Raw genomic sequence first — 144,179 nt, 5'->3', positions numbered from 1 at the left:
TCTCCCTCCTACAGTGCTTGTTTTCTCTTGCTTCTTCATATTCTTCTTTCATGCTCTTTTCTTCTCCCGGCGATGTGCTTATCAGTGTGATAAGATATAAGATAGGACATGAATGGAATATTTTAGAACTTAAGTGCTGTAAACAGTAACAGTACTTTTTAGAGGTGCAGCTGGGAGAAGCTAATGTGTGGCCACTGGCCACTTTAGGCTGGCTCTAAAAGTAAGTCAACACCATAGACCACCATATTAAACTGTCCAGCAAAATACTTTGTTCAACCAGAAGTGAATTTCTGCACAAGTCACCCTTTTATTTTGTATTAAGATGTGTAGACAGTGTTTGATGTGTGCCGACTCTGAGTGACTGGGTGCTGTTTGGTCTTGTTTAACTGTTGGTTGTATCAAAAGGAGTCAGATGGTCATTTTCTTTGGAAATACATTATTTTAAGCCTGTTTACTCCTGGAAGAAGAAGCATCCCATCTATTATTTTTTCCCCTGGCGCTGTGTATGTGACAGCCTATTACAGCAGCTCACATTATTTAATTTTTAAAGAGTTCATGTGTTGATAACTGTGATTTAAGGACTTTTTGGTTGGACACTGATGTTAATCTGAGCAATAAGAAGAAATGTGGAGGGATTGCACTGATTGTGACCGAATAGAGGTGTAAAACTGATAATGCTACTGTGAAGGAACATTTCTGTGGCCTGGATATGGAAATGCTAGCTGTTTTCATGCTTTCATTTTACTCATCAAGGAAAATCAGTCTGAATTGACACGCTGTTTGGATTCCTCCATCAGCTGATGCAGAGGTGATCCAAATGACTGGTTAATGGATGTGGATAATTTATGCATCCAGACTGTCCTCTGTATGTCATGGTGTGAGGAATATGGAGCCAAATGCAAGATGGGTTAATATAAAATATACACACATTGAGGGCTAAGGGGCAATGAGTCACATCTGGAGAAATATACACATCTAAAAATTTACCATGAAAGAACACAGGGAAGGCAAGAAAAACTGAAACAAAAAATGCAAAAATTAAAATTGAAAACATGAGCAAAAATCAGATAGCTGAACTAAAATGAAAACCGCCTGAGAATATAAACATAAAGAAACCACATAGGAAATATCTGCTGAAGGTAAAAGAATGCAAAACTCAAAATACAAAAAACAAGAATCCAAAGTAGATAAAAAAATTAAACTGACTCCAGTTTCAGAGCACTTGCAGAAACTATTTCTCTGTGTTTCAGCTCTGTTTGCCTCAAGGACAAATACAGATCTTTACACCTCATATTTAAAACCTGCATTAATTTTACATTTGAGCTACTTAATGTATCATTCATATATATATATATTACACCTTAAAGATGAGGTGTAAGATAATCTGTAAAGGGCTGAATGTTATGCAAAGTTTTAAAAAATGAGATAAAGTGCTGAGCTTTAAGGTATATATAACAGTGATCACTGGTTCCTTTGAAACATACTGTATGTTTATTTCAAGCCAAATGATCCAGGATCGCTGAATTGGAGACCTGGCTTCACACCCTTGAAAAACCAAAAGCTAGGCAGATTGTTCCAAAAAGCCAAGGAAACAGGATGGCCGGGTACGGTGAGGAGGAAGCATAGTCTTAAACAGAAGCTCCTGTACATCACTAGCCTGTTCATGTGTCAACCCATTTTCCCCTTTTCGGGGACACACCCACCGGGAATCAAACTCTGTTAATTGGCGATTCTGTTCTGAGACATGTGAAGCAAGAGACACCAGCAACCATAACCAATTATCTTCCAGTAGCCGGAGCAGGTGACACTAAGGGAAATTTAAAACTGCTGGCTAAGGTTAAACATAAATTCAGTAAAACTATAAGTCATGTCGGCAGTAATGACACCAGGTTACGTGAGTTGGTCAATATTGAATCGGTGTGTAACTTTGCCAAAACTGAACCAGGTGTGACATGTTTAGCCGCATGTTTTCCTTAAATTGCTGTCTGAGTGGTGTCCAAAAAAATGACGTGGACTTTATAGATAATTGGGTAACTTTCAGGAGGGAACCTGGTCTTGTTAGGAGAGACGACATCCATCCAAGTTTGGATGACGCAGCTCTCATTTCTAGAAATCTGGCCAAATTTATTAGACCCCCCAAAATGTGACTATCCAGAGTCGGGACCAGGAAGCAGAGTTGTAGCCTTCAGCTTCTCTCCTCCTGTTATTCTCTCAAAAGCCCATCCCCTTAGGTGGGGGCAGGATGATTATGTTAGTTTAAATGGATCAACACTCCTGAGTTATTGTCAGAAGCGAGGGTGTATCAGCAATCTTCCACTCCAGCTTGTTAATCAATCAAAGACATTTGAAAGCCTGACACTTGTCCACCCTAGCCTAGCTGGGAAAACTCAAAAAACTGTTTTATTTGTTATCTATTGTCTACTTGGACCTCGCTTGTCTGATTTTTTGTAATAACATTTAAATTTACAATAATTGATTTCATAGAAGTGGGAAATAGATTCGATCACAGAAAATGTGTTTCTGAAAGTGCTGTAACTAAGTTTAAGAATATAATTCATCCACTGATATCGTCCTCAATGCCTTGTGCCAGCACAGTGCAGAGCAGCTACCTGATGGTGACTATGATGTAAATATTTTTACTTCTTCACTGCTTACAACTCTGGATACTGTAGCGCCTCTGAAAAAGAAAGCCTCAAATCAGAAGTACTTGACTCCCTAGTATAATTCTAACATTTTCACTTTAAAGCAGATAACTCTTTAGATCCCATTCCTACAAAAACTTTCTATAAAGATGTCCTGCCATTAATTAATGCTTTACTCTTAAATGTAATCAACCTATCTCTAATAATCGGCTATTTATTGCAAGCCTTCAAGCTGGCAGTAGTTAAACCTTTACTTAAATAGCCATCTCTAGAGCCAGCTGCCTTGGTTAATTATATATCTCTTTCCTTTCCTATCAAAAATGCTTGAAAGAGTACTTGTCAAACAGCTAACAGATCGCCTCATACATTAGGTGCTGCGTCCTCATGCTGCATAATCTGCAGACTACCTTGATGTGATCATCCACAGTGATCACATCTGTCAAATGGGAGGCTGCGGTCCTTGAGACCCTGAGGCAGGCGGGGCTCACAGCCAACCTGAAGAAGTGTGCAGTTGGACGGAGGGAGATACAGTATTTTGAGTACCACTTGGGGGGCAGTCAGGTGCGTTCACAGGCAGAGAAGATGGCAGCCATTGGATCCCGCCCTGACGAGCCCGTCGACTGATCTCACCTGAAAATCGTGCCCCAGATCTGGTCCAGTGGATGGAACGGTGGCCAGGTGGCATTTGTACAGGTAAAAAAAGCTCCCTATAGGGAGCCAGTGTTACACACACCTAACTTTTCACTCCCTTTCATTCTGCAGACCTGACACCTCAAAGAGAGGGCTGCCGCTTTGTCCCAGCAGGTAAGGGGGGGGGGGGGGGGGTCAACCGCCCAAGAGTGTACATCAGCCAGAAGCTGACCGCACGAGAAACGTGGTACAGCACCATGGAGAAGGAGTGTCACTACGCTATTGTCTCGTGGGATGCTCGTTCACCTGCTCAGACCACAGGGGGGTAGGTTCGGCAGGACGCGACTCCAGCCTCAGTCGGGCAGTGGGGATGTGTGGCAGGGGTGTTGCACTGGGCTCAAGGGGCTGTGCCAGGAAGGCTAATGGAGATGATTGTGTTAATGAGGTCTGTGAATCATTCAAACATAAAAACGGCACCTAACACAAGACATGAACAACTGTTTTCTACACATAACAGAAAACTTTACTGGGAGCTTGTCACAAAACAGTCATTTCTTTTCTTGAATTTATGAAAAATGATAAAAATTAAAAAGTTCAAGAGGAAAAATACAATTTTTACACCAGCAAGGTGATTCCCAAAGAGCTATTAGCTGAAAACCTGCCATATCTTGGCAAAGGTGGAATGTTTCAACTAAATTATCAGGAAAAGTGTGGGCTATGGGAAAAAGAAATTTTGCAGTAAATCATGGTGATCTCTTGGATCACTGGAATTATCCTCTTGATCTCTCTTGTCCTTCTTTTGTTCCAGACATTTTGAAAACAAGTTTTAACAAAGTCCTGGAGAAGTGCCCAATGCTGGAGGACCTCCTGCTTTACCCCTGGCTCAGATAAACTCATCTCCGACACACACACACACACACACACACACACACACACACACACACACACACACACACACACACACACACACACACACACTTCACATTTTACCATACAAATGTGATACAGTAACCAACTTTCTTTCTGTTTGACAGAAAAAAAAAAGGAAGTTAGTGGATTATAAATTTTCCTCACAATTCTGCTTGCATCAAACTATCCAATTCTAAAAATGTTGACACTGTGTGAATTATTTTGTAGAGCATTTCAGTCCTGTGTTTGATTGAAAAACACTAGAGATGGCACAATACCACTTTTTAATGTCCGATACGATATCATAAATTTGGATATCTGCCGATACCGATATGAATCCGATATAGTGTTTTTAATCAATAAAACAGTTTTTTTAATATCTTGCTGCATTTTGTATAAGTTCAAACTCTAGTTAAAAACAAAACAAAACACTAAAGCTATTCTGTTATACCTGTATGCAAAAAATACACTGCACCCAAAATATTTCATAGTTCAGCAATACTGATCAATCTAATAAACTTAAACCTACTCCATCCTCCCTATTCTGGTATTTTAAAGAGTAAACAACTATTAGGGCTCGAAAACTCCCAGCAAAAAAAAAAAAGAAAAAAAAAGGGAACCACCCTCCACCTCATGATGCTTAATTGACGTAATCAACTTTAATTTGATGCAGTTTGAAACAAAATGCACAGAAATAAATTATTTTCCAAGAATAATTAAATAGATTCAACATCTTTCTTCAACAGAACTGCAGACTGCACAGATCGTACCTTCCCAAAGGAAAAAGTACTATAGCTTACTAGGGTATATTAGACTTAATAGTTACTATATACAGTGATGGACTTCTATACATTTTACATAAGATTAAAACTTTGGGTGTATTATTCGGATAATTATTTATTAAAAGCTTGAAAGGGTGCCTCAGATCTGATCCAGTGGATGGAGCGGTGCCAGGTGATGTTTGTGCAGGTAAAAAAAGCTCTCTATAGGGAGCCGCTATTACACAGACCTAACTTTTCCCTCCCTTTGATTCTGCAGAAGGATGACTCAAAGAGAGTGTTGCTGTTTTGTCCTAGCAGGTAAGAGCAGTCGAGCGCCTGAGAGTACATCAGCCACAAGCTGACCGACTGAGAAACGCGGTACAGTACCATGGAGAAGGCGTGTCTGGCGATCCCACGGGTGGTTGATTCACTACGCTATTACATCATGGGTTGCTCATTCACCCTCTGCTCAGACCACAGGGAGATCGGTTCGTCTGGATGTGACAGCAGCCTCAGTCAGGCTGTGGAAATGTGTGGAAGGGTGTTGCACTGGGTTCAAGGGGCTATGCCAGGAAGGCTAATGGGGCAGGTGGAGATGATTGTGTTAACGAGGTCTCCTTCCTTTTAGTGACGCTGGGGACTTGGGATGAGTGTGGAGTACGCTGCAAAGCTGACTGCCAGGAAAAACCACAAAGGAACATTTCTGTGCTCTAAATAAAAGGTCAAGGTCAAGTTTATTTATATTTCATTTCCAAACATGCGGGTTGTGACAGTTTGATAGAATAATGTCAAATAAGTTTTTTTCTTTTGGCATCTTTTACATTTTTTTTGATATTGACGCCAACAGTCCTTTAGCATATGGAGTGACACTTGTAGTTTTAACTTTTTCCACTTTTCCGCTGAGCTCGACAGCACTCACATCTGCCAGCTCAGGTTGTGTCGGTCTGGCTGCATAAAAACTCAGGGATTTTACAGTTCTGGTTAAAAACTGCTGAAAACTGCTCAGCAGCAGCGCGAGGTTTAACTGAGGTACAAGTAAGAGTATTTGGGGTACCACTTGGGAGGGGGGCAGGTGCATCCAAGAGCGAAGAAGACGGCCGCCATTGCATCCTACCCATGTCCCAAGACCAAAAAGGAGGTGAGGCAGTTCCTGAGGCTGCCTGGGTACTATTGCCAATTCACAGAGAAAATCCGGAGGAACTAGCTCAAAAAAGCTAGGTGGAGATCTTAATGTCTGAGGTACCAGCTTGGGTAAACGTGTGAAGGTTACTGTAATCCACGCCACATCCACGGGTCTGAGGCCACTTAGGGAAGTAGAGTTTTGGGACCAGCGGATCAAATGTCGTAGGAGCTCTAGGGACAACAGGCAGGATCCATCAAGGGGTGTACTCTGCTGGTCCTGTAGTTCCACGAGAAGCAAGAAGATAAGCCCCGACTCTGACGGGTGTACCAGCTCGCCTTCCCTGTTTCCTTGGGCGGTTCTTCCATGGTGAGGTGTGAGGGTGGTGGCACAGGTAGGCTGGAACAGGCGACTCAGAAAGTAAGAAGTCCAGACGCTTTTCTTTCCAAGTTCCTTAGTCCTAGGACATCTGTGGACATTATAAAAAGGAAAAGAGGTAGCATCAGCCAAGACAAGACAGGCAAAGTTGACTGACACGATGCCGTCCATCTTACTCCATGTAAGTTTCATTTCAAAACTTCTTCAGAGAACTGAAGAAGCTTCTCGAATGAGAGGTGAAACGCTCTTTATGAAACTTAAAGAAGTCCAGATGCTTTTCTTTCCAAGTTCCTTAGACTACGATGATCTGGATGACTGAGAACCTTCACAGATGGTTTGACTACAGTTCTTTCCTTCATTCATCATATCTGATTTCAAAACACCAAGATGGGAATAGTTTATTTGAAGAATTTCAGTCATGTTTTAGAGCTCATCACAGCCTAGAAACGGCTTTTGTCAAGGTTAAAAATGATCATCTTATGGCCTCTGACAGTGGAAACATCTCTGTACTTGTCCTGCTAGACCTCAGTCCAACATTTGTTCCTGCTGATCATAACATTTTATTACAGCGATTAGAGGATGCACGTTCCTCAGGGTTCAGTGCTAGGACTCAATTGTGTTTACATATATATATATATATATATACACATGCTTGCCTTAGGCAGTATCATTAAAAGGCATAGCATACATTTTCACTGCTATGCAGATGACACCCAACTTCATTTACGGTATTCATGAAGCCAGATAACACACACCAATTAGTTACACTGCAGGAATGTCTTAAAGACATAAAGACCTGGATGGCCACTAACTTTCTGCTTCTTAATTCAGATAAAACTGAGGTTATTGTACTCGGCCCTGAAAATCGCAGAAATGGGGTTTCTAGCCAGATGCTTACTCTGGATGGCATTACCCTGAAAAACTATTTTATGCACTTATTACTTCTAGGGTGGACGAAGGCAATAAGTTATGATCAAGATATCCTAAAAACTTTCTGAAAAGCCTTCAGGTGATCCAAAGTGCTGTAGAGTACTGACAGGTACTAGAAAGAGAGAGCATATTTCTTCTATACTGACTTCTCTTCATTGGCTCCCTGTTAAATCCAGAATCAAATTTGAAAATCCTGCTCCTCACATACAATATCTTGAACAATCAGTCTCCATTTTATCCGCATAACACCGTATCACCCTATTAGAGCACTTGGCTCTCAGACTGTGGGCTTACTTGTGGTTCCTAGAGTATTTAAAAATAGTAGAATATGAGGTGAATTCGGGAGACAGACACCCTGTTTACTTTTAAGGTTAGGCTTAAAACTTTCTGTTTTGTTAAAGCATATAGTTAGGGTTAGATCAGGTGACCCTGAATCCTCCCTTAGTAATACTGCAATACTTCTAGGCTGTTGGGGCATTCCCATGATGCACTTAGTGCTTCGTCTTCAGTCACTTTTATCACTCACTATTGTATGTGTTTATACACCGCTCTGCATCCATTTGTTATTATTAATCTCTGTCTCTCTTCCACAGCATGTCTTTGCCCTGCTTTCCTGCAATCACCCCCGACTGATGGCGGCAGACAGCAGCCCCCCTGCGCCCCATTCTTGAGATTTTCCTTCCCACCGTCACCAAAGTGCTTGCTCATGGGGGGGTCATTTAATTGTTGGGGTTTTCTCTGTTCTATTTGCATTTTTGTAGGGTCTTTACCTTAGAATATGACCCACCTTAACCTCCTAAGACCCGAACTCTTCCACGGCATGCATTTTTAATTTCTCTTTGATATTTGGGCATATTGGGGCCCGATGAACATTATATTTGTTTTTAAGAAAAATAAGAGCCACGTATGAGGATATTCGTTTAAAAATGTGATAGAACAGTAGCAGTATAATGTCCTCGTAAGTGGGTATCAGGCCCTTGTAGAGCAAAATTGAGTATTTTGGTCTAAATAACCCAAAATGTGATGTCCACATATGTGGATGCCAGGTTCAAGGAGGTTAAGGCAACTGTTGTTGTGATTTGGTGCTATATAAATAAAATTATTTGTTAGGTTACATTATTGGAAAATCATTTTACATTGAGAGTTTGCAGGAGTTGGCTGAGGATGCAGAAAGGGACTGTCTGCCATCCTAGCTTGTACTATGAATTCATTTTGTTCTTTTTCTAATACATGACATTAGCAGGTTGCCTGGTTGTGGTGGCAAAAAACTGAGGAAAGCCCAATCAGCTGACTAACGTCTCTTGCAATGAGCTGGGGGACCACAGAAAAAAAGTGCTACTGATATATGCACTTACATAGAGTATCACTAAATTATTTATAGGAATTTGTAAATGTGAGTCTTCCTTGTATTCTATTTTATTTGGTGTTAATATATTTAGACATACCTACATTTAGAATAGCTTAGTACTTGCCCGCTGTGTACGTATGGGAACACTTGTGTTTAAGACATGACATATTTTTGATCTTATATTTGATCAGCATTAACACACAACAGTGTGAATGAATATACAGTATATTGCATGCATCCACCCGTTTTTACCTGTGGAATTTCTGGTAGCTCCTCATGTCTGTAGCTTCAGTTAATCCACTGCTGTAAAAGGCTTGGCAAGAAATCCAGCACTGCATTTGGAAATCATAAGGATTCTGCAAACCCCATCACTGGCCTGCAAGAGGTCAACCACACTGCTGATTCTACATGGACATGTCAGGAGACGCCTGCTCACAGCCCGGGTGCCACCGCTAGTTTCCACTTCAGTCTTCTGCAGAATGCCAAAACAAATGAGCAACAACTTTCCAATATTTTCTGAGTGCCATCTCGCTCTTTTCGAAAATATAGAGAGTGATGCAGCTACATGAGCGTAGCGTGCATAAAAGATGAGTCATGAAATAATGTGAAACTGCATATGAATGATTGCTCCCGTTTTTCTGCTCCTTTCCCTCAATACTGAGGAGATAAAATAACAAAAAAAAGAAGGTCACATCTTCCCAACACTTCACAATTGAATAGGTTGTCCAGAGGGTTCACAAAAGATCAAGGTTTTGTTTGTAATATGCACAGAGAGAAGGGGCAAAACCTTGGTTCAGCGTTTCTGATGAAGTTTGATCTTCAGAGGGAACTCTAAGTGAAAGTACAGAGAAGGGTGAAGTGGAGATGCAATATGGCTATCACAAAAGAACAGCAGAATGACTGGGTTTGTGTACACACATGCACAAACATGCACGCGACTGTCCTCTGTCTGTGTGCACGCAGAGCATTATGATTCTCCCTGAAGCATAAGGAGAGGAGACGATGACAGATTTCTTTCCCCTTGACTGTCAGTGTTTCCGGTCTCTGTGTGGGCCGATAACGCGGGAGCTTGCTAATTAATTACCTATTGATGCATTTATCGTCTACCTCAAGTGTTCATAACAGTCAAACAGCTGTGGCCTCTAGGATGTGGCGTTCTGATGCCCTGCAGATACTCGGTTAGGTTGCAATGTAGAAACCATGAAGTCAGCTTCTTCCCGAAAACACAAACCTGCAATAAAATAGAAATAGCTCAGAATAAAAAAGCAAAAAATAGCACATGATTCATAGTTTTTGAAGAAACTATGGAAAGAAAGGAAGCTTTACACTATACAAGTACGTGTGTGGATGTTAAGAAGTGGCTTTACATCAGCACCTCACTGGTATTTGAAGCTCAATAATTTTATATGAGCAGCCTGGATGACTGATGTTGAACGTTAAGAGAGCTGCTAACAGAAAATCATCAATCAGTGCTAGAGTTGCTGTCAGTTTTATTTAACACTGAATCATCTCTCAGCTCACTGTTTTAATTTTATGAAAACTGTTTTGGTTAACTCTCACTTTTGTCAACCTTGGTTTCAATGACTAAACCAAGGAGACGACTACACACCAGTACAAGTGAAACATGGACGAAGTGACTCAGCTAGAAACACAACTCCAAATAAGTCTTGAGCTACCCTTCACTTCTTTATACAAGGAGCCAGATTCAAGTAGTCTTGAACATCAGTTCTTTCTAAAGGCCTTTCAAACTTTTCATTCGGACACTGGCTGTTATTTTAGTCATTTGCAGACCCCCACCCCACCACCCCCACCACCACCACCAAACTCAAGGTATGGACCAGTGTTCTGTCTACACATAACAAAGAACCAAACTATATGTTTAAGCACTTTGATACTAGCAGCCTATCTTAAAAACACATTTCCCATTTCATGAGTTTACTCAATGAAAAATATAAAGTTCTGACACAGTTTGAGAGACATAACATGGTATTTTTGCTCCAGCAAAGCAAATCTCAAAGAGCTATTTGCCAAAAACTTGGCATATCTTGGCTTAGTGTGCTTTGTGACCATTTTTATTTTTTTTAGGAAACTGGACAAGTGGAAAGAATAAAGAATAAGTGTCAGGCCTAAAAAAAATTCTGAAGCAGGTGAACAGTATCTGAAAGGTAGGTCCTTAAAAACAGAAAAAAAAAATCGATCAAAGACCTGAGACATGACCAGAGAGATCCATCTTAAGTTGATCCATCTACTGTTCACTGAAGCTTTATCAGAACTGGTCTCAGTGGAAGGGTGGCTGTCAAAAAGCCATTCTTAAGGAAAGGAAACGAAGAAAAAAGGCTGAAGAATGCTAAATTTAACAAGAAAGTAAAAAGCCACCAGACTTTTGGTCCTATTGAAGTCTATGGGACTATGACCCCCAGACTTAGGTCCATATCAAATAAATGAGTAAGACCATTTTCTGAATGTCTTCATCCAAGCTTCAGAATACAGGATTATGCAGGTTATGATCATTTTGGAGGTGAATATGGAGAACATATAATACCAAACACCAAAATAATTGAATTTCTTTAAGAGGAAGAATGACCGTACAAGCTGTTGCCACAGTAGACGTTTGTCAAAGCAGGAAAAGCACGTGTTAACAATGGCTTCGTTCCAGTTGGCTCTGTGGCATTGCTTAATGGAACTGTGCCATCATTACTCTGATTGATTGTGCCTTTGATTTACCAGCCCTGGCAAGCTAAGATGCTTTGAAAAAGGTCCATTACTGTTCACTTGGATGCTGCAACTGAAGTTGAATATTCTGAGAATATAAAAAAACAACAACAAAAACCTAAATCTGTGCCTAACAGGGAAAGCTTTAATTAAGACAAATATGATAAATGCACTAAGAAAAGCTTTTGAATTTTAGACACTAATGGTCTTGGAGATAAAGATCAAAGCTAAAAGCCGAGCATTTGGGAGAAAGTTGTTTGATAAAAGTTGTTTGGTAGCGTCTGGTGTCTCCACGTGAGCTTCCATCTTAACAGCACTTCTGCCTCCACATTATAATTAACTTGACAAAACTAGACCATTAGGGAGAGGACTGGCAGCCTCTGTGGGCTGCTACACTACATTTCAGCTTTCATACCACTGTGCTGGCTTTCATGGGAAATGTGCTTTCTTTAACTACACAGTTTCTGCTTCATTGTCTTTCCACAAAAAAAAGCAAAACAATTTGGGAATATGAGAATTTAACTGGGAAAAACCTAAACCACAGTCACAGAGGTTCTACTACAGGCTTGCGATCATGTAAAACTCAAAATCTTCACTATATTTTAAATAATCGTCACCTTGTTGGAAGTGCCAAAGTTAATAAAACTGGCAAGAAATTGAAGTTAGAGAACTGGAATTCTTAATTAACTGGAGATATGAGAACATCTTAGAAAGCAGTTTAACGGTGAGATTAAGCACGAATGGGCTTCTTTAAATATGCATGAGATAATGTTTTGAAGTTTAAAATGATTCTCAAAGGGCAAAGTGGAAGATTCCCTCCATCTACTAAAGTCACTTCAGGATCTAAGTTCTCTCTGTAAGTTTCGGGCCTCTGGCTGTAAGTTGAAGGACAGACCTGAAGATCACTTCAAATTAAATTTTTGTCATTATCATAGAGTTTGTCATAAAAGGCTGTAATGGGAGAATTATTGCTCCGGGCTAGTCTTGTTTTCCCCGGTCTTGTGACACTGTTTGATGTTCCATGGTGATTGGGATTGCACCCCCACACCTTTCACTTCCCACCTACTGCTCATCTCTTTGTTGAATCGGAGTCATTTTACACATAGCGATGACTGAGTTGACATAAGTCCTTGTATTCCTGCCAGACGCTCCAGGCACAATTTTCTTCTTTCATTAACTTGAATAAATATTGCTGCCAATGCAGTCAAATTTAAATAAAAGCTCACTTTGTCGTGTATTGGGAAATCTGTTTTCAGACTGATTTGGGATTTAGCTCGCAGAAGAGAGGACATTAAAAGTGTGACTCACTCTGGAAGATGGAAAACTCCGGTGAGGTCATAATGATCAGGTTATACACTGACATGCAACGCAGCTGGGTCGACATCAGAGCAGTAGTCGTTTTGTGTTTGTTTTGCAGACATAGTTTTACATGTGGAGCTGTTAAAACCACTTCCACACAAGTTTTGGAGCGAGAGGCACGCAGTCAGAGTCTCAGAGGGTCATATTCTGAAAATCCACTCTTTCTGACATCATACAAAGCAAAGAGCAGACTAACTATCTGGAATCAAGCTTATAGAACAGTGTGTCGCTTAATGCGCACTGACAGTATTAAATAAAAAATCCATCCATCCTATCAGATATACCTTGATACTAGTTGATTGGATCCCTCTTTTGCCTTCAGAACAGCCTTACTTCTTCATGGTATTGAAGAAAGTGTTGAAACATTCCTTAGAGCTTTTAGTCCATGTTGACATGAAATCATCACACAGTTGCTGCTGATTTGTCAGCTGCACATCTGTGATGCAAATCCACCACATCCCAAGGGTGCAGTGTTGGATTGAGATGTGGTGACTGTGGAGGCCATTTATGTATGGTGAAATCATTATCGGGTTCAAGAAACGTGGACTGTTGGTCATAAATAGATGGATATGGTCAGTAATACTCCGGTAGTTTGTTGGTACCAAAACCCCACAGATGGTTGTGTGGCAAGATTCCAATAGATCAGCAGCTGAAATGAAATACTCAGACCAGCCCGTCTGGCACCAGCAACCATATCACATCCAAACTCCCTTAAATCACCTTTCTTCCTCATTTTGTTACTAACTTTGATGACAAGCACGACTAACTTATTGATTCCTTCTTCTATATTGTTCACTTAAAAAAAACAAAGAAGAATCTTTGTCCTGGCATGGAGCCGATTGCTGATTACCCATCAGTCTTGCTGATGGTGACCATAGTTCACAGTGAACTCATTCTTCCTCTGGAAAATCACAGAAGCTGTTCTTCTAATAGCTTCTGTGACAGGCTGGTGCTGGTGTTGGGTGCAGAAGGTAAAGAAATATGCTTCAGGTTTAGTGCAAGCTAAGGATGATCCCTAGACAATGTGTTGTCTCTTTCTTTTTACTTATCTAATAAAAACACTCTCAGTTTTGGAATTGCTTTAGATTAGTTGGATGAGGTGTGATGAAACAGATTTGTGACACTGAAGAGTAAAAACCATCTGATTTACATTCAATCACATAAGGAACCACCGGCATCTGGTTCCACTGTAACCTGCAATTTTACCTATTCAATTTTGTGCAAACACCAAACATCGGCTGCTGCATAAAACATATCAAATCAATATTCTGAGAATCGTAACTTGTGAAAAGAGTTGTGTCTCTGGCCACCAACCAAATAAACATGAATTTGTCCACCAGCACCAGGGCCTCAATTCTCACTGGAAACAAACTGCCTTGTGGTGGATCCCACTGTGCAGAGGTACACAGCTCATGGTAAACTCAGTTTTCTTCATCCACACCAGTACATTCATCACTCACAACCTCCCCTGCTCGCCAGATTTGGCTCCCTGATATTTTGTCCTCATTTCCAATATCAAATTGTATTTGACCCAGAGAGCAGTGCAGGTGCAGTAGTCCCAGTGGTCAGTCCCAGCAGGATTTCCAGCGAGCAATCAAAATATCAGGAACACCGGAAGTGTTTCAGAATCCCACAACGGGAAGGCCGTAGAGGATCCATCTGCCATCCTTTATGTTTTCGCTGTTTATCAGTGAACTCACTGAATCTTTTACCCGTTGCATGTTTGCAAAAAGCAAAAGATTAAAATAACACGGAATTATCCCTTTTTGTTCATGGATTAAAGAGTGCATTGTGAATTACTTATAAGCAGGGCTCGCAATTGATATTGGAGATGAACAAGATGAAATTTAAGCATAACTGAATGAAAAAAAAAATCATGCATCATGTCTGTGTGATCAGATTTGAACACGACAAATTCTGATGCAAACTGAAGCAACTCAACATTTAAGGGTTGTCAAGCAGCCCAACTATCTACAAACACACAACTTCTCACCAAGTTAACAAGTGTTTTAATAAACTGTTGCCACTGAGTACCAACAATAGCCACAAGAAGTGGTTTTGCAGCCTGGATTGGATATTAAATAGTGATAAGTAACTTTGAACTGTTACAGAACATCACCTGTCACCTGCTTCTTTAACTTTTCTGTGCTCCTGCCCAGGATACCATTTCTCAGAGTTTAAAAAGACCTCAGCAGTCTTCAGTGGGACACTTATTGAGATAATTTTAGATGACACTACCTGCGGGCAAAGGTGATTATTCATTGCCAATCATTCAGTCTTGGCACTCAAACTGGCATCCACCACATTAGTTGGCAGGGATGGGGCATTGAGGCACTGCGGTGTCTAAATTGCTTCCACAGGGCAATCCATACTGCTTACACAAGTTAGTCCTGCTTATCACGAAGTCATTACAGCCTGGGGTGGATTATAAAAATCAAGCACTGCCCAAGCAACAAAGTGTGTGTGGAGTATAAGAATCAGTGGTCTCACTGCGCAGCGGTGTGAATTTGACAGGGCAGCGCCGACTTCTGTGTGTGTGTCTAGATGTCTGTGTGGGAGATAGAGGGCGAGTTTGTGAGTGAGCTCCTCCAATGAGGAGAATGCGTGTTCCTCTCACGCTCTGCTGAAGCATGAAAAACATAGTCGACAAGCAGGCTGGCAGCCAAATCAACACACGCTGTTGGCCAGACAAAGACTTTAAACTCCCTTTTTTCCCTTGAGATGTGACCTCAGAGGGATGGAGAAAAAATTAATTCATCAGCTTTTTGTCTTTGGTTGTGACATTACCAACGACAATATGATGATACTCACGCAATGCCATGCTCGTGTTGGGATCCTGCCAAAGCAATATGTTACATGTCTGATGTTTCATCCTGATGATGACATCAACACTTTAATCGACAGACTGCTTTACCGTGATTGTAGATGGCATAAATCATGATGCACAGGGTCAAAAAGCTCAAATATACAGTGCTGTGAAAAAGCAATCACCACCTTCCTAATTTATTAGGTTGTTGCTTAAATTCTAATATTAACAAAGATAACCCTTGTAGTAGTAACCCCAGATGTTAAATGACTCTTCCATTTCTTAAGGGAAAACAGCTTTTCAAACCTACCTGACCCTGTGTGGAAAAAGTAATTTATTGGAAAGCTGATTTCTGTTTCAATAGACACATCCAGGTTTGACTACTGCCAGACCTGCTGAATAATGAAATCACAAAATAGAACCTGTCTGACAAAGTGAAGTAGGCTAAAAGAAGCAACTTATCATGCTGCAATCTAAAGAAACTCAACAGCAGATGTTAACAGAGTCATGGAAAGCATTATAAAGCCGTTTCTGAGACTTTAGGACTCCAGCGAAGTGAGAGCCATTATCCACAAATGGAGAAAGCTTGGGACAGTGGTGAACCTTCCCAGGAGTGGCCAGAGAACCTAAATTACTCCAAGAGGACCTGGTCTGTGATGGTCTGGAGCTGCTTTGGCGCTTCAGCACAACTTGCTGTAATTGATGGAGCCATGAATTCTGCTCTCCACCTGAAAAATGATAAAGCAAGAAAAATGAAGTCTGGACTTAGATCCCACTGAGATGCTTTGACAAGACCTTAAAGAAGCGTTCAATGCTCGAAAAACCCTCCATTGTTGCTGAATTAAAACTATTCTGCACAGAAGAGTGAAAAATATGTAAAGAAAAAAAAAGAAAAAAAAGAAGGAGGAACGGAGTAAATACTTTTTAACAGCACTGTGAAAAACCGCTGTATAAGATAATGTTTTGGTCAAAGAGCCATCATCAGCACAATTTCCAACTCATTTTATTTTTGAGAAAAGGAACGACCCTTCATAAGTGGTCACATAAACGAACACTATACTTTGCACGCGTACTGCAGTATTTGTCATGTGTAGGCTGTGTGCAGGTATGGAGGTCCCACAGGGCAGACTCCGGAGACAAAACTCAAAAACAGGTTTATTACTGACCAGAAAAACCATACAAAACCTAATGTTACGTCCCTCTGCAGCCTCTAATCTGCTCAGTGTGTTCAGCTGGTGCTAATTGGCCACACCTAATCAGGTGTGGATAAAAGCATACCTGAGGCAAGCTTCCCAGGGAGCTCACTAGTCTTTGCCTTGGTATCACCAGCCATTTTAGCCAACCTGATAGTCCATTTTAAGATAAAACCTCTTTTCACCTACACTCTGGTATTTGTCTCCTTTTTTATGTTGCGGCTTTTGAGCCGGGTCGTAACACTAAACTGGGCAAAATCTAACAACACACACAGGGAGATGCAGGAAGAGCTACACAGCATGATGGAGATCGCAACATAGACAAACAAAAACACAGGGCTTAAATACACAGAGGGAGCAATCAGGGAATGGGAAACAGGAGGGAAACAGCTGGGGCAAATCAGGGCTGACGAGACAAAGGAAGCAAAACATGATACAGTAAACTGAGACATGATGATGATGAGAGATGATGAGATAGCCTTTATTTGTCAGTTGCAGTTGCCCACAACCGAGATGACAGACCTCGCCGACCGTACATACAATACACAAACATCACATTGGGGAGACAGGTCAGGCTAGGTAGCAAGGGGAAAAAAACAACAACATCGAAATGTGTAACACAAAGGATAATACAGGAATGCAACACAATATCAACACAATAAAACACAGACAAGCAACATGGGAGAATATTCCAGTGTGTACAGCTGATCTGGGACCGCTGCAATCTTCGATTGCGCCTCCAGCTGATCCGGTGTCCACATCGGATGGGAGGTAAGCATGTGAGGAGGCGTTGGATCCGGGGTAGGGAGGGTGATAGTGAGGGCGTATCAGTGTATGTGCTTCGTGCGTGTGTGCGTGTGTGTGTGTGTATCCTGTGTTCAGCTGAGAGAAAGTGTCGCCACGCCCGGTTGAGCGTCAGTCAACAGTCTCCAGTGGACCCAGTTGGCCTTGAAGGAGGGACAAAGACCAATTTTTACAGTTGGTCTAATGTCCATCACTGGTCACCAGGACATGGACTTCAAAGTAAAACAGGAAACAAAAGGCGGAGGCGGCCAGGAAAACAGTTCCAAAAAAAAATTTTAAAAAAATTCAGGGTGCCGGCCCGGAGGATGACTGCACAACAGTCCAAAACATTTCAGCTCAGGAGGCCGACAGTGTGAAAAGCAACCGCGGCGCTGCAGGCGAAGGAGGTCCGGAGGCCGGCCGCGGGGCGGGGCAGGACCAGTCGAGGGCGTGGAAGCCGCAGGTGGTGGATGACCGGACTCACCAGAGCCGTCAGCAGCAATCAGGGCTTAAATACACAGAGGGAGCAATCAGGGAATGGGAAACAGGAGGGAAACACAGCTGGGGCAAATCAGGGCTGACGAGACAAAGGAAGCAAAACCTGATACAATAACCTGAGACATGGACTTCAAAGTAAAACAGGAAACAAAAGGCACAGAGACGCGGACTTAACAAGGGGATAAAGCAGACAGGGGAGACAGAGCAACTAAAGAACACAGACAGAAACCAGAGAGCAGAACATTAACAAAGAAACCAAAAGACTAGAAACAAATAATGGCAAAATCAAAAATCAAAACTCCGGGTCAACGACCCAGGCACCCTAACAGTATCGATCGATAGATAGATAGATATCCTCTTCTTTTTTTGGAAAGAATCCCATAACAGTAGATAAAACAGTGGGATGGGGTGTGGGTGCAGTAAGGAGGTGCCTGGCTGACAGTCAGTTTAGTGCAATTTGCTGTTACTGGCCAGGACATATAAAATTGTGCTTCAAGGAAATGCATATCTACTTATTATTCTTCAAGCTGCAAACAATATTGGCAGTGCACTGTTCCAATCAGTCTTCTAATCTCTTGCATTGTATTGTACAAATTAAAAAAAATCTCCAGTAAAACCATGGGGTAGCTTATTATACAGTGCAAGCCACCTGCCACTGAGAATGACTCATAACACATTTAATATCTTCAGTACTTTAAAAAAAATACAGGTAACAAGTTGCTTATGGTGTTCGTATTTGGCACAACAGCTGTAACTTATTCAAGGCTACCAATTAGTTGTGACACAAACAGGATCTGTCAAGGCCACATCAGACAGCCAGGTTTTGCAGTGAAATCACTTGTTACACGATGGTTCTCTTGATTGTTCGTTACTGAAGTTACATCACAGGTGTGATGTGATCAGGTCAAAACTATATATTACTTGCCAGCAATAGTCGTTTTTAGGTTCCCACCCCTTTAAATTCAAAGTCAGTATTTGCAGGAGTGATTATGGTCTCATTACTGTGCCCTCACTAAATATTACAAGAGGAGAGTCATTTCCTCTGAAATAAACACTACTATCTCCTTTTCTGGGCTATTTAAAGGGCCGGTTCATTTAAACTACCCAGGGTGACTACAAGCTGGATGCTGACAGGCTTGTAGTGACAAGAAAGTCAGAGATAAATAGGAAACTATTTTAAAACACTGCAGATACGCAACGGTATGGCAAAGAATTCATGATAACACAAAGAATCAGAGCACTTCCCACATGAGAATAAAATTATGTCACTAACATAAAAATGTCTACTTGCAGGACTACTTGAGTTCTTCTTTGCTTTCGATTGTGATAAAGCCTTATAAATGTGTCGTTTTCTCTGCTTGTAAAGCAGTTTGCGACTCGTGTTTTGAAAGGTGTGATAAAGATAAAGTCACATTTGCTGTGTGTGAAAGTTTGGGCATGGGCAACAGCAACACTAACGTCTAATATATTAGAAGCAACACCTTTTTTTCTTTTTAACCAGATAAATAAATAAATAATAATAAAACTCCAACGCCTCAATAAGAGGACATTTAAGGTGACTGTTAGCACGGCAGAAAAATACCTCTGAGTGTTGGGTGCAGTGAAGTGGTCATGCTGCCATCTGCTGGTGGGAAAGGCCAGTTAAAAAGTTGACATGTATTCTAATCTGCTGATGAGGAATAAAAATACAGGATACACGTACATGAACTCAAGTTAAAGACATGTGGTTTTACCCTCAGCGATGTGATGACTGCAGGAGTGAATCCACTAATCTAATGTCAGAAAATATGGGTAGGTGGACCACATCTGAGTAACTCTGTGATAACTCCCTTTGAGCCTCTCAGTGGAAAAAGACTCATTGTTATGAGTCAACTTTTGCTGTATCAACAGAAGTGCAAGTACACACACTACAGTGTACACTGAATTTGTCAGTCACACAGCAGGGATGGTTTGAAGCTGAGTGACTGTCCTATCGATTCAAAAGCTTCTCTTCACCTCTGCCAGTCATCCGTGCCTTAGTTTCTGCTATTGATCCCTGTCCTCGCACAGAAGCGGCGGCAATGATCGACCTAACAGGCAATGTATTGAAGATAAATTTCACAGCCATATCTCCCTGAGCAGTCTACAGCTGAATCCACTTTTACTCCTCTAATTACTGGAGTGTGTCAGAAAATAACACAGGATCATTTAATTCATATTCTCTCAGATGTGGCTAGCACATTAAAATGAGTAATAACCGCCCCCTTACCGTCGCCAACACCACTCCTTTTCCCAGCAGCTGCCTGTGGGCATTCTCGTGATGAGACTTCCAGTGACTTTCTGGCCTATCAGTTTGGAATGATGTGCAACGGCAGGCACGACCCCCTGTGTGGGCAAACAACAGGGTATTGTTTTGAGGCACGATCACATCAGTGGGGAGTTTAGGGTGGAATGGAGCAAACACACCCCATGCCACACACTGATGGCTCGTGCTTCACACCGACAGGAAGGGAGACGGACTGCAGGAAGTTGAGGACAAACCCTATTTTACACTTTCATTTATTCAATCAGTCGCTTCACTGTCTCTCACACAAATCCATTTCCCTTCTCAGAGGAGTAAGACACAGTAGGGGACACCCTGCTGCATACTGAGATGAGAGGCACGGGTGACATATTGATTTCTGAACGCCGACTTACCGATCTGCCATAATCGGATAACACTGCTTTTCATTGCATCACACTGTAGGGCAGGAGTGAAACTGCTTGTTTTAGACACAGGGAATCCTCCATTAAACTTTATCCAAACAGTCAGCTCAGTGGGGGTCGCCTAACAAACAGGAGCCGAATGGTGGAACATCACAAACAATGTAGTGGTTGCAGGAGACATCTGTTCATTTTCTCTGCCTCTCTCTGCTGAAAAACACGGAGAAGCCTGACTGGCCCGGGTATGTGTTTTTTTTCTTTGTTGCAATGATTAAATTATGTTTGTGAAGCAGGTGGGGTGGGCTTGACGCAAAGATGCATCGTCTGATGGATGCCAACCACACGTGGCCTTGGTTGATGAGCTGTTTCCACAGCAACATGGAGCCTTTATCGTCATCAGACAGAGAGCCGGGTTACGCCGGAGCAGGAGTTCTTTAAATAGCCATCAGCAGTTCACAACAACACATGATTAGGCCGACGTCTGAAAACTCTCAAACCGCCAGTGTTTTCACCTCTACGATAACAATAGCGCTTATTTATAGAACAATTTTCAAAAATAGCAGAAGAGAAACAGCAAAGTAAATGGTTAAAAAATGTGAAATGAAGGTGAAAAAGGTAAAAAAAACAAAACAAACTGAACAACAGAAGAGATGCTGTGTGAAGCGGCACACTGCTGTCCTAATTCATTTTAAACACATGTGCTACAGATCATGAAGGCAGTCAGACTCTAGGAAAAGAATAATACATCTCATGTTGATCTACTGCACACGTGGAGCTTATGCGTCCAGGAGACATGTGGATTTAAAAAGCAGTCTAATAAGAACAGTTATTGCCATGTGAAAACGTTTTCGTTCACTTTGAGATTTTCTAGAACTAGATGAAAATAGTTCATACAATTCATACAAGACAACAGTGTCTCAGGGTCACACGTGGCTTCTTTTTATGCATCGTAGAGCTTTAACTTGTATTTGTGGATGGCATGGTTTACTGTGTTCATGACCGCTTGCAGTGATTTCTATGATGCAATCATGTTTTTTTTTTTTAGTGCAGTGCAGCCTGAGGGCCTGAACACTACATGCACCTAATATTGATTGTCAGCCTTGTCTCTTGCTCATAGAGATTTCTTCACATTATACTGTTGAAAGTCTTCCCAATTTAAAGTTGAGGAACTCTATTTGGATTTTTTTCCTACAGTTTGTAGATGCAGTTTTTTTTTTTTTTTGCAGATTGATGGATCTCTGCTCAAGCATAGGTTTATGCCAATTGTTGCATTCTCTTATTCACATTTTACACAATGGAATTTCTGGATGACCTCGGGAAAATTAGTTTGCAATCATCTTATGAACAGTTAGTCAGACTGTTTACAAATCAAGGAAATTCAAGAACAGTCAACCAATGAAAATCTCTTGAGGAATGAGATGTGTAAGAGCCTAGGAACAATTCTTAGCAATTAACGCCCATGAGCCAGTGATCGGGTAAACACTAAACAATGGTATTCTTGGCACAATTGCAAGGCGACATTCACTTCTTTTTCAAAAGAGAACTCCCCCGTCTGTCAGCAATTTGCTAAAGATCATTTGGAGAAGCCAGAAGCTGTTGGAACAATAGTTTGTGGACAGATGAGACCAAAATAGAACTTTTGCTTCGGGTAGAATGAGAGATTTGGAAAAATGCTTTATTTTAGCATCAGATTCTTATTTCAGGTGTGAAACATGGTGGTGGTAGTATCGTGGATCGGGTCTGTTTTACAGCATCTGGGACAACATGACCTGCCCATCACTGATAGGGCAACAGATTTGTAAATTATACCAGAACATTTTAAATCAGAGGAACAGAGTAATGCAACCTCTTGCTATAAATTCCCAAACAACATAAAACATCTAGACAACATTTAAGTGACGACGGGATGACATCACAGAAATTTCACAGTTTTCAACCAGCACTGAATGAACGCTCAGCCAGCTGTTACTCAATTTCCAAATGTTTGCTGGGTATTCTGGCAGATTCCTTTCATTTTCACACAAAGAAGCACTCTCTTTCCTCAACATACTTCTCCCAAGAGGGTTGCTAATATAAATAAAGGTTATGTAACTGTGTGTGCTGATGTCTCTTTGTAATCAGGTGGAGAAAGTTTTTCTTTTGCCCTAAACCTGACCAATCTAGCTGCTGGTTGTGTAAAAGTGGAGTAAACACAGCTGGTGCCCGTTTCAAAGCCGCTGAAAGCGGGAGGGGTTTATTAAAAGAGTGTCTCCTAGTGAGTAGTCCCTTGCTCTTAAAGAGCTTGTTGATGTCCTCAAGCCTTTTATCTTTAAAAGGTTTGTGTCTTGTACAAGATGCAAATGTGATCCATGTAGCAGCCTTCGTCGCTCTTTATTATCCCAGAATTTTTACCTTTTAGTTTTTGATTTACTGTAAAAATGTGTTTCGATGGTTTTTGCTGACATGTCTTACTTTGAATCCTAAATTAGTCAAACAATCAAATAGACACTACGTAGCTAGTGTCTATTCAGTGAAAATATAAAGTTGCACACCATTAACTTCATTTATTTTGGTATTTATGTGGCCATAATTGGCAATTTAGTAATGGATTATTGCCCCAGGAATAGTTTTGAATTACTGAATAAACACTCATTGTACAAATTTGAAATCTGAGCTCAAATGGATACAAACTGAGGTAGCTCTGTTTTGGGGGAAACTGCGAGGGTCTCAACACTACATGCCTTTTGTTAGGGAAAAACAAATATTGCCATGATGAAGATAAGCTTGCCATGTGACACGGAAAAGTGATAACAAAATAAAGAACAACTCCGTTTTAAGCATATACAATGAAATGTAACTAAATCGACTAAATTTTCAGTTTGGACTGTCTTTGAATTTGTTATAGAAATGTCTAATAAAATGTTGTTGTCCAGAACATTACATTTTTAGAACAGTACAGACATTAGCCTGTATTAAAATACTGTCATGTACATCATATATTATTTTCTGCATCAGACAGATGTGGCAACACGCACTGCTTAGTCATAGATGTAATTATCAGTGAGTTGTAGGTGGAGACTGACTCATGTGGGAAGCTTCAGTCAGAGCAGTGTCAGCACAGAGATGTGGCAACATCAGCTGCGTCTTCAAGCAAGTGGAAATGTAGGAAGTGACAACGGTCTAATCCAATAGGAGCCAAACGCCTCTGTAATACGAGCGCAGTCATGATATTACAGCTCAGGAAATTCGCTTTAACTCTAAACCACGCTGTGACCTATTAGTTTACACACAGTTGCAGTGGTGTTGAAAAATCTCTAGAGGGTGCTATGAGTAAAGATGCTCAGGAGGTTGGTGCTCAGTGTAGGAAAGGTTTGTCATTAAAAAAATGTAACGCAGATTTTTAATAAAATGCCTTTGAATCAATCACGTTTCAGTTGAATTTAATGAAAAAGGGCAGGATCTACGTCAGAACGATGTAGAAAAAGATTATTTGTATGAAGAGAAAGACATTTTATGTTTTTCCAAGTTGTAGAATGAAAGTATTGTATAAAGGAGAAAAACTGCACTGGAAAAGCTAAGAAAAAAAATTCCAGGATCTGATTGGATGACTGGTTAAATTGGATAATATTACAGCAGGACCACAAAAAGCCATTAAGTAGATGCATCCACTCTGACTCTTTACTGCTGATAGTCGGCTCCTTCTCCTCCCTTTCTCCCCATTAGATCACAGCCTGCTTCACCTTAACCACCCTGACCGCAATTTCCGGATACAAACACGAGGGTGGGGTGTTGGGCGTGTGGACGTGCGGGTGTACAAACAGAAAATGATAAATAATTAAAGCCAGCTTTATAGCATGGAACATGCGGAAGGAGACATGGCTTAAAAAGAACACAGATGGAGAGTGGCTGATAATTACGTCTCAGATTGATTATGTGCTTTGTCTCTGTGAAAGTTTCTCTTTGGAATTAGGCATCGGATTCCTCTGAAAGTGCCTCTAAATGATCATTTACAGGATTAAATATAGATGAGTTCTGCTTCAAATGTAGTAAACCCCACTCCCTGCTCCATTAACAACTACCTGTCTTTACATCAGCTGATGAATACAGATGAAAACATACATTTGGCCGAAAGCAGCCCATTAGCATATTAACCATATGCAGAGGCATTTGTGCTTTTGAGAGGATGAAACTGAAAAAAACCTCTTCCGTTCCACTATAGAAGGCCATACTAATGAATGCAACTTTGTTTTATTTGACAAAAGCAGCCAAAAATAATAAGTGCATGGCATGATCTTACCAATAAGGTGGGATTTACTCACAGGAGGAGCTCCTTCCCACATGCAGTCTAAGTTAGCAGGGGAGGAGGTCCAATTAGCAGAAACCAGATTGCCCGGCAGTATGACAAGAGTACATGAACTTTTTTATTACCTAGAAATGAATCATAAATCTAGGAAATCTGAATATTGCTACCCCTTGTCCTTGTCATCATCTATTTGACAAAAATAATTAACTAGACAATCACGCGACAGAATCACGCCAGCTGCAACACCAGTGAGTTCTCGATCATGGAAAGTAGATGCCAGCTAAAAGTAACTCATGCGAGTTCATTAAAAAGTCTATGAAGAGGAAGACGGGCTGTAGGAAAACTTCATCAGACTGCACTTGCTATATTTCCCGCCACATGACTACATGGTTTCTCTAACACGGTGCCTGTGTAGAGTCAGTTCTGGCCTGGTGCCTTTTGAGAATCAGCCTACATTTCAACAGATTTAGAAGCTTAATGTTACAATGAGAAAGCTGACTGAGTCGTGGCCAACAGGCTTGTGATGCTTCAACCACCAAAGGTGTAACTGCCTTCAAGGCACATTTTCCCATGACAAACACACTCGAAAACACTGACAGGCAAACTCAAAAGGTGAAAACATTACCAGTCATGCTACTGCAGCTTGCAGTAAAGTAAGTGCAAGAACATCACCGTGCCAGTGTTTGTATTTACACTGCTTGAAACATTATCACACATTATCACTGAGCCTGATAAGTCCTCAGCATTAAAGCTGTAACAAGTTATTTTAGGACTGGCAATGTGATACTGGAATTTGAGTCTGGAAACTTTCTGTGTAATGCTATTGTCATTTCTTATTTATTTATTAATTTTGTTGGAACACGTCGTCCACAGTTTTGGCTGAAAAGCTCATGTGATTGCCACTGGGGCTGTAATGTTCCTCAGCAGTGGGCATGCAGGAATGTTAAGAGGGAGGAAACGCACTGTTTAATCCCAAACATCCTCATCCATAGATGCAGGGCTGCTTACTGGACTATTGTTCAGGCCACTGAGACTGAAAACAAAGTAGCACTGCTCTGAAACTCAACAAGCTTTCAGAAAAGTATGATCACAGCCATTTTCTAAGCAGTCCTCAATCTTTTTGACCCATGACTACATATAAAACATATACACAGCTTCAGGTTTAAATGTGTTAAAACTGCATCCTTTCTAATGGCCACCAGGAAAACAGCCCCCTGGACCTTCTTATGCTAAATACTCTCCTGGTGAGTTTATGAGCCCAATCGCTCCCACCCGCTGTCAGGAAATGCACCGTGACCAATTTAAGACGACGTAGCAGCAGACTGCAGCATCGTGAAGTCTCTGTTTCAACTTGTGCCGAAAGTGTAGATTTCAACTTGTGTTGAAAGACCAAGTAAATTAATACTGCTTTAATGCTTTTTCTTCAATATTGCTGTCATGTTCAGTGCCGTATTTCTCCAGTTAGACAACAGTAGTTGTGATACATCCTGAATAGAGTACAAAAACACCTGAGACATTTCCTCTACGTTAATGTAAATAGTTGTAAATAGTTGTATATAACTATTGTTGTTTTGCAAAGTTTCAACGTACCTTTTTGGATTTTACAGTTTATATTTGCATTTCAGCCTTTGGAAATTATTTTTTAAAACATGTTTGAGGTTTCACATTAAAAAACTAAACTAATACAAACTTTCCTACTCCGACTAGATGGTTTTTGTCATGATTTGCACTGGCAGACTGCGTGGAGGGAGGAAGAGGACCCAAAATGCAGACACTTGGAACGAAACTATAACTTAACAAAAGGTGAACTGTTTATTTGTGGCTGGGAAAAGGTACAAAACAAAAGGAAGATGCACACTGAGGTGAAACCAACTAGAACTAAACTAGGAAAAACTAAATGCTAAACACAATAGACAACGAACAAAACCTCGAATGTGATAAACCCTGAACATGGAAAAACCTGGAAACATGACGAGAACTCACCAGAGAACCTCACAACGGAATGAGGTTTTAACTGTAATCACAGGAGGTGATGAGGGGAAGTGGAAACAGCTGATTAGAATGAACATAATGATGCCACAGGGGAAGTGAAACTAAACACAATGAACATGGGACACCAGGCCTCTTCAAAATAAAACAGGAAACATCATGAGACGCAGACATGACAACACGAGCTTGACAACGTAAGACACGCAGACGTGAAACACATGAAGGTCAAGGGAGACTTAAACACAGGGGTGAAGACGCAAGAGGAATCTAATAAACAACGAACTATAACAGAGCAACATAGGCAAAAATAGAAATGAACTCAGATAAGCTAATGAACTTCAACATAAACCATAAACATCAAAATTAGTGCCGGCAGCATTAATCTTGTTAAAATGACGCAGCAAATCTCCGTTAGCGAGTTAATGTGGATCACCCTGTGCTGGTGTAACCGGTGTGATTCTGCGTTGTGTCTGATAAAAAAGGTAAAAGAAAGAAAGACCTCCAAGTAAATAATTTGCCCACTCCAGCTCCTCTCCCACAGGGGAATTGTAGAAAAAGGGGCTGGCATTTATTTTTACATTAAACATAAAATATGCATTTACACGTAACATATTTGACATAAGATAAAACAAAAACAACAACATGAAATCCGACATACCTGATAAAAAAGGTAAAAGAAAGAAAGACCTCCAAGTAAATAATTTGCCCACTCCAGCTCCTAGACCAAATACAAACAGTGGGGAAGAGGGTTAGCTCAACCCACCACAGCTCCCAAGCTAGCAAGGAGTATATATTCATGCTAGCATTTATGGCGCCTAAAACACATTTATGATACACACATACTACACACTTATCACATCTTACAAAAACAGGCTTAATAATGACAATAACTGAACTAACATCGCAATCATAAACATCAGGGTGGCTAAATATGAATTATGTGTGTTTTTAAGGTGTTGGAAAGAAATGACACCCACCTCTCCCACAGGGGAATTGTAGAAAAAGGGGAGAGGCAAAAGGGGTACACTGTATTTATAGTATTGCACCAAAGAAGAAGAAGAAAAGAATGAGGAGGGGCTCTAACTGATAATGAACACAACTACAGGCTTGGAGGTCCTAAAAGTCAGGTATAAAAGGAGCAGTTTGGGGGTTTAGAACACATTTTGTGTAATTATAACAATGTGATTTATGACTCTGTTACACTGGGGCTGCACAGCGTGGTTAGCTCGTTTAGCTTGTTAATGCGTTAGCGCCATCCAGCGTTAACGTCATTTTAACGAGATTAACGCTGACAGCACAAAAATATATTAAAACTCAAAACGCTGGGTCAAATGAGCCAGGATCGACAGTTTTTGTGTGATTTTGTGAAATATAAATGTAAAATCAAAATTAGGCAAGAATTTGATACTCTTGACCTTGGATGATTAAAGTCATGAAGCTAATTTTGTAAATGTAACATGTTGAATCCCATAAAGGCGAGCATGTAGTGACAGAGGGGCGGGGAAGTCCCCTTTTAACTGAAAGAAACCTCTAGGATATATATGCTAAGAGAGAGTGGCCATCTGCCACAGTAATTTGTGGTGAGGGGAAAGAGAAGAGAGGAAAAGAAGAAGAAGACAAAACCAACAAACATGACATGGCACAAACTACTGGATAGAGAAAATACAAAGTTAGTGACAGACACTCTACAGCAGCATAACTAAGAGATATCAAAGAAAGTGTAAAGCATAATCTTAAAAGCTGTGAAGGTTTCCGCCTACCAAGAAAAAAAAGAGAGCTGGTTTCATATAAAAGAAAAAATCAACTTTTGAAAACTCTGGAAACAAAAAGTAACCCTGCACTCTAAGCATCAACAGGGTACTATCAGATCTTTAAGGTTTGGTGGCGTCTGATCATTCACGATTTTATGTGTTTGGAGAAGCATTTTAAATTCAGCTCTTGATCTTACAGGAAGTCAGTGAATGACACCAAGGAGTATGGGAGAAACATGATCTATTTCTACTCTCTGTTAGTACTCTGGTGCACCATTTTGGAAGCTTTTCAGCTTTTTACTTATTCACAAGGCGGCGCCACAGCAGATATCTCTCGACGCTCTTTCTGTGTCTCCTCCCAGGGTTGAACTGTAGACCTTTGGCTTGTTGGGCAAATATGTAAACCACTGCATTATGGAGTCACTCTTACAGGACACGCCAAGCACAGGTAAATGGGAAGGCACTTCTAAAGACTAGTTTCACGTGTAGCTTTCTTGGTTTGGTACCAGCTGGCTCACGTTCATATGCGGGCTTTAGACCCTTTGCGGAACATGGGGCATTTACTGGACCAGTTTACTAACTTTATGGTGGATCTCCTCCTTTAGTACTGTTATAAAAAGCCCTTTAGGTAAATACAAAGCAAAGCTATTTTTGCTTGGCACTACAGCCACCTCTATACAGCAGATTTGCATGGTGATATTTAGTTATGTTGATAGAAAACAAATGTTAGATGAAGAGGATTTGCTTACTTAGGCTAGGACATCACTGTCTGAGCTACAAAGGTTTCATCACGTTTACATGGCCGCTTCTTTTCTACTTCAGAGTTTTATATGTTTATATGTTTTATAAACATATAAAACTCTGAAGTAGTTTTATCAGTCAAATCTGATGGTTTTATATGGTTTACAAGTCTGCTCTGAAGTTGAGCTGGATGTACCAATCATATTCTTGTTCAAGACTGAGTGATCCATTATTGAAATTAATGATGGGTGCATACAGAAACCAGGGATGGGAGAGTTGGAGGTAATTAAAAGTAACCACATGGCTGCAGAAAAGGGAATATATGAGAACAATAAAGAGGTTATTACATTAAATGAGTGAACAATGGTATCCATAAGACCTGTAAGCTAGTTTTAGCCCATAAAGCTCACAGCGCTTTCTGGTCTACCTACCACACCGATAAAGCCCTGAGATAACAGGCCCATTTCTGACAAAAAGTTTCTCTTAAAGGCCACGTATGACTGTCGTCACTCTGAGGGCTCTGAAATTGCCACTTGACAGTGACACAATGTTCCAGTTGAAACCCCCCCTTCCCCCGGTCCCTCTCGTTGCCCGAGACCCTCCCACCCCCGTCGCCAGCCACGTAGAAACATCAGGAGCTATTTATAACATCTTCACCCCCTCATATGAAGGAATATCTCTCTGTTTTTCTCCTCTCTCCTCTCTCGCTTCCTCGCTCACTGTTGCCATGGCGCTGTGAATCAATGACATCACAAGTGTGTGCATGCTTGCGCGTGTGTTTGTGTGCGGAGATGAAAGCTGGAATCTGCAAACTGAATGAACACAGCTAGCGAATATCAGGTGACGAGCAGAAGCACAGACAGCAGGCATCCAGCTGGAGCATGCACACAAATACACACACACACACACACACACACACACACACACACACACACACACACACACACACACACACACACACACACACACACACACCAAACTCATACGGCCCTTCACCCACCCACTCGCCAACCCACACACGCACAACCAACCAATCTGTCACGCACCCTGTGACACACAGTCAAACAAATGGACAAGAAAAACTAATTGGGTTAATGATGATAACTGCTCATGCTTTTCAAAATGCCTGCACTGTTATGTTAGCTATATGCAACTTCAAATAGAAGTCAGACCGGGCTGCACATTTATATCAAAGACCTGAATTTAGACTATCTCAGATTAATGACATCGAATATAATCATTCACTCATTGTTTTATTGAACTTATAGGAAACGGCAAAACATAAAAAAATGAATTTTGGATTTACTTACATTTTACATCTAAGCTTGTGCGTGAATTTGGATGTTTGGGAAGGGCAAAAATCATTGCAGCAAACAGAATGTGGCACCGTTACTGTTCTAACTGTATTAGTCTGCTTTCTTAATAAAGTTTTACCAGCTTGTAACAGGATATGCATTTTGCTGTAAAGTTGGGCATTTTACTACGTTGTTAACTTAATTACTTCGAAGCCAGCCTCTGCTGATCCCGAATTCCAGTTTATGTGATTACCTGTTTAAATTATTCCATTGTAATTGTTTTTTGGATTTATGTATGCTTATGCATGTTTTTAAATAGTGCATAGCATCATGATCATTTTATTAGGGACGACTACTCAATTGCTTGTTAAGTCAAATATCTAATCAGGTAAAATCAGCACAAATAAACAAACAAACAAACAAAAACATTTGCTTTTACGCGTGTAGACATGCCTGAGATTAAACTGAGCATCAGGAATGAAGGTGACTTAATGTTGCCTGATCTGATGAGTCCTGAAGTCAGAATTTAGTGTAAACAACATAAAATCATGGATTCACCCTGCCTTGTATTAACTGGCCAGACTGGTGGTGGTAGTGTAATGTTGAGGGGGTTGATTTCTTGGCACACTTTTGGCATTACCGTAGTTTGCCCTGCTTGTAGCAGGTTAACTCTCTATGTCACAAAGCTCAAGCGCTTTCTACCTGGTTTCTTGAAAATGACAGTGAGTTCACTGTGCTGAAATGCCCTCCACAGTTACCAGAACTCAACATAGTAGAGCACCTTTGGGATGTTGGAACAGCAGATTTGTATCATAGATATGCAGGTGATGAATCTGTAGGATCATTGTGATGATGTTTACAGCACCTTGTTGAATGAAGATTTAAGGCCGGTTTAAATGTGATAGGGTGGGGGCGGTTAACTGAGTACAAGGTGCACCCAGTAAAGTGTCCAGTTAGTATATGTGTTATTGTATTTGAAATACTCTCATGTCTGGGATGTGATAATACAGTGGGTAAAATAAGTATTGAACATGTAAATATATTTCTAAACGGGCAGTTTAATTAAATTCTCACTAAATGTAGGTAACGATCCACCCAAACCACATATGCAAAGGCCATAGATGTCCATAAATGATGGTTTGTATAATAAAGAGAAATGGCATAGGAAAAAAAATATTGAATACGGTTACTGATATACCAAATACATCTAACACAATACAAAAGCCTTTGTTGGTGATGAAAGCTTTAAGGTGCCTCGTGTATGGAGAAACTTGCTCTGGTGTGATTTTGGCCCATTCTTCAAGTCTTAAAGGTTCAGTGGGCCCCTTCTATGAACTCTGAGTTTTAGATCTTTTCATACATTTTTGTTGGATTCAGATCAGGTGATTGCCTGGGCCATTCTAGCAGATTTCTTTTCTTTCTCAGAAACCAACTGAGAGTTTCCTTGACTGTTTGTTTGAAATCATTGTCTTGCTTAAACATCCGCCCTCACTTCATCTTCATGATCCTGGTAAACGTCAGCTGATTTTTATCAAGAATGTATTGGTACATTTTTCCATTCGTACTTCCTTCAATTATGTGAATTATGCTGAAAAACAGCCCAACACCATGATGTTCACACCTCCAAACTTAACTTTTGGTATGGGGTGATATGCAGTGCCTTTTGACCTCCAAACGTAGTGTGCATTATGGCATCCAAAGAGTTTAGTTTTGATCTAATTTGACCAAACTATATCCTCCCTATTTCACGGGCTTGTCTGAATGTTGTTCAGCAAACTTTAAACATGCTTGAACGTGGTTTTTCTTTAGCAATGGAGTCAAGCATTGCATGGTTGAGTGCACTACTTACTGTTTTTTTTTTTGTTTTTTTTTAATGGCATCTCATTTCATTGTTATGCAGACAACTCACAGATTTACCTGCCACTGAAATGTTAATCTGAGTTCTCTGAAGGTTTTACTAGATTGTTTGGAGGATGTTAAGGCATGGATGGCCTTAAACATTCTTTAATTTAGATGAACAGATCTTGCAGGGAGCCCTTGCTTGTGGCTGGTTAACGGGAAAATTATTTTCTTTCCACTTCCAGATTAGTGCCCCAACACTGCTAACTAGACTCTTTAGTAGTTTAGAAATTCTTCTGTAAAAAATGCCATCAGTATTTTTTGCAACAATAAAGCTGTGATGGTCTTGAGAGTGAGTACTGGATTTACCTATCATGAGATATTTCACATGTGACACCTTGGTAATGAGACACCTTTTTATAGGCTATCAGTTGGGACTGAACCAGGTTTCAGCCAGTGTGCTGACTTTCTTTCTTCAAGTGTTCAATACTTTTTCCCCGTGTCATTTTCTCTTTAGCACACATAACTTTATTAATAGACATCTATGGTTTGATTTCTTTGCATGTGAGGATTGGATGGGTTGCAAAAGTATTCGGCCCCCTTGAACTTTTCCACATTTTGTCACATTACAGCCACAAACATGAATCAATTTTATTGGAATTCCACGTGAAAGACCAGTACAAAGTGGTGTACACGTTAGAAGTGGAACCAAAATCATACATGATTCCAAACATTTTTTACAAATAAATAACTGAAAAGTGGGGTGTGCGTAATTATTTAGCCCCCTGAGTCAATACTTTGTAGAACTACCTTTTGTTGCAATTACAGCTGCCAGTCTTTTAGGGTCTGTCTCTACCAGCTTTGCACATCTAGAGACTGAAATCCTTGCCCATTCTTCTTTGCAAAACAGCTCCAGCTCAGTCAGATTAGATGGACGGTGTTTGTGAACAGCAGTTGTCAGATCTTACCACAGATTCGCGATTGGATTTAGACACCAGACAGGTCAGGGATAAAGTTATTGAGAAATTTAAAGCAGGCTTAGGCTACAAAAAGATTTCCCAAGCTTTGAACATCACACGGAGCACTGTTCAAGCAATCATTCAGAAATGGAAGGAGTATGGCACAACTGTAAACCTACCAAGACAAGGCCGTCCACCTAAACTCACAGGCTCAACAAGGAGAGCGCTGATCAGAAATGCAGCCAAGAGGCCCATGGTGACTCTGGACGAGCTGCAGAGATCTACAGCTCAGGTGGGGGAATCTGTCCATAGGACAACTATTAGTCGTGCACTGCACAAAGTTGGCCTTTATGGAAGAGCGGCAAGAAGAAAGCCATTGTTAATAGAAAATCATAAGAAGTCCCGTTTGCAGTTTGCCACAAGCCATGTGGAGGACACGGCAAACATGTGGAAGAAGGTGCTCTGGTCAGATGAGACCAAAATGGAACTTTTTGGCCAAAATGCAAAACGCTATGTGTGGCAGAAAACTAACACTGCACATCACTCTGAACACACCATCCCCACTGTCAAATATGGTGGTGGCAGCATCATGCTCTGGGGGTGCTTCTCTTCAACAGGGACAAGGAAGCTGGTCAGAGTTGATGGGAAGATGGATGGAGCCAAATACAGGGCAGTCTTGGAAGAAAACCTCTTGGAGTCTGCAAAAGACTTGAGACTGGGGCGGAGGTTCACCTTCCAGCAGGACAACGACCCTAAACATAAAGCCAGGGCAACAATGGAATGGTTTAAAACAAAACATATCCATGTGTTAGAATGGCCCAGTCAAAGTTCAGATCTAAATCCAATCGAGAATCTGTGGCAAGATCTGAAAACTGCTGTTCACAAACGCTGCCCATCTGACTGAGCTGGAGCTGTTTTGCAAAGAAGAATGGGCAAGAATTTCAGTCTCTAGATGTGCAAAGCTGATAGAGACATACCCTAAAAGACTGGCAGCTGTAATTGCAGCAAAAGGTGGTTCTACAAAGTATTGACTCAGGGGGCTGAATAATTACGCACACCCCACTTGGAGAAGTGGAACCAAAATCATGTATGATTTTGGTTCCACTTCTCACGTGTACACCACTTTGTACTGGTCTTTCACGTGGAATTCCAATAAAATTGATTCATGTTTGTGGCTGTAATGTGACAAAATGTGGAAAAGTTCAAGGGGGCCGAATACTTTTGCAAGCCACTGTATTTACTTTGAAAACTGGTGACATGTTCAATGTTTATTTTACCCACTGTATCGAGAAGAACTCCAGAGGATGTGGAAGGTGAAGGTAACACTGGTCCCAGTTGTAATGTATCTTGTTTTTGTTTTTTCAACTATCCAAGCTTGCGTAGGAAAATATGTTAATTTTAGTGAACTCACCTTATAAATCCCCAACCAGCCCACTGTAAACGGGTGGGCCTATTCTCTGCTACTGAGAGGTCACTTAAGAGCACAAGGCTAAAGCAGCAGAAAATAGAAATCGCTTGAAAGATAAAAGAGTTATGCGATAAAAGACTCGACCACAAACAAGCGAGACATCTGCTGTATTGTGGAAACTCCAGTGTGTAAAAGAATGTGTCCAGACTGAGACTGAGTGTGTGTCCAGTTTGGCATTACACACTGTCCATGACATGGTTGCAGAGCAGATAAGCTTGTCTTATCTTTGTTGCCAACTCCTACCCCCAGACAAAGTGACCGGGAGGAGAGCAGACAGCAGTGGAACAACTCTGAAATAATGCCTCTATTGTTCAGTCTATTTACACCCCCCTCCTCTCCCTCACACACACTTCAAACATTCCCCACCCTCTGTTTATTGCTGCGAAAAAAAACTCAACAGTGTTGCTTTCTTTTTGCTTCATCATGGCTGCCCCCTTGTTCACTCTGGCTTCTTCACCGTCTCATCTTTGAAAGGTGCTATAAATACAGCATATGCACCCGCACCCACGTAAACACACTCTAACTCCTCCAACTGGCAGCACCCATGGGAGCCACCCTACCACAAACACAAAGCCTAGCCTCACACTGTTTTGTCTCATTTATCTCTCTCAGATTTGTTCCACCTTTCTGCCAACTTCCAATAGAAGTTTAAACATCAGGATGCCACACTGCAGCTAAAGAGCGAGACAGCACGCACGCAAATCAGCAGTGTTTATCAGTGTGCAAACAAACCACACATGCAAAATATTTGGGGCACCCAGATCTCTTAAAATGCATATTTGAAAAGGGAATCCCTTACTTCAAGAGAAGCAAAGGGATGTTTGAAGCACTGCACTGTTTTTTAAAAACTCTTGCGAAGCCAGACTGTTCAACTTGCACATCTTACATATACTGGATTCATTACTGTAGCACTGACACACCTCATTGCTCAGTTCATTAGGTTTTACTGTAGGTCTGCTGCTACAGCCTTATGGCCATTAGCATGTTGTTTGTAACAGTGATAGGTTCTTAGTTCATTTTATTTTGTTTTATTAAAGATGCATTTTTTTAGCCTTCATTGCAAAATGACAATAGAGTGAAAACAGGACAAAAGATTATGGGATGACAAAGTGGGGCAGGATTTGAACCTGGTCCTTTGCATTAAACATATGGGTCACTTGCTCTATCCAGTAAGCTAAGCTAGCTTAAGACACATTCATGTGACGAACATAAAACTATGACATAATCAAAACTACAATAAACTTAATGCTAATACCAATACCTATTTTGAGTACTATTTAGAAACACTTGGGGCTAACTAAAAGCATATAACCTGTAGGACATAGTTTTTAAACATGGCCTACCAGCCTAGAATCATTTATCTTTAATCTTTAGCAGCTGATGAGTCAGTTCTGTTGCATAAGTGCCCTGCCCTTAGATATTTTCTCTCATGGAGAGATTAAGAAAGACCACTGTGGTCCCTTATAAAACCCCAGCACACACGGTTCACCTCCCTTTGCCCTTGGCCATGCTGAGGATCGTTGAATATGATCTGAGCCCTGCAGCAACATCGGAAAAGACAAAGATGGACGTTCCATAAATGCTGGCAACTTTGGACATCCATGTGGCCTATTTCCTCCTGCCTGAGTCACCAGGCTGTGGCCCCATCTGCCTCATGCCACTCCAAAAGAGTGCAATTGACAGCAGCAATTCATGAAACCCATTGCTAGCGATAGAGACAGAGGCAGCATGTACAAGTCAAGGCGACTGGACAACAAACAAACAAAAAAAAACACACAGTAGCTATTGGACATAACTCAAGTTATGTTAAGTCTGCTGCCGTTAAGTTTTCTGCTTAGAGGCCCTCTGGCTTCTTCTTTAGTTGATAATTCTTCAAAAGGAGATGAGTGGTGTATATTATGGGATTAGGAGATCAGGGTGCCTGGTTACTACCTCCTTCTATATCAGCAAACCTTCCTAACCTGAAAGCCAAGGGGTCACATTTAACAGAACATTAAGGCAATTTTGTAAATTACAGTCATCTTAAATTATACTTAGAAACAAGCATTATCCAGGGTATGGTCATTGACTAACTACTGAAGTCCTTAGCTAGTGAACGGTTTCACAGTCAAATCTACCATAGCCACTGTGGTTTGCTGACTATAAATTTAAAGCCTCAAGTTTTGGTCAGTGCCATCTTTGTCTTTTAAATGTCTTGACAAAGAGCTGGATCTGACTGGGAAACCAAGATCACTTCCTGCTAACACAGTAGAGACTTGTCAGTCATGTAATTCAGCCATTCAGATCATAAATACATAAGTAGCCATACTTATGTTTGTATTCAGAAGAGTCATTCCAAAGAACTTTGACGGTTTAAGGCCTCACATTTTAGACCTAGAAGCTACCTTCATGTTTAATACACAGTCTATGCTTCACAGCCTGCCATGGTGGCTAAAAAAAAAGCCATAATGTAAATTAGATACAAATTAGGCAAGAGAAAATTGCATACAGCCACGAATGTGTCGAGACAGTCCTACAGCTGCTTTACATTCCAGTCAACACCAAAGTCAATAGGCAAATGAGATCAAAGTGACCATGTATATAATAGCAAATACACGCCAACCTGTTTCACGTAGTAACATCTGGGCATGATCAATTTTTATTCAAAGAAGCCTTACCTTTAGATTCTACTGCAGTAGCGCAGCATTCAATGCCAAAGAGCAAAACAAATGTGCTAGACGGAGGCTGTTTGTATCAGGCATTATAAGGAAAGCACAGAATATATATGTGCACATAGTTTGTGTCCCGAGCTTACCATTCATAAAAATTCCAACTGCCAGTCAGACTACAGAAATAGTGAAGTACCAAGAATGAATGCCTGAGCAAATACTGAGAAAATCATCTAAGCAAGGAGTTGCTGCAATTTAGATACATTATGAATAAAAGCACTTTTACATATAAGGTTTATCTGGTCAGAAAACACAAAAAAATCATTTTAGGTTTTTGTCCTTGAGTGTGATGTCTAAGGTTGGGGTCAGAAGATTGCATACAGTGATCGTGGGCATGACTGTTTTGGTATTTATTTTTTGAAACAATTTCTTTGAACTCTTTATCTTCTAGTAAGTGGTGCTGGTGGTTCTACAGTGTTATATAACTTCACGAGACAAAGGCCTATAATTTTCTCATAAATGATCATAATTGACTACAACTGGTGGATTCTCTTTTTCAGTATAAACAGGGTTTGTATGACAACTGATCAATACAATCAAGAAAGTTCAAGAAACGTCAGGTTCTTCCCACATGGTGGAAGGTCTCTTAAGCAATCTTTTTTGCGCCACGGACCAGTTTATGCCCAACAATATTTTCACGGACCGGCCTTTAAGGTGTCGCGGAAAAATACAACAAAATAAAACTAGTACCGGTACCGAAAAAAAGAAGATTTATTCATAACACACGTGAAAAGACCCAGGAAAACAGAGTTAAAGATAAAAACGATAACAAAATAACGCTGAAAACCGATAAAAACCCTGAAAACCATACATTTCACACCTGAGCCTCAACTCTCGCGGCCCGGTACCAAACGACTCATGGACCGGTACTGGTCCGAGGCCCGGGGGTTGGGGACCACTGTCTTAAAGCCATTTCTAAACAGCAAGTTCCAAGATGATCATTTCCAACAACTGCAAAATAATACGAGTTATTTGGCTACAGACCACTTTTATTCCAGACCACTTTGCCAAGGTCTGAAATAAAACCCAAATGGTTCCCCTAAGATTAGAAGAAATTAGGATGTTCAGGAGTAACCCAGGAACCACCAAGGTTCAAACCTGCAATTCATTCCTGGAACACCAGGAATACATCACTGTCCACAATAAAGTTTTCGATCTTTATGGACTGAGTTTGCTGACTAAGGAAAAAGTCCCTGTTCCAAAACAGACACCCTAAAGCTTCAATGAAATTTGCCGCTGCACATATGGGTCAAGCCAAATGCCTTCAGGAGTAAACCTGAGGCTTTCAAACCCAAGTACCACCTGTCAAGCATGGTGGTGGTAGTATCATCCCAAACACAGATCCAAACTCTTTTTGGAATGGGAAGCATCTGAAATGACCTTCCTGAAGACCCAACAACCCTACTGAAAGAAAGCTCTGTGGCAAGAAACAAATCAATTTAAATTAACTCCACCAATTCTGCCAAGAGTGGTCAACATCCGGCCAAGTGTGTGGTTGAGTTGCAAATTGCTAAGGGACTAAATTTGAGCCTATATGTATACATTTGATTGTTTTTTTTACAGTAATTAAAGATGTATGCTGTTTGATCATGTAAAAAGCCCCAACTTACCATGACATTCGTGCCCATGAATGTATGTAACCTTTGGTAGACTAGAAAAAAAGATGTTTTTAAATCATTTTAGTAACCCTGTAAACTTTAGTCATCAGGGGAAAAAAAAAAAAAAAAAAGAAAAGCCCCCAGATGTCAAAGAAAGTCATTATATACGATACAGCAGCCACATTGTTTGTAAATGGTTTTTATTAGCAAAATAAGGGAGATGAGTCTACAAAGATTCTCCTTCCACGGAGAACATACATACACTGACAGTTGTGGCAGTTTCTTTATATGAACAGATCCAGGATGACATTTTACATCACTCTCTTGCCAAAGTATTGCTGATCTATGATAACAGACCAGGCTTCCTTGACCATCACAGTTTCCAGGATCCTCAAGCAGTGTCTCTACTCTCAAAAATCATCATCAGCCAGGATCCAAGAACAGCGCCTGAATTTTAAAACATTTCAGACCTCATCCTCACCTTCATAATCTATTCTGAGATTTAGTTTCTCTTCTCAACACCAAATTCTCCATAGCCCCCCCCCCCCAAAAAATACATTAAAATATACAGTAAAATGTGCCTACTCTGGTCTTAGTACTTAAAACACTTAAGCATATTATAAGCTCAGTGCCTCAGCTAACCATTTTTTGAATGTTTGGGAAGAATGGATATTTTACAGATAGTTTAAAAACCAGGACCCCATATTTGTGGGGTAAATGTAACAATATAGATCGCAGTATTGTACTGTGTGATTGGCTGACGAGGCCTTCCATTGTCAGGGTGGGTGGGAATTAGGGGACCGTGGAGGCTACATGTTGGTCACAATGGAGACCCATGTACCTTATAAACTAGAGGTAAATCCTCCTGAAAGCTCAGTGGTGTGCACACAGAAGATAGCAGAGACACTAACATATGAAAACAGTTTACCTCTTAATGACTAGAACAATTCAGCAGGCAAAAGAACAAGCATTTGTACTACGACCGCAGTAAAAGGCATGCGAAGGCACAAGTACCAACAAACTGGACTCAAAGGTTGCACCCCTTTTCTTCCCTTTTGGTTGCGGGGAAGGGAGAAAAGAAGCATTTCCATCAACAGTGAAGTTTCATTTTCCAGAGACAGTGGCAGAAGGAACAGCAAAAAAAAAAAAAAGATCTTTCTCAAAAACAGAAAAACAAAAAAGATGAAAAGAATTTTGCAGTGACGCCTTTACAATGATACAAACATCCTACACAAATGTAACGCTAGTTCCAAAGGTTCCAAGACGAAAAACATAAATAAAGCTGTTAAAAGTGGCATATAGTACAGCACTGGTCCGTGACTGATTTTCCCCATTCTTCTCATCTTCCCCACTAAAGATGCACAATAAGCTGGCTCCACTGCCTGAGGACACAAGGGGAGAAATAAAGAAACATGAAAGACGAGTAGATGGAGGAGGGGTGGTGGTTTAAGGAGAGGCTTTGCAGACCTCGACCTTGCCGCTATCGTTTCACATGCATCTAAATTAAGCAGAAAATGAATTCAAGCCTTTGAAAATAAGACGGCACAAATTTGCACACATCATTGATTAAATGATGGATTATTTTCCTTCTTTATGCTCTGAATACTTATATTCTGGAAACAAAAATACACACACACACACACACACACTTATATAAAAGTAAGTTTTTAATCATCATGGAAAGATGTAGATATTCAAATAAGGCTCCAGTGGTTTACTCAACTCCCACTCCATCCTGGTGAGCACATAAGCAGTTGTATTCCTTATATGTGCCCTCATCCATGACACACGTGTGCACCACATGTGAGGGCTTACTTACCAATAATAATAATAATAAAAAAAGGTTGTCATCTTCAGAAGAGTCCACAGTCTTTCAGGTTGTTCTTGATAATGACGTCAGTAACAGCGTCAAAGACAAACTGCACGTTCTTGGTATCTGTGGCGCAGGTGAAGTGGGTGTAAATCTCCTTGGTGTCCTTCCTCTTGTTCAGGTCCTCAAACTGACACTGGATGTAGGCAGCTGCTTCCTCGTACGTGTTGGAGCCTGAGAAAGACGAGGAGGTGGAAGTGAAGTAGCCCGGGAAGTTACCATGTAAGGAAGGGACAGGGAAAGCGTAATTTTTGTACGGCGCTAGGAAATGAATAGCATGGCTGGGCTTTATCCTGCTAAGTGTGCTTCCTTTGTATGAAAAAAAGAAGAAGAAATAAATGGCTAAATTGTTATGCCAAATGCTGGTATGGCCCTACATCATGATCAGGACATCCCTAATGGCTATAATGCTTTGATAATCCACTAATTAGGATGCATTTGAATTATTGTGTATAAAAAGCAGAGATTGAAAAGAAAATTCGGCAGGTTTATGTAGACGAACATGCTGGGTTGAAGCAATAATTTGAGAAGGTTACTGGTGGTGGCCAACAAGTAGTCTGGCACATAGATGCTACACAAAAACAACATTTGGGTTAAGACTGATTACTGAGATTCAAAGATCGAGTGGTGGGCAGATTATCTCTTAGCTATAACTTTGTATTTAGCAGGAAAGTAAACAGTTTTAAAATCTGCCGTAAGACTTTGTTTTATAACAACACCAACTGAGGGTATCCTGAGCACAATGTGAATCGATGAAAAAGGCTTTTTACTGCCAGACTCACCAGCGTATTCTGGGTAGCAGATGGTAAGAGGGCTCTTCTTGATTTTCTCTTCAAACAGGTCCTTCTTATTGAGGAAGAGGATAATGGAGGTGTCTGTGAACCACTTGTTGTTGCAGATGCTGTCAAACAGCTTCATGCTCTCGTGCATTCGGTTCTGAGGAGAAAAAGGAAAGTGACGATGGGTCTTTGTGCTTCGCTCAGTGATCCACGAAGATGTCACGAGTGGAACCGATCCTTCGCTTCTACTTCTATGACCATTGTGATTATAATACGCAAAGACAAAGTTCCTGCTGTGTGTGAACATAGAGTGCCTGCTATTATGTCATGTTCTATGAGTCACACAGCTGAACCACTCACCATCTCTTCATCCTCAGCCAGCACCAAGTCATAATCACTGAGAGCCACGCAGAAGATGATGGCCGTCACACCCTCAAAGCAGTGGATCCACTTCTTCCTCTCAGACCGCTGACCTCCTACATCAAACATTCTGGGTTGAAGACAGGAGTGGGATCGTGTGAGCATGTTCCTCAGCATGACAGCTTACATTAGAGATAGTGCTTGTGAAATCCAGAGGTTTACAAAAAAAAATGACTACTATGGCGAGTAGTGATAAAAGTACAGAAAACAAATGACTTTGTGGTTATAAATGAAAGATGAACTTTAAAAACATTACTACAGAAAACACTGAGGCATACAACAAGTATAAACACAAAGAGAGATTGAGAATAACCAAGCCAGGCAACTCGTACTAGTTTCCTTTTCATGCAATATTACAGTGAATTACACATTCAACTTGCTAACTAAGCTAGCTTCATGAGACTAGTGTTATTTAACTCCACAGACATACCCTTATGGTAACATCTGGCTGACAAAACAAAACAAAAATAAAAAAAACAAAAAGACAGCTAAAGCCAAAATGCCAAGCTTGAGCCAGATGTGATGGTGGCTACTTCCATCTTTCATATACAGGCTATCAGAAAAGCACTTTTCTGGTTTTACTTGAGAGGGCAATGTAGGTACTTCAATTCGTGAACAGGACTATGATTTTCAATTAAGGCTCATCACAGATATCACTTTATATCTACAGTTTTTTCCACATTTTTAAGAAAATCAATCTGAGCATACATTACGTGAGACACCCTTGTGCACCGATGTACAAAAACACACAGCTGTAGTGCAATAAGAAATACCAAGGGAACCATTCAAGGCCTCATTTAGCTTCTGTAATAGCTCCTACTGGTGTATAAAACTGCACAAGTCCCATCTGGAAATACTTTAGTTTTAAAGATGGAACAGGAGGCGGGCTTTTGAAAGGAAATTAAACCATACTTGGTGTTCAGATTAAATTGGAAGCAAATTCAACCAGATGAGTACCTAAACTAAATAAATACTTTGTTCTTGAGAAAACCTGTAAACTCCGGCATTACATAAAGCAATATCTACTTTGGCTTTTGTAAGTGAAGTGTGCTTTTATGGAGCTAATTACAGCGATGTGACGCTGAATTGGCTAAAAACATTCCTGGTATCATGACATCACCAAACCTCCTGCGCTCACTTCCTGTCTGTGTACATTAAAAGAGGGTGACAACTGAGTCATCGCTGATGTGCGCAACACCTTCGCAGACTGTGTCACAACTTACAGCTGTGAATGCATAAAGGGAATTTCTTTTGGAGTGAATGAGTCAGTAACAGGAAGGAAAACTAATTAAGACATCTTGTAAAACACTCTGAGCCAGTTGTTACAACAAAATTCTCACTTGAAGTGCAGGTCCTTAAATGTGAAGTGCGTCTCAACAATGCCCGTGGTTTTCACTCGGGTCCTCAGGACATCCTGCTGAGTTGGGATGTAGGTGGCCTGGGATATCCTGTCCAAATCGTTCAAGTAGCTGAGAGAAGGACATAAAGAAAAGGACATGAGGAGGGGAGGGTTGGAGAAAATGGATCAAGGTCACCTGTCTCTGCTCCCAGTGCAGGGAGGTGAAAACCAGGTTAGATTCTATATTCTGGTCATAAAACTAGTCATTTTATGTACACATTTCAATACAGCCCTGTTTTACACATTTGAATTCAGTTTTTCAGTAGAGACAAAACAACAACAGCAAAAAAAGAGGAAGCTAGTGACAGTATAGAGCATTTGCCATTGTGTCTAAATTTAACAGTGGTTTTGTGGTTAGAGCTGTTGCCTCACAGCAAACAGGACCTTGGTTTTAATCTAAGTCCTGCTCTTTTTCAGTGGGGAGTGTACATTGTTTTCGCTGGTTGCGGGGTTCCCTTCTATGTGCTTTGATCCCTCCTACAGTCCTAACAACTTGCAGCTGAATTGGAAACTCCCTACGTGTGAGTGCGATTGTCTCTGTGCATTAGCCCTGTAATAAACCAGCCATCTGTCCAGGGTGCTGTCCCACATTTTGTCAAATAAAGTACCTGCTGGGATAGACTCTCATTACCTTGTATGGGAATAGCTCTGTACTGAAAATAGAAGGGTGGAATTCTATTTATTCTTTATCACTTCGAGTAGGTTTTTGCTTTCTCGACAAAATTCTTGGACATCAGTGCAAACAAAAACAACATTCTCTGCCGACTGTAGTGCTGCAACACATGTATGAAGATAGAACATTTTGCAAACAGAGTAGAAATATTTTTAATCTTTTAAAATATGCAATACCGTTAAGTATATTAGACAAACTAAACACACTTTGGATGCATTACGTTTTAAGTTGATACCTCAAGGTTACTGGTGATAATTTAAAAGGAAGAAGGGGGGATTAGTAACCTGTAGTTGTTAGCAGAAGCAAAGTAATCTCAATTTCATGCAGACAAGCCTGCTGTTTGTCCTGCAGGATATTATGTGGAGTGAAAAAAAAATAATTCAGAAAAGCCCCTGGACAGCAGGATAAGCGGAACCAATTAGAAAATGGACAACTGCTGCAATAAAACCTGCTGATGTTTGCTCTATAGAAGCAAAACAAGGTAGATGGCTTTCCAACCCTGAAAAATAATAAAAGGAAAAAAAAAAAAAGCTGTCTTGTGATAGAATTTGTTGAAGTGCCAGGGGCAATATATGCTAGGTTCCAACTAGTAAAGACATGTTCAGCTACAGAAATTTCTTTTTTTTTTTTTTACTGAGTTTTTAAAATCTTTAAGCATGTGCTAAATGTTCCTGTGCTGAAGGAGAAGGTCAAAGATTAAATAGTCTTTGCAGCCATCGCTCTTCAGGCACGGTAGAGGAAAGTAAATATTGACAGATTAAAAGTCCAGACACATCAGCCATACAAGTAGCTCTCTGAGTATGGTTGAAGGTTGGGGCAGCGTGTGTCTGGCTTCTGTGTTTACAGTGGAAACGCGCTCATTTTGGGCTCCTGGTCATCGGACATGAAAGACTTTGTCATCGCCCGTCTTTTCTGCCGATGACTCACGGCTGTGGTGAACCCGGCGATTATTAACGTGGTTGCTTATGTGTTGGACTGCGTGACTCACTATGCTGCCGAGTCGTTGAGCTGATATTCGCGGGAGCGGCTGAAGCAGGCTTGAACACCTCCGTCCTTCCAGAGTCGCTTGATGACACCGGCCAGCTCAGCTGTCATGAAGCCTTCCTCTGCTGAGCCCGCCAGCACAAACAGTTGCCGTGCATCATCCTGAGAGAGGAGTCGGGGTGGTGTCAATATCATAAATCAGCCATCTCAGTCATTACACCACCATTGTGATTCACATGAGCTATCAAGCTAAAACACCAGTCACATTTTAAATACATCGCAGGGAAAGCTACAAATTAAAAGACCCAAATAAATGACCCTACTATTTTTATAATGTTATGTTGAAGGGCGTGTAAGCAGACTATTGTTCCTATTGACAGTGATCACTTAATGTAACTACCTGCTTGTTTCCCCAACACCACAAATTTACTTTGGGTTTCTACTCTAAACAGACCAAATTACAATCTTCTCTCTACTCACAGCTCTTGCTGGGTCACCGAAGTCGATCTTGAGGCGCCCCATGGCTCTGATGATGGCGATTATGGACTGGATAGTGTTGCTGTAGACCACAGCCTTGTACTGCTTGCATTCCTCTTCTGAGTAGCCTGCCTCATGGATGATCCTGTAGAGAAGGGGGGGGGTACTGGTTAGCAGTGGGCCTAACCAATTCTTCCTGCTGAATGATGTACAATTTTTTTTTAATCATTTTTAGAAATCCTTCTTCCTCTTTAGCTCAAATTTAGTATCACTTAGAAAAAAAAAAAATCCCCATCTGCACAAATACTGCCTGGCCACAGTGGCCCTGAACTCTTTGCTCCTCATTTCTGGCTGCAGGAATTATTATCCAGGGAAAAGAAGCTTTTATTCACCCTCTTATAGTTGCACTCAGTGTTGGTTACTAGACAAAAGCATCAGCTGAATTCATGCTACGTAAAAATAATATCTTGAAGTTCTTTCAGTTTATTTCGCACAAAAATTCTGAATAGAGCTTTGGTTTTGCTGCTCAGAAGGAAAGGCTTTATGCCATACTTCTGGCAGTCTGCAAAGCCACCTAAAAGCCCCAAACCAACAATGCGTCAGTCAGTCTTTCGGCAAATTCCATCTTCCTTACACCATCGCTGGCTTTCAGCCCTGAGTCCATCTTTTGCTCCTGAAGATGGGAGCTCTTTTAATGTTGGTTAACTTAAAGTGCCCATTTTCACTGAAACACGTCACCCACTGGAATCAGGTGGCTCCAGTGTTTTGGTCTGTTTTTGAAGTGCTTAAAAACATGATAGTGCAGATGTAAGCCACAAGCAGAAAGATTAATCTGCCTTTTATTTTCTTAAATATCATTTTATTATTATCATCATTTTGTCTATAAAATAATAGAAAATCGTTAAAAATGATAATCGTCATTTCCTAAAGCATTTTTTTGGTTTTGCAGATTAACCCACCAAACCCTCACAAATTGGAGCTGAACCTCGAACAAAACCCAGAGAAGAATGGTGGTTGCTGAACCATGAAAAATACAAACCAATGGTATTACAGCATTGACGTCTAAGCACAGAAAAGGTTCATAACATCCTTAACTGCGTGATGGTGGTCACATCTACTCATTATAGTTTAGATATTATATTCTGACTGTATCGTTAAGCATGATCTTTGTTAAAGAGTGCAGGTCGGGGGAGACAGAGACGCCGATCACATTGGGACTGACTGAAACTGACGCTGGCTTCAAAATAACTGCCTGGTTGCATTACAAAGAATGCTTCAGTGGCAAGACTTGCTCCTAGAAGGCTTTAATTTAACTAATCAAATGACTAAAGAGCCTTCAGCCAGTTATTTGAACTGTTCCAGCTTTACTTATCAGATGATGATAAGATGATGTAATTATTCATTTTGTCTTTTAACTGAATTTCTTTAGACCAGCTACAAACACACAATTCAGCTCTATTAACACTACACTAAACATAATGTAAACACTTTCCTTAAATCACTGTTTAAATCTGTCTGGGGACTGAATGATGATCTCTTGCTTGTCAATAACAAATAAAGTAATATTACAGTAGGACAGGTGCTGTAAAAAAAACAAAACAAAACAAAAAAAAAAACAAAAAACCCAAAAAAACTGTACAAATATATTGTGCTTCTGAGATGTGGATGGCTGGTGATTGACGATGCAGCCATAAACATTTATCAAAAATGTATTTCATATGCAGGACATTCGCACGCACGCATGCACTGATGTATGCTGCTGTGTTGTTTCCATGACCATTATGCATGACACCTGTTTGTACTGCAACTTGCAGGGCGTATTACCACCCATAGAGACTATGATGGGTGTTTGACACTGTTTAGCTGAGGAAAATGAATACTCTTCCAGTGTGTAATCTAGTGTGGTGTCAGTTGTGCATCTCATCAGAGAAGCCAGTGGAAGAAGAAAAAATAGAAGCGAGAATGGAGTTCATTTTGCTCGTTCAGTACAGGAGAGAAATGTACTCACTTCATCTGCTTGACAATTGTGCTTTTCCCTGATTCGCCAGCACCTGGAAAAGACAAAACATAAATAAATAAATACAAAAGTGGACTTTACTTGAATATATCTGAAACCAACCCTTATATTAACCAGCCCACGAAAGTCTATGCCTTTACACGAGGATTCAGTGCGACCAAACAGCATGACGGGAAACCGTGAAAACGCAATCTGATACACGATCACGTCAACCAAAGGACAACTCCTAAACAACACTGTGATTGTATGAGTGCGCTTTGAGGTCTGTGCATGACTTTAGCGTTTAGGTTAAAGATTCTCTCTCAGCTCCGGGCAGTTACAGCCTCTAATACCCTGATTCTTAAATCCCCAAAAATGGGACTGAATCTGTTGCTCTGTAAGCTGAATGCTCGCCTGGGATTTCTATCAGCATTTTGTTCACTTGGTATGAAGGCCGTGGGCGCATAACTAATGATAAGGAATTATTGACAGCAGCAGTGAGGTGCCTTTTCAGGATGGCAAGACACTAGGCGCTGACCACTAATCAGATTGACGTCAGTTTCCTTGATTGATGAGACAATACTAGTGGTGGAGTAGCGGGTGCTCATGAAGAGAATGCAACCGTCGGCATGGCTTTTGTGGATCTCGAAAACCTCACAGTGTCATGATGACTCCTCTCGTTATTTCTGAGCCACAGTCACCTGAAGAGACCATGTGGCTCTGTGTGGGTCACATGTGGGTTTTGACTGCAAGTCCACTACCTATAACACATCCTTCTGCTCCCTTTCCTCTACCACACCAGTCCAGTGGGTGCGCCCTTTTACTGATATTTCTCTTTCACCGATAAAAGCCCATATGCGATATCTTTACAAACCACATTCATTAGACTTGCGTGCTCTAATGGGTATTACCATAAACTACATCAGAACTGCTAATGCACAATCAATGTCCTCATATTACATATATATAGTGAAGCAATTGGCCACTTCTTGTTGACGTAACACTCCTCTGCCAGTAGGGAAGGTGTTCCTAACCACTAAAGCGTGGCCATTCCCCCAAGTAAACACCCACAGCTCCTCTCTGTCAGCCCTAGAAACAGAATAAGAGGAAGTGGAATCATATCATGAAATCTACCACTATCTTTTACCTCGTGATGGAGTCAGCAGGGACAACATGGTGTGCTCTTGCATAATAAATCACCCACTTAATCTAGTTCCACTTTCTTTGTGATTGCAAAAACAAAACGACGAAGAAGAAGAAGAAAAAAGGGACATATTGCATTTTTTAGTGCCACTTCTTGTCCAGCCTGCCTTATGCAGTAAGACAGCATTATTTATAAAAACAAAATAAATACGTGTGTGTGTGTGTGTGTGTGTATACACACACACACACACACACACACACACATATACATACACACACACACTTACTGCAGTATACACAGCTTGTGACTGCATTCCTGCGAACTTTCCTTCAGTAACAGCTGCATGCTGGCAGAGCACTGGCACTTCACCTTCAGTATAATTGGACGAAATTCACCTGAGGACACATTATTTTAATTACGTGTCACCACTCGGGTGCTGGAGCGCCCCTGAGGGGGTTGACGGTGCAGTGGCAGCTCCCCGTGCTCCGAGGCCAAAACACTCGGCTGTGTGAAGCCCTGCAGGACTTGCGCACAGACGGTGCAACCGCTGTTGCCTGAGGATGGCTTGCTGGTGAGCTGGCACAGTTGCACCCCTCGGCCTGCCCAAGACCCATTTTGACAATGTCGCTGGGAGTACTTTCCTACAGAAAGGTTGCACTAAGCATGAAATAGTTCAGAGCTGAGAAGAATCAGTTAATTAAAATCAGCAATTACTGATCATTCGGGATTAAGAATGACCATATTTCGGTACCCTTTTAGAGGGATTCCTTCATATTCAAGACGACAAATTATCAGTGACTCTTGAGCGAACTGTTGCTTAAATTCAGTGCAAATCACGAGAAGAACTTTCTTTATTATTACACCAAAGAAAGTTTAAAAAAGACATCTATGAAACATAAGCCACGTGTTTATACAAGTGAATTGACCCTGGTGTCTCAACAGCGACATAATCAGGGTGTGGCTTTCGTCAAAGTCTCACTATTTGAGGAACATAGAGAGAAAGTCGAACCGACTCGCTCTCTCCTTCACTCACACACACAGACCTTTAAGGGTTACTTTAGAACCACGGGCCTGACCTATCGCTCTTCATGCAGAGTCATGTTACACGCCCACAGCTTTGATACACCCACCCTAAAACAGCTAGAGTCAGAACCACTGGAGCAGCTGGTTTCTGTTTCTAGTGGTTCAAACTATTTTAGGAAAATTCGAGCAAACCCTTGCAGTGAAAATTGTGGTTTTCTTCCCCCCCTCTCTACTTCTTCCACTGAGAACAGAGCCGTTTCTATCTACTGACCGCAAACACATCTTCCCTCCTGGACCCTAGTTGGTCCTTTCCTCAAGTAGGGAGATGGGGAGGATATTTTAGAAGAATGTGATTAAAACGGCTGCCGTGGCCGGGCTGTCTCATTTATAGATTAACCATATGTTGCTGATAAATGTTGTGGAGAATGAGTAATGCGATACATGCAAACCAAAATTGCAGTTAGTAAAAATTCTCTTCATTCGTGCTGGCTTTGGGCTCGGATCGATGGCATGAAGATAAATTTGTGTGGGTCATGGGGTTTAAGCAGTTCAGGGGCTCAAGGAGAGCTTATGAAGTTTGGCACAATGTGCTAAACACATTAGTGATGCCACATTAGCAGCAGGAGCCCAACACCACGGAACCCTTCCCTCTTTTAGTTTTCCACTCTTATTCAGCTGCACGCATGCTTCTTCCTCTTTTACATTCTCCCAGTCTCCTATAGTCATTTTCTCTTTATGATTTAATGTTCCTCTCACTCACTATCCAATTCCTCTTTTCCGCCCCCCTCCCCTCCTTCTCCCCCTTTCGGGGATTTAAGTATGAGTCACTTGTGAAGGATTCCAGGAGCCTCGGAGAGGTGCTACCCGCCGCGGGAAACGACCACGCTAAATCACAGAGATCGATCTGCCAAAAAAGAAAAATCGACAACTAAAAGATTGCTTACCACACGCACGCTGGCACAGACTGACCCATTCGATGTCTAATGTGCTTACAGCAATAAAAGAGTTATTTAACTACTTTGTCATCTCTGTTTACTGTGAGATGGGGGCCATCTTCAAGCCATCTTGCAAAACTGGTTTTATAATTAGTAAAAGAACAAAAACACGGGGGGAAAAATTGAAAGAGAGACCGATGACACGAGTCAGAAAAAGCCCGAGGTGTATTAATAAAATCTTCCCACAGTTGCGCGACAGCTATAGAACGAGTAATTAGGCTGAGGAGATTGTAATCTATTTTAGCATGTAGATATGAATAGTAGGATAATTGGGTCCTGGAGATGATGGAAATAAAATGAGAGCCATATTAAGACTAGAGCTAAATGAAAAATATGTTTCGCAGAAAAGACCACATTTCCTCACTCTGCGAGAGACACCTGAGCCTGCCAGCTGGTTTGGACTTGACGCCCTACAAAGATTCAAATCTTTTTTTTCATGCAAATTGAGTTTTGCTTTTTTACGTCAAGGCAATTATTCTTTGCTGCTGACAGGGAGAGACCATGAGCCTGTAATTAACATTTAGGACAGCGCTTGAAAACCAGGTGGTCATCACACCAAATTGTGGCCAAACTGTGGCCAAACTGTGGCCACCTGTTGTATACAAATATCTCGACACCGGGTTGAGGTCACCACCACAAGCTGCACAAAAGATTTAATGTTCTTTGAGTGCATCCAGAGGTACACAACAGCATCCCTGAATACACTGTTGACAGGGTGTGTTTAGAGAAAAGTATACTCATGAGTGGCTTGCAAATCACCAGCCTCAAGTCTACTCAGTGACTGTTTTTCTGCAAAGTAAACAATTCAAAAGCCCGACTCGGGTCCCCGTGCTTCACCGCACCGCAGCTTTTTTCATTTTTAATGCTCTCGTCATTAGCACTGTTCTCGTCTTACAGGTCCTCTTTTTCTTTTCTCCTGGCATCTCAAACTCTGTGTGTGTGTGTCACTTCAGGCAGGAACCTGAAGAGGCCGAGCGGGTTACCTGGCTACCACACTGAATGGATCAAACACAGATGACAGGCGATGGAGCCAAAGCAGCCACGAGTGGCGCCACGCGACCTATTCTATCAGAAACTGAGAAGTGCAAAAGTAGTGCCACATGTTTTTGTGTATGATACATGTTTAAAAAAATTAAAAAAAAAACTAAACTAAAACTAATATTCTTCCCTACAGCGACATAGCAGAAACTTGACCTTACTTGCTTGCTTTTACTCAGCAAGCCCCATCTGGCCTCCAAACACCGAAGGAATGCAACTGATCTGTAATGGGAAAATATGCACCTACTTGTACAAACAAAACCATACCCTAGTAAAAGCCAATTGTGTCCCATCAAGTTTTACACACACACACACACACACACACACACACACACACACACACACACACACACACACACACACACACACAGTTATCTTCATTCAAAAATTAAAAGTAATGGTAGAAAATCTGCTTCTGAATTGTGTGTGCCTTCTGTTAGGTATTTGCCTGCTACTGGCATTTCCCTCAGACTTTGTGTCCTGCTAACCCACATACCACATGTGTGCATGTCAACACTTCCCAAAGTGAGCCACCTAAAAAGGGTTGATGGAAAAGTTTTTCACCTGTGGTCTTTGTTTACAAGCAAAACAGTGCTTCCCCACATCTCAGCAACACTTTTAATCTACACACACGTCTAGCTACTAAATGGAAACCGTTCACATAATGGTACATGCAGGGTTGTCAGATGGAGCTAGGAAATGACAAAACACATGAAATAAACGCAACAAATCATAATTATGAAGTGTAATAGTTATCAGTGGGTGTGCTGTGCCATTTAAATTACATCTCTGAGGTCAGTGGCAATTTAACACAGCAACAGCATATACTAGGTGGATTCGGGTACACAAATGAAGATCAATCAAAAATGATCACTGCAAAGAAGTGGCATGAGGCCACTATATCTACATCAGCATCTAACTTCATACAACTTCGGTTGTAAGTTGATCGGTTACAGCTTTGTTTAAATGAGTTCTGCTAATGTTTATGTGGCTTCTCCTAACTGAATCAGCCTTTATTCTGGCCTCTTGATTACTGTAATTTTCTGCATTTGTTGCACAAGCTGTGTGCCTATTGCTTGCAACACGCCTGCTTACGTCTTCAGATGAGAACAAGGAAACAGTGTTATAAAATAGGAAACAATAGGAATTTAACCTATAACGTCCTGAAACGAATTAAGTAAAAAAAAAAAACAAAAAAAAAAAACAGTTTTCAGTCACTGACTCAGGCCTGGGCCCCTAATGAGCCAAAGGCCTATTTTCACTGCACTGAACCGGACCAGACGAGAGGAAATGTGCCATTGTTGAAAGGATTTAGTCAATAAATTCTCCACGGAGACGGGCTGAAAGAATTAACGCCAACAGCTGGCAAAACAAAGAAAGAAAAATCTGCCATGCATGTGTAACCAAACTACAAAACTAACCCCTTAAAAAGCCAAATAAACGCAAAATGACATATCACTGGTATTTCGGCCACACTGGTGTCGTTTTTCCTTTTAAAAGGACAGGTTGTGTTACAAGTGAGAAGATTGGACGCTTAACTGTAGCTAGCAAGGAGGAGGGGTGTAAGCTAGCGATGCGGAAACTCAGCAACACTTCACAACTAATGTAATCTAACACAACCCCAACACTGACCATTAACCAGGGTGGTTAACGTGGGTTTCACAGCAGGGTGTGTTCCCAACCGTATCCTTTGAACTAGCAGTTCTGCGGGCGAACACACAGCGAAGTTCGTTCACCGCCCCCCTCCACCCCAATCTTCCTTACCGAGCAGCAGAAGCTTGACCTCCCTGGCTGCCTTCTCCCCGTCGTCCCGCAGATTTCTGTCGATCATTTTACTGCGCTCCACCGCAGCCTTGTCCTCGGTACTCAGTGTGCATCCCATCCTCGACTGTGTCCTTTAGACCCAGCTGGTGTCAAAGAATGTCTAAAATATCATATATACCCACATTAATTGGTTAATGCTGCCTTCACCCCGTACACACGCCCTTTTTTTAAATGACTGGCAATCGAGCTCTTCAGGGGGAAAGGGAAAGCGATTCGACTTTTCTTAAAAAAAAAACAAACAGCAACAACTCAGTTTTTCTTCACCCGACTGAAATGTCCTCAGGTTGAAATCCGAGGGAAAGCTATTTCGACAGCGAAACAATTCCTTGCTGATGTCTCTCCCACCCGTTCGCCTCCATTCGTTGCAGCGCTTAGTACTGTGTGTGCAGTTGCGGGTGGTGCGCGCTGTACTGTGTTCCGAAAGCAGCAACGGAATCAACACTTCCGGCTTAATTTTCCACAATAAAAGAAACACCTTTAAACTGCATACAAAATCCCTTAAAATAAGCTTTATGCTATACTTTTACATATTCCGTGCATCGAAAATCAATCATTATATATTTTTACAAGATTTTCTTTCTTTTAATCATTTCATTATTATTTTCTTTTAGCAAGAATAAATGTCAAGCGATTCGTATGAAACTTTTATTTTGAAGGCAATCACCGTCAACTGGAAATGTGATCAATTGAAAAGCATTCCCATAGCACACCCATAGCTTACAACTGCTTGCCCAAATAATTTTATTTTTTTTCTAACTTAAAACTATTATTTTGATTAACAGTATACAACATTTTTATTTCACCATATGTGAAAAATATAATTTTTTTTAAATAACCATGACATGTTTACAGTACTATGCAGTGTTTCACTTTAGTTCAATATTTCACCACATCTGCTTAGACTTATTGCAACTGGTTAGGCTACATAACAAGCATGTATTGCTCCCATGGGAACTACACCTCTTACCATAGCAGTCCCATCCCCCACCCATTCACAGCCGGTCACAACCATTGTTTGTGGCTTAAATAATTTAGCCTGGCAGACAAAGTCTGAGCATTCAAAGTAAGCAATGCACTTTTGTGCACACATTCCTGCGGAGCAAACGTCATTTCGTTGCCTTTCTGTACAACTTTTATTTACAAATGTGACTTTTTACGAGTACATGCAAATATACAACACTGACCTTTCTATTTTAGTCCTGTTTAATGTGGAGATTGGTTATGCAGCTCATCTCCTGCATACAGTTTGCTAGTAGATTTTAGGTTGTACACCCTAAGCAGTACTACCACTAGTACTACTAAAAGCTGATATAATTTTATACAAGAAAACAAAGTTATATGGATGTAATGAAAGAGGACAGAAGACTGGTGTGACAGAGGAGGTGCTGGGGATAGGGTGAGATGGAGGCAGATGATCCACTTTTGTGACCCCTAAAGGGAGAATTTGAAAGAAAAAGACTTAAAAAAAAAAGTAACCTATAAAATACTGTATGGCTGTGGTGCATTCATATTCTTCGAAAACATGATGACTAGACATAGTGAAGATATATACCTCAGTTTTTAAAAAAGAAGAAGTTATAAAATACTTTCCCGGGTTTTACTTGCAGCTATAAGCACTGTATCTATTTTTTTTCTCTTCGTTTAACAAATCCTGTAACTTTCTGTGCTTAAAATAGCTGAAAATGTTCCAAAACTACTTGAAATTATCATCAAAATATGAAGAAAGTACAACTTTGAACACATTTACTGTAAAGCATTACCAGTTTGTACCACGGGATGGTGCAACAAGTCAATGTAATGTGTGTCTAACCAGCCAAATGAAAAAAAAGCATTGTTAATTAACACCGGTGTACCCCACCTCATGTCACCTTATGAGACTAGGGAACCCGTCCCAACAGACACACCCAGTCCTGAACTGCCCTGAAGAAGATGATGGATAAATGGATGGACTTTTAAAATGTTTGACTGTTCCAGATTAAAAAAACAAACAAACAAACAAATTTGCTTGTAGGTGTAAGGTGACCAAACATAAGTCAAGGAGCTAGAACAGAATTAATATTTAACATATTTAACAGCAGTACCATAGTGCTAGAAAAGTTACATTCTGTTTTGAAAGTCGCTTCTGTTTAATTGAAGAAGGTGACAGAAAAACATCCTAGACTCTTCAGAGAGATGAAGTAAGCCAATCTTACGGAATATATTTAATGCCCTTCTTTTTAAACATTGCTTACTGTTTTGTTGTGCTGCTCTTCACAAGACTCAAACCCCCGTGGGAGCACTACATGGCTTTTAAATCAATAAAGCCCTTATAAAGGTGTACATTTTTAAGAAATACAGACCAATTTTGTGTGCATCCAAACAGTTTGCTAGTAAGTTTTTTCTTCCCCTAGTTTTAGACATTTTATGATTAAAATTACATGTTTCAAATTAGAAATAACTAAAGACATTAAAGTAAAGAAAAGAAAAAGCCTGTAGGTGTAGTGTGTGCCCATGCAAAGTGAAATCCTGGAGTCACACTTGCAATAAACAATGAAGTCAGTCAGGTGAGATTCATCCTGTTTGACAACTGTATTTGTTTAAGCAGACAGAGACTGGCCTTTGGCAAAGATATGTAATGGAATTATTGTGTAAGCAGGCCCACTGTGCTGAACGTGCGGCGAGTAACGAGGCAAAGGTGGTGCTGCCCTCTAGTGGCAATAACACGTAACTTCAGAGTGCATGTGGTGGAAATCCTGAGTGGATATTTTTTTGCACAGCACCAAGCTGCACGAATTCAGAACGTTTAAAAGAGGCACTCCAATAGATTTACACCTAAGGAGTAATTTGCTTGTCAGATTGGGTAAAATACCCCCTTTAGAAAGCAGTACTTTAATGACTATTGTTACACTGGAAGAGCTTTCTGTAATCGGACAAAATTACACCTCATCATGTCAGGGTGATGTCATAGGGGCTGTTATGGTTTCGGCTTGAAGCGTCACCTTCATAGCAGAAAGCATTTTTAGAATCTGTGTGCTTCCCAGGGAGGGTCTAAAGGCAGTTGCATTATGGGAAGTGTAGTATTCAGTGATTCTGAATAAGGCCTATAAGGAATGAATTTCAAAACAAATCCACGCTAATTTTCTTTCTCACCGCTTATAATATTGAAATGGCACACCAGGCATGCAGTCTTTTTTAGCATGTAGTCCTGTATAGCCAGAAAGACCCATCTATTAATCTATTAACTAAAACAAGTGTGAACGATTTTAGTGCTGTTCACCATGCCAGACTATGTAATTAAAGAAACACAAAAGATGACAACAACCTTTAAATGATTTTTCCATCCTTGCATGATTGTAATCAATATTATATTGCTGCTGAGCAAGCTCCAAACAAATAATGACAATAAAAAATAATTTCAACATAGACTCATGATAAGCATGGGGGGAAATATCTTTGCGAGATAACGTGCAATTCATTTCCAGCCACACAGACACAAATACAGATAAGGCATTATAAATGCACTGTGATAATGGGAATATTCTTAATGATTTATGTGTTTCTTCTTTTTGAGCTTGTGTGGTCTTCCCCAGGACTGTAAATGAGTAGAAGTAGTAAAACAGGCTAGAGATGACTAGATATACATATGGATAAAATATGGATCAGAATAAGAAAGGACTGCTATTATATACTCTTATAAATCTTTGTCAGTGGTTTTATTATAAAATTTGCAATAAGAATAAACTAAAATCTAACAAAATCATGTACAATAACAACCTGCTCACGTTATACTCGCACCCCATGTCCTGTTTCAACCTTTCTCCTCAGCCAAACTGTTATCACCTTGCCAGAAAGTGCTTACTCATACCAGGTTAAAACTCCTATCAGCTGAACCATAATCCTGTCTTGTCATTATATAACTTAATTTATCTGGCACCTGCAAGATATGTGTGTGCCTTTACCTGGCCTTTGCTGTTCTGTCAACTCCTCTGATAGTACCGCCTGCCTGTGCTGCTGCTGCTGTTCCTGATACACGGGCAAGCTGCACATACTAGCACACACCACAAACACAGAGACAGAAGGAGAACAAGCAGCCAGGCAGCCAGACGGACGTACGGTTGGAAGGAAGGCAACACACACCACCATGGGCTGCTTTAGCATTAAGTGCGGGCTTTTAGCCGGATCTGTGTTTGGGGCGGTGATAGCCATCCTGGGAGGCATCCTTATCCCAGTGGGGGACATGATCATTGAGAGGACAGTCAAGAAGGTATGGTGCTCATGTTTCACCCTTGGAATCAGGATAGGGAGTGATAGAGAGTGTGAGTGTGTGTATGTGTGTGTGTGTGTGTATGTGGAGATCAAGGTGAATCAGGTGAAATGAGAGGGAAGAGGCGTATGTTGTGGAAAGCTGCTCCAAGCACTAAACAAGAAGCCGTGCAGAAAGCCAGGCGTGCCGTCTTGTTTTCGTCTGTCAAAAGCATGTGTGATTTCTTTTTAGACATTGTAGAGACGGTCTAAATCTGAACGATCTTTTAAAATAACAGAGCATCCTCCTTTTTCATGTATCAGGGGAGCTGCTGGCCTGCTGGCAGTCTTGAGGCATGTTAAAAATAGATTGTGTGTGTGTCTGTGGGGTTTTAGGAAGCTGTCATTGAGCCTGGAACGACAGCTTATGACAACTGGGCAGCTTCGGAGATCGCAATTTACAGGCAGTTCTGGTTCTTTGACGTGAAAAACCCACAGCAGGTCGTGCAGGAAGGTGCATTTCCAGAGGTACAGGAAAAAGGACCGTACACATATAAGTAAGTTGGATTTGTTTTCCTCCTGCATATCATTTTAATTTCAAAGTCATTCGGTATAGTGATATTGTTTTAGTCCTTTATCACATTTATCTCATGGCACACCACATGCATTCATGACCCTCTCCTCATTAAGGACAAGATATCTTCCCAAAGCGAACGTCACATTCAACCCCAATAATACTGCCTCCTTCGTGCTGCCCTTGGGTGCCATCTTCGAACCATCCATGTCAGTGGGACCAGAGGAAGACACAGTCACCTCACTCAACCTGGCAGTGGCCGTAAGTGTCAGGGGCTGTGCATAGTGATTCCCAACTTGTGTCAGCTCTGCTTTTAACAGTTTCTGTACCCTCTTTTTTTCTTTTCTAATGCCAGTACGAGCACATGCCAAGGCAAGCTGTGCTGGCTTGCTTTTCAAACATTAATTTTAGATTCCAAACCTTTTTTGTCTTATGACCCTCCGTATCATTTTGTTTATAACGAAAGAAGGGTTACACTCTACCTTCCAGGATGGTTCATTTAAATCACAAATGAAAGCAAGGATAAAAGAAAGGGCTCATCAATGTATTGCAGAAATTGTGTATTTTCTGTTTCTATTTCATGAACTAATTAATTAATTAATTTAATTTTTTTTTTGTGATACCACTGAGGAACCTGGGGCCTGTTCAAGGAAGCGGATTTATTGCAAACTCTGAGCTTGTTAACGTTGACATAATGGAAATCCTGAGCTTTCTATTCCAGAGTGAGATCTTAAACTCTGGTCTGCTGTGAACATAATAAGTTAGATGTTAGGTGGTTACTTGTTATATTTAGACAGGGTTTTGTTACCACAGTGACTTTATGGACAGCACATCAGCTATACACTAGACTGAAACATTTACTGTACATTACTCTAATAATCCCTGCAATATACTAATAACTTTAAAATAATAAAACGGGACACACTGTAGTTTAAAGGGAGTTATTGAGTCTAGGCTACACATGGTCTGTTAGCATTTTAAGTTGAAAATGTTAACACATATAGTCAATAAGTAATGCTGAGCAACATTTTAAAATGTACGACAGATGTATGAAAAATGAAATTAGTAGTTAAGAAAGGCTTCAGTTACATAGATTGTCAGCGACCGCCTCTGGAAACCTTGAATCGCTGGGGAAAAATGTATATTTCCTGACTGGTGGTTCTTTGTGTCATTCTGAGTAGTTTGGGAATGTTTGCAGCCAAGTCAGTGTCTTCCATGAAAATTACAGGTGACCACTGCACCCATTCACCTTCACTTTTCCTAGGACCAAACCAGTTTCTGGGTGATTTTTGGTCCAGTACCGTATAGATATTTGGGATCAATTTCATGCGTACGACTCTCACCAACCTCTAGAAATCACCTGTACTCATTTTAGTACCTTATCCCAGGTACTATGATCAAATTGAAAACTCTGAAAACTGTGGCGAGTGATCCGAGTAGGTACTAATGGAAAAGGGGATCTAGAGAACAGCTGTTACTACGGGATCACTGATCGATCTGTAGGCCTGTTTGACGAGATCTTTAGTTTCACAGCAAATGCCAGCAACCGCTAGCAACCATCTGCCAACCAGTCAGGGAATACACATTTTCCCCTCACAATGGGTGGTTTCATATGGTCACCAACAGGTCTTTATGCTCTTTCCGTTTACAGCCTATTCATTACATTTAAAACTGGAAGGTAAAATTTGACAGGATTTAAGCCTTTAATCTCTTAGGGGAAATTTAAGTTGGGTTAGAAATGACTGAGTTGATGATGCTGAAAGTTACAATTCCTCTTTTCCCCCTGCTGTACAGATCCACATTTACTTTCTTCAGTCCACAGGACAAAAATAGAGACTGTTCAGACTGTGCTGAAATTAACTAACTAGCTATTCTGGAACCCAAAAAGCTGAGTTTCCTAAATCAGAGTTAATCAACTCAGAGTTAAGGGTTAGACTGAGAGTTCATTAAACACACCTGCTGGAACAGGGTGCTGACCTCCAGGTCTGTCTGGAACAAGTGCACAAATTGGTAACTGAATATTGAGGGCAGCATGGTGGTGCAGTGGTTAGCATGGTGGTTGTTGTCTCTCTGTTAGCCCCGTGATAGGTTGGCAACCTCTCTAAGGTGTTCCTTGCCTCTTGGATAAATGGAAGAGAATGGATGAAAAATAGAATATTACTTGCTAGATGAATGGGGCTTTGATTAGCAAAGAAGTTGACCTGAATTTGAAATGCATTTAGCTGCACTAAAATAGCAAATCTACACTAATCTTAATTTTAACATTATACATATATAACCCAATATACTTGGGTTGGTTAGTAAGATGTTTACCAGCAGATAGTATATGGTATAGCCAAAAAAGCTAATATGGGAAGCTAATATCTCTGACAGCTCCAACAACTTACTCTGACAACTTTAACGCTTTAAATGAATAGGCGGCTTAACTGCCACGTTGCCCTGGAAGTTTGCAAAATATACAACATGTTTGCATATTCACTCACACTCTAAGAAAAGGTTTTGAAATGCTTAGAATAGCTTTAGTGGTACTTCCTTTTATAGAGGCGTAAAAAAAAAAGTTCTCAAGAATTCTCTTTTATGAAAAATTATAGACACCTCAGTGTTATCTAGTATCACCTTTATCATCACTATCTTTAACTAATTGTTCTCTGTATGACTTTATCAGTCTGTCACGCTGTGTTGGGAGATTTTTGATCCACTTTACTTTATAATGCTGCTTAAGCTCATCTTAATTTATTGTCTAAACTCAGTTTGATATTCACCTTTATACTTACACACACACACACACACACACACACACACACACACACACACACACACACACACACATCTCTTACTGTGTTTGAGGGTGGAACATACAGACAAGTGGCAAGTCAATGGCAATTTTTCTTTATGAGCAGTTTATGAGTGTTCTCTCAAAACTTTGATAAAGCTTTAACAATGAGTGTGAGTTTGCTTGTAGTGCTTGCAAGTAATTAAGAAGAATCACTCTCATAAAAGAGGATTATTTTCTGCCTTATATCCTGAGACAACAGCTGCTCTTGTTTGCACATTTAATATATGTACATAATACATATGGAACCATATTGCTTTTTTTTGTGTGATACCTTCATTGATGATAGCATTTTCCAAATGTAAGGGTTTGTGTTTTGGATTTTCTTTCAGGGGGCCTATTCATTGCTTCCTCCAGCATCACATATCTTGCTAGACATGGTCATAAATAGCACAAATTCTTCCCTATTCCAACACCGTACAGTTAAGGAGCTGTTGTGGGGTTACCATGACCCAATATTGAAAGACACCATCGGCCTATTTTCACCTGTAAGTAAACACTTGTACCAAATGCCAAATGCAGCATAAAAATCAATTATTTAACAAATTTGAATGAAATATGTTTTCCACAGTATAATGGTACCACTGATGGCCCCTACAATGTCTTCACTGGAAAGGATGACATTTCAAAAGTGTCTGTAATTGACAGATGGCGAGGAGAGACGTGAGTACAATTATGACTAAAAATACCGCATTTGAAGTCTGTAACTTTGATCAAAATTAGTTTAATGGATAATTAGATGTTACATTTTAACTACAACCATTTATTTATTTTTGTTGTTAAATCCAATTGTCAATTGTCAGTGTTTCTGACAAATTCAATCTTGTCCCACAGGAAATTAAGCTTTTGGAATGATACATATTGTGACATGATCAACGGGACAGGTACGTAGGATAAAGTAACATGTGTTCATGTACATGTAACGTATTTCTACAGCTCCTGATGCAGATGAATTACCCTTATGAACAGATTTTTCCCTGATTTTTTTCCTTAGATGGTTCTTCCTTTGCTCCGTTTGTGGATAAGGATGTACCCCTCTATTTCTTCTCATCAGACATCTGCAGGTGATAAATAATTTCATTTGTAGGTAAAATTTAATTTGATCGTGCCTGATATCAAGATCTCTTGGTATTTCCTGGAAAGGCAAGTGTTGGAGCTTTACTGTAACCTTTGGACTTTATCCTATCAGTAACCACTAGGGGTCAGAACTTTGTTATATACTCCTGTGTGAATAAAGTTGCTATGTGGAGCCAAAGATGAACCTGAATTGACTTCTTATCTGTTTGTCTTCAGGTCTGTGTCAGCTAGCTATGAGGCAACTATGAATCTTAAAGGTATTGAGGTCTACCGCTACACCCTCCTACCATCCACTCTAGCCTCTCCTGTGGACAACCCAGACAATAAATGTTTCTGCAGAAATTATGAAACCACCAAAAACTGCACCTTGGCTGGAGCACTGGACATCAGTTCCTGTTCAGACGGTCAGTCAGCATACAGCATATCATGATTCAATTGGAAATTCATGCATCCTAAAGTTATAAGGATTTATCAGTCTGCCCAGCAGCTTTTAATTCTCTGTTTGTCATCTTAACAGGTAGACCAATCTTCATCTCTTTGCCCCACTTCCTTCAAGGCAGTGAATATCTACGGGAGGTTGTGTTGGGCCTACACCCAGATGAAGAGCACCATAAAACTTTCCTGGATGTGGAACCTGTATGAACCAATGCTATTTTATTTGATGTTTTTTTACATTTTAGGAACAACAGGAGTTTGTAGATGCTAACTTTTATTTATTGTATATTTCCACTAGATTACTGGTTTTACCCTTAATTTTGCCAAGAGAATTCAAGTCAATATGATGTATGGACCAGCAAAAGACATTACGTAAGTTATCGTTCACCTTTTTAAAGGAATTAAGAGGTGAAAATTTGCTGTTTGTGTAGATTCAACAAATATTCCGTGGAAGGATGCAGACAGACAGAACACAATTATGCCCTTCCAAAGCAATTTGTAACTCTTACATGACTTTTTTCAGTATGAAGGTGCCTTTTTGCAATCTTGTATGCCAGTTAAAGAATTATGAAAAATGTCCAAAAGGCTACAGTGTGGTGGCTTGAGTTACCAACAGTGTAAAGAACCCAGGACTAAGCAGTCTAACTAAACAAAAAAAAAATAAAAATAGAGCTACTGAATCAGGAGAAAATGACTTGGGCTAAGGAAAAATGGGATAACTGTGGGATCCTGGCAAGTGTTAGGCTATTATTTAAGTTAAGCTCAAGCATTTGGATAGCTTGTCTTGCACTGGAATGTGAATAATTTAGAAAACTATCGGCTATTGTCTTTACACGTGCCGTAGCTAACAACATCAGTTTGCTAATACATAGCATTAACCATCTTGGAGTTAATTTGACTTATGGTGTTACAAAAATAGCAAAATTAAATGTTTTTAGACAGTTAGAGGCATTTTACTACTGTTTCAACCAAGCGATAATTGAATATAGTTATTTAGGTGCTTTTTATCTGTCTCAATGCATCTCTTGCCATAAGCTAACTATGGCTAATGGTAGCTTTAGAGAAATTACATGAAAGAGCTATTTATATTCTTATATTTATATAAGAAAGTGACTAAGCAAATTTCCTAATCTTTAAAACTAGCTGAAGAAATACATTTTAAGAGCAGTGAATATGAATTAATTAACTCTTTGTCCTGCAGGGTGCTTAACAAAGTGAAAGATCACACGTTATTACCTCTTGCTTGGATGAATGAGGTACGTAAAAGTAAAAAATTATGTGCGAAGCCTGTTTGTTCACTTTTTTTTTTAATAAGTCGTTTTTTCATATTCTGTGTCCTTTGTGTAACCAGACGGCAACGCTGGATGATAAAACTGCTGACATGTTTAAGAGGGAACTTCTCTCCCGCATTGATATGTTGGAGATAGTACAGCAAGTCTTGCTGATTGCAGGTGTGATCATCTTTTGTGTGTGTTTAATTGCCTTCTTCTGTGTGAGGAGGAAAAGCAAAGCAAACCTTGGATGAATGAATCATTCATTTTACTGTTTGTTGTATGAGCACAGTGCATTGAAGCTGCTACATCAAACGTTTTGATATAGACTCGCACTTTTTTGGAAATTTTTGCGTTATTTTGAATTATTATACCTCCTGTGATAACTGGGAGGGATACTGTGATTTTGTAAAGCTGTAAAGAACTCATTTGCCAAGTATAATTTTAATTGCAAACACTGTAATATTAACTGTATCAGGGATTTCTAGAGGGAGAGCACATGGAAACTACTCTTAACTGTCAGGTAATGCATCAGACCTCTGAGAAGAGAGACATGGAATAGTTTGCCATCATATGAAAGAAATGTACATGAATTTAAATATTATGTGAATGTATGCTTTGCTGAACTAGTGTATTTAAAATAAATAAATACTGGAAAAGAGAGACTGTTATCCAATACCCTATTCCTGCATTGTTCTTTATAATTACCAGGATATGAAAGCAGATCTGCCGTATATCCCTTTTGGTCAGGATACAGCTTGCATGGCCCCCATGGCTAAAACAAATCTCTGCATCACTTGCTTTACCTTGAGTGGCCTATAAATCAGACAGAGTGATAAAATAAAGCTGGTGGGATCACTATACTCTGGTTGTGAATGGAACTTGTGATTGCTTGGTAGGAAAACAGTATTTCTGCCACTCTTTAGTAGTTTTAAATGACCCTCTGCAGGGTCCTATGGGTGTCTTTGAGTCTGCTGTTCCACACGAATCTTGCTTGTCACTTATACTGAGAGACTGCTATGACACCACAGACTGGGATGTGCTCCTGAGCCCACATGGTGAGGACATAGAGGGGGCGACACACTGTCTTACAGACTACCTCAACTTTTGTGTGGACACAGTCGCCCCTGCTAAGACGGTACGGTGTTATCCTAATAACAAACCGTGGGTAACACAGGAAGTCAAAGCTGTCCTCAACATGAAGAAGAAGGCTTTCAGGAGCAAAGTGAAGGAGGAGATGAAAGCAGCACAGCGGGAGGTGAAACGCTGCCTGAGGGAAGCAAAGGACACCTACAGGAGGAAGGTGGAGCAGAAGTTGGAGAGGAACAATATGAGGGAGGTCTGGAATGGTGTGAAAACCATCACAGGCCACAACACCAAGAAAAGCACAGTGGGGGGGGGGACTGTGGAGAAGGCAAACGAACTCAACAACTTCTTCAACAGGTTTGACCAGCCCACAACCCCCCCACCCTCACCCTCACCTTCACTACAGAGTCCAATCCCCACTCTCCTACCTCCCTCGCTTCCCCCCCTTCCTGACACCATGACACCCCCCTCCTCCAATCCCTCTCTCAGCAGCAAGACATCTCCCCCCCTCCCCTCCTCCCAAACATCTCCCAGTGTCACAGTGGATCAGGTCAGGAGGCAACTGAGGAAGCTTCGCCCCAGAAAGGCAGCAGGCCCAGACAAGGTGTGTCCTAGGATGCTAAAGGCGTGTGCTGCTGAACTTGGGGAGCCGCTACAACGAGTCTTCAACCTCAGTCTGCGACTGGGGAGAGTGCCCGCCCTATGGAAGACATCCTGCATCGTCCCGGTCCCCAAAAAGAACCGGCCCAATGAGCTGAATGACTTCCGACCGGTGGCACTGACGTCACATCTTATGAAGACTCTAGAGCGGCTCTTCCTCAACCTCCTCCGACCACAGGTACAACATGCCCAGGACCCACTACAGTTTGCATACAAGGTGGGTGTCGGAGTGGAGGATGCCATCCTGTACCTCCTACACAGAGCCCACTCACACCTGGATGGGGGAAAAGGCACGGTCAGGATCCTGTTTCTTGACTTTTCCAGTGCCTTTAATACCATCCGGCCCTGTATGCTTCAGGAAAAACTGAACAGGATGGAGGTGGACCCCTGCCTGGTGGCTTGGATCTCCGACTACCTCACCGACAGACCACAGTACGTCAGGCTGAAGGACATCACGTCTGACACAGTGGTCAGCAGCACAGGAGCACCACAGGGAACTGTGCTGTCCCCTCTTCGCTTCACCCTGTACACCTCTGACTTCTGCTACAACTCTGAATTATGCCATATTCAGAAGTTTGCAGATGACACGGCCATCATGGGGTGTATCTGGGATGATCAGGAAGAGGAGTACAGAAGTCTGGTGAGGAACTTTGTCGCATGGAGTCACACAAACCACCTGCAACTCAACACCTCAAAGACTAAGGAACTGGTTGTGGACTTCGGGAGGTCCAGAGAAGGTCCACTGCCAGTTCAGATAGAGGGGGAGGAGGTGGAGGTGGTCAACAAGTACAAGTACCTCGGGCTGTGGGTGGACAATAAACTGGACTGGTCATGCAACACAGAGCACCTGTATAAAAAAGCCCAAAGCCGACTGTACTTCCTCAGGAGGCTGAGGTCTTTTAACATCTGCAGGAAGCTCCTGAGGATGTTTTACCAGTCGGTGGTTGCTGGAGTACTTTTCTATGCTGTGGTGTGCTGGGGGAGCAGCACAGCAAAGAGGGACTCATCCAGGCTGGAGAAACTGATCAGGAGGGCTAGCTCTGTGGTCGGCATGAAGCTGGACACTCTGGTGACAGTGGCAGAGAAAAGGACACTAAAGAAACTGATGGACATTATGGACAATGCTGGGCATCCTCTGCACACGGCCATAAACAACCAGAAGAGTCTGTTCAGTGACAGGTTGCTTCTCCCCAAGACAAGAACTAACAGACTTAAAAACTCCTTTGTCCCACACGCCATCAGACTGTTTAACTCCTCTCTGGAGGCGAGAGGGAGGGGAGACAGGAGGACAAAGGAGGGGGGAACAACTAAGCTGCAGTGCCTCTGCACCTCACTGTACAATACCTTGTGCAATACTTTTTGTAAATAGTCAACAGTGCAATAGACTCAATACTTGAAATGTGCAATTCACTTGTATTTTTATTTTTTATTCCTATTTATTCTATTTATCCCCTTTGTATATTTTATTTATATTTGTCTCTGTATTTATATATATGTGTGTGTGTGTGTGTGTGTATATATATATATAACAGTTCTGTAACTGTAACTTCGGTCGTTGCTGTGCTTTTTTTGGAAGTCGAATTTCCCAGAGGAACCCACCCGAGGGATTAATAAAGTTCTATCTTATCTTATCTTATCTTATCTTATACTGTAAAGCGTTTTATTGAGATTAAAAAAAGGCAAGTCTCTTTGCACTTATATTTGAGATTTGGTGTACAAGGCCTGTTTGAAAGTCTGAATCCTCTTAAGTTTCCATGTCCAGGTATGATCTAAATATTTGGCAACTTTTAATGTTGTCTGTTTGTGAAGTACAGTGCTGTTAGTGCTTTTGCTACGCTTACATCACTCTTGGATCTACTCTTATATCCACTTGCATGAGTGTTTCATGTGATTTCACCGTGAACTTTAAATTGAAAGTGAAACTTAACGTCTGTGTCAGGCTGTCCAAATCTTTGAAATAAGCATCAGTGAATACTGGTGATGATATTTGGTATCCAGCTACTACCCAGAGACTAAATTGCAGTTTTCAGTGGAGTCCACAGGGTTACACACCAGAGGCTCAACAAAAATTTAATTTCAATCTCCCTACTAAATCCTCAGGCGAGCAATTTTGTCCACTCAGACAAAGCCTTCAAACTGGTACAGGAGTGGAAACTTTTGAAAAAGAAAGCATGGAGTCCTACTTGAAAGTTTTCTTGCTAATCCATGACTGTTGGCATTGTGTTTTTCTATCCAGGTATACTATTGCATAGTGAATCAAAATGTGATGGCACTTTAATGCATTCATAATTCCATTAATTTTCACAAGACCTCCAGTACCACAAGCTGAAATCCAGACCCCCAAACAATGACAGAGCCTCCACCATGTTTAATGGATGGCTGCTCACACTCATTGTTGTACCTTTTTCTGTACATACTGATACACTTTGAACCAAAAATGTAAAATTCAGACCCGTTGCCAACTTTTGTACAGTACTGTAGTATTAAAAATGTACAGGACCATTAGAAGTTTGTCTTGTGCTGTGGTTGTACAGTAAACACTAAGATTTGTTGGTAAAACTGGGAGTGATCTGAACAAATTTATTCAGGCTACCATGACATTAATAAATAGAAATACATATTTTTCATAGGACTAAAATTACACTGTTGACATGATGCTGGAGAGATCTGTACGAGAGAACGCTAGAAAGTCTTTTTCTCAAAATCAAAATAATACTGTATGCCTCTACAATTTGCAGACAGTCGCAGTTAGTTGGCGAAATATGTTGAAATTATATACACATTTAAAACACAATACCTGGCACGACATTAAATTAAAAGAATGAAACATCCAAACAAACAGAGAAACAACAACAAAAAGCTCTGTACACAAGCAACAAATAATCGCTATCTACATTAACTATGCTTAGGAGGAAAAAATTGGCTTTTCACATATGTTGAAGGCTCTAAATCACAGACTACCTCACTGACAATTACTACTTCTGAATTAAAAGTATGTCCAAGTTGCTGGAGATAGCTCAGAAAATGTGGATCCAATAACGGATACTGTCGTGTTTCAGCAGCTGCGTAGTTTTACACTAATTAAAATGTGCGTATCTGCTAGCTTGGTTGCTAAAATCTAACCGAGGCGAGGATTTAAGACACCTTCTATGAACATGCGTCTGTGTTGGAAATGAGAGAATTATGATACAATATGCAGATTAAACATGAGGCACATATTCATACAGCACATGTACATCTGAGTAGTAGGAATAAATATAGACGACATGTATGCAACAAGAATTGCCATTTGGGTAGCATCAGCACTGGACGTAAAGCTTGGCCTTTGAACTAATAGAGTTTTAACTTTCGTCCCTTCAACACCACACTTTTTATTGCCGTGGGCTCTTAGCATGACCACTGTTTTTGTAAACAGTATGCTAACTACATATATTCTCAAAGTCCTGTAGAGTGTCCCATAATTTAATCGTTTGGTTAGTTAAAAAATAAAATATTCAAAAAGGAGTAGCATCTAATAAACATGCATCTGCCTATTGTTTGTCCCTTTTCAAACAGCTCCATTTAACACGAGCTTTTTAAATGACTTTCCTCTTCTTTCAAGAAGCACAAATTGACTGTGAGCTGTTGTCCAACTAGTTCAAATTCTACTCCCGCTTTAAAATATAGCGGCGACCTGACATGTATTATGGTTAGCAATGTCAGCAGAGACAACAGATTCTTAGTGGCAGTCATAATAGGGCTGCTTTGATTTGTGTTGTGACTGTGAAAAAAAAAAGAATGGCTCATGTCACAGCCTTCTGGTCACAGTACCTCATGCAAAAAAAAGGACATATTGCTATATAACATTTCCCCATGCTTCTCCCTCTAATGTCTATCAACTACGGAGCTCTGAGGTTGAGATGAAAGTTGGAATATGGGGATCTGTAACTGTTTTGTGGGGACTATAGGAAGTTGTGCATGTCTGTTTTTGCAGCTGCAAGCTCCTTCTGTCAGTCCTCTGGGTGATTGCGTCTATTGCGGCTCTTCCTCCGGTCCAGCAATGGTTTCAGTTTGGCCAAATCCCCTCTGAGAGGTCCGGGCGGCTCCGATGGCTGCTGCTGCTGCCTCTGTTGGAGGTTCTTGAGCTCCTTTCTCTCTTTGCAGTATTGTTGCACTGCCAGGTTCTCTGCGGGACTGAAGGCTGCCAAAAGGACCTTGGGGTGCAAAGAGCTGGTCCATGCCCAAGGCGACTGCTGCTTGTCTGTCAGCATGCTCACCATGGCTTCACTCAGCACATGCAAACGGATTTTGGCGACAGTGCGTTTAAAGCCATTCTCGGAGGTCAGGCAGTAGTAAAGACCCTGGTCGGACAGCTGCACAGAGCGGATGAGGAGGCCGTGCTCGGTGGAGAGGACGCGGTCACTCAGCTTAACCTGCAAAAATATGCAACAAAAATCCTGGCTAAAAAATGCAGATTTAAGGGATCACTTAATGATTAATAAGATAAGATTCTTTATTGTCGTTATTCAAGAATGTACAGCAAAATTATGGTGCACCGCCAGGATAAGGACTCTTTGCAATCAGCTAATGAACACCTATGAGAAGACTAACATTTTTAACATTAATAAAGGGACTATTGCTTGTAAGACCGTTGTTTATTCCTCTAGTATGGTTATTTTTTACTTTAATTTGTCACTCAATAACGTAGGGCACAGATTTATTGCATGACTGGAGACATTATAGGAGAGAGACTCTTAAGAAATCCTGATAAGAAGCCTGTCAGAAAATTGTGCAATGGCAAGGATGACCGTTGTATGACTTGTCACACCCTCAAAAGTCAAATTAGGAAACATGTTTATTCATTTATGCATGTGCTTTTATCCACTGGCTAAATAAATGCCTGTAATAAATATCTTGGTGCTATCAAGAGGGATGGCGAGTGGCGAGACTTGACTAGGACATTCAAGTCTCAGTTATTCATGATTACTGATTAGAAGATCGGAAGACAGCAAACTGTGAATGTATATTTTTTTTCTAAAAAAAATTGAAGTACCCCAAATTTTATATGTGTTTACTGCTCAAAATTATAGTCAATAATGACTAAAAGTACGCCTGAAATGTTAATTTAAACCTAAGAGCTGTGGGAAGTTTAAGTGTTGGTTTGGCCACCTGAAAGTTAAAGTTAAAGACTTAAACTTCATTGCAAATGCTTTGGTCACCAGGATATTGATGTCATTGCCTGTACTTTATATAGAATGCTTCTTACTTGTCTGTAAACCCCTGCCAACTACTTGCTAAGCAGTAACAAAACTGTGAAGAGTGTGACTTAAAGTGGAAACAAAGACTATTTGTCTTCATAGCAAAAGCTGCTACATTTAAAAAGGTGTTGTTACAGCAGTAAGGAACAACCTTTAATTTGAAGGCGGACATTCTCTGATTCAGATGTGGTTCGCATTGTTAGAAGTTTAACTATAACTCAGAGGTTAGTTAGCAAGTGTTTGCAGACAAGGCCTTCCATGCAAACTACAAGCCACTGTGGCAATCTGTGCGATCAATGCACTAATAAGGGAGTTTTGGGGGCAGTGCTCTCCTTGCAATCGATTTCACCAAGTGACAGGCAGCAACCTACACCAACCACTTGCCAACCAATTAGGGAACACACATTTTTCCCTAGGGACTAGAGGTTGCCAGGGAGTCACTGCAATGACAGGTATTTTAGATATATGTGCTTGAAGCGCTTGAAGCTTCATGAGACTCGTCCTTATAGCTTACCACTGCATACAGCATACTACTTCCAAATCAGTCTGGCCTCAATTTGGAAAAGGCTCCAGTGATTACACATCATAAAACTGAAGTGATTTATTTTAAGACCCCCCCCCCCCCCCCTCCCCCATGCAACCCTGCTCGACAGAGGTGAGAGCTAAATGCATAAAAGATGTGTTTTCATCATGCCCAGCTTTGTTTAAACTTTCGCTGCCTTTTAAAATGCTCCCTCTATTTAAGTGCCGTCAAACATTTGCAAAATGTTTCCCCACTGAGCATTGAGTGTGTCGAGCCATTAGTAAAGGCCCATATCATGTTTGATCTGTATCAACACTTATTACGATGCTCCCCTGCCAATAAGCATTAAGAGTGTCATTCCTCAGGCAGTGCACATCCTGATAACTCATATGAGCTCACTGGATTGTTACGACATGTTTAATCTTTGCTGTAATATTTAACCAAACACTGGAGCAACCCCCTACGGGCTGACAACAGGACATCTAATCAAATCGCTTGCATCGTGAAGGGTTTATCTTGTTAAATTCTGCAGCTAAAGTGGGCCGTAACATTGACCTCTTGGAGGTCAATGTTAATGGAATTATGAATGCATTAAAGTGCTTTAAATGTCAAACAGACCTCTTTTCTTCTGTCATTGTCTCGCTGAATCAGCCAGCGAATAGACGCCTGAGGAGACTTGGGAAGACACTCCAGAAAAGTGGTGTTGTTTTTTACGCCGTACTGTGTCATCTCCACTGCGTTCCTGTAGGCTAACAGACACAAAGACACACACGCAGACACAGGCAGACACATGCACAGGGTCAAGAAAGGCAATTCATACGTCATTTGCTGACAGACACAAAGAGCACAGATGGACTCAAATCTGTCTCAAGCCTCAACAGTGAGAGCGAGATGTTGACTCAAAGCTTAGTCTGACACCTGCGGCACAACCGAACCCCACCCCAGACTTCATTTTCCACTAACAATATACACTTTGACGTATCAAACCAATTCACTTATTAACTGTGTCATTTTTCTCCTATCTAAACGGTTCATCACTCAGTCGGGTGTATGACAGGGTTGCGACTAATTAGCGGTAATGGCCATATGGCTGGTTCCCCACGCTCGTGTTAATTTAGTAAAGTAAACTGTTCATGGAAATTGAACACTCTGGGGAGCCGATTCTCTCCTCTCATTAAACCGCACCTGCTAGTGGACTGGATATATATTCATGAAGAATGAAGTCTGGAGTACGAACTCAAAAATAGGCCTAAATGCTAGCAGAACACACACAGAAATATGTGCAGGCACAGGCTGTGTGTAAACCTCAAATGAACTTACATTAGGGAAGAAAACTTACAAATCCAGTTTATCAAAACAGCATTAGCATTCATGAAGGGTCATGTTTCTGGCCACCTATACAAATATTAGTCTAATAACTAAACCTCTTTTAGCTCTGTTTTGAATCTTTCACATTAATCAGGATGCCTTGAGCCATTGTTACCTTTAAAAGGATATTTCCGGAGCTTTAATTACCTTTTAAATTGAATCCTCTACACTGAGTGAGTGGATTTCCATGCATAATATCCTGCCTTCTGCTTCTCCTGAAAGAAGGAGGGAAAAAAACTTGGTCGATGGCTTACAAAATAAAATACACAATCATAACAACCGTCCGTCTGTCATATTGAAATGGTGGAAGAAGCAGTCGCTGCCAAAACAATATGAGGAAAATCTGACCATGTTCTTCCACTCGGTGTAGAACACTCATATATAACAGCTTGAGGAAAAAAGCAAGTAAACAGCTGACACATTTCAGAGACATTCTCTGCAGAAAAACAGAGACGCGCCTTTTGTTCTACGACCAAACTAAATTTGGCCTGCGTCTGACTGAACTGTCCGGAGACAGGCAGCTGGTCCTTAAAGGAACCAGAGAGACACCGGAGCAGAGGCGAGGTGTCGCTCATACCTCCTCGTCTGTGTTATGTCTAGGCGCCGGAAGGGAAACTACAAAAGTGGAATCTGGCTAACACAGAAGTGTGCACTGAAGGATTGCAGTCATGTGATCTTTTGGCCTTCACAAGTTTTGAGCAAAACGTTCTATTCCAGTTTAACGTATAGCACATCAGTTGCTTCCCATGCTTTGGAAAGTCGATTGGTTTGATATTTGCTGTAACTTCACTGGCTACTGTAAACCTCACTGTAATAATCCTGCAAATTGCAAAATGTTAAGTATAATCAAAGTGAACAAAAATAGTGTTTAATATTGAAAAATGTAAAAGTCGCTAATGTTTATTTAAGACTCGTGAAAGTTTTGCCTCCATGAATGGGTTTCCTGTCAACACCTATCAGTGCTTATTACCACTGAATAATTTGTTTGGGGGCTTGCAGAATGTTTTTTCATGCAATACAAGAAAGCAATCCTCACTGGGTACAATTAAATTTAATACTAGCAGGAAACTGTAGCTATAAACCCTCAAACTGGAAACGTTTGTCTACCTTTTGCCAGTGGGGTAGAAGCGGGAGCAGCTCAGTCCATCCCAGGCACAGTAGGGGTCTCTGGCGAGGCAGCAGTCAGCGCAAGCTGAGCCGTAAGCCTGACAACGGTGCAGGGAGACCTGCGAGACCCCGAACTCCGAGCTGGCGTACAGCTGTTGCTGCAAAATAAACAGTTCAAATGTCAGCAGCCCTGTTTGTCTTAATAAGTGGCCGGCTGACAGGAAAATGAGGCAGGGCGCAAGAAAAAAAAAAAACGGCTTATTATTTCCGTGCCTTTGGGAGGCTTATCACGCACAGGAGATTACTGTTGAATGCATTACGTAGTGGCCTTGGACAGTGAATGTTTTTAAACAATATAAGTGCACTTAAGATAAGCAGATGCATACATAACATATTCAGAATGCTTACTTTTTTAGAGGATATTCTTAAGTTTGTAACAGGAGCCTTATTCTGAAAAACAGCAAAGACAAAAACAAAGTTCAGAGTTTGTGTGTTGATGAAATAAACGTAGAACTTTCTGGAAAATATACATTTTAATTCACAACACTTAGATGAGAAAACAAATACCAGACTTTATGGTAATTATATAGCAAAGGATGGGCGCTCTCAGAGTTCTTGTTTCATGAAATACAGTCCAAAATAAATCAGGCCCTATGAAGCTATTGCCTATAGAGTGTTCTACAGGAATAGTTCTCCAGGCGTCTTGAAGGAACCTCAAAGCTCTTCGTTGGATGTTGGCTGCTTTTGTTTCTATTCTGTGTTATGATGATCCCACACTGCTTCAATAATGCTGAAGGAAGTCAGGGCTTTGGGGAGGCCAGTCCATGACTGATAGTTTTCTATTGTATGTTTTTCTATCCAGGTATCCTTTTGCTGTAATGGCAGTATGTTTGTGATTGTGTTCATGCTGGAAGATAAAGCTGTTGCCATCTGCTTCCCAGATGGTATTATTAATGCATACTCTCTGCATTTATATTTCCATCAATTATGATAAGATAAGAAGCCAACAATCAGTCATGAAAGAGCCTCCACCCTCATTTGCCAATGGCAGTAGACTAACTGTTGTACCTCTTGCCTGACGTCTTCCCTACATATTTATGATGGGGTGAACCAAAAAAAACGAAAATTGGGATTCATCCCTTCATAAGACCTAATAACCTGATATTTACTTTACAGATGTTGATATTTATGATATTAACTTTATAGACTTCAAGACACCTCTTGATCTTGAAAAAGAGCTTGCAAAGCAAACATAATCACAAGGACTGCAATGCTGGTGCAAAAAAGCACAAATCAGTCTAGAACAGGGGTAGGCAACTCCAGGCCTCGAGTGCCGGGGTCCTGCAGGTTTTAGATATCACCCTGGGTCAACACACCTGAATCAAATGATTAGTTCATTAGCAGGCCTCTGGAGAATTTCAAGTTATGTTGAGGAGGTGTTGAGGTAATTTAGCCATCTGAATCAGCTGTGTTGGATCAAGGACACATCTAAAAACCTGCAGGACACTGGCACTCGAGGCCCGGAGTTGCCTACCCCTGGTCTAGAATAACTCTGGACAGATGTCTTTAGTAGCCTGAGAAATAAATTATGTCTTCTAAAGAGACAAATCTCTTTAGATTGAAGTCTATGTGTGGCACCATTTGGTAGAAAGATCAAAGGAGACTTTTTCTTCTGATCACAGGTCTATCACCTAAGATAAAGCAACATATGCAAAGGTTCACTTGAGGGTGACTTCCAGACTTGGAGTATGCTAGCATGTTTCTCATCACTCTACACTGCTCTGCACTACAGAACATCCATCTCGCAAATGCCACCCTGCCTTTTGTCTGTCTGCCCTTGGTCTTTGTGTAGTGGCCAAACACATCCTCCTCCCAGTCCCTGCCTTTGATTTAAGGGGAGAAAGGGGATTAAAGTGAAAGAGAAAAAAAAAGAGAGAAGGAAGAAATACAGAGCAGACCTTAAACACTTCCAGCTCCTCCAGGATCAGATCGTCATGCAGGGAATGGTTGCTGGGTAGCACAATCACCTTCTGTATTGTACCTTTGTCTGAAGGGCAAAAAAGCACACGTCTCATGAGTTCCAACCACACACATGCATTTAACTACCGTGTGAAACAGATACGGCTACGCACAACTCTGGAGGTTTCCAGAGTTGTGAGGCATCAGTAAAAGCAGAACACGACTGCTGGTGGAAAAAACCCCACCAGCTCCACCAGCAGTCTGTTTGTCTTTGCCCATGTTTGCTTTTGAATTAGGCATGATAGCCATGACCAGTTTCCAAAAACAAAATCAGCTGTGACAGGAGTGGGAATGGAAGCTCTTAAGGCAGGTCAAGGACCACAAAAAGGGCAAAATGCAGCTCTATCCTCATCAGTATGGCTCTTTTGGCCTGGAAATTTGAGCAGCAGAGCAGGGAGGAGGAGGAGGAGGAGGGGGGTACAGTAACAGCTCCTGGAAATGCCTGATAAGACCGTCTCCCCCATCCTTGAGACAAAGCGCCATTTCAGGAGCAGATATGGGTACGCGGCACTGGCTACTCTTCAAAAATCAAGGCAGGAGGAACAGAAAGGAGAGGCTGCTCGATAAACACCGGCAGCTGGGCGAGAGACTCCCAGAGCAGTTTGCTGAATGCCAATGTTCACACGTGGACAATTACAAGCATGAATGCACACGCACTTCTGCTAACAAACACACATTTTTCTATTATCTAAATCTGGTGTTTTTAAGCACAGAAACACACTGGCATATATTCGACAAATATTCACTACACAGCAAGCTGTTGCACAATATTGCATGTCAACTAAATCAGAACTGTAGAACCGTTTTGGAACTGCATCACTTCGAATGCTTAAGTTATACTTCTGCAGCAAAACTATGTAGAGCCTATGCAGCTAATGTAAGCGACTGATATTGTTACCAAACTTTATGTTTCACATATTAGTGTTAGATTATGGTATAGGCTGCAGTGTAGGGTTTCAGAAGGTTTTGCACTTATGATGCACCGACAGCATAGATGTAACGATTTAATGGGTCTGGCATTTTTCACTTTTTTTACTTTGTCAGTGAGGTTTGGATCATTGGAATATTTGTGATACATGACAGGTTTCTGGAGACTGGGTGTCATCTTGTCAGCCAGTATTTTGGTATATCTGCTTATGGCATTCATGTTGTTGTCTGTAAATATCAGCCCACCACTTCCTCAGCCTTTTGTACTCACGCAGCGCCATAAAACGGTAGCACCACCATGATAATACTGTTATCACGTGGGTCAATGGGTTGAAAATGAGAAAAGTGTTGATCATACATTTAGGCTGATGAGAAAATAATCACATGTTACTCTGCTTTATCTCAATGATCACATGCAACTTTTAGCATTACATTTTTTTCTGTCAGGCCTTTTTTTTATAGCATAATTTGTTCATAAAAATTATTTCTGCAAGTGCAAGCCATTCTAGCATTTTCAATGACTTGACATTTAAGTGATGTTTTACAATGGTGTCCCTCATTTAACCTTATACTCAGGAGGTAGCGACTTTCTAAAAAAGTGGCAATCCATTATAGATCCTCCTTCCTTATGTAATGGAAAAAAATCTACTTTTAATGGACTTTATCTTTTGCTCTGATCTATCTGTGCACTGATTTATACTGCATGCAGCGCCATGTTGACCTGTTTGAGCTGAGTGGCAACAACACAAGTACTCCAGCTTATCTGTGTATCTGATAACCAGCTGTGTCATTGAGTTTCCAAGCAATAACCTGTTCAGAAAGAAAATGTCACTATCAGCCTCTGTGTACTGCATGTCATTGTAAATGAATTTATAGTAGCACTTAAAGCTCACCTTCCTAGAACAGGAATATGGTGGTGCCACAGTCTTCGGAAAAGACGATGGCTATATTTGAATGTGCTGATGCCACGATGTAGGTCTTATATGGAATCCAGTTTGTATTTATTTTATACACAGCGTCTTTGCACCGCAAACATTGATCTCACTTCAATTAAATATATTTAAATGAGCTAGTAAAATTAAAATATTGAGATGCTGGTAGTCTGGCTGGTTCATTTTTATATTTTTTTGTGTGAAGAAACAAAGAAAAATGCATCCCACTGCTCTTTAAGAGGCAAAACACCCATCCTGTAATAGCTGGACTATTATGCCTCTACTACCAGGGCTTTGTTGACCTCACTTGGACCTCGTGCATCTTCTCATCAGGTGGAAAAAGCCAGAGAGGGGCTTAACTTCTTAAGGAAGTTAAAGCACACTCACCTCCCTCATCACCTGCTGAGCTGACCCTCTACTGGTCAGCAGTAGAGAACCTTCTGACCTGCTGTTGCACAGCAGGAAACAGGAAAGATCTGAAACAAGTGGTGAGGGCAGCAGAGTGTATTATCGTCTAATATAAATAAGACCTTCCTTTGGTTGTGTTTACAACAGCTGACTGTAAAAGAAAGCTAGTTGTATTATAATGGACCACACCCACCCCAGACATCAGCCTCTGAGGAAAAGATTAAGCTCAATCAGGTCCAAAACTAACAGATAAAAAAAAAAACCAGTTTCTCCCCATTGGCAGTAACCAGTAAGCCCCTCTTCGCTCCCTAAAGCTCTGTTGACCTTTAGCTCTGTTATCTTTATAGTATAGTCTCTTTTTGTCTTTTGCTGTCAAAACAGCTGAAGAGCTACAAAATATTTGTTCTTTGTTGCACGAACAATGACAATAAAGGACTATTCTATCGTATTTCAACACAAAATTACATCTATCGGAAATATTCTGCATGAGACACCTGCCTAAGGTATTTTTTAAATACCAGAACTAATACCAGAAAGCTGAGGCCTGTAGAATTGTTTTTGTCACATGTGTACAAAAACCATATTTAAAGTGTTTCTGTATCTGAACTGCAGAACGCGTACCTGTGCCAAGGAAGAGCACCTGGTAGTTGCCGTCAGCGGCCATGACCTGGTCCACAGCCACTGCCGTGTATTTATAATCAGCATTCGTACGAACCACCAGGGGTCTCCTCCCCACCGGATAGATGGCGTTAAACATTACAGGATGGTTGCGGACAAAGGTCACCACATCATCTGGGAACTCCTTTGTTGTCTGAATGTCAGGTGTGAAGGCTCCACCAGGACACTGCAGAAACATAGGGCGGGTTTGAACAGTGCAAAAACAAAATCTCATTCATTCATTTCCACAAGTTCTTTTTCTTTTTATCAATTAATGAAAATTTAAATAAACAGAAAATAGTATTGCAAGTCCTGCTGCAGAGAAAATACCTTACTTATTGTTTAATGGCTTTAAATTGTTTGGAAATGTTATTTAGAATATAAAACAATATGATCATACGCTCATATGTTAGTAATTATCGGTTATCTTATCATATCATGAAAAAGCAATAAAAAATGACTGTCTAGCCTAAATGTAACTTACAGTTCCAGGCCTTGGGTAGGGGATGCGCCCCTGGAATGCAATCCACTGAAAGTTGGGCCCTTCTCTATGAGCGAAGGGCCCGTTGAAGACTGTGAGAATGTCCGCCATGTTGTACACGCACACTGCTGAGCCTTTAAACACGGAGCTGAAACGACATGCACAACCTGGGTGAGACACTGCAACAGGAACCAGTATTCACCATCTCAAGACCCTCCCAGATGAAATATTCTGAGGTTGTTTATTAAGGTCTCCTTTTCTGAGTTGAGCCTGGGTGAACTTGCTGTCACGCTCCGCTGACAACAGCTCACCTATTTCCTCCTCGATGGTCTGATGTGGTTTGGCTCAGCCATTTAAAACCACACTGCTTAACACATAAAAGAGACTTTGTTGAAAAGGCGAACAGAAGCGTATTGTGCAAAGTGGAGAGAGGGAGGAAGAAAGCAGGAATAACACAGAGCTCAGAGACCTCGAGGACCTCAGTGTTTAGTTTGGCTGTTTTTTTTTTGAGCCAGGAGACACTACTGCAGGCTCTACAATCCTGAGGTAACAAGTGGATCGAGGGTTGTGAGAGTGTCACACTTGGTTAAACAAACAGACCCAATTAAAGATCTGACCAGAAGTATCGAGTGATCACTTTTTCAAACTTCCAAATTTGCCTTGTTGCCCTGCTGGCTGTGCTTTCTGCTGGAGGAAAGCAGTTTCAGTAATCAGTTTGTTGAGAACATTTTTTCAGTTACCACAGAAGCTCATGGATTTTTTCCTTAATCCTCTTTCTTTGTGTTTTTTAGTATTTTCTTTCCTATTATGTCATCCATGTCTTTTCCTCTCTTTCACTTACTGAGGTCCCCTGGGCCATGTATGTGTTCATTGTTTTGGTTTCTATAATTCATTTTCACAGTTTTTGCCTTCGTTGACTTTTGTTGGTCAACTTTCTTCCTTCCTGCAGTGTATTTTATTTCTTTTTGTTCTTTTTTTTAGTTCTTTTTGGGCCCATTTTAACAACTTAAACACAAACCTAATGATCCTACACTCCTGAACTCCTTGTACATATCTGAAACTGTCTTTAACTTTGTATTTCATTAAAAATTCCATAATTAGCTTTAAATGAATTTTAATGCTTTTTTAATCCATCCATCCTCTTCTGCTCATCTATTTTAAGGTCACAGAGGTGCTGACAGTGTAAAACATACATATAACCTCCACATTGGACAAATGAACTCAAGATCTTCTTGCTGTGAGGCAATAGTGCACCACTGTGCTACCCTGAATGCTGAAATGTTAGACATATATACCATACTGTGGCTATGAAATGAAATGAAAAAAAATAATTACCAGGATTTCAAAAATTACATAAATATCTAAAGATTTTTATGTTGTTTTATGTTATTTCTTAAATTTCTGATATTATAAAAATACTCTGTGATATCAGGCTATTGTCTTCCAATATTTTTCTCAGATTTTTTTTATAATGTGTGTTTATCTAGTTGCTAAAAACCATGGCTGGGTTTCAGCTATTTAAAAAATGCAGTAACTAAATTCTTTGTGCACTCAACAATCCTACAGAGTATGCTTATGGAAGACATCCAACAACATCATGTCATATGAATTCTAACATTCACATGTGCTATAAATGTATCCCTCGCACTTGGTCTGCAACATGGCACAATGCTGCAGAGGATCTTGAGGAAAGAAAATCAAGGAATACCATATGGCCAAACCACCAGGACACTGTAATTGATAGTTCATCATCTGAATAAGCTGTTCTGCCACGTGACACATGATATTTATATGTAAGTGGCCCTTTGACAAGCACATCCCCATCTGCTGATATCCCCTGAATGATTACCATACCTCCGAGGCCTACAGGAATGTTACAGTTGGCTTCATCGGCCTTACCTTGTGGAAGTGAACACGCCAAACACCAACAGGCCCTTGGGCAGATCCGTTTCCAGCAAAAACACACTTTCTATAAGGGAAAACACACAAAGAGAAAAGCACACACCTTCCAGTTTAATACCTTCAGCAAATTCCCCAAATCTCATTTCACATCATCCTACAGATAAAAAGGCCAAAGAGAGATGAATGCCTGATAAATGTACATGTTGACAGATGGAGTCTGGGTCTCAAATGCTACGTGCTGATGTTTGAAATTTGAGGCTAAGGCGAAGAAAGTCCTGGATGTGCTTATAGTTGAATACCAGGTAACCAAAAGCAACAGAACAATTGTTTTGAAACTGGACAAACGGCTGAAATTCTTATCCAGACCAAACATGGGACGTTCCCGGGATTGTTTATGGAGAAAGCAATCTGTTTGAAACCTTGGAACATAAATAGCAAGCTTTTGGAAATTAGCAATCTCTTTGGTTCTCGGCATTATATTTTTCAAACAGTAAAATTTGTTTAAACTTGGTCCGCAGACCATGAAGACCCCGAGCATGAAAATGATGTGTCAAAAGTAATACATTGATAATAACAGGGTGCATTGCTGCAAGTATGTTCTTCTGTTTAACTCACCAAGTTCATCAAAATGGGTTTCCGTGCCATCCTCCTCCACAACTGAACAAACCATCCTGGCTTTAAGAAAGGTGGTCCATTTATTGACCAGGCTGCGCTGTCCGCCAATATCATTCTGCCGACAAAAGCCGCACATAGCAACGCAAAAACACAAAAGAAACTGTGCTGGTTTATTTTGGCGAAAGCAAAAGGGACTTACCGGACACACTCTGGCCACCATGGTGTGGATATTCTTAGTATTTCCACTGTTATCTGTTAGCCTCTCGCGGAAGAAAAAATACAATTTGGAGTCATTGGGGTCTGTTCCATCTGGTATGAGGTGGGCGTCGATGAAAATGGGCTCTGAGTGAAACAGTAAAAAAGGTAAGAGGCCTTCTAGATCTTATTTGTGTGAATTCATACTTTACATAGAAGCTCTGACATGTGCTCACCACTAAGCCACTTAGAGTTGTGCTGATCTGTCCGCACTGCATTTCTCTTGGTTAGGCTCCTGAAGATGGCAGCATCTGTCCCCATGAAGTCAATGTACATGCCTGAGAACAGCTCCTGATCTAGAAGAATGCACACAAGCCCAATCAACAACATTCCCACACAACAATCCTGAAAACATTACCACAATACACATAGAGCCTTGCATGACTTTGGTACATTCAGATGCTTTAGTAATATATTTATACCATTATTATTTTTTGAGAATGAACTCAAACCCAAACGCCTATAGCACTAACGGCACTTACACTCTGCGTGTGTCCTGCTGTTAATAAGCATGTTCCTCACAGCTGCTTCATGCTTTTTAGCATTCCTTTTCTCTCACTTAATCGTCTATCAGTTTCGGACCATATGTTTTGGAGGATGTGGGGCAAGTTAGGGGAGGATTAAGGGTATGTGGCCCGTATCCAAGCCAGCTAGCTAAGGGGTGAGTGTTGACAGTACTCAGACAGCGACACAGGGTCCAAAACATGAGGATTTGGAAATGAAACACAGCTTTTTATTGAGCCCAGACACTGCCTCAGATCTTTAGGGGCTCCGCGTGCTGCATCACTGCTTTCACAGCACTGCCTTTGACCCTGGCTTTGGATTATTCTGCACCCTTCCCTCTGGCTCCCTCCCGGTGATCTCTGACATCGCTCACTGGCTGGCAAAGCTGCTGCTGACATGGCAATACTCAGGTGTCAGAAAGCAGAGCTGAGGGTGGACTGTTTCGCCTTTAGACATGTCAACAGCAACCAAACACCCCTCGGCCAATCAGAGATCAAAGGAAGGAGAACTGGAGAAAGGGATGGGTTTAGCCTGACTTGACTGAAGTATTAACCTGGGGATTTCTTGTGTATTAAAATTAAACTACAATTTTAATTCACTTCACTTTTCTAGTGAGAAGGTGTAGGCTACAATGTTTGTTTGAATTCGTAGACCCATTTTTCATAAAAGGAAAATGTTATTTTATTTTTATTGCATTTCATATTGTGCAAACTGCATTCTGGATATAAACAACCACATTATATCAGCTCTTTGAAAGCACCTGCACAGAGAGCATCCTCATACAGGCACATCACGTCTTTAACAGGTAACAATCTGTTTTTGCCTGTTCATGTTTCTAAAGTAGAATCACTGTGGTGTTCATTTTAAAGTCTCTTTGGGCTGGTTTTCATCTTGCTTTTGATGGCCGCTTTGTTTTATAGGAAAAAACTAAAGAAACTGCATGTCCTCTTTAGGGCAGTCATTTGTTTTGGTGTGTTTGAGTGTAGCCCAATTGGTTAACTGGTAATTATGTATAATGCATTTTGGGTCATTTTATGAAATAACAAAAAAGTAATGTAACAAGTAGTGTAACAATTAATTCCTCCAGCCGAATTACTTTGAAAGAAAAATGATGAGTAATGTGAAATACATTACTTTATTTGAGTAACGTCCCCAACACTGCCCATGGCAAACTGACGTTTGAGGTCAGAAGACACGCTGCTAACTTTAGCAGTGTGCAAGTGACATGGCACATAGCCATGTATATAGAAACTTTAAAGAAAGGTTGGGTATGCACACCAACCTTATAAACAGTACATTTGCATAATGACTGAAACTAGCACCACTGAAGTAACAATGGGCTGGGAGGTCAGTTTCTTCATCATAATTATGCAAATTCTCATGACCATTGATCAACAACTAGTGATCAAAATATTTCCCCCACTTAAAACGCTACGTCCAGATGAACAGAATCAACGTTTGGAGACAAATTAGCTAATCTTGATTAGCTTTTGGAGACTAATTATCTATTGTTGATATTATTTGTTCAATACTTGCTAGCCTCTATGAGCTAGCCTCCTGTTTGAAAAAGTGACGCCAGTTTCAAAGTACCTTCCATCGTATAACTTCTATTTGTTCATTTGTTCAAGGCTCATTTGATAATTTGCCTAAGTAAAATGTTTATCAAGGACTCTTGAACTTCATTTACAGCCAAATAAATAACAATGCAGATTATAACTTAGGGTGTAAACCATAGTCATACGGCTGCATACGAAATGAGCCTGTCTTTGGTCGTCACGTCACAACAAAGGTATAGAAAAAGATTTCCCAGGCAAAAGGTCAGAGTGGCCATCTTTTAAATCTAGTGGCTTATGCATACTCTTGTTTTTGCTTCAAAAAGTTCACTCTAAAACAAAAGAAATGTAATTTTGTGGTGAAAAATAATGTTGTTTTCAGGGGTTTTATAAAAAAACAAGAAAATAGTAGATAGCGATTGAGGCACCTACTGAGCATGACAGAGACTGTATTCACTTGTGGATTGAAGGAGCACCTCCCTTTTCCTGACTCTGTCCTGGAGTCAATGTGAAATACTTGTTCCTGCCACAGAGAAAAAGAGGAAGTCAGACATTTTGGAGACAGTTTTATATGATACGTTCTTCTGTCTTGTGCTCTCTACCGCTATAAAACTGAATATTTGAGTGCAACAGTGTATTTTGCGTCCCACAGAGTAGCCCTGCTCAGAGCCTCCTTTAAGGAGACACAGAGGCTGTCCTGCCCTGGTCTACCTTAACTGCTCCATGTGGGATAGTAAAAGAACATTCCGTTTGGAAGGAGAAGAGGAGGAATTTCCCTGCTTATTTGTTGGACAGCCAACTCCTCTTCTCAGGCGGAAATGCTGCCAAGTTTCAACAGCCTCCTTGCGGCAGACTGGACAGTCCAAGCACCGCAGCAACCTAAGTAAATTATAGCACTTCCTGTCCCATCTTATTTAGATCTTGCCCATGGCGATGGTGCAGCTTCCTTGAATGGGGATGACGTCAGCTAAGCACTGTTATTCCAGGAAAATATGCCTGTTCGCCAAGAGGTTCTGGAAGTGGATAGACTCCATCTGGCAGGTCCTGTCATTAACCTCTACACTGCAAAAAATAGCCATCTTATTAATTTTAAAGCCCCTCTCATCTGAAAAAATGTCTTATTTATTTGTAATTCATTTGGCTCATTGACCTTTGTTAAGCAGCGTTGTTCCAAAAATTTGCACAAAGATGAAGGGATAAACGTGCAGTTCATCATCCACAGATTATTTGATATTAAGTTCAGATTGTTTTTTTCCTTTTATTAGAAGGAGATCTATAAAGTAATTTTTTTTCAACAAATAAATATGCTATGTGCACTCGTGAAAAAGCAGACTTACGACACCATATAAAGATTTAAAGACTAAATAAAAGATTATTTCCCCGACTAAGACTGACATTTATCGCAGTATGTAATTCACTATGTGTTTTAGGAGTACTTGAAAAACTAAGGCCGAAAAACACTAACACGTGCAAAAAAATCTCGTTAGATCCATTCAACAGGCTGCAGCACGTTCACAACCTAGAGCAAAGGTCCATGATGAGAGCTCACTGTCAGCTTCCCACTACAACAGCTTGTTACACTTAACAGATCACTTTCTTTGAGACACTGACATGTTTGAGTTCAGAAGTTGCAAACATAGCAGTCTGCCTGTCAAACAAAAACCCCAAATGACAAAAGGCCCCGCGGTGAGGAAGGAGCCTGGTTTGCAGCTCTCTCGCTCTGCTTATTAGTGTTTGGCAGCAGCTGACGGTCTGTGGCTGAACGCTGCTCGCTCGGTGAGCACTTTTCTCCTGGAGGGCTTCCCCGCTCTTACTTTCAGGGCTGTGTGGCTGGAGATTAGAGCTCAGAATACAGCCATCCATCCTTGACACTAGACCTCAATTTTCTCTCTCTCAGCCTTAGCATCTCTGCTCTCATGTGGCATCAAATTGACTACATGAAAACTGTGCTCAAAAAAAGTTACGAGATGTATGTTTTTTTTTAACCATAAGTTGACACTTCCAACTCCTAGGAGATCTGCGAAAACAATGTTGTGGTATGATTATAGCCATTTTTTCTCATGCACCAGTTGACATCAGCTTAATGTATTTTCCGCACTTAGCGATTCTGAATTTTGCTGTTCTCATTCCAACAGTCAGTAATACAAGGAAAATTCAATTTTCATGTTATTATAGCAATCAATCAAAAACATGTCATGTTGGGTTCAAACCTCTAAATAATTGTACATAATTTGATTTGTTGCAAAAAAGGGGTAAACAGACCTCTTGAGGCATTTTTTATGATTACTGTCACACAGTGAATAAGATTCGCTTATTTTCTCTGTGTGCTAGTACTCACACTAATTTCACTCATCGCGCATTGTATTAACAGTCGACTAAAGTTTTCAGGAGCTAAATAAATTACATCATTTTAATTATATTTGCTCAACATAGTTGACACAAGCTTGTTTTGGAAATAACAGAGAAACCAAAACTTCCATAAACTTTACAAAGTGTCCTTAGCCTCACTTGTGCACCATTACAACCCAGTCATTTACAATATATTTACAGATGTACGAGAGTGCTAGACTTTATTTTATTTTTCCACTCTTGAGATCATGTCTGTGTATAATCACTCTGCACAATGAGAATTTTAATCTGTAACAGCTGTTACAGTGCCAGTTGCAATGATCACCTACTCGGTGCTCCCCCAAAACATTTATTCCTTCATGAGTTTGCTTTTCTAATGAAGTGCTTCCTTCATTTATACCCACCTCTGGTCTGCGGCCCCTGTTGACATACACACAGACGGGACTATACGCTCCACTGCCACACATGAACAGATGAGTTCTGTTATAAGGCTGCACCACCCGGATGAAGTTCCCACAGCCGTGCTAGAAAATAAGGATAAACAATGAGAGGCACATGCTAATGTAAGTGATGTAGATTTAAGAGAACAAACGAGACACTTTTTCTCTAAAAAATTCAATTTTGAATTCATAAGCTCTTGCTTAATTTAATGAAATCAGGGATTTAGCATCTGTATCCTTTGCTGATCCAGTAAGAAGGGGCTTTCTGGTATTAAATGTAAGCTAATGTGAACTAACTGACTTTATGACTCTACTTAGAGAGACCTCAAATAAACTAAACTAAATGAAACAACTGAACTGACTCTTTAGACCAGTGGTGTCAAACATGTGGCCTGAGGGCCAAAATTAGCCTAGCAAAGACTTTAATTCTGCCTACTGCCTTTACAATGCGTCCACAGTGAAATAAAGAACAAACAGAAAAATATTTAACAAAAATGTTGTTTTATAATTACAGGGCAGTCTGCGAAATGAGCTATCAAAACTTTTTCTGTAACTTCAAAACATTTTTCTTCCAATTTAAGCACAAAGAGCCATGCTGACTAATTTATTTCATTAAATAGAGCATTATTTCTTTATCATGTACAAAAACTGAGATGTGCTGTTGAAATCACACTTTTCCTTATATTAAGAAATCACAGTGATTTTAATGTGGAGATAAACTTGAGATCAAAGTGTGCTCTATGTGGCCCCTGATGTAAAATAAGTTTGACATTCATGCTTTAGACTGTTCTTTACTTAATTTTAATATTAATTATATCAATAAACAGAGGAAAGGTATGTAGACTAAAGAGATTTTAATACGGTACTATCTTTAATCAAAGGCAGCCTCAAGTGGCCGTGACAGGAACTGCAGTTTTTAGGTCCTACAGCACTGGCTCAGGATTGGTTGTGCCATAAGAAAAGTTGAATGTTTTAACTGATTTTCATTTATAGCCATGGTGCACTTAGTCCCACAGGTATTCATATTTGAAGTTATATTTAATCTTTACAGTTATTACAGCAATAACAAAGATAATCACTGCTGCCTTTTTTTTAATCCCACAGATTGGACCAGACCAGCCGCTGAGGAGAGACCTAATTCGTGTTATATAGCCAAGGAGACACACAAATAAAGAACCTATTTGTCACTCTGGAAGTATTTCTTTCCCATATGTGGGAGTAATTCAAACTTATCTCACTGTTGTTGTGACGGTTATAAAATCACATGCTGCACAATAAAAGGATCCCGGAGCTCACAGGTCTGGTATTAAGGGCAGTGGAAAAAACGTGTCAGCGGTATATGTGACATATCTAGGTAAGACTGACTACTACTCTCACTTCATCTCTTCATCTCTGCTTCCACTTTCCAAACCCCACAGCTGTAGGTGTGCTGGACTTTGTGGCTAATTAAGCCTGAGTTTGCAGAAAATGAGTGGAGAAGTGAAGAGAAAGAAGTGGGGAGAAGAACACATGTCCAGGGAGCTGTCAGGAACTTGGCCAAGGCTGCTGGAATGACAGCTGCTGCGACGCATGGTCACTGCACAAGGCTCCACTGAGAGCGATCAATGCAAAGTAACAAAACTTTTTTACTGACACACACCCACATCTATCATGTTTCGTACTGTTTTTTTTGTTGTTGTTTTTTTTTAAATCTAACTCTCTGTCTGTCTCATCAAATCCTTCTGAGGCCTTTCAAACTATCATGTTTGATTTTATGTGTCCTGACATAAATACAGCCTTCTTTTAAAGTTGATACATTTGACAAAGCAGCAAACAGACTTAATATCCCCCATGATGTTACATGCGTGACCACAGATCATACTGCAGAAGGGAAACCTTATATTTATAACAATAACATATGTACAAGGGCTCTGATAAAAGAAGAAAAAAAGCTTGTGAGAGGGGAGACTGTGTACGAGAGAAAAAAAAAACTGCAGTGTGGTGTAAAAAGAAAAGAAAGGGAGAGATGTTAAAGGAGTTGGAAAAAGTGACCAAGGAAAAATGGTAAGATGGAAACAGAAAGTAAAATCTTTAAAGGAAAACTCGCAGGGATTCAATAAGAAAAGGCATGACAGAAGGGAGAAGAGGCCATCAAGTGGCTCCACACAGAGATGGCTCACCCAAATATTTGTGGTAGCCTGTCTGCAGCAGGCTTGCTATGAGTCAGAGCAGCACAAATCACACCATGACTGGAAACAGCTTTTTTTTTCCTGTATCTGCAACAGCATGTTGAATAAAACCCTGGCTCTGTTAGCCCAGGGCCTGTCAGATGATGCAGAGATGGTGGAGAATGTGTGAAACCATGGAGGACTGGCAGCAGATTGACTCTTTTTTAGTTACATTAAAAATTAGGCCTTTCTTTTGTGTAAAAAGTTAGTTTTTCTCTTTCCATTCGCATGTCCTCAGCCCTGCTGTATATATAGACAACTGTGCGTGCACTTGTTTCAGAACAACCCAATTAGAGGAAAACAGATGCGGAGGAGGAATAAATTGACTCTCGCTGTATGTCTTCATTAAACCTTGTTGTAGCTAACAAGTGCTTCTCAGAACCAGGGTGGCTTATGAAATATCTGCGTCAATAAGCTTTGAGTCTGTTTTTTTTTATTTTTTATTTTTACACTGATCCGTGGCATTTCAATCGCCTCCACACCTCGATCTTGCACTGACTAACTGTGACGATGCCACAAGGACTCCAGGCCAGCCGGTGACCCTGCAGACATCTGCTGCTTGATAGAAATACAGTTGGATCTGACGCAAACTCACAGATGCGAGAGGGAAATCCCAGGAGGCAACTTCCGCTGCAGACCCACTTGGAGGAGCGGATCTTGGAACAGCTGACTAAACCTTTAGTCAAGATTAGGGGTGTCAAACTCATTTTAGGTTGTGGGCCGCATACAGCTCAGTCTGGTCTTAAGTAGCCTGTGCCAGCAAAACTATTGCTCAGTAACCTATAAAATTCTTCATGTTCTTTTAGTGTGAAGGAGTTTAACAACACGTCTTAAGAAAAAGAAGAGTAATTTGTCCCAGTTTTAATGACACTGTAGTAAATCAAAGAAACCCTGTCATGTTGACTCTTTGGGCCCAACTTTGTTAAATAGGATAGCTCATTATCTGTATTTTGTCCTGTAATTATCATAACTCAGACAAAGAAAATACGTAGAAGTGCTGCAAAGGAAACCAAGGAAATTGTACAGCAGGTAGTGAAAAAACAAAACAAGAAAAAACCCTTTTTTTTCAAAGCGGTAATAGGACAACAGGGGGTTCGGGAGGTCTAGATTGATTCTTGTCCACCAAATATAATAATAAGGAGCTTTTTTTTTGCCTTAATTCTTGTCAAAGGGAAACAACTTTCTTCTTTCTTTTGTTACAGAGTATAGCATGGTGGAAAAGGATGGAGAGAATCCCCCACTAAGCTTTTGGGTTGGCATTTCTTTAGATTTTGTTTTGTATTAATTGCATGCTTTGGTGTTTTTTTTGTGTTTGATGTGAGGTGTGGGCCACACCCATGTGGGAGTGGAGATTCTACTCTAGTCCAGCTGCCAGCTATTTGGAGTTGAATACAGGGAGCAGCTGATTGGGGAGGATTGGAGCCCTTCTCTATAAAGGGGAGAGGAAACAGGAAGTAGGGGTTGTCGTTGTTTTTTTTAGTAGGACACTGGTGAAGCAGGGAAGCCTCGAAGATCCAGGATGAAGTGTGCACATTTTAATGGAAAAGATTTTTAACCTGGCCTGGTTTTGCTTTTAAAATAAACTGAGGATGTTGGAGGGAGGACTCATTCTTATTGGGATGTGAGTGGATGTGCTGGAAGGCAGGAAAACAAACACTGGACTGGAGACTCTCTGTGCCCCTGACAAGGAAACTGGACCAGTTTTGGGGAAGTTCCAGCTCCCAGGATGTGATGTGGAGACCCAGCCTCGAACGAAGTCAGGCCTGAAAAGGTGGGTGGCAAGCCTTTTTGAGGAAGCTGCAGGATTGATACGTTTTTGCTGCTTGTTCTTCCAAGTGACCACCTTTCCCCTGTTTGTAACCAGGCTAACAACCCTGACCGCGGTGGCCTTGGGCCTTGGATTCCTGGCCAGAGTTGTGTCTTCAGCCAGTAGTTTTACCCGGAGAAAGAACAAATAAATCTTGTGTAACCCATTACAGTGTGCGTGTGGTGGTTCGTTACTGGTCAATATTAGAGCTACCACTTTCTTGTACGGAGGCCATTTTGGGCATTTACATTCAATTTGACAAATAAAGAAATAAAGCTTTCAATGAAAAATATTAGCAAAAGTATGTTTTTCTAATCATACTTTAACTGTTCTTATTGTGGGACAGTGACAGATTTAATGCTGAATGATCCAAAAATGTTTAAAAATGACCGTTATGGGATTGTGATAAACAAAACTAAATATTACATTTATTGTTTAGCTAGATAGTGATATAACTAAATTTGAGCTAAAGGGTGCTAAAGAAGCTAAATAACTTCTAAATACGCTACCTTTTTTAGTTAGCATTGGGGATTTAGTTATGAATTATTAGCGGTGTGGCTACCTTGTACTAACTAGCTGTCTGCTAGCAATGTTAGGCTTCTTGTAGGTCACCAATTTCACTTAAATGTTTTTGTAGTGTTGGTTCTTAATATGGCAAATAATATGGTGTGCTGTAACGTTAATTTCATTTACATACTGTCAGACTGATTAACAGATCAGTGATGTGTGTGACCCATCTTTGATCTACAGGGAGTGCAGAATTATTAGGCAAATGAGTATTTTGTCCACATCATCCTCTTCATGCATGTTGTCTTACTCAAAGCTGTATAGGCTCGAAAGCCTACTACCAATTAAGCATATTAGGTGATGTGCATCTCTGTAATGAGAAGGGGTGTGGTCTAATGACATCAACACCCTATATCAGGTGTGCATGTTTTATTATTAGGCAACGTCCTTTCCTTTGGCAAAATGGGTCAAAAGAAGGACTTGACAGGCTCAGAAAAGTCAAAAATAGTGAGATATCTTGCAGAGGGATGCAGCAGTCTCAAAATTGCAAAGCTTCTGAAGCGTGATCATCGAACAATCAAGCGTTTCATTCAAAATAGTCAACAGGGTCGCAAGAAGCGTGTGGAAAAACCAAGGCGCAAAATAACTGCCCATGAACTGAGAAAAGTCAAGCGTGCAGCTGCCAAGATGCCACTTGCCACCAGTTTGGCCATATTTCAGAGCTGCAACATCACTGGAGTGCCCAAAAGCACAAGGTGTGCAATACTCAGAGACATGGCCAAGGTAAGAAAGGCTGAAAGACGACCACCACTGAACAAGACACACAAGCTGAAACGTCAAGACTGGGCCAAGAAATGTCTCAAGACTGATTTTTCTAAGGTTTTATGGACTGATGAAATGAGAGTGACTCTTGATGGGCCAGATGGATGGGCCCGTGGCTGGATTGGTAAAGGGCAGAGAGCTCCAGTCCGACTCAGACGCCAGCAAGGTGGAGGTGGAGTACTGGTTTGGGCTGGTATCATCAAAGATGAGCTTGTGGGGCCTTTTCGGGTTGAGGATGGAGTCAAGCTCAACTCCCAGTCCTACTGCCAGTTCCTGGAAGACACCACCTTCAAGCAGTGGTACAGGAAGAAGTCTGCATCCTTCAAGAAAAACATGATTTTCATGCAGGACAATGCTCCATCACACGCGTCCAAGTACTCCACAGCGTGGCTGGCAAGAAAGGGTATAAAAGAAGAAAAACTAATGACATGGCCTCCTTGTTCACCTGATCTGAACCCCATTGAGAACCTGTGGTCCATCATCAAATGTGAGATTTACAAGGAGGGAAAACAGTAAACCTCTCTGAACAGTGTCTGGGAGGCTGTGGTTGCTGCTGCACGCAATGTTGATGGTGAACAGATCAAAACACTGACAGAATCCATGGATGGCAGGCTTTTGAGTGTCCTTGCAAAGAAAGGTGGCTATATTGGTCGCTGATTTGTTTTTGTTTTGTTTTTGAATGTCAGAAATGTATATTTGTGAATGTGGAGATGTTATATTGGTTTCACTGGTAAAAATAAATAATTGAAATGGGTATAAACAGTGGGGCAAAAAAGTATTTAGTCAGCCACCGATTGTGCAAGTTCCCCCACTTAAAATGATGACAGAGGTCAGTAATTTGCACCAGAGGTACACTTCAACTGTGAGAGACAGAATGTGAAAAAAAAAATCCATGAATTCACATGGTAGGATTTGTAAAGAATTTATACGTAAATTAGGGTGGAAAATAAGTATTTGGTCACCTCAAACAAGGAAAATCTCTGGCTCTCACAGACCTGCAACGTCTTCTGTAAGAAGCTTTTCTGTCCCCCACTCGTTACCTGTATGAATGGCACCTGTTTGAACTCATCATCTGTATAAAAGACACCTGTCCACAACCTCAAACAGTCAGACTCCAAACTCCGCCATGGCCAAGACCAAAGAGCTTTCGAAGGACACCAGGAAAAGTATTGTAGACCTGCACCAGACTGGGAAGAGTGAATCTACAATAGGCAAGCAGCTTGGTGTGAATAAATCAACTGTGGGAGCAATCATCAGAAAATGGAAGACATACAAGACCACTGATAATCTCCCTCGATCTGGGGCTCCACGCAAGATCTCATCCCGTGGGGTCAAAATGATCATGAGAACGGTGAGCAAAGATCCCAGAACCACACGGGGGGACCTGGTGAATGACCTGCAGAGAGCTGGGACCAAAGTAACAAAGGTCACCATCAGTAACACACTACAACGGCAGGGAATCAAATCCCGCAGTGCCAGACGTGTTCCGCTGCTGAAGCCAGTGCATGTCCAGGCCCGTCTGAAGTTTGCCAGAGAGCACATGGATGATACAGCAGAGGATTGGGAGAATGTCATGTGGTCAGATGAAACCAAAGTAGAACTTTTTGGTATAAACTCAACTCGTCGTGTTTGGAGGAAGAATAATATTGAGTAGCATCCCAAGAACACCATACCTACTGTGAAGCATGGGGGTGGAAACATCATGCTATGGGGCTGTTTTTCTGCCAAGGGGACAGGACGACTGATCCGTGTTAAGGACAGAATGAATGGGGCCATGTATCGTGAGATTTTGAGCCAAAACCTCCTTCCATCAGTGAGAACTTTGAAGATGAAACGAGGCTGGGTCTTCCAACATGACAATGATCCAAAACACACCGCCCGGGCAACAAAGGAGTGGCTCCGTAAGGAGCATTTGAAAGTCCTGGAGTGGCCTAGCCAGTCTCCAGACCTCAACCCCATAGAAAATCTGTGGCGGGAGTTGAAAGTCCGTGTTGCTCGGCGACAGCCCCAAAACATCACTGCTCTCGAGAAGATCTGCATGGAGGAATGGGCCAAAATACCAGCTACTGTGTGTGCAAACCTGGTAAAGACCTATAGTAAACGTTTGACCTCTGTTATTGCCAACAAAGGTTATGTTACAAAGTATTGAGTTGTATTTTTGTTATTGACCAAATACTTATTTTCCACCCTGATTTACGAATAAATTCTTTACAAATCCTACCATGTGGATTCATGGATTTTTTTTTTTTTTCACATTCTGTCTCTCACAGTTGAAGTGTACCTCTGGTGCAAATTACTGACCTCTGTCATCATTTTAAGTGGGGGAACTTGCACAATCGGTGGCTGACTAAATACTGTTTTGCCCCACTGTATTTGTTTTTTGTTAAGTTGCCTAATAATTATGCACAGTAATAGTCACCTGCACACACAGATATCCCCCTAAAATAGCTAAAACTAAAAACTACTTCCAAAAACATTCAGCTTTGACATTAATGAGTTTTTTGGGTTCATTGAGAACACGGTTGTTGTTCAATAATGAAATTATTCCTCAAAAATACAACTTGCCTAACAATTCTGCACTCCCTGTATAGCTACATCTTGCTAACCAAACTTAATGTTGCTAACTGATAAATTAACGCTTCGTATTGTTGTTAAAATTTGGTCACTGCTGGTGCCAAAAAACCCAACACGGTGATACGCACAACACTAAACTCAAAGCTTCAAAACACAGGGTGATGTTATGGTGACCAAAACTATCTTTTATATAGAGTCTTTGTATTTAGCTGAATGCTAAAAACATGTAAATGAACAACATGCAATCTATGCTGTAATGTGTTATTACAGTAGTGGGAGTCTAAAATAAATCAAGAAATCAAAGAGGTTTAATCTCCTTACTGTAGGGTCCTTGCCTGCCATTTGGCATTCTTCTATTTTGGTTGTTGAAGCAGGCCAAAACAGCTGATGGTTAGAAAAAAAAAAGGCACATCAGTTAAATTAGCGACTAACAGATTGAAAGAGGCGTAACATCAATATGCTCATGAGGTTTCATTATATCCTAAGTACATGGGCAAAAAAACACTTTGCAAAATGAGTACAATGAATGCTCGGACATTTTTTAGTTTCCACACAAGTCTCGGTGTCAGTGATTACAGCTTGCTATCATCTGTGGAAATGTGTGTTTTCAAACCCGGGAGAGGTGCTTAAAGGTCGCTCTCAATGAATATATCAAGCAATTTACTTGACAAAAATGGATGCGGTGCAGCACTCTCTGGGGGAACCTAAATGCTTTCCCATCTGTTTATGCACTTCATGCCTGTCAATTACACAGAAGATGATTCCTTCGCTGCATGCGGAATTAGTTATAAGTGAGCATGAGCGTTTTTATGGCTATTTTGAAAAACCCTTAAAGTGTACGGAGGATAGCAAATGCATGGTAATTTGCACACACATTACAATAATATCCTCAGCAGTGGTGTTGTGTTGTCTCTTACACAGTGTTTTTACATAACATTCATGTTTTCTTCTTTGTGCCTGTGAGAAAAAAAAATAGCGCACCATGATACCAACGCTGCAATGGCATAAAGCGTTTCTGTTTAACTGCAACAATAAGCATCTGCTGACCTTAAGTGTGCCATGGGTGATGTTGTTGATGTCCATGGAGAGAACATGGTCCTTGCAGCCCACATACATCCTGTCCTGGTCCTCATCCATCTGCAGCAGCCTGTAGTCCATGGCTTTGTCTGATATACTATAATGTTCAAATGACTCAGAGGCCTGCAGGTCTAAAAGGCACACAGAGAAAGCTGACTAAGTATAACATACAAATAAGCTTGTTTAAACACTGTCATAGGAGAAGCTTTTCCCAATTCTACTAAATTAAACACAGAGAGAGACAGATACATACAAGCCCACACTGATCTCTTGTGTCCACACCGGCGCCTCAAGGATCCAAAAAGAAAACTTTTTAACATTTGGAATCAGTTTCTTAAACACACCTTATAAAAGATAACCACAGCTGCTGCAAAATATTTGCTTCAAATGCACTTCCAAGTAGCACAGAAGGTTGCTAGAAGCATCAAACTGCTTAACATTAACATTCATAATCTCTCTTCTTTGTATTAGAAACATGTGCAGTAGGGGCAATTCTTGATATAGAGAGGGCTGCAGTAAAGTCCACGCAAGGTAACGCCTAGATAAGATCACATGCCAGACGTTTACAGTGGAGACCCAAACAGACTTGAGGCCGAAGAAGCAAAACCCGACGTCTGAAATCACTCAGATCTTTGGATTTAGAAGTCTCAAATGCTGTTTTGTGACTATATCAACTGATTTAACTTAGAGGGGGAGAGGTTCATATTCATTGAAAGGGTATGTGGGAGCAGTGTGCGGTTTTGTACAGCTGCAAAGGGGGAGCTGGGGAAAGGAGTGTTTAAGGAGCAGGGCCAGTATGAGCTGAGTTGTTGTGCTGTGCTAATCTATCCAGTCGAATGCTGGCTGCTAGGACTTGGGCTGCCACACATACCAACCATGCTGAGGGAACACCAGGCCTGTGCATTACTAAGGATTAGTCATTTGTTAATTTTATGAACTGTATGTGCTCTAAAAGTGTTGAGCAATGTCAAACGTCCGTGTGGTTGGGTGTAAATAAAGACGTTACTTCAGCAGTCCTGCCTGAGGTTGAAGCTAAGCTCAGGGATACCACAGTTGTCGTGCTTTGGGTTTTGAGTTTTTGGCTTCTTTTTTATGTATTTTTGGTTTGATTAGGATTCTGCATTGTTGGAATTTAGCTTTCTATCCACAGTTATTTCTTTTACATCTCTTCCTGATGCTTCATACAAGTTCCTTCTAGTGTTGTTATTCCATGTCCTCGGTTCTTAGCTTCTGTTCCTGAGATCCTTATTTCCTGCTAGATCCAGATTTCCTGCTCTGCAGATGCTTTGAACTTTTTGTACTCTTGCAAGTTAACCCTTATGATGTTAACAGCATTAAAGCTGTTTTCAGAGTTTATTCCTTTTTCCCTGAGCCCTGCTTTCACACGCTGCCTTCCCCACAGACAGCCTTTGACATCTGGAGTAGCAGCTCCTTTTAAAGGTCACTACACTGATTTCACTTTACATAATATCAGAATAAAAAAAACAAAACCCTTAACTTCCTCAACCACAGACAACATATACAAAGTAGACACAGCCACCATAATGCCACCTGTTGGTTTATGTCAGGGGTAGGCAACTGCAGGCCTCGAGTGCCGGTGTCCTGCAGGTTTTAAATGTCCTTGATCCAACACAGCTGATTTAAATGGCTAAATTACCTCCTCAACATGTCTTGAAGTTCTTCAGAGGCCTAGTAATGAACTTATCATTTGATTCAGGTGTGTTGACCCAGGGTGAGATCTAAAACCTGCAGGACAGCGGCACTTGAGGCCTGGAGTTGCCTACCCCTGAGGTTTATGTACACCGATTCTGAAACCCATAGTTTAGCAATTTGGCACATTGGGTTTTGAAACCAATAATAATAACCAAGCACTGGATCTGATTGACAAATCCAGGATATGGCAAGCTTAAATATTAGGGATTTGTGAATCACCAGTCAAAATAAGGCTTTCTCTAATTGGCTGGATGCTGTATTAAACAACTTGAATAAAGTAATAGAATGAATGAATGAATGAATGAAGTCATCATGAAAGTGTTTATTGAGGTCATAAATCCCATGAGGAGTAGAATCATCATTGTACAAGAGGAATGTTTTTGCAATTAAATGAATTGCCTCCTGTTGGACATTTCCATATTGGCTCCTATTTTTTGTATGCAGTCTTTGGTTGGTTTCGCTGTAAATCTACTGTTTACAAGTTCAATCCCAGTTTGCTGGATCATCAACTGTCACTTAAAATGGAGAAGGCCATTAGTACTACAGAGAACCAGGGTAGCTCTATGTCTATCTTTTATGTACACTCTGTGGTCACAACTTGGCACTTTCACTCCTCTAAAACAGTTTTAGATTTTATGGCTCATAAAATGGTGCAAACTTGAAATCACTTCCCCCCCCCCTAGTCTGAACATCGAGGACTGGAGAACAAATGACCACTGAAATGAATCTCACTATAATGTATCAGTAAAGATCTATGATTTTTCACTTAACTTTAATCAACACAGTTAAAGGAAAGCTGTGAGCACAGTGCACATGTTCAAGGCAGACGCCGCATGCGGGTATGTTTAAATGCATAGAGTATGGAAAAGTCTTCCTACAGACTCTTTTCTACTCATTAAAAGTGAACATTGTTCAGATGCGCACAAAGTAAACCTTCTCAGACAGTTATTTTCAGCCTATTTGCTCCAGAGATAAAGAATTCTCAACCATACCATCAAAGGCCTTCACTGTCGAAGCCAAACTCATGCATATTTATCACTTTTTCAATCTTCACTGAGAGCAGGGGGTATGGGGGTGGGAGTGCGGGTCACTGTAGATCTACACCCTCCATTTCCTTCCTTCTATTGACCCTTTCTGAGCTCTCTTTGCATTCCCTCCTCTAATCAACAAACAGGTTGTCTATACTTTGCTCCATTGCCTTCGGCTAAAGTCACATTTTCATTATTGTGTGACATATGCTTTTGAGGCTGGAGCCTTTCATCTCAAAGGAGAGTGGCTGTTCTGTGGCACCCCTCGCTCTCATCCCAGGCTGTTGTTTGGTGCGTTGGCCACGTAAAAAAGCCTGGAGTATTTAACTTTAAATAAAGACGAGTTAACCACTTCAGTCACAGGCGAGTTTCCCACGACTCTTCGCTCTCTACTCCAACTATGTTTAGGTAAATTGCCTTACATGGTTAATGTCTTGAAGTGAGAGAGCTGGGTATTTTTAAACATTGTATCATCCGAGTGAGAGCATCGTCTGGTGCCTAATGAAGAACAGGCACATGAACACGACAGTGTTTTTACCTGACTTATGAGAAACCAAATTAGGAGGGAAGGTGTCCTGTCAAGAAGATTTGTGTTTAATGAAAGAAAAACTTTTAGGATCACGCTTCAAAGCAACCATAAGGATAGCATCGTAGATAGCATCACAGAGTGAGCTCTGTGCGGAGGTAATATTCTTCTAATGCTGAAAAGGCTAATGATGTTACACGCTCTGCTCTGGCACAGTGCAAGCCACCAAGGGTGAAAGACTAATTAACAGCTAATTAAAAACAGGCAGGATTCCAGATTATTTAAAAACAAAAACAAAACAACAACATTATATTAATCTCCTGAAATAGTTTCTTGGATGATATTCTAGAAAGACCTAAATATTCTTCAAGATCTTAGTTTTGTGGAGCATAAAAGTGGCAGCTGTATTTAAAACATGCAGCTCTTCACAATGGAGGGACTAAGTAGGGGTTTAGGTTTTACAGTCATACATTATAGCCTATCCAGGCAAGAATAATCTCAGTGGTTGAGTTAAACCTCAGTGGGTGGAAACTAAAGGATCAGTTATGTTAGTTGTGGCCTTTAAAAAGAGAAGAGGTGGCGAGGAGAAGAAGAAAGACAAGTATATGAAGTTTGGACAATCCAGGGTTATTATATTTAAACTAGCCATAACTAACAAAGACAAGATTTAACTGCTATAGAAGCTGATTTATTCAGGACAAAAGGTAATTTTCTTATGTGTGGCATGTCTGGTATGCTAACAAATGTGTTAGACTACCAATTTACCAATTTAGACTCCACAATAAACCTAACCATGTCTTTGGACCGTGGGAGCTAGCCGGACTACATGGAAGCACAGAGAGAACATGGCAGCAAACACACACACAGAATCCACAACCCACCAGGAGGTTCAAACCCACAACCTCCATGGTATAAAAACAAGAATCCTAACTACTGCACCACCATGCCACCATTTATATCAGCATTCACATTTTTGCTTAAGTAAGCTAATGTTAGCCAACATGTACAAATATGGTCTTATTTAACAAAACCACCAATAACAAACTAGTCTATGCTTACTAGGATTTTGGGAACATTTAACTGTATCCCACACTTTTTCTTTAAAAAAAATCAGAAGTTAAAAATTTCTAATACTGCTGAACAGTCGGAGTTTACATTGAAAGATTTAATAGTGTATTTTTTTTTTATAAAGTCTGGAGAATATCTTTAACTTAACAATTTGAAATGTTACAAATCTTGATACAATTGACATCAAAACAAAGATTATTCGTAAAATAAAGGCAAATTAACTGAAAACCTAACCGGACCTCATCTAGTTCTCATATTTTCCAGTTGATTTTTTGAGTGCCTTCCCCATCTAATCGAAAATTATTTATTAATGTCTCCTGTGAAAACCAGGTTTGACCAATTTTTGACACTGCTTCAGTCTCGCTGACACTAATAAGATGAAGAACTCCTGTTCTTTCTGACAGAACCTTTCCAGAACATTCCACAAAGAGAACGAATTGTTCGGACGGGCGGGGTCTCGGTAAAACAACTGTTTAATATTATGGTGAACTTTGTAGTGTTTTGTCAGTGGGGGGAAACGGGAGACTTTCATGTTCCCTCGTGAAGGTGGAAGACCAGTTAAGCCTGGTGCTGAGACGGGACGCAGCAGGGGTGTGTCACATGGATCCGGCCTATTCAGCTAGAGACAAACTGAAACCCTCTGGAGCCTGCATACCTTTGGATCCAGTATCTTCTCTGTGCTCTGCTTTCAATCTCATATAAACACACGAGTCACGCCTGCAGTGCTGCAGCGTTGTGGACCAGCATTTAAAGTTCAAATTGCCAGATGGTGCACCTGCTCTGTCAGGGAGAGAGGGCTGCTCTGAACAGTCAAGGATTTCCAGAGTCATTTAGTACATTCATTGGGACCCAGTGTTTACAGAATTAGCACCAGCTCATAACCTGTGTACAAGGCATCCGTAGACCTCCCAAGGACCCCTTCAGTCCACTGAGGCATTATATCAAGTTCTTTTTTTTTTTTTGACAACACGACTCTTCTTGTTTTAATCAAAACAGAAAACAGAAGTTGGAGGACAACTGCATTGTTTTCTATGTCCAAGATGACGAAATCCCCTGGATCACATGTGGTTCTTTTGTTGTGGTTTTATGGGCGTTCTTAGTTGTTGAGATCACACAAATGCTGAGAGGCAAGAGTGTCAAGACTGGTTGTTTACACAGTTACTGAAGCATGACCGAGACACTTGTTGGAGGTTCAAGGTTTACATTTTCTAACTGGTTTATGCACGAAAGACAGAATACATTGGAAGGATTGGGGAGCTGCATTTTTAAATATTTCTTGAAAAGGGCTAAGGGCGTGAACCACGCTTTTAATGATAAGAAATTAAAAAAAGCTGAATTAATGGGGATGATGAAATGGCTTTATCTTTTTTTTTGTTCTTGTTTTTTTTCTTTTCCTCTTAATCTGCAATGATGACACCAGCAAACAAAGACAGAGGAACTGGGTCTGGAAATACTGACAGCTGGTGGGTTTTCTATTATGTATGTAGGCAGGTGGGTTATGCACTTCCCCATGGATGTAACACCAGCCCCCTGTGTCCTGGCTATGACTTTGAGCTTTGACTCATAGTGCCCTATGGCCTAGATGGAAGACCAATTTTAATAGAATTCATCCTGATCGGTCGGATGGACAGTGGGGTTAGCGGAAAAGGAAAACTAGTGCCGGGAAAGCTGAGACTATCTCTGTGACATCTCTTTTTTTCATGAAGTGGCCTAGCAGAAGAAGACCCAACAAAAGGCTTTTGTTCAGTTGAGAAACCCCAGTAGTCCTCCAATATTAAACAACAGATTACTTCCTGGTCATCATATAAGCAGAAAATACTCTTCATGTATTGATAGATGAGGTTTAATGCATTACAATTAAAAGAAAAAAAACCTACATTAACTTAATTTTACTGCTTAACTTTATCTGTTTAAAAGAGAATTTGATTTTGCATCACCTTTAGAGAGTTAGTGGACTAAAACAAAGGTCTCCATTTTATTTTGAAACTCCATAAAGAATATGGCTCATATTTTTGGAGGTTCAAAAAAAAAAAGGAGAACTTTGTTTCTTGCCAGAAGACTCCCCCACCCCTTTTCTTTGAAGGTTATCTGAAACAACTACAAGCTGTGATCAGTGTGGCAGTTAATTCAGCCTCTTCTAAGCTGTGATTGTTCATGGGCACAGGGTCCAGTGCAATAACCCAGATAGGTATCCCACAGGGTAACGAAATGAACATCCCTTTTTCTGTGACTGGTGAAAAACGTAGAAGAAATAGAAAGAAAGTGTGTGTAAAATGAAGTGACCTGCCATTGTGTCCCTGTTGGTTGTATAGCAGCAATCAAAACCCAGAAGAGGAAGTTGTGCTGCACAATTCATTTTTTTTCTTCTGTTGTCATTACATATCCAGGAGAGGAAATGTAACAGCCACCATGAATCTTCTCTCAGGTTTTAAATCCACAAGACTTTCCGATACAATTGCCCCCCAAAAGTGCGTGAGATATCAGATATGCGAGTTTTAAAGCAGTGACTCCAGAAGAAAACAATGCTTCCATGGTTCTGGTTGCGGATAATAATACAAGAAGTGGTCTGTTGTAATGTGGCATCATAAAAATTAGAACTTCACAGTGGCTGGAAAATATGTGAGATGTTTATGAGAGAGGCATTTGTAATGTTGGACCGCCTGGTTTCAGATTTTAGGAGCTGGTGCCAACTCACTCAGCTGGTGTCGCTTCATGCAGCCTTAGGGATCTTCATCCAGTTTGATAGGAAATAGAAACAGCGTGGTGTCACGATTCATTTTAAAAGGAAGGCTGTAACTTGTTTGAGTCATCAGATAAGGGAGTTACGTCGTAAAAATCCATCGGCAGGTACTTTTATGTCCACACGACAAGGTGGTAAAATCAGCATGGGAGAACAATATCGGATTATTCTGTCAGGATGTTAGCTTAGTCTTTGTAGATCAGCTTTAATCAAACTGACTAGGTGTTTAGAGAGTTGAATTTTTTGATTAATGCTAATGTCTGAACATGAGCCAAAACATCCATCCACCTAATTAAACACACTTCAAGGTTGAACGGGTTGAACGGTGGGCCAATTACAAACCAACCTTAGTTTCTCTTATGCAAATCAGCCCTCATCAATTGGCTTTTTACCTGAAAGGCCAGTGTGAATATATTAACTCCATGCTAATGAGGCTTGCTTTCCATTTAGTTAAAGCAGAACCCGTTCTGTGGTTGTCAGGGGTAGCTGGTGGGAGGACCCCAATCACTCATCTTGATAAATATTGAAGCAGGGGCTTATACCGCCCCCTTTTCATTCATCTCTCCTCACAAGAAGAAGGAGTGGGTTTCATCATAGAGGCCTGACTTCAAACCTGGTGCCAAATGCCATTGCTCTTAGTCGGAACAATGCAAAGAGCTCTTGGGCTCACTTCTGGATGGCTGCACTCACCTAACACTGTGCTGACTGGGTCTGCAAAAGACTTTATCCCGGCAACTGCCAAGCCTGTTTAGAAATAAAAAATGGCTGGTGCTGGAACATTCAGCCATCCATTTTCCTTGGGGATTTACCCGCTGATATACAGTAATGGCTGGTGGCATATACATATGGCAGAAGGGAAGTTAAAGTGTCGATCTAGTACAAGAAGACCACCCAGGACATCGTGTGCTGGCTGACAGAGTCGTCCGATTGTCTGTGTAACTGATATACTCCAAATTCCCAGGAAAGCTGCACTCAGCATGTGAACAGCACTCTCAGCCTTACTGTACTGCAACTGCTGGTCATGGACAAAAGCCCTATTGGAATTATATCTGCTGTGTGTCATTAATTTCCTGATTGTTGTCTGTCATCAGTTATCTACATCCAGACATTTTTAATGTGAATCACATGGCTGAACAGAGTGCGTGAGTTGAAATATATGCCTTCTCTCACGCTGGCGTCCAAAAGCAGACACCATATCTAAACATGACATGCGAGATCGCAGCGTATTTTTCTCCCTTGGCTTTCTGCGTGTGTTTGTGTAGAGTGATGTCAACTGCTGGTGCGTGGTTGACCTGTTAAGGTGACAGCTAGTATTTCGAAGAGACGAAACTTGAGCTGATAAACTGTCCATCATCCGCCCTGCAAGCCAGCTAGCTTGCAATCCCAGTGCCTCAATTAGCATTTATGCAGCGTCCTCAGATGTAACCAACAGTCGATCCTTCACACAGAATCAACTCATGCAGTCGCCATGACTTTTAGCCTGTGACCTCTCACCTGCCCACATCAGGAGTCCCTAGTTACTTCTAGTGGACAGTAAATCTCTGAGCTTTTACTGTCAGGAAGGATCTTGTAGAGAGTCTCAGAGGGAGGGGAGGCCTGCAGGAGATATGGGTCAGAGGATTTTTAGAGCTGTTGTTTTTACAAGGCATATAGGAAAACCATCTTCAGCCACATTCAAGATTGAAATTATATTATACACCAGGGCATAAAAAGTCATCTGGTCCTTAGCAAGTTCTAAAATAATTTAAATACAACTAAGGAAGAAGAAGATCCGCAGAAGCAATTGCTTATGCCTGTCCAGGTAGAAAAGTTTACTAGTCCATCTCTAAGCAGTTTGCAGCCAATCATTCTTCACAAGTAGAAAACATTCAAAATGGTTTACAGTCTTCCGAGAAGAGGAAGTCCCACTGAGGTCATCCTAACCTGAGTTTGTATAATGCTCAGAGAAACTGCAAGAAACCCAAGAGCTACATCTCAGACTCAACAGTTAGTATGTTAAAAGTTAACGTTCATGAAAGTACAATTAGAAGATGACTGAACAATGATGATCTTTTTGGAACGGTTGCCAAGTGAAAGCATCTTCTGTCTAAAAATAACATAGCAGCACATCTTAGGTTTGCAAAGCTGTATCTGAACAAACCACAAGATTTCTGGAACAACGTACTTTAACAGATGAGTCCAAAAAGGAGATATTTGGCAAGAATAGACAGAATCACATAAGGCAAAACGTAAACACAGGATCAGCAGCAAACATCTCAGACCAGCCATCAAGTACGGTGGTGAAGGAGTAATTATTTGGGCTTGTTAGAATACCAAAGTATTCTAGAGCCAAATGTGAGGTGATAAGTCCAACAGCTAAAACTGAGTCAAAACCAGGTCATGCAACAGGACATTGAACCTAAGCACAACAGCAAATTCACTAGCTGGGCCCACGTCCTCATTTTAGGTTTGACAGCGTTTTAGTAGGTAAAAGTGAATGCTTTGACATGAATTGAGGTGCGGTTTGGGGAAGGCCTTGAAGGGGACTGGCGATGGCTCCCGGGCGATGGCTCCCGGGCGATGGCTCCAGCCGGAAGGACCGTGTTTGGAGGCGTGGTCCTGCTCCTGAAATTCTGGTACATAATCTCCAATATACAACAGAATGGCCAAAAAAGAAAATCGTGTAGCAATGGCCCAGTCAGTCCAGAACTCAGTCTGATTGAAATGCTGTGGCAGGATGTTAAGAAAGATGTGCATAAACAAATGCTCGCAAACCCTGCTTCTGTATGTTGGCTTAATTTTTGTGAAATATATAATGACATGCTGCAATATGTCCTGTGCTGTTGCTCATTTAAATTTGTGTGCATTTAAATAATTTTAGAACCGGATGAGTACTAAATGATTTGTTTTGATGCATAAACACTTATCAGAAGAAATCATTGAGGGAATGAAGCAACTGGGTTGGTTCTGTTGTGCTGACTTAAAAAAATGACTGTTTAGGGGTTTCCAGTAAAGTAAAAATAATGCATCTTAAACCTTATTTCAGCATATGAATGTAGCCATTGTCCAATTCAATAAGGCGAGCTTACACTATACTACATACCTGAACAAGTGATGGAAGCAAACAAGCATAATCCTTTCATAAAATCGGATTACTGCTTTGTGTTAATGCCAATCTTTGACTAAAGAATTTTTCATAGACCTTGGCTCTCCCTAAAGAGACTCTGTCTTTGTTCGTATTGATGGCCATTGATTACCTTTCAACATGTTCCAGAGGGGCAATAATAAAACATTCAACAGGGTGTGCAAGGTCAGACTTGGAAACGGCTAAAAACAGGCGGAGGAAGGCAGAGAAAGGCCAGCTGACAGAGGAGCTGTCAAACATCTCACGGGCTGTCAGCCTCAAGCTGGAGCTCACCACATTCCCGAATACCCCTGAAGAAAATGTCACTCAGGCAATTTCATAGAGATCTAATGACACGCGTGTGGGTTTGTGTGAGAATGCATACATACACCCTTAAGAAATATGCCACACATATGCTGGTATTCATATATGCACCACTGACCTATAGCTATTTGTACCGTACCTCTCTGTGTTCTGACAGACTCATGCTTTGGCCTGTCATGAATTCCTCGCAACAACAGAGCATCACTGATTTTTCTTCATTACTCCAAAAAATGAAGACGCTAACGTGCAGGTGAAATGTGAAGCAGAGGCAGGAAAGCGGAGGCATGTTGGCGCGATGTCGCAGTCAAATACATCCTGTTCTGCTTCTGGCTACTTGTCAGCGTTGCCCTTTGACCCTTTGATCTTTTGTTGACCCCAAGAGAAAATGCACGCCATTATTCAGTCCGTGTCTGGTGTCTGTGCTGCTGAATGATCATGATGCTCACTTAACAGGTAAAAATCTTATAAAAGGTTTATCAAGAGTGGTTAAATCTCAGGCGAAAAAAGTTCATATTTAAAACATCACATGAGAGGTTAATGTACAGTAATATCATCTGGGTCAAGCAAGAAAAAGCCTTGGTTTTGAGGTATAGCTAAAAGGCTTGGAGACTGTGTCTCATAGCTGCATGCGGTTCAGAAAGCTGGAAAAGCACATAGCTTTAACAATGACTCATTGAAAAGTTTGCTACTTAAATGCAATCAAGTCAAAGAATGCACAATCAGGCACTTAACATTAGCACACACTCACTCACTCTGTTAGGTTTACTGACATGCACACGCTCACTCACACCATGTAAACATCCTCAACAGACAGCATGAACAGCACTATATCTGTATGAACAAATGGGGGGTGAGGGGATGCAGAAATGACTCATGAAAGGGAGCGTATCCGCACGTCGACGCCTGCTTCCTGATCTCTGTGCCTGGTTCTGGTTCAGGCCGTGGCACGTGTGGCTCATACCAGTGCGATTTAACTGCAGACATCATTTTAATCAATCTGCCCTTGGTCTCAGCCAGGCTCTCAAACATGTGTGCACCAAAATCTACATTTAACACAAAAGCATATGGCCCATTCACTTTCAAATAAACATTGCTTCATGGCTTGACATTCCAAACGTATAGACTTGTAAGTTAATACTGTATTGAATATGGAAGTTTTCCAGAACAGCGGGAGACTGTTGATGAGGGTAAATGATCCCGATCGTAAACACAGACCGCTGCCCCATCTGCCTACCAGGGAGATAAATGAGCCGGAAAGACATTTGGCACCAGTTAGGCCAACCTCTGATACAGTAGCAGAACAAGTAAGCGGCACATTACTGAATAGTAGCTTATTTTAAATAACACATCTTACAGTTTCAAAGTTTATACAGCATAATAATGTCTCCCACAAGTATGCAGAAACCTATTTACAGTGCACCACCCAATATTTAAACCACGTTTTGAATCACAGGAGTATTTTAGTGTAGTAGTAGTATTTTGTGAGATACCCACAGCAAACCTATGTTGATTTGGTTTGGCTCAACCACGCAGCAGCCTCAGGGGTTGAAAAATTGAAGCGGACAAAAACAGTTGCTCTTGCGGCCACTTGAGGCTGACTCTAAAAGTGTGTCGTTCCCAGTAGACATCCATGCTAACGAGCCCAGATTTACAGCAGAAATTAACATGTTTTAGGCTGGTACAGAACATCTCTGTAGCTTTATAGGCAATTTCCTCCATAAAACCATGTCTGGTGTCTGTGCTGCTGAATGATCACGATGCTCACTTTATGTATGGGGCATTAAAAATGTATTAAAGCTTAAAGATATGGCTAAAGTTTGATCTTGCTCAGCATTCAGTTTTAGTAAATGAATGGATTTTAATTATAGGGTGGGAGTACCTCAGGAGGTAGATCACTGGCTTCGTGCCTAATATCCTTGGACAAGGTACTAACTCCAATTCCAAATTGCTCTTTAATGAATGTATCTGAATGTTAGACAGAAAGCACTTAAGCATAAAAAAGTGCTTGATTGAAAAAAGGTTGAGAATAGGTTGTTTGAGCGCTCTGGTAGAGTAGAAAAGCACTTTATATAAACTACGCAGTTTTCACTTCTCACTGTCCAGGGTTAATGTGGTGAAGGTGCATATTTAACTTTGTGGCTTGTTGAAAGGGCACTTTTACCTCCCAGTATCAAGCATTACTGCAGCTGCGGCCTCAAGGCACCGAGGCTTGGCTTCTTGAAAAGGTCTTAGAACTTAATGTCATGGATTGGAAACGAAAATCAATTTTAACTTTGTTCCGATGAGACCAAATCTATAGTAACAACACTGCAGACATTGATCTGAAAGTTGGAGGATTTCTTTGTCTGAGAGCAATTAAGTTTCTCCTCGAAATCTGTAGTCTCTCAGCATTTCAGCCTGATTCTGAAACAGCACATGCATCAAACATAGCATAAAGCAGGCCAAAATAAATGTTGAGAGAACAATAGATACTTAAAGCAACTGAAGGGGAGTATAGCAATTATCTTTTATCACACTTGGTATCCCTAAATAGTTTTGCTATAAGCAAAGGAGGCCTCTGTTTATTATCCGCGGCACGGAATAGAAAAGCACCACTTGAGAGTTTATTATTTGGGTTAGCTGCATTTTTCACTGTTTATTATGCGTTTTTAATTGCGGTCTGGCTGCATTCGCTTGAAGAGTGCAAGAGCAAAAGGAGAGCGGGAGAGAGGAATGTTGGAGACAGCAACTTCTCTGCAGGACGTGAGGCTACACCGGGAGTCCCACAAACCTGCCTTACCCCCGGATTGGATTTCAGCAGTGACACGAGGAGGAAAAGGGAAAGGGATATTCAAGTGTTGTGAAATGATCTATGTGCAGTTTAGCCACTGGTTTATTTTTTTTGTTTAGTTTGCTCCAGCTCACAGTAATTAACTGGTCCTCACATCTGGGAGCAGAAGAATCCAGACTGAATGACTGACCTTTTAAACACCCAGCAGGTGCCAAAACACCTGTGCTGTCCTCCCCGCTGGGACACCAGTCTCCTATACATCTTCCATGACTCTTCATTTATCTTTCTGGCTGCTTTGGACTGAGCACATACTGCCTGACTTGTTCCTCCCCCGTGTTTTTGTAAAAAATGAGCCTCCACCTTGCTCTCTGTAAGACCCTCCTTGCATCTGGTGTTCAGCCATGCCAAACTTTCTTCCAGCAACCAAGAGTTCAAAATGCTTTCTGAGTCAAAAACACAGCTGTTTACTTTTGACTTGGTGTTACTGTTACTTGACTTACTCTTACTGACACTCTGAGATGACTGCTTTTGACCAAAACCTTCCATGTTGTTATTCTTTGGATCAAAATCCTATTTTTAATGTATTACTGGCAAACACCTTGGTCCTCTGCACTCCCAGTGAACCTATATTAAGTGCATTGTCTCAGACAGGGCTGCTCTTTGTAAAGTCAGTGTCACAACTGCTCAAGCACTTGAGTACTGCAGAGAATGTCCCCCAATTCCAGGCATATTTGTAAAGAGCAGCGATACACAGAGACTAAAGGTAAAAGTAGGACACTGGACACTTTTTAGCACAGCTTTTTCACATATTGTTGGGAGACTGCGACTGATCTACTCTGGTTCATTTACGCTAACATAAATGACACACAGGGCATACTTGTGCCAGTGTAAGCAGGAAACAGATGGTTGCTTGCTAATAGAAAATACTACAGAGCAAGGATGGCAAAAGCAAAAAGAGTTTTTTTGCTTGGAACTAGGTAACACAAGGATATAAGGCAGTTATAGCAGGGGAAAACATAGCTTGGAAGCTGTTACAGACAAAATATGGCAGCATATTAGAGGAGCACCCACAGAAAAATGGTAAAAAAAAATGCTATGTGAGCCCAGCTTTAATGACCCTTCAGGACTCGATTAGGCCATGAACACAGGTGTCCAATTGCATCACATGTGAATATTATACAGATAAGCACTCATCAAAGATCAAGTCCTGAGCTGGTTTAGGAATTAATGTGCTTCAGATAGCGTGCTTGAAACTCTCCATTTATGGTCCTCCCTGTAGTGAAAAACTCTTTCACTAAGCAAAACAAATCTAATCTAATCCACACGTAGAAAGAGACTCAATCATTCAAGGCAGACTGATTTTCAGCATGGCCACCTAAGACCTTTTTAGGTGGCTGTTTGGAAACAATAACGAGAAAAGAGTTGAATAAATAATGTGACCAAAGATACGAACGATAGCGATGTCAGCTTTTTTGCTGTCATTAGTTTGGGCTTTTTTTTCTTAAAGATGGCAGTCACATTTAACAACTCAGAGGTTGCAGAGCAGAGACAGTCTGGATCTGGACCACAGACTGGTTCATTTATTTGGAATGAAGCAATAAGCAAAAGGAAAAAACATGAAACCATAAAAGGGAAAGAAATAGAGAAGAAGAAATGAGAATGAAAGAGGAGGAAATTGAACTTTGAAGAGTGTGTTTCTGGGCCAAAACTGGGAAAAATCTAGAAAAAGGGAACAAAATAAAACTACACCTGCTTTAGACTTACACTGCGAGGCTGCAGTCACTATCTGAGTGCAGAAACCTTGCTGATGGACAGCCTCAGCTGCTCTGTGCTGCCTAATCCACATCGAGAGGTACTGAAAGGTGATCAAACGTATCCTTCGGCTCCTGCACACTATCCCTCTATTGCAAAAAGGTTACGGCACCACTAGCTCAGGGGTGGTATGAGTGATCCACTATCCCTTCCATGGATACACGCAAACATGCAGACAGACACATGCACAAAAATCAAACCTCCCCATCCAACCAAAAGAGAATTCAAGAATCCCCAAAATAATCTGTGTCCAGAGAAATAAATGAATAAAACAGGAGAATCAAAACCAGAGGCAGCAACAATGCCCACATGCCCACAGCACAGAGTGGTATGATTAAAGTTTAACTAGGAACAGATACAGGGTAGCTCTGACAGGCGGTGCCACCTCCTCCCTTTGGTAGACACACAGGAAGACAATGGATAGACAAGGACTGTCCACAGATGGAAATTTAAGGCCTGGGGCATATTGGATTATATAGAAGAAAAGGTTTCAAACTCTGATCCATCAAACAAGAATAAACAACTAAATAAATCCTCTAGCATAGTTGCTAAAGATCCCAGGTGAGTCCTATTCCACTCTGTTATAATGTACAGACTTAGCATCAGTTTAGCTTCATCACACCAGAAGATAATCATTACAATTAAGTTGATGAGTATTTTTTTCTTACCTTCAAAGGAAAGGAAGACTCTTGGCAGAGGCTGCGGGAGGCTGGAGACCCCGGTGCAGAGGAAAGAGAGAGCCAGGAAGGAAAACGCCATGGCTGACACCAGAGGTGGCCTGGCCAACCCCTCCGGCCTGCCCATAACTGCACCACTCAGGAACCAAAGCCAGTCACCACTGCTGCTGGAGAGAGGTTTTGGAGAGAAAATAGTGAATTCTGAGAACACGTTTCCTCATACTTCTTCAGGTTAACGACATTCATGTGCCACCACAGGTATTGTAACAAAAATGGCTTATGTACCACAAAAATACCTAAGATATGTCTCAAATGATGTCCTGGTTCAATATAGAGTTAGCATTTTCTTCACATACTATTTTAAGTAGGATTTACCAGGTCAATCATAGTGCATATTCACATATAATCATTAGGAATAAAACACTTTTCATTGTGGTAACTGGGGGGAGGCTTCTGAAGAACATTTCAATTAACCTTTGATGTAGCAAGTTAAAGGTTAGCAAGTTATCCACAAGGTCATATGCAATAAAGATTTACAAAACTATGTGCACTTTCGGCAAACTTTGTGGAAGTGGAAACCACCATGCAAGGACCAGGAAAATTCTTAATAGCTATCCATAGAAAATGTAAATCATTTGGCTTTTTTGCAACACATGGAAAAATTGTTGCTAGAAGGTTACTAGAAAGTTAGTACTACTTAAGAAATTGACTGAAACCACTGGTGGACATGTTCATCAATACAGTAGCTGTGGATGACTGTTGCTCCAGTGGTAAAGCTAGTTGGTCAGTGGCTTGATCACTGATTCCTCCAGTCGGTGTGCTGAAGTATTCTTGGACAAGATACTGAACCTTAAGTTGCCCCTGATGCATTAATTGGAGTACAAGTGTGTTTGTGAATGTTAGAAAGCACTTATGAATGTGTTGCATGATTATTTGTATGATTTTGGTGAATGGGAGTTTAGCAATGTTACCAAAATGTTGCTGGAGGTTTACAAGAGATTACAAATCTAATAGTCTTGTTTTAGCTCTGGTTTGGCATTCATTAATTCCTGACAGAGACATTTGGCTCATTAACCAGCAAACATACAAGTAGCTGAGGCCTTGAAATGATTTATAGCTTTATCTATCTGAGATTCGGTATGCATTATGGGTTTATGCACAACAGAGAGTTAGTTGATGGCTTATTTCAAGCAGTAAATTTCAAAATGGAACTGATTTGACGTATAGGTTACATAGCAGTGCAGCATCAAACTTTGTGACAACCAGTGAAGCCATTAAATTGAATGTAGTCAATTTAATGGCTCTTAATCTTCAGCTTAATGCAGCCCAATTACAGTGACTATATATGACATATGAAGACTGGTTAATTGGTACCACCCAGTGGGATCAAGATTTGAAATGTGATTTTTTTTTTTAAATGATGACAACACCCTACAGCATACAGCACACTGCTAGTTTCAACAGCTAATGCATCAGTTTCACTGATCTAGAAATGCTGAGTTACAGAGAGAAGCACTGAACAAACAACACTGAGTAAAGAAAGAGATAAAAAACAACAACATGTCAGTTAAATCCCATCATTGCTTTATCCTCGCAAATGTACGGCTCTTAAATATGGATGAGTGAAATCTGCACAAAAGAGCTGCTGGAGAAACTCTCGCCACAGCCTCTTCTCATTCCTTTTCCATAACGGGACAAGAGCAGCTCAATTATTGATAGAGGCAGGTACTGTACTGCCTGTGAGGCGCTAACTCCTGCAATGAAACACTCCGCTGCTGGAGAACGGCCGGGCTGTTTTTAACCACTCATTTGGCCGCTCCACCACCTGTGCTGTGCAAAACCACATCGCACTAGACATAAAACAAAAATGACCCTTTCACATGAAAAAACAAAATAAAAATTTCACAGACTAAATCTCTGATGTCATGCCTTATGGATGTGCAATAAAAAATTGATGGCCAAGAGATAAGAAAGCTGCAAGTTCGCTATGAAAATTTCAGTTTGGGGGTGTGGTGTACAAATAGGTTAAAATATGCGTGTGAGGTGGAGTGCAGCATGACTGATATACAGCTTAAGTGGAATTCTGGTGTTCAGGTGCATAAGGATAACATATGGAGGACTGCTGGGGGATGAGATGTCTTTGGCTGCACTTGAGAGAAATAAACCAGCACGGGGCATTACCAGACGGCCCCAGCTGCTGTAACTGCAGCCCTTCTCCTGCTGCATCATCCACAAAGCCTCACACATGCACGCACACCCTCCCCTTCAAGCTCAGGCATTCACACAACTTGCCCTGCTCTGGCTTCCGTCCCCAAAAGATCTGGTCCCTGAAAAAACTGGTCAGTTTGTACATAAAGTCCGATGTGCTGCAATTCTGGAATATTGCACAGTGAGATTTCCACCTTCGTCATAATACAATTACAGCAGTTTTTGCAAATCCTCCAAGTCTTAGAATATCGAGTATAAAATGAAACAGTTAAGTTTGTGCTAAAAGCAGAACATTGGTAAAATTACTTAAGTCTAAAGACTCAAGACTTTGCAGCATGCTGTCTTTTTCATTTATAGCTTCTAGACTTCATCAGGTCAAATATCAAACTTGAATATTTTTCACAGCGTTCCAGCTTTAGGTAAGTTTTCCTTTAGGTATGACTTGAATGTTTATAAGTATACAGATGGTGCAAAAATGGTGCAAAAATATTTTGTACCAAACCTTGTCCATGTGCCATCTTTCATAAAAAAAGCATACTACAGTTGATATTTTAGAAAGCAAGATCCTTGAAAATAAAATTTAGAGACAACCCTAATTTTTTAAGTGAGAACTACATTTCCCCATATTTTTAGGTGGACTGACCTTTTGAGCTGCCAAGCTTCCACACCTACCACTCCCTGCTCCCTTCAGAGAGTTGGTGATCTCCCCACGGAGAGGCTCTGGTATAGAAATGTTGGTCTCACAGCTGCTAAACTCATCCTCAAGGGAGTCTCATGCGCATACTGTGATATCCCCAAGCGGTTGTGTTCCGACACTTTGCTATGCCACACTAAATACATGAATGAGCTCACTCTCCCTCACACTCAAGGAGCACTGTAACGCTCCCCTCGACGAAAGGGTTTCACAGTAAAGGATGTTTTCCTATTTGTTGCCATGAACAAAAATAATAAATTCTGCAATTAATTTCTCTGAGCTCTTCGGACGAGAAATTCCAGGGCGTCAGTGTGCCAGGAAATCTCTGTAACACCAATTAAATGTCTTCTCACAAAGCAGGTCAGTGAAGTGAGCGAATAGTTACATTTCCAGTGAGGTGTAACGATTATTGTGTTTATTGTGCTCATTGCTTGGCTGGCAGCCTAATGAATTTTCCATTTTGCCATTTTGGAGGCTCAAAAACTAATATTGATGAAAGTGGAAAACTGCATGGATTATCGCTCCCATCTGCTCCTATTAATGCTTTAAACACATGAACCCAAATCAGCTATGAGACGAGTGGGGACGAGTCCTCCCGGTTGGAATCAATTTGGCATTTTGACCAATACAGGAAAAATTAAAATCACAATGATAAAGAAGTTTTGTCCTAGCAGGACGGTGTGCGTTCATACCACACCCTGTCATTCGGTTGTCAGCAGCTCTATTACAGCCACACATTCCCCTGCACACATGACCAGCAGGCACAGCTAAAAGTGTATATTTCAACTCTTAAACTTCACACAAGCACATTGACTAAGATTAATCTTCTGATTTCAAACCCTGTGACTGACCACAACTTTTTTTTAAAGCTCTAAATAAAGAATCTATATAGTTATAGACAGATGCTGGTGGAGACTTAAACCAAAGATTTAAGCCTTTTTAGATGAACGAGGAACTAAAAAATGTTCATAAAGTCATGTTTTCCATTTTACTGGCTGCAGCGTAATAACCAGCCACAGTGTATTTAAAAGGAATTGTTCACCAAGCACATGAGTGGAAAATAAAGCATGACACAGAAGTCTGATGTAATACCACACATGATCTCAGAGAAGCACCAAGTCATAGAGTTTACTTGCAGCTTTTTTTTAAACTAATTCTCACTGGTGGGACTCTGCACCTGTTAGCCTGCTGCCTACCACCTCCTCTCTGCATCCACTGCGAGATCCACTCCACTGCATAAAAAGTACAGTGTGGTACAGGCAGTACAGGCAGGTAAACCTTCTACCTTTAGAAAAAGGAACACATCAGACCTTTGCCAGTGACTCACCTCTCAGGAGCTTCCTCCGATGCTGGTCCAAGTTTCGGAAGGCAGGATCGTATTTCTCGCCTGTTTCTAGTATCCTGTAATAACACCAAAGAAGAAAAATGCTGCTATTCCATCTAAGTGCTCAGAGAGCAGACTTGACTGAGAGAGCACAGGAGAGAGGAGAGGAGAGGAGAGAGGGAGGAGAACGAAAAGACAGAGAGAGCGGGTGTCCTATTACACACTCTTCACTGAAGTCCCCCCTCCTCCTCCTCCTCTTCCTCCTCCCCACCCCTCCTTTCCACGATCGTCCTCCCTCTCTCCGTTAACTAGACAGCAAACAGATCACATGCGCAGCTTAAAACATCAGAGAGGCAGAGGATGTTTACCTCACCACAGTAAGAGGGTGAAGCCCGAAAAGGTCAGGCACACTCACATCACAAACAGATTGCATTGCTTTTAATCTGTGGGTGATCCACTAGTTAGATTGCCTCCAGTGATACCAACGAAATCAGATGTTTTCTGCTCCTTTCCACTTTTATGGGCCTTTTTTGTTTTCCACTGGGAAACAAACTATTTTAATTACTGGGTACTTGAAACTTTGCAAATCAAATAATCGTCAGATAAGAAGCATTTTCTCTCTGAAGATGGTTCAAATATGAACTACAGTCATGCTCACCACTATGCATGACATCACTAAAGTCAGGTGATGTCTGTGTAGTCAGCTGTTATGTTAAATATGACCCACATTGCCCAATAAGTATAGCAATAGTATTGATGGTCTCTTTTAGCACTTGCCTGAAAGTGATGGGAACATATTGAGTTTGCAGATCATGAACAGAATTATGACCATGAACGAAAGAAACTGTGGGATTTTTAGAAAGATCTCAACATCAATAAAGATTTCACTTTGTTTTTACTAAATTTAAGGGGTTTTCATCTAATCTGGACATCAGGGGAACACCTATAAGCCAATATAAGTGCCATGCTTCAGAAGAGCATTGCCACCCTCTGAGCAAACTGACTATCTTGGATGAAAAAGAAAGAATATTACTTTGTTTTTTTCCATCAAAGTCTTTGAAAAGACAAAGAGCAGTATAAAAGTGATATTTTTCTCTTACCCTTGTTATTTATCCGGTACACAAATATGATTCACAACAGGCATGAAAACAGAACCACTCTAAAGTGTGCAGATGACTCTTGTTATTGTTAGTCCAGCTCCAGGATAATGAGACCAGCCACGGCCTGTCATTGATTACTGTGTTAAATATCACGATCTTCAGTTAAACATATATGACAAGAGATATGATCACTGATTCTTAGAAAATATACTCATACACAAGATTAAATCATTAATGGAAAGATGTTAGGGGAATGTTCTCACATTTAGAAATCTCTTAACTCCAAACTGAACTGAACAAACGGTGCAGCTGTGCATAAAAAAAGGCACCAATGTCTGTTGAGTTTGAGGAAACTTTCCAAAATCCACATTGATAATTTTATTTCGAGTCTGTTTTATTCTCTTCCTTGGTTCCATGGTTTGGATACATATCTGTAAAGAACAAAAGCAGATTAAATCAACTTGTTAAATGGTTAAAAGAGGCCACAGCTGAGCCCAGCGTCCCCGAGCACCAGACAGTCACAGCAGTAGGCTGGCTCTATTATATTTGATCACTCGCACTTTTCACACTGAGCTCCAGTTTCCAGCCTTTCAGTCCCAAAGTTCAGAACAACAAGGTTTAAAAACAGCTTTGTTCCAGATCCTCCATTATTATTTATTAATTTTTATTCCTCACTATGTTGCGTATGCTTGTCTGTTGTCTGTGTTTGTGTTGAAAAAGTGCACGTCAGGATGGATGACTCATTTTACTGCAGACCAGATGTACCAGCGGGTGCAAATAAAGTAACCTGAACCTGAACTTGAATGTGTAGCGATTCTGATAAATTGAAAAAAAATCACTGTTAACACACAGTTACTTTAAATGAGCTCAGTGAGGAAAGCTTGGCCAGCATGGGAAGCTTATTAAGCTATATTGTGTAAGTAAACCCTGCCAAACCTGCTTCAACGTAATTATTTATTCCAGTACAGATTTTGCAGCTTCAACTCAAGGCGTCAGGAAGACTTGGCCCTAAACCCGAGCGCTACAGTATGTAATATCAGGTACCACTCACAGCAAGCCTTTGATTTAACCTTGTTTCCACACTAAGCTGCAGAGAGATACCATGCAGTTTCGATTTTTGTAAAATTCATGTGAAAAGGTGTTTTTTTTTCTTCCCCCTTAGCTGGGTGTCACATGTCACTTCAGTGCAGGTATATGAGGCAGGATGTTAAGGATTTTCCACTTTAGCACAGGGGTTTCATGGAAATATTTGAGCAGATTGCTAAAAATCAGAGCACAGGAAAGACAGAAAATAAAAGGTGGTGTGTGAGCCAGTTCTCTGATGAATACATCTGATGGTAAGAAAAAGTAAAACAGGGGGAGGAAAGAGAGGATCACTGGTGGCTCAGACAGGAGGAAATAATTACCCCTCTCCTTGACAATGGAGCCAGATTTACGCCTCTCCAATTAAAGTGTCAGGATGGCCCGCTAGAGGGGTGCAGGTTTTTCATTGGTGCATGAAGACTATATTGCAAGGTCCTCATAGGTGGAGGAGGAGAAGAATAGAAAGAGGTGGGTGAGAGCAAAATTGAGATGAGGCGTATCTTTTACGGTCCCCGTGACAGAGCCGCAGCAGTAAATTAACTTGATGAGAGTGGAGAGCCAAAGTGGGGGTGACAAATGGCAGACAGGTGTGCTGTCTGACATGACATATGATTATAGAGGACTTTGTCATACAGTAAGTGATTGTAAAAGAGATGAATTTGGTCCAATGTTTTTATCTTTTATTCCCAAATATTATGATAAGTGTCTTGAGTCTGGCCACTTAGCGTCCAGTCAGAGTCTCTGTTACACAGACTGTATCTGACAAGCGCTGTGCTGTGTTTCTGTGCGTGAAATGGTCTTCTCACTTAATCTCTCGGCCATGCACACATGTGCCTTTGAAAAAAACCTGCCCCTAGTTAACGGTGCAGATGTTATGCATTTGTCATGCTGATGTTAAAAGCACAGACCAAGGTTAGGGGAGGACCTCCTATGGCGTTCGCCTTATCACATGCACATTTAAACACTTGCCAACTCACATGGTCGGCACTAACACATTAATATACTGTCAGCACCAGTGTTATGTTTGATTCTTTTAGCTTCTTCTTCTCTTTTTCCTTTTACAGTTTTGTATTCGATGACTTTAAAAAACACAGTTAACTGAACACAGTAAAGCCCGCATATATTGAGCTATTTGTTTTTTTATGTTACTATCAAATGTTTCAGATCTTCAGTAGATTTTAATATCAAACAAAGATAATCGACGTAAAAAGTAAAAATTCAGTTTTTAAATGATGATTTAATTCATTAAGGGGAAAAAAGCTATCCAAACCTATCTAGCCAAAATAAAGTATTTAGTATTCAATCATGTATTAACTGTGATTAATCAAATGTGTTGGAAAGCTGAATTTAGTTTGACTAGCCTGATTACGCCTACTACTACTCCAAGAGCCTATTGATGACTCATCCAGGAGGGGAAAAAAGAAACTAGAACAACATCTAAAGGACTGCAGGCCTCGCTTGTCTCATTTAAGGTCAGGGCTCATGATTCAGCAATAAGAAAGAGAGATCACAAAGACTTGTCTCGTATTTGACACAAAAACATCCTGATGATCCCAGAGACTACTGGGAAAATATTCAGTGGAAGGACGATTGCACGAGCAGCCATAGTTGATGGAAGCATGAATTCTGCTCTCTACCATAAGATCCTGAAGGAGATTGTTTGGACATGGATTCGCCTCCTGAAGGTCAAGCAGAGTTGGGTTATGGAGCAGGACAATTATCCAAAACGGACCAGCAAGTCCACCTACGAATGACTTAAAACACGAAGCTAAGCAAAGGTTTTTGACTGGCCTACACAAGGTCTCAGATTGAGATGCTTTAGCAGGCCTGTTATTCTCCAATGTAAAACTATTCTGCAAAAACAAGTGGACCGAAATACTTCCAAAGCGATGTAAAAGGCTGAAAAAACAAAAACAAAAAACCAGTGCATATTTTTTGTGCCTTAACTTCTAAATTCTTAGGTTAATTTTAAGTTAATAATTACAGTTGGAATCACATTATATTTTATTGTTTGTATTTGCTTATGATTTCCTCCTGGATTGTTCTTTTATTCTGTTTCTGGGAAGCTGATTTAGAGAAGTTCATTACTAATCTAAAGTAAAAATAAAAAATAAACACAAATTACACAAATTACAACTAACATAAAGTTCTAAGTGTGAACATGGCAGATTTCCCTGCTTGATAAAATTACCTTTAAGACATATCTGGGACATCTAAAGACCTACTTTTTCACAAACTTTATGAATATTCTAATTATTTCTATTTCAAAGCTGCTGGGCACAAGAACTCTTCACACAAAAAGTCCTTTCTTAGTGCTGACAGTATCTCAGTGTCTATTCTGACATTTTGTCCAACATTCTTCAAATGCTGTCTGAGAACTTGTAATGAAAGTTCCTATTAAACTTGCATTAGCACAGCAATACCGTGCACTGCTTTTGAACCTCCAACTGATCAGTTGGCCGTGCCACACGCATTTTTTTCTGCATAAGTCAAACCAGATTATTTTTCTCCATCAGGGCAGCTGCTCTGAGTTTACATATGTTCCTTCCCTCTGTGGGGCTGTGGCATACTTCTGTGAAAGTGAGGAAAAACAAAAGGCAGAGATGTGAATAATGGCACACTAATTAGCTTGCTAAGCACCAAAGGGCAGATCTGATAAATCCTAAACAGGACTATGCAGAGTCCTTCACGTTCAACAGCTCACTTTGAGAGATTAATCGAGAAGTTTAGTCACCCCTGCAAAAAGAGATGAGGAATTCTGCCAGAGTCACGCTCTGCGTCAAAACATCTGGAGAGAAATCTCTCAGTGCCTCTTTCTCAGCATCTGAAGTCATCAACTGGAATACACGTATTACAGTACAGTGGTGTAAAGGGAGTCTCGAGTATGACTTTCTCTGTGAGAGGGTAATTTTAACAGAAAGATGTCCGCCGTGCATGAGCTCACATTGCAAATTAAACATAATATCCAGCACAGACTGACACAGAAAAGATGAAAACGGCGAGGACAGACAGAAACACTGGTGATGAGCTAAAGAAAGGAAACAATTAGTGAGCTCATTAAAGTGGCTCATTTGTCCACTGACTAATTATTATTTGTTCCGTCTGACCTTGAATCTGCCTGGATGCTCTCATTCAGTTTTTCCACTAAATTTTTTTCCAGTGTTATAATGTGCTCACAGTATAAAGTCACAATTTCTCAAAGAAAAACAGAGATCACTGTAAAATCTATGAATTAAAATAAGTGCATTAATTTACCTGATATATATGCCATCCTAAACCATTGCTGACTTGGAAAAAATATGCTAATTACTGTCCACTCACAAAGAACAAATTGTCCTAACTTAGCTATCTTAAGTAAACAGTACTGACCGCGTATTAGATTTTACAGTGATGCCCACAATGCTCTGTTCAATGAAATGGTAAGGGTGTGAGAAACCCACATATTTGATCAGGGTCTAACTTATCTTACTGGAGATATCACTTGTTACTTTCCACAATACCTTGTTGGGATTTGTGAATGATAGGACCTGGCTAAAAAGTCTTGGGACATCCCTCATTTCGTCATAACTTTTTTGGAAAATGACAGTTGTTTGTAACAATTTATTGAAACTTCTAAACATGTAAACTTAGTATATAAAGTCAGAGAACCTACACCGAGTGAGTTAGAAAGAAAAGCGACTGGACTTCTTTAAGTTTCTTGAAGATGTTTCACCTCTCATCTGAGAAGCTTAAGGTAAGCAGCCTAAACTCTCTTAGCCAAACTTTCTTACAGTTTCTTCAACTAGTCTTCAGAAATAAATCTGGAGGCCTACTTTTGCTCTGTTTGTTGTCAAGATGACCCCACACTGCTTTGCTTTTTTGTGTTTTGAACTCTGGGTAGACCGACCCATGATTGGTGGTTTTCCATGGTGTTATTACTATCCAGGCATGCTTTTATTGCATTGTTATGCTCAAAAATAAAGCCACTGGCAATCAGACACTGCAGCCCTAAACCATGAAAGCTTCCACCTTGTTTTACAGATGGCCACAGACACTGCTCTACTTCTCTCCTGACTTCATCCATATATACTTACAATTACTTACCATAAATGTCACATTTGGATTAATTACTCCATTACTCCAGACCTGTTAGCATAACTCAGCCTTTTCTGCCTGTTTCCCTGCCACAGTGGCTTCTTGACCCCACCCTTTCACTGAGGCTATTTCTGATGAGGTTTCAGTGAACAGTAAATGAATGAACTTAAAGGGCCAGATGCATCTCTTAGGTCTTGTGTCAGGTCTTTGTTGGACTGTGTCTTATTTCCTATTTCGTGATACTGTTCTTCTGCTGTAGATAGTTTGCACAGGGTATTAAGCTAAGCCTCAACTGGTCATGTAGATGGGCTGGACTGAAAATCAATAACATAACCAATATTTAAAGACAAAAACTTGCTCTGAAAGCCTTGAAAAGTGTTGCTCAAGACTACTTTAAAAATGATAAGAAAGTCTATATAAAGAAATGAGTGGTGACTCAAGACTTTTGCATCATACTGAGTATTTTAAGATAACCTGCAAACAAAGCCTGGAAGATTTTAACTCTACGTTCCTTAATGTCGTCAAGATGTGTCAACAATATCAAACTATTAGTATACACTACCTTGTAATTTCCTCTGTAGCTTAAAGCCCCTCTGTCCCAGTTCTACCTGGCACACGGGTAATTTCTCATATATGTCTCTTCTCCCTTCTCTGCACATCATTTCCTGTCTCACACTTTTCCATTTTAGTGGGGGGGGGGAGAAACACTGAATCAAATTAAAAGTTCTCTACTTGAGGCATTAACTTCCAAAGAGGAACTAATACAATCTGGCTATGATTTATCCCCACTTCCTGCTTCTTGTAGCTGCTGTACATGTGCATGTGATACACATTTCCACAGCAGCACAGAGTTCAAACCTCATGTCTTAATAGATTTTATAGTGAACAACACCCACATCTTTATCACTCTAATAAACTTAATGAGCTTACATATTGAACAGCCTCTGTTACAGTGATTGTGGCTTTCAGGGGCAGCTTCGAGAAGCCTCAACTGGGATGTACGCTTACTCGTCTGTAAGCCAGTTTCAGGTTATTCTCAAGTTCTCTATCAGGACTTGGAAGTGACATCCAATAGTCATTTCTGATTTTCTGATACAGAAACAGTCTGTCACATTTGAAAATATTTTACAAAGACTGTCTTGAGTTTAGGTTTAGATTTCCCCTAAAGTGGCTTCCAAGAAGGGAAAAAAATATCTTCTCACTGTATGACTGCACATCTGTTTTCTCATGATTAGAGTCATGTCGTGCCTCTTATGCGTGGAATCATTCAAATTCAAGATGCCACTTTTTTATATGCACATCACTGAAAAAAATATTAATAACTGTTTTTTGTTTATCATTTCAAATCAGTATCTCTTGGGGTTTAGCAAGACATATTTGGTATTACTTGAAATTGGAAATCAAGCTCCTTGGATGTAAAAGATAGACCCACTGCTGTAGAGACTGATTACATCTTTGGCAGGCCCTTTTTATGTAATACATCAAGTGGACAACTCAGCCAGCAATATGTTCATTTACCAAAAAAAACAAAACTGTACATATAAATGTATGTGAGAAATGCATGAGATTGCAAGACATATTGATGAATGCAAAATACGATAAGGCATCGTTAAATGAAATCTGTGTGGTATGAGGTGACATTAATTGAAACATCCAGTGCAACAGCTTTTTGTCAAGACCAGGCTGGTAATGCTGGACAACATTCAGTTTAATAACAAAACTTTTTGAGCAGAGGGGATTTTTAATAAACCACAACAGAGTTCAGTGGTGGGAGGCCAGCATGATATGGATATCTGGCGCATATTCTGGATAAGGCTGATAGTTTGGGGATTACACTGTACCAAGAGGCTCTGTGTTTGGAATGAGTGCTTGGACTTGTGCAAGTGACAGCTGCTGGGAGGAGAGTCCTGGAAGCGGATCCTGGAATAATGGAGTTACTGGAGAGTGGCGAGGTTGTAAGAATGATAGGTTTGGGAGGGCCATTCGCCACAGAACTGGGGATGCACGAGCGGCAGCGCCAGTACAGAGGAAATGGATGGATAAATTGGATATTTGGAAGGCTGATGGTGTTGGATACCATTCAGGTGGTGGATTATTGGATGTCTAATACCCACTGAGACAGTCCCTGGAATAAAGAGCGTATCTCAAGAAAGGGGCTGAGACTAGAGCTTGTAAGGGACATACACAGTAGACTCCAGACAGAAAAAGAAGAGATGTATCCCTAATGAAAGTCAGAATGAAACTGGTGACAGTAAATATAAAATACAGCACATATAAGCAAGAAGAGACACTGACAAAAAGCTTGGGGCTGACATTTTGGGAAAGACAGAGTTTATTATGTCAGAACAATTATTCACACATCCTGGATACATGAAATAAAAGTGCTTGTTTAGTGGAATGTCCTACATCCTTCAATGGCAACACATTTACCCAGATATGCATTTAAATTTGGCCTTACTTGTGAAGCATTAACTCCTTTCTGGCGGCGGATGTTGAAACTGCATAAAGAGGGTGCTGAGGATATTAAGCTAAGCCACTCTGAGGCAGCACAGATGCTCTGGGTGTGGGTCAAATGTGATAAATAAGAGAGACAGCATTCAAATTGATGTAAGTGGTCTTTCGGGCAGGTTTAGCAATGTTTAACAATTTGTTTTTGTTAAATGTCTGAAAGTAGGTTTGATTTGAAGAATCTCAGCAAAAATAGACTGTGAAAAGATCTGTAGATAGTCATAATGAAATCAAGTCTTCATCATTACATACACCTTTGACCTTTTCACTTCCAATGGCTATATATTCAATTTTATCAATGCATGTAATCCTGAAACCCAGGATGGGCTATAATTACATCACATCAACACACTGAAAATTAGGTGAAGGCCATTTTTTTCTGGTTCACATTCTCTTTCTCTGTCTCTCCAGAGACGTTGACACCGTGTATCAGTTGGAAGAACAGAGAAAAAGTAGGTAAAGGCTTTGGAGTGATAGCGAACAATTATAATCATCAATGAATATTAAACCCTACCTAGCTGCTCCTGTTATATATCTTGCAGTTATGCTGGAACTTCTACTTACCTTTTAACAAAGAGTCCAAGTCAATGCTTTTAATTGTGTTTTGAAAATTTGGAAACTGATTCTGCAGCTTCCTCCTGCATATTAACTCTCATTCTTTATGTCTGCTTGTCTTTAAAGAGACACTAAGAGGCTCAGTTGGTGCTAGTTTTTAACCCAGTGTAACAAGTGCTCCATCATTCAAAGTTAAGGAAATAGGCAACATATTGCACATGTACAGGTAATCTGACATTGTAATCGAAATAGATGAATTCCTCTTTTGCTCTTTTCCTTTATAGTGAAAGGTTGCTATTTGCAGTTTGAACACACATTCATTCAAATCGAGGCCATTAGCTTAATAAGTTATTGTAATGATGAACGCGTCAGTGAGACAAAGACAAACTTTAAAATTGAGCACGGGAAGATGGAACAAAACCTAATCACAGAGTCCATGTTGGTCTGTCAGCTCCTGCTCATTAACTTGCCAAAGCAGTTCCCATCTCATTACCGAGTCGTCTGCTACATTTTATTGGATTTCTTCACTCATTTCCCTGAACTGTCACTGTGTCAGACTTCCTCGTTTTACACAATGTAAAATTATATCAGACTTGCACCCTACAAGTGCAAATTCACTGGAAGAACAACTTAATGATGACTACATTTTTTAAACCTATATGTAAAATAAATTATGAAAAGATATATAAATGTAAGATTGGCTAAGTACATGGCTGGCTACAGTAGCTTTTCCTGTTTGTTGATTTTGCAATACCTCATGCTAGGAACATGTTGGTTTAACCTACATTTAAACTTTCAAATCAGCAGCGTATTCCTGATTTGGCCAGTGGTATGAACTTTGACGAGACCCTGCAGTGATTACTTTGAATAGTAAACACCCTCAGTCACTGATAGAAATGAGATAAAACACACCATCTGGAAGGAAGAAAGTATTCTGACGGTGAAAGTAAAGCCTGTTGCAACAAGCACAGTCCACCCCAGAACCATTCATCATAATTCAGGACAAGTGACAGCACATAGGAGGGCGACAGAGATAAAAATCTTGAGGTATCTGCTATCTTTTTTCATCTGAATTCCTTCTGTTCGGCTGTCACTGTGGATCACTGGCGTGACCTCAGATCCCTCTGTACCACATCCACAGGAATTTCAATCAGGTAAAGAGGATATTTTTCTTCTTGATCATTTCAGAGCAACAACGTCACTCAATAGTTGTCGCTCCATTCAGTGTGGGTCAGGATCATTTATACTCTGTGGGCCTTCTCAGCTTTAAGCTCAGTGTCAGTTTTCAGCAGTCATGATTGTCCAGTCGAGCCCTAATTAATAGTTGGGGTCAGCTGTCTATCACTGACCTGGTGTCAATCACATATTGACTGACTGATTAGTGAAAAAGGAGAAGCTGCTTATGTTCTGCTTTTGCTGCAAGTCTGTCATGAATTAGCATGCAGGTCTCTATCTTAGTTCTCTGAAAAAGATTGTAGCAGTTGGATGAGAGGGTGGAACTGAAGGGTTATCAGTTAACTAGCTGACTAGTTTATGATCATAATTGAGTGCATAATTGGTTTGGCTGGAGAAAAACAGGATTGAACTGCGGATCAAAGTTTGGTCAACAAACGGTTGGAAGTCAAAGGGAAATGCTTCACTGTTAGGTTTCCAGATTAACAATCATCAAATGTGGACATTAAAACCAAAGAGATCATACTTTGAATGCAATTTTGTTTAATCTAGAACATGTGCATTGTTAAAATCCAAGATATCAAGGAGTGCTATACCAGTAGCAGTGAAGGCAGGAATCAATGTAGCTTTGAGTCCTAGCCTCAAGCAGGATAAAGGAGATGGATAAAGAGGTCTATTAAGCTTACTTTTTTATTACAAGCTCTGGTTTGTTTTTTCATTTTCAAAATCCAATTTTTTAGCCACAACTCGCGCTGACTCAATAGACGCTGCTTCAGCGACTGTTTTAGCCTCACAGTATTCAAAAGTTTGCAGCTTCAATATCCAATATGGTCATTTTTTAAATCTGATATTTTATTACATATTAACTTTCTCCTTAGTAACAAATGTATTCTGTTCTGCGACCATCACTGAGATTATGGAAATGTAGAGAAAGCCATTTAATAAATAACATGTACAAAGTGTTTAACTAAATGGGGGCTAGTGACATTCATCTTGGATAATGTAAACAGCTGAAGTTCCTTTAAAGACCCTTGATGATCCTTTAAAACATCAGTGGACGGCTAAAGGGGGCATTTCAATACAAGCATGACACTGTTTGAAGTGTAAAGATAGATTGAGCATTAAAAAAATATAGCAGTATCTTAAGCTATCTAACTTTCTATATTTTTTAGGTTCAAAATCGAGTACCCTTTACCCCAATATGAATAAATCTCAAGGTTTTGCACAAAAAAACCCCCTATCAACATCAACTGTGATCATTTTATATACATCAGGAGACGGGATGATAGGATTCATGGAAGCCGCAGCCCCCACACTCTACCTGCATTATGAACAGATGTGCCAGAAGCCAGAGCTCCTGATTCAGCGACCCGTGACGAATGGCTGAATTTCACCAAAGGCCAAGGGTCAAGACATATCCTTTACCCGACCCTGGCATTAGAGACAGATGCATGATGTCAGTTCCCATGTGTTGGGACCGGTAAGGTGACTGCAAACCCTTTGACACACCAAAGACTTCCCCATGGAGCTGCAATCTCGTCAGTTCCCCTGTGAACCGTGAACCTTCAAAATGCCAGATACCAACCTCAAATTATCTGTCCCCAAAGGACCTATAGACTTTCTTCTATTCACCCTCACCCTGCATTACCAAGACCAGTCAGCCCCCAGACACCCACCAAAGCCATTCACCTGTGGAAGGAAGCACATAATACAAGAAGAGGTTCAAGTTATATCTCAATCTGTGATTTTGTAGGTCGTCGTTCTCTGTATGTCCTGGCCTTGTAACTCTTGGTTCAGAGCAGCTCCTTTTTTATTATTTATTGAACACAAGGCACACCCTTTAGTGGACACACTTCCCATAAAATACTGCTGCACTCTTGCCCTTCCGCCAAATTCTCTTCAGGATACATTTTCATTCTTTAGCAGTAAAATGGAAGGAATTATTCAATAAGTAGTTACATTATGGGTTGCAGTTAAAGAGATAAAAACCTTTTTGTATTGAGCAGATGTTATGTTATTATCTCTGATTACCACAATATATTTCACTGGAAGCCTTTGGAGGCTCAAGTGCCCTGGATATTGTTTTTTTTTCCAGTAAAAATGTGGCTTATTTTACTTCCATACAAGATATTGTTTTGCTTTCTGTGCAATATACTTTTTAATGCCTTTATTTTACAACCATATTATGCTTCTCTATAAAACAATGTACTCAGTATAGATACCAAATACTGCACACACCTGCTGTAAATCCACGTAATAAATAAATCCATGTGAAACCAAGGTCCATTTATCAGATTAGAGTGCCTGCACGACAGGACCTGGGCGGATATACTGGCCCCGTGTCACCCACCACATATAAATTAGGCCTTGTGTAAACTTCCTGCTGTTTTATATGCTTCCTGAGGTCAGGGGTGAACTGACGAGCATGACTAATTTCAAAATAAATCAGCATCTGAAAGCATTCTGTCACCGGCACAGTAGAATTGAATTAGCTTTCATTCATTGTAAAGGTTCTCAATTAGCCCAGTTGTTACTCATCTTGACGGATGTTGTTTTTAACCATGAGTCTGCATGCACACGCTGCACAGAGTGTATTGGCTAACACAAGTACAAAACTGAACTTATCATGTTGTAGCGTATAGCACTTTATTCTAGCACTATATGTTAGTTTCTTCTTATAAAGAACTATATTTGGAGTTTTTTGAACCAATAAATTGCACAAAAAGCCAGATATAGTAAAAAAAAAATACAAATTAAAAGTAATTTATGTAAACTGATATTTAAGTTATTTTTAAACAACATGTCAGCAGGTTCGACAAGACATTTTCATCTAAAAACAAATTTAATTTTCTGGCAATTAGTTCATGGTTCAGACTTTAGGGGTTTAAGCTTGTTTTCGGCTTCCAAGTGGAAAAAAACCTTAACTTGCTATTGCTCACAGCCACTCAGGCATTTATAGTCTCAGAAGCATGAGTCCCTCTTATTTTGGTATCCTCCAGAATGCCGTTCTCATCCCTTCCCATTATGACATCTGTACTCTCATCAGTCACTTTGTTAGATAGTACTGGTTTGGACTTCCTTTTGCTTTCAGAACTGCCTTAATTCTTTGTGGCACAGATTTAACAAGGAGCTGGAAATACTCCTTCCAGATTTTGGTCCATGTTGACACGATAGTATTACACAGTTACTGCACATCCAAGGTGTACATCTCTTGTTCCACCACGTCTGTGAAGGTTCTCAGTCATCCAGGTCATCGTAGTCAAAGGAGCTTGCAAAGAAAAGCGTCTGGACATCTGTTCCACCACACCCCAAGAGTCCTCTATTAACATTAAAGTGGAGACTGTGGAGGCCATTTGAGTACAGTGAACCATTTTTCATGGTCAAACAAACCAGTTTGAAATGCTTTGGGCTTTGTGAATTGGCATATTATTATGCTAGAAGCAACTATTAGAAGATGGGTACACTGTAGTCATAAAGGCCCAGTTTCCTGTTCTTAGTTGACAGGACTGGCATCTTTTCTGCGTATTTTAATTATAGCAATTGGTTATTTACTCTTGCTTTCCTATCAGTCTCTGAAATATGCGCACTAGCCCTTGGGACACCTACAGCCACATTTAAAGCCACTTAAATCGCCTTTCTTCTGCATTCTGACTCTCAGTTTGAACTTCATCAACTCATCTCGACTATGTCTACATGTGCAAATGCATTGAGTTCCTTAAATTGGGTTGGCTACTTAAATATTTACATTAACAAGGAGGTCATCAGGCAAACTGAATTAAGTGGCCCGTGAGTGTTTTCTATGGTTTACAGTGAAATGTCTCAATAATTAGTCAGTGGATTACAATGAAATCTTGTCCTTACTTTGAATTAATTGCAAAATCCTCACTCCACCTTACGCTAGAGCATTGTTAGATCAAAGTTTTGTTTTTAAATATGTCACTGAAGTTAGTCCAATCTCAACAAAACTAAAAGACAGACCCATTAACTACTTTGCATTTAGTACTAATGAGCAAATACCTTCAAGTATTAAGTAACTATCAGTAAGTTAAATGTATCTTTTTCACAGAGTCCTTCAGTGTAAACCAGCTGTTTGTCTTACCATCTCAAACTACCCGTGTAGGCATTCCTGAAACAACATAAAACTGTTTCTAATGAAAAGGACCAACAAAGGCAAACACATTTCACGTGCAACAAGAGTAATAAAATCTTATCTGGGAGCAGTTCTGTCCTTTGTGCTCACTTTCTGCTGATATTTGCATGTACTTGCGGTTTGGATAAAGATAGAAACAAAAGTAGAAAGTAGTAAAAAGTGCCGTTCTCTAAGTTCTCATGGTGCCTGCTTCTATCACCTTTAAGAAATACACCATTCCAAATTCTACCTGTTGTTAGGAAGCATCTAAACGCATGTAGCCAAACTGTCTTTGTCTTGCTGATATCTGTCGGCTCTTTGCAAAAACACACACCCTTCACCTCTGCTGTTTCTAACTAATCAGGACTAAAATAAGGCTTTTATTACAGTGGATGAATAAAGTCATACAGGCAGCTGACCTGCGTTCTTAACATTGTTTACTGTTTAGTACCTGTTATTTGTTTGTGCTTTCAGTGTGGGGGCTTCTAAAGGCCACTTAAACCCTAAGTGATACATAGATTGAGGCCCAGACAGTTTAATCAATATGCCCGGGATTAGTGTTAAAACGTTATCATCTGAAGAACTGCCTTAATTAGCGCTACTGCTTTGCTTGCTGGAACTGTTCAGGGCATCTTTGGCATAAAATGAGAGAAAAAGATTGCCAAGTGTTGCTTTCTTTTGAGTCATATTGGTTTATATAAATTAATCGAATCATGTTTTTCTAAATCCCACAAATCCTTATCCATTATTCTGCCATTACAAAGCAGAGGTAATCATGCTGCACTTGAACAAGGTACTTTTACTGAAACGCAGGGAAGTGAGATGACTTCAGAATCAGTTTAGTCTATACATGGTTTATCACAGCTATGAAAATAATACACACAAGAAAATGTCATAGGCTATATATGATGATATTGGTAGAATAGTGGCTCCTGCATTACCGATGTGAGCAAGTTCAGCAACTTGGAGCCTATCACATTTTTTCGATGTAGGCATTGTCCTTGTGCTAAACAATGAACTCTAATTATGCTGCTTATAAGTGGACCTTTCATTGTTGTGGTATGTGTCGCTGCAATATGTAGTCACTTATAGGAAGGTGACGATCCAGGTTTATTTTCTGGGTCCTCATGCCCCAAACATTCCTCCAGCCAGGCTTCCACAGGACAGCATAGTCTGACCCCCTCCTGATGAATGAGCTCCTCACCCAATCTCCAGAGTACAGACTCCACTAGGTGGAAACTCATTTGCACCGCTTGTCACCAGCATCTCATGGTTTCGGTCGCTATCCACAGCTCATGGTCAGAGGTGAGAAAAGAAGCAGTAAATTGACAGCTTCACCTTCAGCCTCAGCTCTGCCTTCACTACAGACTGTACCGATTTGCCTGTCAATCTCCTGCGACATGTTTTCCCTACTTTAAAGAATATGGCTCATAGAGCAGTTCAGGAAAATAAATCCACAGTACCAGTGTGAATTGTTCAATTTTTTTTTTTACCATTATAGAGATTATAGCATGAAGGTAATGCAGTATTTTAGTACAACCATTAGAAATGAAATTTTCCACTTTCCTTATCTAGTCTGAGTAATCCTGGCTAAGTTTGAAATGCATGGAGAGAAGATTATATTGTGCTGGGAGGATATGGCTATGACTTCATTTTATACGGCAGGCAGCTGCTGTGTCCAAGGACAAGCCTGCTTAGTTAAAGAGAAGGGACCGCAGCAAACAATTATGAACATATGTGAGCAGGAAGCAAAAATTAAGTTAGCTTTTGAAACAAAGGCAAGCAAGACTATCATTTGCCAGTCATTAAATTTTAGTACAGATTGTTGTTGTTTGGCTTGCCAAAGTTAGCATGTTCATTAATCTAATGTTCTCAGTCTAGCAGCCCCTCCACCTACATGTCATTTTGTCTGCTATACAATTCAACTAAAATAAGGCCTGTCACTCTCCATTTTCTTGATTACCTCTGCAGTGTGACCTCTTACAGATTTACACTTAACCTGGGATGACATCAGGTCCAAATCAATAATCAAACAGTACACGTCTAAAACAAAAAGAGCATTTTTGCTTAACCAGTGCCCATGTTTTAAGTAAATGAGCTGCAGGACAGCAGCGAGAAGCCAAGATGTTTAATTAGTTCGACCCTGCAAGTGCCACGGGACCATCTCCACCCCGAGCAGATGAATAGTCTTAATTGGCTGAGTGAAAGATCAGGAATACTCAAAGGTAATTCCATTCAAGGCTTTGATTGATTAGGTCAGAATTAACCTGTACACCCAGTTTCCCAGGGGAGTGTGTGGCGGAGATCTTTGTCTCAATTGCAGATTGGTTTAGACATCCATCTGGTACACGTGAAGCCATCCCCATAAAGAGACCAGTTACTTTCTAGAATTACCACGCTTAAGATTTCATGCATGCATGTCAGCAAAATCTCATAGCCAGCAATAAAAGTTTGTTTTATTTTTTTGACAAAGGTGGCGGGTGATAAAGAAGAAAAGAGATGTAAAAACCCATCTTTTTGGGTGTGTTTCAGCTTGAAAAGCACTATGCTGAGATAGTTATTAAACCTCTCTTGCTTTAACTCTTTACCATTTGAACGCCTGCTGGGAATAACCCTTAAAGCTCTTTTCTGAACTGTGTGGTTTCTGTTATATTTCAGGGCTGATGTAGGACAAAATAGGGTCACCAGAAGTCAGTCAGGGTGGTCTCTGCCTATTCAACAACGCTTGGAAAAACCCAGAAACTATTCTAAAGGTTGTCAAACTGCACCTATATTGATATATACTGAGGTGTCAAATGTCGTCTTTATGGGGGAAATAGTAAAATTGTTTGTTGTTTACCCTTTGAGGTATTATCACAAAGATCACAGTTGCTTGCAGCCTAATTTTTAAGAAACATGATGTTTATAAGTGGCAAAATCCAGGAGAAAAACTGTCGTGCCTAAAAATTGTTGTACTTGTTGGCTTTAACCATATTAGTGTGGGCTGCATTTTAAAAACAGCATCTGTAAAAGTTGTAGTTTGAAAAGTAAGTGACCATAATTTCAATCATATTTGCTCTCAAGGAAGATAATTACCCATAAACATAACTGTGGCAGAAACTGTAGTCTCCAGCAGCCTCACAGCTTATACTCACATTTGCCAAGCACACAAAAACCAACAGAGCAAATCTGAGATATGCTCTTTTGACGTGCATGTTAGTGGCAGCGGTCTGTAGCTGCAGACAGCAGGACAGGAAGCTTATATTATGTGCAAATTTGAGCCCGACACCAACAGTAATAATAATACATTTTATTTGAAAGCGCCTTTTAAGGACACTGTACAAAGTAGAATAATAAAAGCAACATAAAAGCAAACAGTTTACACAATCATAAAAGCATAAGACATAAAACAGATTTAAAATAGCAGAGTGGAGAGGTTATGTGGGATAAGCTATTTTGAACAAGTTAGTTTTGAGTTGGGACTTAAAGAGAGAGAAGGAAGAGATATTTCTTAAATCAGGAGGTAGGGAATTCCAGAGTCGAGGAACAGAGCAGCTGAAAGCCCTGCTCCCCATGGTGGCCAGACGGTGGGAGGGAACAGAGAGAGAAAGGGAAGAAGAGGATCTAAGACACCGAGATGGGGCGGTGATCCGAACCAGATCAGAGAGATATGGAGGAGAGAGATGATGAATAGCCTTAAATGTGTACAAGAGTATTTTGAAATTGATACGATATTTGACCGGGAGCCAATGAAGCTGCTGCAAGGCAGGAGTGATGTGGTGGGTAGAAGGGGTCCTGGTGATGATACGGGCAGCAGAATTCTGGACACGTTGGAGCTTGTGGATGGATTTTTGAGTAAGACCAAAATAATTGAATTACAATAATCAATCCGAGAAGTAACAAGGCTGTGGACAAGAATGGCAGTGACATGTGGGGTGAGAAAAGGACGGAGATGATTAATGTTGCGCAATTGAAAATATGCAAACCGAGTAACATTATTAATATGTGAATTGAAAGATAAAGTACTGTCGAGGATGACACTCAAGCTTTTCACAGAGGAAGAAACGAAGACCGGCGAGTTATTGATAGTAACAGAGAAACTGTTGGTTCTGGATAATGTTGATTTAGTGCCTACCAAGAGAAGCTCCGATTTATTACTATTGAGTTTGAAAAAAATTAGAAGAGAACCATGAATTTAGTTCAGCTAAACAAAGGGTGAGGGAGGATGGGGGAAGAGCAGAATCAGGTTTAGTGGACAGATAAAGTTGGGTGTCATCAGCATAACAGTGAAACTGAATATTGTATTTATGAAAAATGTGTCAGAGCGGTAGAAGGTGGATAATGAAAAGAAGGGGCCCCAGGTTGCTGTGTGTTTAGTCGAAGGATTTCCATCTCTAATTTTGTTGACTCAAGTGCCTTGAGTTGGGATTTAACTATTGTAGTTTATTGTCTCTAGGACTGAAAAAAGAAACCACTATAGAAGTGCTAAAAACTGCATTTCCTCGAGTGGCCACTTGAGATTGACAACAAAAACTAAACATACAGGTTTATGTTCAGAGAAAGATTTTCAATCAAACATGGTTCCGTGCAGTCCCACACAATCCTAGCACTTTGCACAAGGCAGATTAACTATCCTTGAGGGCTGGTTGACAAGTTGGCCAGAACAGGGAATGGAGGTACAGCAGAGTTGACCAGGAATGGGAGAAGCATTGAAGAATCGTTCAAGACTAAAAAAAACCAGAGCACAGGCAGTAGCAGCAGCGGGCGGTTTTCATTGTTTTCACTCAGTTTTACTTCAGCTGTTTGTATGTTATAAATTCCCTCCTCTCTGCTGTGGTTGGTCCATCAGCCCACAGGCCAGTTGTACCACATATTTCTGACACTGCCTCCGTCTGAAAACAAACATTCTCTGCAGGTAAGTCGGCCAGTCTGTGACTCCCCGTGTACTGCCTGTGCGCTACCCCTGCTCAAGTTACCCTCTGCTGGCTCGCTGTTAAAATGCCCACCTTAATTACACTAAAAAGCAGGTTTTTAGTGCTGTTAGCCAAAACTAAACATGGTTTTTCTTGCTACTTTTAATTTCCCAATTTATAAGAAATGTGAAAACTGACCAAACAAGCATACTAGTGCTAACCAATAACTTAGTAGCCCACTCAATTGTCCATGTTTGTTCACTTTTGGCACCCACAGTGTCACGGTCCCCGTGTCTCTCTGGTTGGCCCACGCTGGCTACAGGTTTTGTTGTTGTTAGTTTTAGTTTTTTGTCTCTCCTCCTCCTCTCTGCCTGGGTGGAGCTCATTACGGGCTGTCACTCTTGGCCCACGCACCCCTGTGGATGGTGTCCACCTGCGGCTGATCTGGCTGATTTCCCCAGCTGCTATTTAAGGCAGTGGCACAGAGCAGCTCACCGCTGGAACGTCGAACCACCTGAGTTCGTGCTCGCGGCTTATTCAAAGAAGAATCGCTTACATGTGTTTTATGTTGTGGAACTAACCTTGACCTTCTGTCTGTAGATTCTGGACCGAATCACCGGACCTGTCCAAGTGGGGCAGTGTGTGGAGTGTTGGAGCGAGTGCGGCTGAAGAGGAGTGCGTGTGTGCGGAGGAGCGGTGGCGGTGACTGAGTGGAAGAGGAAGCGTGTGTGTGGATTCCCCCCCCCCCCCTTCTCTCCCTGGAGCCCTGGACCCCCTCCCAACTCACTGTACATATATTTTGCACTAAGGTGATCCCTATTGTAAATAAATCCCCTTTTTGTTTCCTTGAAAGAACTGTCTGCGCGTGGGTCCGTTCAGTAGCCATGACACACAGATGCTAATATGAAACTTTAAAATGCAGATTCCACAGACTAGCCGATAATGTCATCGTGGCTACATCCATCCTTTAAGTACAGTCTATAGATTTTGATCAACATAAGTAAATCATATTAGAGTGAAATTGAAAACAAGTGAAGAAAATTAAGCTGGAAAACTGAAACATACGAAAGGAGAAGGGAAGATTTAGTGTGCCAGAGTATTAAAGTTTAAATGCTGCCTTAATACAAAAAGTCAATCATGTGCACACATAAATGTGGAAGCAGAGCAGTCGTCCTTGATGATGACAGCAATGATGATGATGATGACAACCCAGCTATGGGTGGGCCACAAGCCAGTGTACTCCTCGTGCTGGTCCCAAGCCTGGAAAAAAAGGGAGTGTTGCGTCACAAAGGGCACCAGGGGTAAAATGTTTGCCAGATGAAATCAATAATCAAGATGTTGAAGATGGAACTGCCAGGCAGGAGAAAAACAGGAACACCACAGAAGAGGTTGGAGAGGAGGAGGACATGCTGAGGGTTGGTGTGACAGAAGAGCGATGATATAGAGGCAGATGATCCACGGTGGTGATCCTTTAAACAGTGGCCAAAGGAAGATGATGATGCAATTTATTTGTATATCCCTACATTTTCCTGTATATTCCCAATGTTTAGTGGATGGGTTTGCATTACTTCTATAATGGTTACAATATTAATCTTACAATTTAAATGTCCTCATTCGTGTACACAGAGGAAACAAGATAACAGTATGTAACCCTGTGCGCTCTTCCTGTAAATTTGCCAAGTTGCAGGAGATAAAACAATGAAGACGTATTGACAGAGCACGACAGTAACCAACATTACAGCAGCCGCAGCATTATTGACTTAGTACAAAGTGTATATTTAATTAACTCAAATGGATTGCAGTGTTATTTACAGGCACGCTGTCCTCAAACCAAGAACTGCATAATTATTATAATAGCAGGAGTTATATTGGCAGATTATCTCATGTAGTTCTTCATATAAGAGGCATTGCTCCCGGCATACTAAGAAGTCATGGACTATATGACAAAGAATCTAAATGAAATCATTGATTATGAGGTCAATAATGAAAACAAACCATAACATGTGCATTGGCTGTGTAGTCCGCTAACACAGTTTAATCCTTATGCTTTTTAAATTTTTTATTATAAAATACAGATGAAAAGCTTATGTTTGTAGTTCATATATACTGGAGTCAGCACACTTCTTTATGCTTTCCTGGCACAGATACCAGACAAGGATTTCCTGAGTGAAAACTGCTAAATTTGTTGCAGGGGCAGACGACTGGAGTGATTTTCTTGCATACTGAAACAAGTAACACATTCTTTGTGCATAAAACATCAATCATAGCTTTTCTGAAAGAGAAGATCCCGCATGTCCAAGTTAAAAGTTCAGAATATCTGATTTTACAAAAGAATTTGAATGAAGTCAGATTATGGGGAGAAGGAAAACGCAATGAGAATACCGTCCCACGTGTCAGAGGGAATGTCTGTGCAGTGAGTGGAGCTTTGTTGTCCAAACTGAAAGCATCTGTTGAGCCACTTTGCGACTAAACACACATCTGTTTCTTTAAATTGAATTGCTATAAAAATTCAACTGAGGTCAGTGAATCATTGTTTTATATCTTTTTTTTTTAATCATTTGTTCCTCCTAAAGATGTTTCCTTTCTGAAGAGGAAAACAATGCCTCTTCTAAAAGTTTGCATGGTGTGAGGGTTCAAAGCAACGGCCTTTCTTCTGAGGTCAGCTTGAGGACAAAAACATTTACCAGCACAGTTTATTATGCCACGAGAGTGTACACAGATGATATACAAATCAGATGTGAAGAGAAATGAGAGTGTAAGCAAATTGTTAACTTTGGTATATGACTCCCACGGGGGCTGTACACCTCTTCACAGTCAGTTTGACACCAAACACATAATGGGGCAGGCAGGCGGCTGCTGATGAGCTGTCCAGGGCGTGCGCACGCGCGCACACACACACACACACACACACACACACAAAGTGTTTGTTCTGTAAGAAACAAACCCTTCTATCCTGCTCTCTGACATGTGCTTCCTCAAAGTGTTTATGCTGAAGCAGAAAGTCCAGGAAAAGCAAACTAGGATGGGTGGCATTAAAACAATCAGACCAAATGACTGATCAACTCAATTAATCATTAATTCTCCTTTAAACAGGAAAATGTGAGTCAAACTTTATTGAACTGAATTAATTTATAGTCACGGTTCCTGGACACCTGCTGTGGCCATATTATTTACCACTATGCGCTGAGTTCAATGGAAGGGAGGCTGAGTATAAACAAAAATAAATTTTGGAAAATCTGAAAGAAAACACATTTAACTGTGTTTACTTGACAGATTGCACCCGTGAGTCCACCGTTTAAGCCTTGCCTGGCTACTACAGGCTCCAGGGCCGTGCCACGTGTCTAACTTTGTGCTACAGTTAGTTCAAAAAAATCAACAAAGTTTTAAAACTTGCAGATCTTATCAATTAAGAGGAATTTGGGGGCAGGCCTACAGTTCTGCACGTTAGAGTGCTATAAAACCTTTAATGACACTCTGTGTTGAAAGCATGCCTGCTCATGCGGCTGTAGAGCACAAATGTACAGGATTTCATTACAACGAATCAGAGGAAAGTGATGTAAATTAGAGGACTTTTGCTGGGTGGTTGGGGTCAAAGAGCGCTTTAAGCCCCACTTATTTTAGGTCTCACCCTCTGTTTCCTTTGCAATCACATTTCATTAGTGGGGTCATATTTTTGAGAATCCATAGAATATAATCAGCAAGTTCGCAATGAAGGGCAGTTGTAATATGTTTCACCTGAAACACATTACATCAAAAATACGTTCTTCTATTATTATTTTTCTCCTGTTAAAAGAGCCCCTTAATCCTATGATGTTGAGACAAGGAGCTGTGTGGAGGACATGAAATGGAAAAAGCCATTTGTCATGACCAACATTTCCAGCCGGGTGACGATTTAAAATGTGAATTTACTGCTGTCTTGGAGCTCGACCAAGTGGTTTTGACCGCTAGAAGAAAAGAGAGGACTATTTCACATTTGTGGTGAATTCTACTAGCTACTGTTTTGGGCTTTAGCAGGTTTTTCTGGGTTCTTTGGTGGAGTGAAACTGACTCTGAACACAGCTTGACATATTATCCCATTACACATGTATCATATATGATGTAACACTGGTGTTAATCTGAATTACTTCTGTTGGATGAAAGTGCTGAAAGTGTTTTTGGTTTAAAATCTAAAGGCTAGGTTAAATTGCAAACAGCTTTATACAGATAAGAGTAAGGTGACTGGCCTCCTTTATAGCTCATCATACTTATACTTATCGTTAAATGTAACTGTTAATGCGAAAATCCTCCAAATCACAAATATTTCAGGAGAGTCTAAGACCTCATCCACATACAGCAGCAGTCTTAGTGTCTCATGAGCCATCGGAAGAGTCCCTTTGAGACTGCTCCACCTGTGACGGGGCTGCACCGTGCTGAATCAAATTAGTGACTTGGGGAGCCATGTTGAAACACAGCATACCACAACTCCCGTGTGAATCTCAGACCTCTTCATTACAGCGGCTGATAAGCGAGCATTAGCCTCTATCTCTAGGCCCGCCAACTTTCTCCCATTTCCTTATCAAAGATTCCGCGATGCCCAAGAAAATATTTGGTGGGAAAGCTGAAATGTATCCCACAACTAAAAAGCAAGCTCTTAGTGGCAGATCCTCATGATTGGAAGGACATGATAAGATAAAACGCTGTGGACCAGAATACTGAAACAGCATTTTGTTTTTAAAAGGTTTCAATTCTACATCCAAATGTATCAGGACAGCGATTATCCACGCAGCATTGTTTCTTTGTTACGCTCTCCCAGCTGTTGTGATGATTTTGTGGAAAACTGTGCTCATTACTGGAAGCTGGAGCAAGCAGGAGGTTTTGAGCAGGCTGCCTGCTCTCACCCATGCAGTGTAATTGGCTCTCCTACTCAGTGAGGTATCTCTTAATAAAGCAGCCTACCTCTGTCTATCCATCTATCTATCCCTGGCGCCATCTTTCCGCTATGCTCAGCAACATTAGCCGCATGAGAATAACAGGGTTGCAAGAATGCCCCAAACCTATTTCCAGATTCGTGGTTTCAGTTGACAAGCTGCTATAATACTAAATCCTTAGAAGCTGCACTATCATAGCCTTAAACTTGGACTCGAGGCAATGCAGGGTGGAGCTGATCTAACTATTATTAGCCATAAAAAAGGGACGATGACACTGGCATGACAGGGGCTCATGGGCAGATGCTGATGACCTCAGAGCCCACAAATCACCACCCGTCATGCAGTCTTACATCTGGATGCTCACACTGTGTTTTTTACTCCCACTTGGGATGACAATTTGTTGCACAACAAATAAAATCTGTTTGCTTTAAAAAAATGTCTTCGTGAACATAACATGTCAAAGATTGTTTGGACTGTTTTTCAAAGAAGAACAAATGGTATTAATTTATGTAGATTTAGAAAATCCTGAATCGCTGTTTTATTTATTTATTTATTTATTTTCATTTCAGGTATTGAGTTGTTTAAGTTGATGGAGAAAGCACGGTGGGTATACATGTGACACATTGTAAAGTCCCATCTCGCTCTGTTTGCGGACTTGAAGCATGAAAATATGCCTGACAGCTGCGGGGAAACATATGCAGCTGATAAGCTTGAGTTAAAACAACTGGGTATTCATCTGGAGGTGATCAGAGGATAGTTCTACCAGGAAAGACACATTCCAGTTATGATGAGATTCAGCTCTAATTAAGCGAACTCCAACAAAAACACGTCCTCCAAAGAAAAATAAATCTAATTAGAAATGCCATGCTGTCGTTTTCTGTCTCCCGCACTTTGTGTCAACATAAAAAGATGTATTGTAATGCATACGAGAACTCTTCGAGAAGCCTTACAGCATGCATAACAAAACACTGACTGTAGAGTAAGAGGAAGTGAGAGTACAAGATATGCTGCTGCTTTCATTATATAGTTCAGTTCTCCCTTTTTACTCATTACTCCTCATTATATCTGCTGCACAAGTCAACAACAAAAGGAAACATCGTGACAGATACCACGAGCCAAGATCTGGGGGACCAGATTGGAAATGCTGCCACCTAGTGAGCATCTTGAGGCAATAATAATTTAAAAAATCCAAAAAGATTTTATACCATCTATCCATCCATCCAGTTATATTCTGCTTTATTTTAGGAAAGACTGTAGTTGAAATGTTGACATACTCACTGGATTCACTGGATTTCATTATGCTATTTCTGAAAATGTATCGGCAATAGGAAACAATTTTAAATTCCTTTAGAACACATCTATGCTACAACCCTTTCATCAGTTTTGGCTTGAACAAACTATACTAAACAGCATCCTATGTCCTGTAGACATGAAACAGCTTCTGTTAAAACATGAGAAATGATACACCAGATATTTGTATATTAAGCTGTGATTGTATAGAAATATCCTAAATGATCCTATATGAAGACATGATACGGGCGTTATGGACACTTTAGAGACATGCAGTATCAGATGAGGAGAGCAGTTCTGTCAGCAGCCACTTGGTGATGCTCTCTCAACATGCAGAGGGCTCCACTTGACATTTAGGGATAATACTCTAAATGAATAAAATATTGCAGACTCATTTTTCATGAAGCAGACTGATAAGTCAATAATCCACGCAAAAGCCTGATTTTTCTTATTAAATCTGCACCACAATCACAGAGAAAGGGGAAGGAAATGAAGCCTAGCAGAGCACTTTGTGAGATCATTTTAAAACTTTATGACAATTAAGGATTAGATTGCACAAATGGAACGTCATGTCCCCGATATTTTGTATATTGAATGTGATAACAGAGCAAAATTTAATTAGAGGCTCGGCAAATATTCCACAATCTCACAATTCCTCTCTAAGTCAGTCTGGAAAGTCACTGGCAACATGGAATCTGCTTGAAAATTATAACATCTGCATTAAACAACGTAAACTGACAAAGCGAGTTCAAAAAACAAGCCGTGTCAAATGCAAGACTCATCGGTCACTATTATAGTTAGAGTGGTGCCGAGGGTGAAGGCTGATCCGTCGCCTTGGAAGGAAATTCCTTGCTGCAGTCTTCCTGACTTCCTCATTAATCAGCCCCCTCTAGTCAGTGCCAATGAATGCTGACATGCTGAGAAAGACACTGAAAATGCTGCGATTAACGTATACATTTACAGAAGCTGCAACTGAAGATGCGATCTGGGTGACAGGGAGTGACGAACATTTCCACGGTTACATAAAAGTATGAATTGAGCAAAATACTGTAAGGTGTAAGCAAATGTAAAACTAATCAACTCTGGAGGGAAAACAACACAAACCAGATATCTGCTTTCTATCCCCTTCTTGATGAGTGAACTGCACAAAAGCTTAAGTACCTATTTCCCATAATGAATGGGGAAATGGGTAGCTCTGAAGCACATATCCATCAGATATTTTACAGACTGCAGAAATGCAATCAAGCGTATTGATGTACACAGACTCTTAAGTATAAATCCGTGGGTTTTATTCAAAGGGCTTTTAGTGGCAAATCAAATGAGCTGAGCAATCTTTTCCAGACAGAGCAAAGCATCTTACGCCTTCTAAAGTTATCTGATGGCATCAAACATGTACACAGGCATGGCAGGGGGCTTGAGGTGACTTCCCATGGAGTTGTCAAACTAATGTACCACTTTGATTTAGTATTTTTTTTGAAAGTAGGTCAAAGATCAGTATAATCAGAAAAATCAGAAGGAAAAACTTTGAGGTAATTGCGCGTATGTGTGTACTTATGTGATGTATTTTCATTAAACTAAGTTTGAGAAGTTTATTTGAGCACACCGGGACGCACTTGATTAATGAGGCCATCCTCTGGCTTGTATGCATATGCGGGGCTCAAAAGCATTGTTGATTTAATTTGATTTCTTCACGATGTACAAATAAGTGGGCTCAGAAATAATGCATTAGTGAGCGTAAAACAAACACACACTCGGGAGCTGAGACGTAACACAACTGATGCAGTAACAAAACAGAACTAGTTCATTAAGAAACGTGATAGTAATTCATTATTTAGCTCAAAAACAGATTTAATAGTAGTTAATGGTTTACCTTTATTAGTATGCTTGGCTTTTTTGGTTTAAACCTTATATTTTGGATATTAGACTGATGGTTTGTTACAATGTCATTGTATTATGATATTAAATTAATCATGTGTAGGTGGAATCAGCCTAAATAGCCTATATTGTGAGAATATTTGTGACTCAAACTGCTGCAGATTATGATTAATTA

The 144,179-nt window shown here is 40.6% G+C and overlaps 3 protein-coding genes across 7 annotated transcripts; 1 reads left to right on the top strand and 2 right to left on the bottom strand.

Moving 5' to 3' along the window:
• Window positions 1-39,564: 39,564 nt before the first annotated feature.
• Window positions 39,565-54,408, bottom strand: gnai1 (guanine nucleotide binding protein (G protein), alpha inhibiting activity polypeptide 1). The gene is made up of 9 exons (XM_076875983.1): window positions 53,944-54,408; window positions 47,992-48,034; window positions 45,987-46,128; window positions 45,511-45,668; window positions 43,791-43,919; window positions 42,391-42,520; window positions 42,034-42,187; window positions 41,205-41,425; window positions 39,565-40,764 (listed from the first exon to the last, which is right to left on the bottom strand). Exons 1-8 carry the CDS (start codon window positions 54,059-54,061, stop codon window positions 41,235-41,237), a joined length of 1,065 nt encoding a protein of 354 aa, XP_076732098.1. The 5' UTR covers window positions 54,062-54,408; the 3' UTR covers window positions 39,565-40,764; window positions 41,205-41,234.
• A 3,564-nt stretch (window positions 54,409-57,972) lies between these two features.
• On the top strand, window positions 57,973-65,077 carry cd36 (CD36 molecule (CD36 blood group)). Its single transcript, XM_004548385.4, has 12 exons — window positions 57,973-58,246; window positions 58,621-58,781; window positions 58,915-59,059; window positions 61,964-62,119; window positions 62,203-62,294; window positions 62,466-62,515; window positions 62,626-62,695; window positions 62,925-63,112; window positions 63,226-63,344; window positions 63,442-63,515; window positions 64,345-64,399; window positions 64,495-65,077. Exons 1-12 carry the CDS (start codon window positions 58,124-58,126, stop codon window positions 64,666-64,668), a joined length of 1,407 nt encoding a protein of 468 aa, XP_004548442.1. The 5' UTR covers window positions 57,973-58,123; the 3' UTR covers window positions 64,669-65,077.
• Window positions 65,078-68,720: 3,643 nt separating this feature from the next.
• sema3c (sema domain, immunoglobulin domain (Ig), short basic domain, secreted, (semaphorin) 3C) lies at window positions 68,721-116,611 on the bottom strand. Of its 5 annotated transcripts, none has more exons than XM_004548387.4 (18): window positions 116,422-116,611; window positions 112,184-112,359; window positions 96,402-96,562; window positions 95,676-95,738; window positions 87,402-87,521; window positions 85,081-85,171; window positions 82,768-82,887; window positions 82,536-82,678; window positions 82,337-82,451; window positions 81,719-81,788; window positions 79,823-79,967; window positions 79,303-79,525; window positions 76,354-76,442; window positions 74,804-74,845; window positions 74,396-74,553; window positions 73,436-73,503; window positions 72,539-72,669; window positions 68,721-70,572 (listed from the first exon to the last, which is right to left on the bottom strand). In XM_004548387.4, exons 2-18 carry the CDS (start codon window positions 112,317-112,319, stop codon window positions 70,150-70,152), a joined length of 2,298 nt encoding a protein of 765 aa, XP_004548444.2. In that variant the 5' UTR covers window positions 112,320-112,359; window positions 116,422-116,611; the 3' UTR covers window positions 68,721-70,149. The 5 variants fall into 5 exon arrangements, with proteins under 5 accessions (XP_004548444.2, XP_024661579.2, XP_024661581.2 ...); XM_024805811.2 differs by having other exon boundaries at window positions 112,184-112,356; XM_024805813.2 differs by lacking the exon at window positions 116,422-116,611 and adding an exon at window positions 115,044-115,177.
• Window positions 116,612-144,179: the final 27,568 nt, after the last annotated feature.

Source organism: Maylandia zebra, linkage group LG17, assembly GCF_041146795.1.
Source record: "Maylandia zebra isolate NMK-2024a linkage group LG17, Mzebra_GT3a, whole genome shotgun sequence".
NCBI classification, from domain to species: domain Eukaryota; kingdom Metazoa; phylum Chordata; class Actinopteri; order Cichliformes; family Cichlidae; genus Maylandia; species Maylandia zebra.
This window is presented reverse-complemented; position numbering and strand designations above follow the sequence as displayed.

Excerpts from the sequence above, each read along its gene's own strand:
- gnai1 (XM_076875983.1), bottom strand. The coding sequence starts at position 54,061 with ATGGGATGCACACTGAGTACCGAGGACAAGGCTGCGGTGGAGCGCAGT. Across the intron at positions 46,129-47,991 it reads ACAATTGTCAAGCAGATGAA|GATCATCCATGAGGCAGGCT; the intron begins GTGAGTACATTT and ends CCTTCTCTACAG. Across the intron at positions 45,669-45,986 it reads TCGGTGACCCAGCAAGAGCT|GATGATGCACGGCAACTGTT; the intron begins GTGAGTAGAGAG and ends CTCCTCTCTCAG.
- sema3c (XM_004548387.4), bottom strand. The coding sequence starts at position 112,319 with ATGGGCAGGCCGGAGGGGTTGGCCAGGCCACCTCTGGTGTCAGCCATG. Across the intron at positions 87,522-95,675 it reads TGGCAGGCAAGGACCCTACA|CACGGCTGTGGGAACTTCAT; the intron begins GTAAGGAGATTA and ends CTTATTTTCTAG. Across the intron at positions 76,443-79,302 it reads GGTGCTCTTCCTTGGCACAG|ACAAAGGTACAATACAGAAG; the intron begins GTACGCGTTCTG and ends TTTGCCCTTCAG.
- cd36 (XM_004548385.4), top strand. The coding sequence starts at position 58,124 with ATGGGCTGCTTTAGCATTAAGTGCGGGCTTTTAGCCGGATCTGTGTTT. Across the intron at positions 58,782-58,914 it reads AAAGGACCGTACACATATAA|GACAAGATATCTTCCCAAAG; the intron begins GTAAGTTGGATT and ends CTCCTCATTAAG. Across the intron at positions 63,113-63,225 it reads CATCAGTTCCTGTTCAGACG|GTAGACCAATCTTCATCTCT; the intron begins GTCAGTCAGCAT and ends TCATCTTAACAG.